The 144179-nt window shown below is 40.7% G+C and overlaps 4 protein-coding genes and 2 long non-coding RNA genes across 7 annotated transcripts in view; 4 read left to right on the plus strand and 2 right to left on the minus strand.

The window, feature by feature from the left end:
- The window catches only part of LOC117440492 (uncharacterized), a 1372-nt gene extending 1149 nt beyond the window's left edge, over positions 1-223 (minus strand). The window contains exon 1 of the long non-coding RNA XR_004551276.2: positions 37-223. This is a non-coding gene — a long non-coding RNA (uncharacterized lncRNA). The remainder of the gene's footprint in view (positions 1-36) is intronic.
- An 8444-nt stretch (positions 224-8667) lies between these two features.
- Positions 8668-14407, plus strand: LOC117442024 (troponin I, fast skeletal muscle-like). Its single transcript, XM_034078020.1, has 6 exons — positions 8668-8690; positions 8781-8817; positions 10097-10225; positions 10766-10855; positions 13939-14115; positions 14321-14407. Exons 1-6 carry the CDS (start codon positions 8683-8685, stop codon positions 14405-14407), a joined length of 528 nt encoding a protein of 175 aa, XP_033933911.1. The 5' UTR covers positions 8668-8682.
- Positions 14408-15236: 829 nt separating this feature from the next.
- aph1b (APH1B gamma secretase subunit) lies at positions 15237-26515 on the plus strand. The gene is made up of 6 exons (XM_034106588.2): positions 15237-15529; positions 18063-18233; positions 22680-22753; positions 22950-23072; positions 23283-23410; positions 24806-26515. The coding sequence occupies exons 1-6, from the start codon at positions 15417-15419 to the stop codon at positions 24971-24973; spliced, it is 777 nt and encodes a 258-aa protein (XP_033962479.1). The 5' UTR covers positions 15237-15416; the 3' UTR covers positions 24974-26515.
- Positions 26516-29074: 2559 nt separating this feature from the next.
- otog (otogelin) lies at positions 29075-96986 on the plus strand. Its single transcript, XM_034078027.2, has 59 exons — positions 29075-29124; positions 30317-30374; positions 31973-32141; positions 34362-34463; positions 35169-35326; positions 36684-36805; positions 37058-37266; positions 37783-37913; positions 37994-38100; positions 38957-39066; positions 40133-40258; positions 40452-40560; positions 40903-40949; positions 41880-42025; positions 45827-45959; positions 46459-46636; positions 51746-51870; positions 52143-52355; positions 56942-57107; positions 58455-58529; positions 58815-58858; positions 59576-59741; positions 65339-65446; positions 66075-66213; positions 67235-67369; positions 67613-67759; positions 68007-68126; positions 68505-68621; positions 68810-68966; positions 69187-69213; positions 69614-69793; positions 71254-71532; positions 72866-72983; positions 73220-73299; positions 73524-74177; positions 74696-74758; positions 74853-75099; positions 75477-75610; positions 75972-76213; positions 76670-76847; positions 76948-77099; positions 77199-77288; positions 77399-77585; positions 77770-77990; positions 78208-78346; positions 78822-79010; positions 79188-79397; positions 79491-79595; positions 80466-80570; positions 80685-80786; positions 81403-81501; positions 81658-81698; positions 81904-81979; positions 82208-82386; positions 82721-82825; positions 83366-83485; positions 84123-84168; positions 95049-95128; positions 96436-96986. Exons 1-59 carry the CDS (start codon positions 29075-29077, stop codon positions 96634-96636), a joined length of 8316 nt encoding a protein of 2771 aa, XP_033933918.1. The 3' UTR covers positions 96637-96986.
- Positions 96987-125426: 28440 nt separating this feature from the next.
- Positions 125427-127694, minus strand: LOC117464428 (uncharacterized). 2 transcript variants are annotated; one of them, XR_004554087.2, is made up of 3 exons: positions 127614-127694; positions 126164-126264; positions 125427-125650 (listed from the first exon to the last, which is right to left on the minus strand). It is a non-coding gene; the product is annotated as an uncharacterized lncRNA (long non-coding RNA). The 2 variants fall into 2 exon arrangements; XR_004554083.2 differs by lacking the exon at positions 127614-127694 and adding an exon at positions 126808-127027.
- On the plus strand, positions 127121-130428 carry LOC117464420 (myoblast determination protein 1 homolog). Its single transcript, XM_034106844.2, has 3 exons — positions 127121-128247; positions 128960-129029; positions 129939-130428. The coding sequence occupies exons 1-3, from the start codon at positions 127696-127698 to the stop codon at positions 130127-130129; spliced, it is 813 nt and encodes a 270-aa protein (XP_033962735.1). The 5' UTR covers positions 127121-127695; the 3' UTR covers positions 130130-130428.
- The last annotated feature ends 13751 nt before the right edge of the window (positions 130429-144179 follow it).

Consider the following 144179-nt stretch of genomic DNA (forward strand, 5'->3'; position numbering starts at 1 on the left):
CAAACTCAAAAATAACTGGGTAGCAAATTGCTTTACCTGATAGAACATGTTCCACACGGAGCAGCAACCATCCGGATGGGCCTTTTGCTGCATATCATCTCCTCCCTCTCCACTGTTTCCAGTAGATCTCTGCTGCCTCTTTCCAATAAAACTGAAATGCCCCAAAAAAAATCATATTTAAAAAGTTAAAAACAATAAATTCTGGCATTAACATGGATTTGAATCTCACCTTTTTCCTAGAAGGCCAGGAAGTGGTTCCCTTTAAGTCCACAACCAGTCTTCTCTTTCTTTCATCCTCCGAAAATCTCCCAGCATGCACCAGGAAGAAGAAGAAGAAGAAGAAGAAGAATTTTTCAGAACATTTTCCTTAAAAATAAGAAAAACATACCGATTTCTTTTTTAGAGCATCCATTTCTGTGGATGTCCCTTCACAATGATCAAATCAAAACATCTTCTTGGATCCTTGGAACTCTGATTCGTTTTGGAGGATTTGAAGTTGAGTCCTGAATCTCTTGGGTTTCTGTCAAAAGGTAAGTGTAAGTGAAGCTAACGTTAATGTTTAATGTCCATGGTAATGATTTTACCTTACTTTAATTTCGGTAGTTTATATAAATAATTAAATATATATATGGCTTATGAAGTCTGCATACTCTAACCGTTAGAGTATAACGTTAGAGTAAGCCATCTTAATGTACCAGTAACTAATATATTATATATATATATATATAATATATATTCATTACTGGTACATTAAGATGGCTTACTCTAACGGCTAGAATAATACATATATTATAATATTATATAATTAACCGCCCTTACGGGACGCTGTAATAAGTAAAGCGAACGCACCCGCAAGGACACCTGGCCTCCTATTGGTTGAGGGATTTTGACAGGATTGTTGCATAAAAGTTTCGAGTGCGCACAGAATAATTCTGAGAGCAGAAAAAGTTTCGAGTGCGCACAGAATAATTCTGAGCAGCAATATATCTGAGTGCAAGCGTACAGTTTGAGCACAAGCAGAGCAAATCTAAGTGCAAGCAGGCACTATTTGAGTGCGAGGGCACTATTTGAGTGCGAGGACAGAGTTTGAGGGAAATAAATACATAAAGTATGCTCTCAAATTTAAATACCACGCTCTTGAATAAAGATAGGGAATAACCCCCATAGTTACCAGCGTAAACTAGAGCTGTGTGGGTTGTCGGATTGCCCTTACAGACTTCCTGCAGATGTATGGAAAAACGACCCTCGAAAGTGGCCTTCGTCGATTTTGGCTGCATCAACGTCTAATTTCTGGAAACACCAGGTGAATACCCCACTTGTCACAATAATATTATCATGCCATTGCATATATGTGGTATTTTAGAGTTGACTAGATATTGATTAAGGCAATGAATAGACTATGATATTCTGGTTGCACCTCGCGTGAAATTGCGGATACCGGAATTACGGTGTCGCCCTCGGCCCAATACCCGTATGTGTGTGTGAAAGAATATATTTAATTTACGAGTAAATCGTTTAACATTTTAGTATTAACCATAGACTAGTGGCGACCGGCCGCCCCACCTCTTCCCACATTCTAGATTGTGATTAAAAAATATTGAATTTGTTTTATTACATTTCTTTTTAAACTTTTTTTTTTAATGAATATGGTACAGCGGCTGGTCCATAGGGGGCGGTAGGGCATCACCCTCCCTAAACCATGCCCTAAACCACACACAAGGGGCCCTTCTCACTTCTCTTATTTTTCATTTCCTCACTCCTCGGTCTCGGTATCACCGGAAGTTGATTTGTCTGCTCCATCTTGAGTAGCGTCCCAATGGCCTTATTTCTGCCAGAGGAGCGAGGAACGAGGAGCGAGGAGCTATAATCAAGGAACCACCAGACCATCCTTCGATGAAATCCTCAGACACTCGCCACGCCCCCTTACTGTGTATCGCTCACTGATTGGACGATGCAGCGCATGCACTGATCTGATGCTTCTTGACATGAGAGCAGTTTCCCAGCGGAGTGAAGAAAACACATCAATCAATCAATCAATCAATCAATCAATCAATCAATGTTTATTTATATAGCCCAATATCACAAATGTTACATTTGTCTCAGTGGTCTTCACAGTGTGTACAGAATATCAGTGTGACAATACGACACCCTCTGTCCTTAGACCCTCACATCGTACAAGGAAAAACTTCCAAAGAAAACCCAGTTTAAAGGGAAAAATGGGAGAAACCTCAGGGAGAGCAACAGAGGAGGGATCCCTCTCCCAGGACGGACAGACGTGCAATAGATGCCGTGTGTAAATTGAAAAGATAATACATTTGCAACATAGGTAGTCCAAATGTTTGGAAATGCATGTGTGTATAATAGGAAGATGAATCCACGAGGATATCCATCCAGGACCGATGATCCAGGACCACAGCCACGACTCAAGATCCAGTGCTCGCGATCCAGCACACAGGACCGCAGGATCATCCATGACTCCGGATCCCAGCGTATATAGACACCAAAAAGAAAGACATTTGGGGAAGCTGGGTTAATCGGAACATGAGAGTACACAGGTATAGACAGAGAGAAGGAAGAAGTAAGATGTCCCCCGACAGACTAAGCCTATATCAGAAAAACTAGGGGCTGAATCTAATCAGCCCTAACTATAAGCTTTATCAAAAAGGAAGGTCTTAAGCGCACTCTTAAAAACGGATAGGGTGTCTGCCGCCCGAACACAAACTGGAAGCTGATTCCACAAATGTGGAGCTTGATAAGAAAAGGCTCTGGCTCCCATTGCACTTTTAGAGATTCTAGGAACAACCAACAACCCTGCATTCTTGGAACGCAATGCCCTAGTAGGACAGTAGGGTATAATGAGTTCTTTAAGGTAAGATGGCGCCTGCCCATTAAGGGCTTTGTAGGCGAGAAGAAGAATTTTAAATTCTATCCTGTGTTCTATAGGGAGCCAGTGTAAGGCAGCCAGAACAGGAGTAATGTGGTCCCTTTTCCTAACTCTGGTTAGTACACGAGCCACAGCATTTTGAATCAGCTGAAGCGACTTGACTGACTTCTTGGTACTCCCTGATAATAAAGAGTTACAATAATCCAGCCTAGAAGTAACAAATGCATGGACTAGTTTCTCTGCATCGTTTTGAGGCAAGATATGCCTGATTTTTGCAATGTTACGTAGATGGAAGTAGGCGGTCCTTGAAATTGATTTTATGTGGGCGTTAAAGGATAAATCCTGATCAAATATAACACCAAGATTCCTTACAGTCTCACTGGAGGCCAAATTAATGCCATCCATAGTTAGTATATCTTTAGATAATTTGTTTCCTAGATTCTTCGGGCCAAGTACAATAACTTCAGTTTTGGTCGTGTTTAACATCAAAAAGTTTAAGGTCATCCACGTTTTTAAGTCCTTAAGGCAGTCTTGAATTTTATTTAGATGATTAATTTCATCAGGCTTGATTGATAAATATAGTTGAGTATCATCCGCATAACAATGAAAGTTTACAGAATGATTCCTTATAATATTGCCTAATGGAAGCATATATAATGTGAACAAAATAGGTCCGAGCACTGAGCCCTGTGGCACTCCATGGCTAACTTTGGTTTGCGTGGAAGATTCATCGTTGACACGTACAAACTGAGAGCGTTCAGATAGATAGGACATAAACCAGCCTAAAGCAGTTCCCTGTATGCCAACTAAGTGCTCTAGTCTTTGCTATAGGATATCATGGTCGATAGTATCAAATGCAGCACTGAGATCGAGCAAAACAAGAATAGAGACAAGTCCCTTGTCTGAGGCTATTAGAATGTCATTTGTGACTTTAACCAGAGCTGTCTCTGTGCTATGATGTGTTCTAAAGCCAGACTGAAAATCTTCAAATAAATCATTGTTTTTTAAGTAATCACACAACTGTTTTGCGACCGCTTTCTCAAGAATCTTTGAGAGGAACGGAAGATTAGAAATAGGTCTATAGTTGGCTAAAATCTCTGGATCGAGGTTGTGCTTTTTAAGAAGTGGTTTTATCACTGCTACTTTGAATGATTGTGGAACATAGCCTGATAATAAAGACATATTCATAATATTTAATAAAGAAGTGCTAATTAATGGAAAAACTTCCTTCAACAGCTTAGTTGGAATTGGGTCTAACATGCACGTTGATGGTTTAGAAGAGAGAATCATTGAATGTAATTGTTCAAGGTTAATGGCTGAAAAGCATTCTAGTTTACTATCTAGTGTAATATTAGAACTTACGATTCCGGGAGCTGTTGATAACACTATACTGGTCAAAGGCAAGAGGTCATTAATTTTGTTTCTAAGAGTAACAATTTTATCGTTAAAAAAGCACATAAAATCATTACTACTGAGTGCTATGGGAATAGAAGGCTCAATGGAGCTGTGGCTCTCTGTCAGCCTGGCTACAGTGCTGAAAAGAAATCTTGCATTATTCTTATTCTCATCTATTGGACCTCACGGGAGTCCCTCCTCAGTTTATACCGTGTTTCGTTTCAATTAATGTATCATTTAGTTACAAATATGTGATATATCTGAACAACAAAGTGGTCAAAAATCATTTTATTCATTTTTTGGAAACATTTTCATGATCGCTTTTTTCGTTTTACATTTTCATTTATTGTCATTTCCATTCAGTCAATCATTAAAGGTGGGGTAGGTAAGTTTCAGAAACCGGCTCGAGATACACTTTTTGTTATATTCCATGGAATGCTCTTAACATCCCGATAGCAATGAATATAGTGCTTTGACAAAATATCCATAAAAAAATTCATCTGTAGAAGCCGTAATACTGTAAAAAGTACAACCTACCTGCCTGTCAGCCTTCCATCGGGGCACAAACTTATCTCGTGCCCTCATTGGTCATGTGCGCGTTCGTGTGTGTTGGAGGAGGGGCTCTGTAAGGAAGTGGTATATTTTCTCCGGTTGTGTATTTTCAAATTCTAGCGATCTCGAGCCGGTTTCTCAAACTTACCTACCCCACCTTTAAGTGCTATTAAAATGTTAATGTGCTACATATCCACACAAACAAACAAAGTGTGCAATCCAATGAATGTTAATCTAACTGGGTTTTGATAGATAATATATCTCTTTTCTTCTCTCAATTATTTTATTTCTATTGTGCACTCTAATCAATATTAATTGTTAATTAATTAATTAATAACTATTGTTCGTTTATACATTTTAAGAATGGCGTTTATCTTTTTTGAGAATGAGTTCTTATTTTATTTTATTTATTGCGGTCTACAACAGATGATACAAATGTTTGTGTCAGTAAATGTGTGGCAGGGGTGTTTGTGAAAACAACGGGGACAGAGCTGCTGTCAGAGGAACAGCTGTGCGGCGTCATCACAAACGGACATCGCTACACGTGAGCTTCGGAGGAAAGGACGTCCCATTGCTCTTAAAACTAATTTCCCTGCTTCTCGTGCATGGTTTGATGTATAATAAGAACTGCTAGATCTGGTGGTTTATCCACCTCCACCGATCTAGATGATCTCATTTGTTTACACAATTACAAATAAAGTCAATATACTGTATTGTATGACATGAAGTTGTGCTTCATTCTGAGTCAATAATAAATTAATTCTGCCTTCATTCATTCTGCCTTCAACTGCAAACTTATTTTGGACTGCACCGACATCCATGTAGCTGACCCCCAGTAAGATGAACCAAGCAAAGTTGACATACTCAACATACAGCTGTGCTGTGCGTTTACATGAAGAATTTGTGAAATATTGGTGGCAATAGGTTTAAATGATTATTAGTAATTAATTATATAATTTTCTCATTGTAGACGAGCAGACAGGGAGACAGAAGGACACAGGACAAGTGCACAGCAGAACGAAATTACATTGCGGGACAACAGAGGCTGGCTACAGAGGTAAGTTGTGATCTGTCAGTGTTTTCCCTAGAATATATAGTGCTTGTGGATATGTAGCCAAAATAAAACCTCAACCGACACTGCGCACAGGATGGCATATTGCCACAATGGTCGAATGATGCAGCAGGCAGTCTGCAATTTATATATTGGCATTCATATTTTTGTTTACTATTTTTGTAGATTCCAGGTTTATGTCAGAGCAGTCACAAAAAGGATAAGGCATCCTCACATGTAACTGAAAATATGTGGTTTATTTATTGAAATGCCACTGTAAACCTTGTTTTGTTGTGGACAGCACTCGAGAGTTAAAGATCAGGAGAAGGAAACATGCTGTGAAGTACAATTAGGAGTAATGGTGTTAAAACCTAGTCATATACTTGACTTGGAAATATGTGTTCAGCATTACTTTCACAGCTTTATTTCAATTTTAGATAATGATATATCTTTTAAAGGTATGTGATACCATCCTGATGCACGCCAAGGAGCGGTTCTCCTTCACCCAGCACCTCATCAGCATGGAGAGTTGTTCCAACAACACAGTGTGAAGTTCCCTGATGCAGCACTTGAAACGACAGTGCAGGCGTACCCCATGTTGAACAAGGCCAAGCTCAAAATGGAACTGTCCCTCATCTATGATAACAGCGAGTTCAAGGCTGTACCAGTTTTTCATGGAGAACAACCTTCAGAGCACTTTCACAGAGACTGTCAGTCTTCTCAGGATCGTCATCACCACACCCCTGACAACAGCTGAAAGAGGTGCTTCTCTACTTTGAAGAGGATCAAGACCTTCCTCAGAAACACCATGTCACAGGATCGCCTCAATGCTCTGGCTATGCTCTGGCTATGCTCTCCATGGAGAAGAAGCTTGTCAGGGACATTCCTGACTTTAATAAGAAGGTCATTGAGAGGTTTGCCACCGAGAAGGAGAGAAGAACAACATTCCTGTCAAAAAAACATCTACGTTTTCTCACCACAGTATTGCTAGTGCCATTGTTTTTAAGTTGTTGTACATAATCCCCGGGTGCCGTTCATAATGGCAGCCCACTGCTCCTAACACTAAGATGGGTCGAATGCAGAGAAACCGCTTTGTTACATAGTACCATACTACGTAATGACAATAAGTTGAATCTTCAATCTTCTTCAATAGTCCTCAGTCTCAAATGCTTAAATTGTTTATGGAGCCATTACAATTTAAGACTGGTAAATTAACGTGGAAAACTCCTGTTTATTTTTGCAATAAGTTATACTGGGATGTTTACTGAAATTGATTGCATGTGGCACAGCCCGAAACAAATCTACCAGCCGCCTTCTGTGTATATAACATGTATTAACCAAATATAATTATTCGATATAGGCCTACTTGGTCCAAAAGTAAAACATACTAATTATGTAGAATGGCTTATTTCAGAATAATTTATGTGACATTATTGGTTTGTAATTATGAATGATCAATATCATATATAGACTTTTTTGTTTACTGTAATTTTTAAACTCTAACGTTTTCTTCATGTACAAATCTAAAATTTGAAAACCAGATGATTTATGATAAAGCTTGAAGAACATGTGTGTGTGTGTGTGTGTGTGTGTGTGTGTGTGTGTGTCCTATAATCTCCCCCTCCCAGTGTGTTTGAGCAGCTGAGTAAAATGGGAACCTGTAACAGTCATAAATCCTCCCAGTTTAGAGCTGACAGCTGCTGGGAGGCTTTTTCTGGTCCACCACCAGCCTCACATCTATCCCAAACACAGTTAGTTGTTATTTAGTTTTGATGTTAAATAATTAAACCCAGATGAAACCCAGATGAAACCCCCACTGCAGACTGTTTAGTTGGGATTAGTCTAGAAAAAGTTTCTCAAATGCACAGTTTTGATGCTTTGAGCACCATACATACCATTTTAATGATATGTATTACATTTGAGCAAATCATGAATTTAATTAACCTCAAATAAATAGTCAGACATGACATGCAAATGGTTTACATTTGTAAACAAGAGTTACTAGAGCTAAATGTACTGAATGGATTTATATTACTGTGTGTGCAGGAGTACATCTGACACACAGACAGATGAAAGGAGCAGTCAGCTGTTACAGACTACAGCTGAGCTGACTCAGAGGAAACCAAGGACATCAGAGAAATGCCTTTAGTTTAGCAAACTGAGCATTCATTGTCTCTGTAGAAGATCATGTGTTTATTTTATTTTCAAATATCACAGGCTGTTCTTTATACTTTGTCTCCTGATAGATCAATTACTTACAGTCCTCTGTCTGACTTCGTTCTGAATGCATTTCGACTACTCTGTTTTTTTTTTTAAACAAAAGGAAATAGTGCATTTGTTGAGGACTATTTTTTGCAGTGGATAAATACACAATTTTGTTACTGCAGTGAACATTTGTGGCAGCAGGAAGGTGTATTTGGGAATCAGTCAAAATAAACTTCAGTGTGGTAATAAAGGAACATCTGGTCACCCTAGTTGGTAGTGGTATTTGTGTGAGATGCAACCTTTAACCTCGAGAATTTAAAATAAACATAACTCTTAAAAACTACTAAACATTTGAAGTCCCCACATGATCCCTCTAAAGATGCTTCCAGAAGAAAATTCCTGAAGCGTTTGTTTTAGGCTCAGCTGCCACCATCGACCTCTCTGTCTGGCATTTAACAAACTTCTGAAGACAACTGCTACTGGTCCCAAACAGACACACTGAACCAACATCTATAAAGAGACCAGGCTGCTGAGGTATTTTCATGTACCTCTCTTTTCTTCTCCCGGCAGCAGACAGGAATTAACTGCTGGCAGGATGGCAGAGTAAGTCCTGATCTATACTTTATGAATCTACAAAACTCACAGAATCACTGGTAATCATATTTGTTCTTCTGTCTTACTGTTTCTCTGAAGGAAAAAGGTATCGACGAGTCGGAAGAATCAGATCAAGGTAAAGTCGGATCAAGCTTTTGTTCTTTGTTTTTCAAATGTTGTGAGGCAGTGTTTACAAATTGTAGGGATTGAACTGAAACACTATCACCATCATAAATACAATTTCAAATTCATCTACTGTAATTTGCAGTTTAATCAAGTGTTTTTATTTAGAAGGTTTCCTGTTTATTTTTGTACTAACTCTACCTTTTCTCAAAAAATATGAACAATTGACTGGGATGGCCTCCTTGGAGTTTTCTGATCTCAACCAAACTCCACCACTTTCTATTTTTAAACTCCATGACCTTTCCTCTTGTGTCACTCTCAGGATAACTAGTGACACTAGAGGAATCTAATCAGCAAACATTTTGATAATACATTCATAATTTATGTCATGTGTAACACAAAGTTGGCAAACATGTACTTGTTCCAGCTAGCCCTATACAATTATTTGCTGCTTTTCTCTGTTTTGCATGATTTTAAAGTTAAAATGTATATTAGATTTTGGACATTTCAACACACTATTATTGATAGGTTTTCATATTTTCCGATATTTTACTAAACAATTACATTACATGTCACTTGTTAGACGCTTTTATCCAAAGCGACTTACATACTCAATACTGTGGGCAATCCCCACAGGAGCAATTTGGGGTGAAGTGTCTTGCCCAGGGACACAACGACATGCTGACTGCAGTGGGGTTTGAACCTGTGACCCCCTGAGCCGAACACCCACACACAACCCACTGCGCCACACGCCTCCCTAATTCATGAACTATCAATTGATAAAAAAAAGTGTAGAAGAAAAAAGAATCCTCAGATTAATTAAGATGACTGAGCATTATTGATACTTCAAATATCAGTTTTTTCATTATCATATATTTGTATTATCTCTTCATATGTGAGTGAAGAAATGTAGAATAATTGTAACATCAATCTAACACAGTAACAACATTTAGATTAATAAAACATGAGAAAGGTGGAAAAACATATATTCATGGTTTTTAGAATGCACTTTACCAAGACTTAACACAAACTTAACTTTAGAAAGTGCACCAGAATAAATAAAGTATTATTGACAGTCTGAAACATTGTTAGGGGGGTTTAACCTATTGAAGTGTAATGAACATTTCAGCCTCTGTTACCAGCACTAGAGGCTTTAATCCAGTTTATATCTATTATGTGGCCAACAAATGTGTATTGTGTATTAAGTCAGTTAGAAAGCAGCTTCTTATCCTATAATAAACACTGGATTGAGAGTTCCGGTCATCATGGTCATCCTCTCCTCCTCCTCTCAGAGCTTGATGCTCCAGATCAGTCAGACAATTCTGGAGGAGGAGGCGCAGGAGGCCAAGCGAGAGAAGATAAGACACATGGAGGAGAACTGTCCCTCCGTCTCCATCCCAGGAACCATGCCGGATCTCCAGGTAAAACTCAACATCACCTTTATGTTGGGTGGAGGCCCAGAAGAAACACAACAGACACGGGAGATGTTAGTCTTAGCAGCTTTAAAAGGCCGGTTGATACTGCAGAGCCAAATGGGTTGGCACAAGGCACTTGAACACACATTAGGTTTTTATAAATACACTTTTTTTTAGCATTCAACAACAATGTCTTTCAGTGCCGTTAGGGAAACTAAAATCCCATGGGAACTCCCACTGTTAAACTTTTTTTTAGAAACATATCTACTATAATCCACTGGAGACATTTTCTAATTTAAACATGTAATAATCTCTATGGTCTCTCTTTACATTGTCCTTTTACTGTCCAGCTATTTTTGCCAGGAGAACATACATTTATATAATTTGTCCAATATTTGCTATTAAGTATTACAGTGTAATAGCATTATATGTACCCAATAACATCTCTATACTACCTCATAGGTCTATATCATGCCTTTTTTTCCTCAACCCTATTTTCTCTCTTTCTTGCTCTTTCTTTCTTTTCCTTTCTATTACAAAAATCAGGAGCTCTGTCGGAAAATTCACAAGCAGATTGATTTGTTGGACGAGGAGCGATACGACATGGAGAACAAAGTGAATAAGTCCGACAAGGAGGTAGGTAGTTTTTTAACAAATGTTATTTTTTATTTAAAGCTGCTTCATTTCAAGAACCAATATCAGCTACACCATATTTTAAGTACCAGGGCTGATCATTTGAACCATATGTCAGGAGGCCACAATTGTTCACTCATCCCCAAATTCTAGATTTTTTAGATTTGTTCTTTTTTTCCACTCGGGTCATTCTCCACGGGAACCAGGGGCGCCGCCAGCGATTTTGGGCCCCATGAAAAGATATCACATTTTGCCCCACCACCAGGCTCAGGCCACGCCAACCAAGCACAATTGATGTAACCACACCTCCAGAACCCAACCGACTCATTTATGCTTTAAATAACTCTACCTGTACAGGCTTGCATCTATCTTGTAGTCCAATACTAACTGCACAATATTTACTGACACTGAGCGGTGAACATATAACACTGTGCAGACGTGCAACATTCTTCTGCAGTAGAATTCACTATTTGATATAACACTAACATTCCTGACAATAGACCTCAATAGTCATCTTTTATGGTGTCCATGCCTTTTTAATAACATTTTTTAATGGAACATTCAAAAATCTAATTAAATCTAACTTAAATATACATGACCTCTTAAATTAAAATAAAGTGAACATTAACACCAATATTATCATTTATAAAATGCTATAACAAAAAAAATAACATAAGCAGCAGATTTTTTAATTAAATATACATACCAACTACTATGCATTACCTGCATTTATTAAATGTCAGCTAAAAGAGGAGTGAAATGAAAAACCTCAGCATTTTCTGTGAAGATATTAACAGTATAGGATACCGAATGTCAGCAAAACATTACAATTATTATTTACAATGGACTACGCTTAGCTAGCAGACTAATTTCCACCACTCATGGTGGACCACACCCACCTTTTCTTTTGAAAAACTGGGTGACATACTGTCGCCCTTTAGTCCCTCTCTCTTGTCTTTCTCTCCTTTCTTTTCTTTCTTGAAAGCCTGACTTTGTTAGTGGTTGAGACATGGCACACACGTAAGTACTAGCATCCCTCCTCACATGCTCTCACTCTGCTGCTAGAAAGTGTGGTGCCGCCCTATGGGTGCCGCACAGCGTTTGGAGGCAGGACCAAACCATTACATGTAAATAGAGGGGGGTGTACAGAGGCTTTGGATAATTAACTTTTGGAATAAAATAAGTTAAATGAATCGTAAGTTTAGTGAGTACATTATCAATATGATGTTATATTAATGTTAATTATTGATGATTGATGAAAGGTTATCTAAAAATATTTGGGACCCCTGTCAGTCACGGGCCCTTAGAATCATCCTAACTTTTCACCCCCTTACGGCGCCCCTGACGGGAACATTGCAAAAAACAAAGATTAAATGGGCCCTAGCCTGTTTATCCCCACGGGCCCGCCGAAGGGGCCGAAACCACAACATCTGCAAGCAACAGTGTCTGAGGGCTTCTTAAGATTGAATAAACTATGAATGTTTCATATCCATGTAACGGGAAGAAACTCAGCTAACTGATGCTATGAACCATTTTTAGCATAAGAAAACACAAGACTAACACTGAGCCTCTGAATTAGCCTTGAGCGAAAAAATGCTAACGCCGTTAGCACAGAACTCACGGTATAAAACCCATATTACTTATCGTAAATGCACATCCAACCCATCGATTAGCATTGTGAGATTACACAGATTCGATAGGTATCTGTATCATCACTCCATGATCAAAACTCGCGACATGAGAAACAAAAACAGACATCACAATACGTGGTATTAGGTAGCCAACACGGCAATATGTCTTACCTTGGTCGTTGTCTGATCAAAAGTTGTCTTCAATGGCATTACAACGATAAAAAGGCTGCTGAAGGTTAATCCATAGGTTAATCCAATGTGTCTGTGTCCCTTTGAAATGATTTCTGATAATCCATCAGCTATAAACCTTGTTTTAAGTTTTCAGATTTCAGAGCGCATAGCTCTCATTTCGCAATGGTAATGTTGATGTGTATGTGGAAATTCCCCTTCGATTCTATTGGCTCTAACGGTTCAAAAGAGATGTCACTCATCAAAATCGACCAATGGGTTCCAGAGAAACGGCAAATACGCCCATTTCCACCCAAATGCCCTCAGAGGTGGACTTTTTTTTCTAAACCTCTCTAAAAAGGTAAAATGTCACTTGTTTTGCATCAATCTTGATACAGGGTTATTATATGTTGTACTTTGGATTCCTAAAGCTTTTAGTCTACTAACCCATCATCCAAGGGTAGTTTTCACTATAAGTAAAAAAGATTTTTTGGACGGACACTATAATTTACATTTTTTTACTATGTTCAATCTGAATTTTCATTAAAATAAAAACATATTGATTCTGACTTTTCTACATCCAACTCACAGGTTTATCATTACTTTGAGAACAAAGATTATTAATTTTCCCCTTTTAGAAGTTATGGTCATTTGTTCTGGAAATGTCATTTTCGAGCCTGAGACCTGAAAAACAGGCTTGGGGCTTAACAGGCTAGTATGCAAATGCTCAGGTTCATATTTGTATTTTGTGCCTGTTTACATGATTTAATATAATTTAATCTAAATTAATAAAAAATGCTTTATGTTTCTCATACACTGCCTGTGCTGCAGCACCTCTTTTCACCCTCTGTCTGAAACCAGAGCCCAGTCTGCTCTGATTGGTTAGCTGGCCAGATCTGTTGTGATTCAACACTCAGAGAAGTCCCGTCCCTTAGCCTATCACGTACAATGTGTTGGAGAGCTGGCCAATAGAAACATGAGTGTCACATATGATGTCTCTATGTTAGGGTTGTAAACAAGGAACTACAATCGAGGTGTTTCAGGCAGTGGTTAGGAAAGAAACTCCCTCTGGAGGGAACTTTTGGAGCCTTTGCAGAGCATTTACATGTTCAAAAACCTATAACACGATACAGGAAAGGGAACACCCCAAAAAGCATAATAGGGCCACTTTAAGACTTGTCTTGTAATCACATTTATATTCAAGAGCACCCACACCAACCATTTTCCATTGAAACAGATTGCAGATCTTTAATTATAGACACACTTACAGATGGTCTTCTTTGTCAGATCGACGACCTGAGGATGAAGGTTCAGGATCTGAAGGGGAAGTTTAAGAAGCCGGCCCTGAAGAGGGTGCGGATGTCGGCCGATGACATGCTGGCCGCTCTGCTAGGCTCCAAACACAAAGTGTCCATGGACCTGAGAGCCAACCTGAAGCAGGTCAAGAAGGAGGTGAAAGAGGAGGTGGGTGCTTCAGATTTTGTAGTAAACACTAAAGGAAAACTCAGAGGATTACATTTTCATAGTACAGTAGTTCTTAGGTTCCATCTCTAAAATCAAACTGTGGCATAAATATACAACAACAAACAAAGAAAGAAAAAAATACATTAAAAGGGTTTTGAATAATTTATTCCAAGGGATTTGAATCTCTATTTCTCTTACTTTGCAGGAGAAGCAAACAGGAGATTGGAGGAAGAACATCGAAGACAAGGCCGGGATGGGCGGCAGGAAGAAAATGTTCGAAGGAGAGGTTTAAACCCTAGTGTGTTATTTTTCTGTCGACAAGGGTTTTTAATTTCTGTATATTATGTTGTGACAATGTGTATAAAATATAGAATAAATAAATAATGTAATGCTTTGTGTTTCATGGCAATAATTTGATATATCATGAAAGAAAAATAGGTTGCTACAGAACAAATATTGTAAGTGCTCAAATCAAGATTAACGCATTTCATCGGCTCTGGCAACATTGACTCAATGAAAGTCATGCAATTACTGTAAGTGTACAAATAATAGAGTTTTTGGTTTTACACTGATTTTAAAAAGGCTATAAAAGCTTATTATTACTATTACTTTGCTTAATAGAAAAGAGAAACAAATATTTGCGTGCAAACCTCAACATGCGTCCATAAATCCTGCTCTAATTTGTATTGACGTGTTTTGGACATGGAATTAAAAGATATACGTTTTTAAACTTAGACAATATCTGTAAAATACACTGAAAATGTGTCTGATTGTGCAAGGATAGATTGCCCCATTGAGCACTAACCATGTCGTTTTTAAACGTGTTCAGTATTGTCATTCAATACAATTTACCACATTTTTAAATTACGCCCATGGAATTAAACAGTTATGTAGTCATCGACTCATCAACCTTATCGGAGCTACATGAAACATTGATACTATATTTTATTGCGTGAAATAAAAATAAAACGGTAATATAACATAAAACCATAAAACACATAAAGTAAGCAATACATATCAATTCACATATTTTAACTAAACTCATTGTTTTTAGTGTGGAAATGTTGTCTTTTTCAATAAAGTTTTAGGGAAGAAGGTTTTTTTCAGTCACGTGATGTGACGTCACGAGTAGGTCCTGTGATACGCTGGTGGAAGTAAAGGGAATCAAACCATCAGCTACAACAGCAGGCTGAGTTTATTAACAATAAAAGACCAGTATCTATAAGTTACCGTGTAAAGGACCGAGACAAGGCGCTTCAGGTCGCGCTGCTGGCCGCTGAAACCCCCACAAAGAAACAACGATGACGGCGGCGGTGTTTTTCGGCTGCACCTTTATTGCCTTCGGCCCGGCCATCGCTCTGTTCCTGTTTACCATCGCCCGGGATCCGCTGAGGGTCATTTTCCTCATAGCCGGGTGAGAGTTAATCTATATTCTTTGAGGCTAAGGTGAAAGTTACCTTATCTTGAGAAAGTAGCGTATAACTGCCGTGTTTAACGCTGATACCCCAGTATTTACCAGTGTAAATTAGCTTGCTAGCTAACAGACCGCTTCCTTAGCTAGCTGCTACTAATAGCTTCAATTTTGGGAATTTGTCTTGATAGTTTATTTCTTATTACACAGAACATACCCTCCAGACAAATATGCAATGGCAAGATACATATTTAGTTTTAGAGTCCATTTCCTCTTCTCTTTTTGTATGTTTAGCATTACTTGTAACAATTTTATTTTGAATCGAGCTATATCAGCTATTCACCACTTGTTGTAATTACAATCAGTGCAGGATGATGAGTATACGGGCCACACAGTTATGGCATTCTGCAAGTTTTTGACAAGTTAAATTGCTAAAACATTTTCTTATTCTTTTGAAGCCCTGTGGTCAAAAAGGGGAACATTGACTTGCTGCTCCATGGTTTAAACTTTGAGTATAGAATTTAGCCAAATCACAGCCCTCTTTATTTTTCAAAATGAGACTCGTTCAAATTATGTTTTACATTTTTACAATTAGCAATGAAAAACTTTAAAAAAAAATAGTTTTCTTGATGTTGTCACCAAAATGTGTAAAAGTCAGTAAGTAAAATGTATTTATCAAATCAGACTTAAAGGTGGGGTAGGTAATTTTGAGAAACCGGCTCGAGATACACTTTTTGTTATATTCCATGGAATGCTCTTAACATCCCGATAGCAATGAATATCTTAAGTGCTTTGACAAAAAATCCATTCAAAAATGTCATCTGTGGAACTGTAAAAAGCACGACCAATCATTTTAGCCGGCCTGTTTTTTTATACCTGACCCTCAGGCCAGGTCTTGTGCCAAATATGGCCCTTTGTTGAAATATGAACACCCTGTTGGAATAGCTTACATTCAACCCATTTTTTAGACTGTAAAGCCGGGTGTGACTACTAAGAATTGATGGTAGGTCAATAAGGATATTAGTTATTTAACTGAAATCATACTAAAGATTACTTTTAGGAATCCTCTCGGGTGTCACACGTGCGGCCCGTCCACACAGCGGCGTGCGCTGACGCTTGCCGGCGGGCGTGTCTGAAACTCGACCAACAACCAATCACATGAATGTCCTGCCCCTGACACACAAGCAGCGGTTTGATTGGCTAGAGCTTGTACTGGCATATGATTCGATTGGCTGACGCCTCGCCGAGGCGTCAAAAGTTGAACATTGCTCAACTTTTGCAGCGAGCCACGCCAGCTACGCTCCGCGTCGCTTCCCACGATGCATTTCGGCTAAAAGTGACGTCACCCCATTCAAAGTGAATGGTGAAGCGTCAACGCACGCCGCTGTGTGGACGGGCCGTTAGGACTGTGCATCTTCACTGGTCTCACGATTCGATTACGATTATCCTGTCTTCGGTTCGATATCCCGGTGCATCACGATTCATACCAATGCGTTGCATCCTCAATTTTCTATATTACTGCCCATGGCTTATTTTTCATCAATGCATACATGCAGTAAATACATATGAACTCTCTTTTTATTATTTAGAAATCAATAACATAAATGTCTTGACATTAATTTATAAACCAAAATAAATGAATTGTATAGGTCTAGCCTCCCTATATCTCTGTGTGAAGTTGTTCCATCCTCAAAAACAAAAAGCTAATGCTTCTGCAGTCTAGCTGCAGCTTCTAGCCACGGTCTTCTGTTAAAGAAAGGACACTGAATGTCCTGAATGTGGCATCACACACAGGACTTGAGTCTGAACACAGCAGACAACAGGAGTATTTACAACAGCATATACAAACTAAAATACTGCATGTGGGTGCACACTTACATTCACTGTATGAGATTAAATTAGCTTCATTATATCTCAGTGATTAAGTGAATAATAAAGTTTCTATCGGGTCACTATCAGCATGTCACTCATTATTTTCAGGGAGGAGACGGTGATCGCGGAAGCTTTTTTCCTCCTGCCTTCACAAACTTTACACACGTATATATCGTCTGAAAATTGCTAGAGGACATTCATACTTTGCAATCCAAGACTTAATTAAATCCACCAAAAACCTGACATGATTGTAACGCGATTATTTTTGAAAAACATAAATCCCTGTCTGTGTCTCTGAGCCGCAGCGACACGGAGTGATTCAGAGCGGGTCCTTCTGCTGTCGGTTCTGGACTGGTGTTCTTGTGTTGGTGGATAAAGCAGACTGCTCCGTGTTGCTGTGCCGCTGTCACGTATGTTCCCTGATCTCTGCGTCACCGACCGATTTGATATTAAAGTGACAGAAAAAACGTTATAGTAAAGCCGCGGCCGGAAAATCAGGAAGCAACGTTACTACTCTATAACCGATTATCTTCCGTCACTGCTTCGAGACCGAATCGTCCACGTCCGCATCGTAGAAATGATTATTTTCAACCCCCCTAGTCACACTGGCCTGTTTCTGAGCCTCTTTTCATATAACTGATTGTATCTGTTTATTTCTCATCAGAGCGTTTTTCTGGCTGGTGTCCCTTCTGCTGGCCTCTCTGGTCTGGTTCATCTCGGTTCAGATCAGTAATAAGGAGAGCGCGGCGCAGCAGAAAGGGCTCCTCATCTTCGGAGTGGTGCTGTCCGTCCTGCTGCAGGAAACCTTCCGCTTCGCCTACTACAAGCTGCTGAAGTAAGTCGCTGCTACAACACTGTCTGACGCTTTTACAGACGCCTCATCCTCAACACAGTCTCTGTTCTCACACTCAATCTGAGCAAATTCGGTGGGAATCATCTGATCCTGAGCTTTTTAACACCATCGGAGTTCTTACATATTCTTTGTAGTGGAGTTATATTTTGTGGCATGAATTCACATTTATTGAATTTTAATATAATCGGTCAGCAGGGGATTTGTACTGCTCGTAGATGCCTATAAAGTCTTGACATGACTTGGTAGAAATCTGATGTAAAATAAAGACTTTTACAGAAGTTTGACATTACTGAAGGAGGGAGGGGAGTGTACACATAATCCTGAGGACAGTAACTAGTTAGATCAGCTATATACTAAGTGTATATTTAATACACTTTTTGTTTCACTGCTTTTGCGATTTTATACAAGAGATTGTTGTAGTCATTTCTACTTCAATATCTACCTAATTTTCCATGAACAGTACATTTAAAATATATTTAAATGTGATCACAATGACCTTTTTGAATTTAATTTCATCACACAGATTTAGATGTAGCATGGAATTAGAACAAAGCAAATGTTAATAATAACATCAGCAGCCACTAGAGGGCACTACAGTGTAATACTCTTTGAACTATTCTGCATTGAAATGAATGCCAGTGCTTCCTTTACCCAGTCCAGAGCCCTATAATAGGCTCTGACCCAGTCCATGCTTTTATGAACAGAACTAACGCAGAGAAAGTGATTCTGAAACAAGTACTTAGTGTTTATAATGCTCTACTGCGTAATAGAGAGGGAGAATAATACACTACTTTTGCTTTTGCTAGTTTAAACAATCAATCAATCAATCAATCAATCAATCAATCAATGTTTATTTATATAGCCCAATATCACAAATGTTACATTTGTCTCAGTGGTCTTCACAGTGTGTACAGAATATCAGTATGACAATACGACACCCTCTGTCCTTAGACCCTCACATCGCACAAGGAAAAACTTCCAAAGAAAACCCAGTTTAAAGGGAAAAATGGGAGAAACCTCAGGGAGAGCAACAGAGGAGGGATCCCTCTCCCAGGACGGACAGACGTGCAATAGATGCCGTGTGTAAATTGAAAAGATAATACATTTGCAACATAGGTAGTCCAAATGTTTGGAAATGCATGTGTGTATAATAGGAAGATGAATCCACGAGGATATCCATCCAGGACCTATGATCCAGGACCACAGCCACGACTCAAGATCCAGCGCTCGCGATCCAGGACACAGGACCGCAGGATCATCCATGACTCCGGATCCCAGCGTATATAGACACCAAAAAGAAAGACATTTGGGGAAGCTGGGTTAATCGGAACATGAGTGTACACGGGTATAGACAGAGAGAAGGAAGAAGTAAGATGTCCCCCGACAAACTAAGCCTATATCAGCAAAACTAGGGGCTGAATCTAATCAGCCCTAACTATAAGCTTTATCAAAAAGGAAGGTCTTAAGCGCACTCTTAAAAACGGATAGGGTGTCTGCCGCCCGAACACAAACTGGAAGCTGATTCCACAAATGTGGAGCTTGATAAGAAAAGGCTCTGGCTCCCATTGTACTTTTAAAGATTCTAGGAACAACCAACAACCCTGCATTCTTGGAACGCAATGCCCTAGTAGGACAGTAGGGTATAATGAGTTCTTTAAGGTAAGATGGCGCCTGCCCATTAAGGGCTTTGTAGGCGAGAAGAAGAATTTTAAATTCTATCCTGTGTTCTATAGGGAGCCAGTGTAAGGCAGCCAGAATAGGAGTAATGTGGTCCCTTTTCCTAACTCTGGTTAGTACACGAGCCGCAGCATTTTGAATCAGCTGAAGCGACTTGATTGACTTCTTAGTACTCCCTGATAATAGAGAGTTACAATAATCCAGCCTAGAAGTAACAAATGCATGGACTAGTTTCTCTGCATCGTTTTGAGGCAAGATATGCCTGATTTTTGCAATGTTACGTAGATGGAAGTAGGCGGTCCTTGAAATTGATTTTATGTGGGCGTTAAAGGATAAATCCTGATCAAATATAACACCAAGATTCCTTACAGTCTCACTGGAGGCCAAATTAATGCCATCCATAGTTAGTATGTCTTTAGATAATTTGTTTCGTAGATTCTTCGGGCCAAGTACAATAACTTCAGTTTTGGTCGTGTTTAACATCAAAAAGTTTAAGGTCATCCACGTTTTTAAGTCCTTAAGGCAGTCTTGAATTTTATTTAGATGATTAATTTCATCAGGCTTGATTGATAAATATAGTTGAGTATCATCCGCATAACAATGAAAGTTTACAGAATGATTCCTTATAATATTGCCTAACGGAAGCATATATAATGTGAACAAAATAGGTCCGAGCACAACAGATCACATTCACAAGAATATATCATCAGTGTTAATGTGCTAGTGCATCTTCAAAGGGCCACACATGAACGTCTTACTCTTGGTTATTTCCATAAGCCATCCGTTTGTTTTTCATGATAGTTTTATCTTCAGTGTGCCATGACAGTTAACATGCAGAGACACTTTCTCATATTTATGACTTTCATAATATAGCATTATCTAAACCTTCACAAACTAATGAGCTAATCAAAATGTTTGACATGACAGTTAACATGCAGAGACTTGAACAAGTTATTTTAACAATCAGATGAAAAACAGCTTTGGTTAATATTTTTGTCACAGTTGCAGACAGTCTTTTAATAACAATCTCCACTTGTTACCATGCATGCACTTTTAACGTTATTTATTTTAGGTATTTTGTTGCATCTATGACTACTATTTTTAATAATCTGACTTTTATCCTCAATTAATTGATCAAATGTTTGTTTTATGAAATGTTTGTTTATATGAAATGTCGCAATTTTCCAGAACCAAAAGGCTATTTCATCAAATGTCTTTTTTTGTCAGACTCTGACTACAGTCCAAAACCAAAATATATTCACTTCATTCCCATCAAAAATAAAAACAAACCACAAATATTCACATCTGAGAGTATAGAACCCGTACATGTTTGCTTTACATAAACTTTAAATAGTTTATGTAAAGCATAAAGTAAAATACTTTAAAAGAGGCTGAATGATGTAATTAAAACCAACATTCACCAACTTTCATTCTGTTAGGGAATGGATAGAAACCAGTGGTAAATACTTTACTACTATACTTTACAAATATTTTACTCAATTTTAGAACAACATGCATAAATCTTCGCTGCAAAGCTGTATGTTTAATTGTGTAGTGGAATTATTTATGGGAAGAAGTCATAAAAATAAGGCCTTTTCTAGGGATGTCCCGATCACCTTTTTTTGCTCCCGATCCGATTCCGATCATTTGATTTTGACAATCTGCCGATATCGATTTTTCCCGATCCGATCTTTATGCAATGCATTAAGAGAAAAAAAAGGTAACAGATAACGGCTGGTCATCCAACGCGATTAATTCAGCTATCTTGGCTGTTATTGTTTGGCCTTTTCTCTGTTCTGGGGCAGTTTCTCTTTCTTTTTAAAAGTCTCTGAAAGTGTCGGTTGTTTCAGTGCCGTTACCTGAGTGGCCGATGTGTACTCATCGTGTTGTTGTTGGTGTTTGTTTCTCAGGTAGCGTATTAGATTGGTCGTGTTGAACGTAGCTCTGTTCTTTCCACCACGCGGAACCTCTGCCTTGCAAACATTGCATCTGGCTGTTACACTGCCTTCGCTTTCAATTTTATAATACTTCCAAACTGCTGACATTTTCTCTGTCCCGACTCCCGAGTCACCAGCTGAACGTAGCCTCTCGTTAGCTTACTGCTACTATTAGACACTGCACACACTCTGTTGCCAGATTTCAGAGAAATAAGCAACCCGGTCTATGAAAACAAGCCCAAAGAAAGCAACACATACATGATGTTGTGTAATTTTAAACCAAAACTAAGTCCTCAGGATGACTTTAAGACGTGAACATGGTCATTTTGTTTTGTAACATTAAATTAAATTATATATAAAAAAAAAATCCCGATCCCCGATTTTTTTCTCCCGATCCCCGATCTTTTAAAAATCACGTGATCGGCTCCGATCTCCGATCACGTGATCGGATCGGGACATCTCTAGCCTTTTCCTTTTTTTAATACCACACATATTTTTGGCGTTTTTGAGGCAAACACTGTAGCTCAAGTGGAGTTTGTGTCAGCTCCAAAAGATAACGTACACAATGTCAAGAGACATTTTGTGAAAAAAAAACAAAAGCTGACTTTTTGACTCTGTTATCATCATCATCATCACACCCTGACTCCCAGCTGTATCCCCTGTTGTGTTTTCATTTTCTATTAAAGATTCATTGTTGCAGGCCGTATCATCTTCCTCTGTCTGACATACATATTTCTGACTGATGACCTTGTTTACAGCTCACAGTGAAGAATGGGAGCTTTAGGCTCATGTTTGTGTGCGTGTTCTCTTTCAGGAAAGCAAATGAAGGCCTCCTCACTCTCAGCCAGGAGGAAACCATGCCCATCTCCATACGGCAGCTGGCCTATGGTACAGTTAGTCTGCACATCACCTGCTAATACAACTCTTATTCTTTACTTTTATGTCTAAAGAATAATGATATCTCAAACTCTGTTGCTTCTTTTAGCCATTCTTTTTAAATCAGGTGTATATGATACATCAAAAATGCTCATATCGTCCATTTCTGTGGAATAAACCACTCCTCTTGTCGTCCTGGTTACCTCAGTGTCCGGCCTGGGCTTCGGCTTCATGAGCGGAGCGTTCTCCGTGGTGAACATCCTGGCAGACTCTGTGGGGCCGGGGACTATCGGGATCCACGGAGACTCTCAGCACTACTTCCTGTCCTCAGGTACCAAAGCTCACAAACACCTTTAGCTGTTGGATCGTTCCAGATGGAATCGCTACAATGTGTACTTTGATGTTTAAATGCATTTGTGTTAGCCTTTTACAGTCAATAAATAGTTGTGGCTCTCTCTACTCTTACATGTTCTAGCTGATGCAGACAAACCAATTAAGAAACATATTGTGTATTTGATGAAGAAATGTAACCCTTATTCAGCCTTCATGACCCTGGCCATCATCCTGCTGCACATGTTCTGGGGCGTGGTCTTCTTCGATGCCTGTGAGAAGCAGCGCTGGTGGGCGGTGGCCGCCGTCGTCATCAGCCACCTCCTGGTGTCCTGCCTGGTGAGTGTTGCTGGGGGTCTGAGCATGATGAGGGCTGGTGGGAGGAACTGTTGTTCAAGACCGGAGCAATACAACTGATTTCAATAGACTTCACTCTCATGTGCAACACAAGTCCAAGAAGTGTGTTCATATGAAATCTCTACATTCGTTTCCGAAAGCGCTGCATTTAAATGTAGAATTATGCGGCGCGTAGTAATCAGCAGCGAACCGCTTCAACGCGTGTATTTCGGTTTATGCGCAGCCCCCCGACCCCCCTAGAGGATGTGACGTCTACCCCCCAATTAAAACATGTTCATACAATACTGAATCCATTTGAAGCCATTTTGACGTATATGACCTATGTCAATAAGTTTCTGTTTTTGTAGTGTACTTGTCTTTTGTAGAGATTTTTCATTTATTCTTCATATATAAAATCTCGCCTGGGCAGCAAATTGGCTAGAACCGGCCCTGGTACTAAGCCTCAAGAGCCTTTCTTGTGCTGGCAGACACATGGAAAAACAAATTGGCGGGGCGCACTTCGCACGCGCACACACAAAAACGGGCTCCGCGCTCACATTATGCTGGGCCCACATGCCTTAGCACCGCTGCTATGATTCTATCCTAGGGGAAACACTGTAATGTATGGAACCCAATTTGTGTTCTTTGAAATTGAAAAGGATATCGCATTGTGTTTGTTACTTTCGTTGCAGTTGTATATGTCTTAAGTGTAATTTGGCTTGGCTTCCTATTTTCTATGGACATGTTTTATTTTGAAGGAGAGTTGGCACAGTTGCTTTGGAAACAACGTGACGGAGATTAACGGAGAAAAGTAATATCTACATATAAAGACGGAGAAAGTAAACTATAACGTTTATGGTTAAGTGTTAGCACCCCCCGAAGAGGCACAAGCTCTTACATTATATTGGAGATTTCATTCAATTCAATTTGAAAAAAAAAAATGGGGAAAAAACAAACAAAACAAATATCCGAATAACGAAATTGAAACCCGAATAGTACTCCAACGAACGAATATTCGGATATTCGGGTTCAGCCCTATATCAAGGTACACATGAGGGTATTCACAGATCATGGAAATTCCCCATGATGAATTATTAAGCACGGAGCGCTAGGACCCAACGGCGTCCTAGCACGAAGTGCAAGGAACCTATTTAATGTTGCTTTTATTGCGTAATGAATATTATTCTCCCACCATCGGAGAATAATATTCATTATATCCGCTTATTACCTTTTTTGACATTATTACTTGGTATAGTGGCCATTTTCTCATATGTATGACTTTCATCATATAGCGTTATCTAAACCTTCACAAACTAATGAGCTAGTCAAAATGTTTCATAGCAAAACTGTTTTCATTGTACTATCATGTTGACCCGTGTTTCCCGTCTTCTCCCGCAGACCTTCCAGAACCCGGAGTACGTGGCCAGCCTGGTCCCCACCTACGTCATCCTGTTCGTGATGGGCATTTGGGCGTTTTACTCCGCCGGAGGCTCCCTAAGGAACCTCAAACTCTGCCTCACCTGCAAAGACAAGGACTTCCTGCTCGCCAACCACCGGCCCAGATAACGCAGCACACAGGGCGCTGTGCAGGACTCTTTACCCAAAGATGACCGAGTTCACACACACACGCTACAGTTGAATTTTCTACTGCAACACTCCCCACACACACACACACACACACACACACACACACACACACACACACACACACACACACACACACACACACACACACACACACACACACACACACACACACACACACACACACACACACACACACACACACAGCGAGGAAGCAGAGTTAATCTGCTGTTTCACTAAGAGGTATTTCATCTTGAATCTAAACACATAAAAGAAGAATCAGAGAAGGGTCCTTGAATGAAAGGAACCAACTATTTGGATTCATGTCCACCTCAGTTTGTTGGTATAATACAAAATGTCTTAAATCTAGCTGATGGTGTCCCCTGTTTGTTGCCTGATGCTTCGAAACGAGCTGACAAAAGGTGTTTTAGATAGAAACGTTTCACATTCTGTAAATATTCCAATGTTTTCAACGATCTTCTTTTCAAATGTGTCAAAAGGTGAATTTCTCATTTCTGATCAGAACTCTTTGTGTAAATATTTATGCATTTTTAATTCCCTGCTGTGTAGATAGTACAAATCTTTTTTTCAAGATGTGATATCTTTTAGTCTGTGTAAGAACTTGCCTTTGATTTGAAATGAACACAGATTGACAGAAGCTGAGAGGACATGTGGTTGTTTGCAGTTATCTAGAGACCATGAATTTATAACTTCTGTCGGGCAATTAAATGGAATCACCATGACTTCCTTTAGTTGATTCTTTTATTCCACGCTTGAGTATTTATGTCTCAAAGATAATGGTTACTAATTAGAAGGGTGAATGCATAAACATTGCATTTCATCTAATTTGCACGCTTTTGGCCGATTGTACTTCTCATGGTATTCTGAATCGCTCTAACATATCACAATTCAGTCCCACAGGAATTAAAACATTTTAATTGATACACTTTGCGGCTTCCAGTGTAATCCTATGAAAAATAGTTGCATCCTGTTCTTGAGAGAATACAAATGTGTAATATCGCCAAGTGAGTCCTTATCAAAAGGCAACTGGATTCAAATGAAGAGACTCAGCTTCCGTGTAGATAAACGGATGGTTCATGTACTTTATTGCTCACTCCTGTGTGTACACAAATCCACTATTATAAAAACACAAATAGGATTAAGAACAGGTGGACATTTGGCCTCCATGATTTTTGAATGTTGAATTTCTTTGTCGCCTTTTCTATTTGTGAGTGCAGGAGTTATCATGAATACTCCAAAATCAACAAATGTTTCCCATTTGCACCTGCTTTTGTGTTGGTGTTGATCTGCTTGTACAGTTTGTATAGATGACATTCCCCCATGTTTCTTTCTACCAGTGAACTAGTTTAAGGTGATGCTTAGCACATGTTTTGTTACTTTATTCCAAACATAATCAAATAACGCTGGTAGGTAGAGAAGACTTAGTCGATGCAGTTCACCTACAGAGTCATTAGTGCAGACCATAATAGAATCCTGCAATAAAATCTCCCTTCATAAAGATTATATTTTTTGGTTTATTTATTTCAAAAAGATGTTTATTCTGGTCATTTTGGAGGGCTTAGTTTGTGGTACTGTTGAACTCCGTTATGTAGTCAACCTTTATAAACAAGGTGGACACAATGAAACCCCCGTCAATATGAGGCAATGCTTTCAACAGCATGCAGACAGTTATGTTTCCCTCGGAAGGATTCATAATAACTTTGATATTCTCTTTACATAGCATCACCATGAAAGCAACATTTTAAAAGGGCCCTATTCTGCTCCTTTTTAGGTTCATCTTTGTATTTTGTGCCTTTTCTGTGACGTTGACTTGTCAAAAAGGTCTTTATTTTTCTCAGGCAAGGCAAGTTTATTTATATAGCACCTTTCAACACAAGGCAATTCAAAGTGCTTTACAACAATGAAAAACATTGAGAAAATGGCATTTAAAATACGTCATTAAAAAACAAAGATAATAAAATAAACAAAAGAAAAAGTACATGGATAAAAGTTACAGTGCAGTCTAAGATGTGAATAGTTCAATTAAAAGCAGCGACAAAAAGAAAAGTCTTCAGCCTGGATTTAAAAGTAGTCAGAGTTGCAGCGGACCTGCAGGTTTCTGGGAGTTTGTTCCAGATATTTGGAGCATAATAACTGAACGCTGCTTCTCCATGTTTAGTTCTGACTCTGGGGACAGAAAGCTTACCAGTCCCTGAAGACCTGAGAGATCTGGATGGTTCATAATTTAGCAGGAGGTCAGAAATGTAATTTGGGCCTAAACCATTCAGTGCTTTATAAACCAGCAGCAGTATTTTGAAATCTATTCTTTGACACACAGGAAGCCAGTGTAAAGACTTCAGAACAGGAGTGATGTGATCCACTTTCTTAGTGTTAGTGAGGACTCGAGCAGCGGCGTTCTGAATCAGCTGCCGCTTCCTAATATATTTGTTAGTGAGACCTGTGAAGACACCATTACAGTAGTCGAGTCGACTGAAGATAAAAGCATGGACAAGTTTTTCCAAATCCTGCTGTGACATTAGTCTTTTAATCCTAGATATGTTCTACTTTAAAAACATCATGACAATAGACTCTTTACATCTTCAATAGGTATAGGTCTGTGACTGTATGCCACAAACAGGCTAGAGAAGTAAAACAGTATTGAGATAAAATAATACCACATTTACTTTACAAGTCCTCCGACAAATGCTCATTTAATGCAGAAAAATATAAAATACAGAAAACAGTCATTTCATGTCACCTCTTAATGAGCCGTCTGCGGGACACAAAGCAGGCGCCAGGTTTCCAGTACTGTATGAGTGAGTGAGTGTGTGATGTCGCGAAAGCATTATGCTTTCGGATGATGCTTCATTTCTCACGTCCAAAAAGACAATCACACAAACTAATCAGAAATCACTCACTTTAAAACAAAATTAAATCTTCTTGAAATGTCTCATTAATGAGTGCAGGGACACCCCCCCCCCCCCCCCCTCTCCTAGTCTTGTTTCCATTTATGAAAGCAGATACCTCCTGGCTAGGCGACACAAAGCCTGTTGGGCTCTCTTGAGGGCTTCAGTCAGTCAAAGGCCTTTTTCACCCAGACAGCAGACAGACAGGGCAGGAAGTGTTTCTTTTGCAACAAAAAAATCCCCCAAAACTTTCTCATGCTTATGAGTCCATGCAGCTGTTGACATGGGGTCAACTCTGTGATATTAAAAGTTCATGTTCCATGTCAGGTTTCAGGAGGTGATGCCTTCAGGTTCACGTGTTTATCACTGATCAAATTACCTGACTGCCTGTGTATGATTTTTCAATATTTTGGTTTTCAGGTGGCTGGAGAGAAAATGCCATGTTGATGTTGAAATCTGTACAATTTAATGTATTTTTTTTCAGTGCAGTAATTTCAGTTTATTGCACCACACTTTAATCATTCATCTCACTTGGAAATCTACCGTCATGTAGAAAATAGCCTATGCTATACCTTTACATTTTACTTCATATACATGTGCAATACTATGCCAAGTAAGTGAAGTGGACACGGTGCAAGTAATGCAACAAATCAAGCAGGGATAATGTAAAATTGTAGAGAAGATATTATCAGTTAATTGGAAGTTGTTGAAAGTGTGTTAGTGTTTGTATTATCCTAAAGAGCTTGAGTTTTTTTCATTAGATTATGTTTAATTTGGCATGGCCATTTGAATCCCCACCGGTTCTGTGATGTTTCCCTCACAGTGGACCACAGAGTGGCACTGTTCCCTGTAAATACTGCACAGTTACATTTAAACCTGTGCTGAATTATTTGTAACATTAGGTTTGATTTGATGACAGCACACGTAGATAACAGCCGTCTCATTGGGTTTGGAGGTCTGTAAGTTATATATGAATTCTATGTAATTGAATTGTTAAATATCTTACCAGTGGTTGTAGTTTTCGAATACTTTCATGCATCAGTTAATTAGTAGCCGACATCTCTGCTTGCAGTTGCGGCCCCGCCCACGCGCGCGCGCCCACCTTCGCATAATTTATGCTAATGAGCAGGTGCAGCGGTTCTTGAGGCGCGCGGCGGGTCGCTCGCGGATGATCCCGATGGAGCAGCGCAGGGAGCAGCGGGAGTCCAGCCGGAGGGTTTTCACCAGGTGATGCTGTCCAAACCCGACTGACTGCGGATCCGCGAAACACGAATGGATCCCTATTTAAGACCGAGCTGGAAAAGGCTTCTTCACTTATTATCTTTGTATTATATTCTAATTTATCAAGGTGAGTCACATCCTTACACGGGACTATATTCTGCTGGTTATTCTGCACATATAGTGAAGTGTGTTTTTCTCAGAGAAAGTACAATAATCAGTCCTAGATGTCCATTACATTTTTTGAAGGACTTAGAAAATTAGGACTAACAAGTCAAAATTGTTCTCTTTTCTAGATCTGATTCTATTTTTTTCATTTTATTAATGTAATATTGACAGTTATATTTATTTTACTTTTTACATTTTTCACATTTGTATTTATTTTTGACTTTTTCTTTATTTCCCATGATTTCAGCGCATCTGTCCTTCGGTGTTGAGAGAGTGAACGTTTCTAACGGAAATGAATTTAATAAGTGAGTTATTTATATATATATATTTCAATAGCATTGTGTTGTTTTTATAATTTTTCATCATCATTTAAATTCTTCTAGGTTATTTGCATTAATACCTATATACAGTAAATAGTATTTTTGTATATAAAATGTACAGTATTCAGTTTTTTGGTATTATACTAATACATTTAAGATAATGATATCAAAAATATGTTATAGTTTGATCTAGGGCTAAAACAGTTGGTTTATGAATCAATTAGTGTAGTAACATAATATCAATAAGCATTTACTTTGATAATCAATTAGTCATAAAAGTTATTTATTATACCAAACTGAAAAGAAAACATCTTCTCTTTTGCTTATCAAAATTACATTTTGCTGTCTTTTTTGGGTTAGCTTTAGGGTTAGGGAATTTTTAATACTTTTGTATTGTTGGTTGCACAAAACATTTGAACTAAAATGTGAAATCTTGTTAGCATTTTCACTATTTTTGACATGTTAAAGATCAACTAATTAATCAATGTATTGATAACAGCAATAAGAAGATTAAATGTAGCAGCCCTAATTGTGTTTTAGGTGGCCCTTTGTCACTGCTATCATGGAGCAGGCATTGTTTGCTTGATTGATGGGTAGTTTGGTTTTTTTTGTTGTTTTTTTTGGTGGTTTGGTTGGTTCCTGGTTGGTGGATTTGTGGTGTCCGGGGGAAAGCTGCAACAGGAACAAACCTCTCCTTGTTCTCTCTGTCCCAGCAGCGGGAGCAGCGGGATAAAGCAGCAGAAATGGGACACCACTTCCCAGGGAGGGCAGGTAGGCAGCCGCATTGATCATTGATGCTGATGGTGCTGCTTCAAGCAGCAAGCACACAGCCGCAGATCACCAAAAAAATCTGCAAAGCTCACACCAAAACACAGAGCTGGATAAAAGAAAACTACCGTCACCTGAAGGGTTTTCTTCTAATAATGTATATACTGTGTGCCTACAAATTCAATCAAAGATTTAGATTGGGTGGATACAAATATATAAATTAAATATACATTAAGATGTACATACATAATACAATGATAATACTATACAGTATATATATATATATATATATATATATATATATACTGTATATAGTATTATCATTGTATATATATATATATATATGGATTATAGATGCAAATTATTATGCATGTTTTCAGAAATATTATAATAAGTTTAGATAAAAGTGGCAGCCATTATTCTTAAGACAGTTTTACTTTAATTCCCAAATGTCAAATTCAAGACATTTGAATATTTTTGTTTGCTTTTAGTGTGGGGTATTTTAAATGTATGCTTTTGTTTTCATTGAAAAGTTAACACGGATCGAGTCCGAGACGAAATGCACGTTTGGTATCTTAAATGTATTTCAGCAAAGAAAAAGTAAAAATCACGCATGGGATCAGAATGAGACTATACATAGATGACATGTATAGATATTAACTCAAAATGCACATTGTCTCCAACTAATGTGCAATTCAGCATGTAGGTAAAATTGCTCAACAGGGACATTTGTTCCTCAGAAACCGACATGTCAGGTAGTCCCAGCAGGGATATACAGTAGCCGGTCTGTTGTCTCACCCTTCCGCTATCAGACCCTCGATCAGCCTGAATGTGGTCGCTCCTTTTGTCCGGATTCCCTTTGGCTTAGAGAGGCGTGAGAATCCGGTCCAAACTATAGAAGTTAGTAAAGTAACAAAGCAATTAGTAGCAAAGTTCGTAGGCCATAGGTATGGAGAGCGGATCTGTCTTGTGTAAGATCTCTGTCACGTGGCTCAACACTGCTATATCTGTGTTCACGTTTGACCTACTCAGTATCGATATCGCTGATAGTAATCAGTGATTAATGATTCATAGTCACCCAGCCCTCATACAACCCCTACCCCTAACCTTTGCCATCTGCTTTGTTTGGGCTCTTTGGGGTGAAAGTCATCGTTTGAGAGCTCAGGTATCTAGGGTGGCTCAAAACTTAGAAACAACTTCTAACTGATCAGTTCGTGAATGCAAATGTTTTAAAAGGTTTTCAAACCAAAGTTGCGGTCATTGTTTATTTTTGTTCAAAATCTAATTGTAATAATCTGACAATTTTCAGTGCCAAAAAATACAGATATTTAGCTTTTTTTTGTTTTGATCTGCTTGATTTCATATTAAATGTATGGAATGAATTGAAAGAATCAGATTGCGTTGCATGGATTATGTTTTGGTTTGCTCAAATCAGATTCTTGCTCTCTTTGCCAAACAATGCCAAGGTCCAATATGAAAATCATCAGATTCAATATAGTTTGTTGGAAAAGGCTCTGTTAGGAAAAGATACATGTATTGAATGACTGAATGCCTGCAAATAATGCAAGAAATACCTGTTTATACAATTTGTCTCCTTGAAGGACCTCCAGACAGAAGCTGCTGCATTAGAAAGCAACACGTCTGGTTCCAGTCATTCACTGGTCAGCCAGACCACTGCTTCCAACCTGACATCCAACATGACATCCAACATGACGTCCAACCTGACGTCCTCCAGCATGGAGAGCACACCAACCTCCTCTAGAACCCTCAGTTCAGATCAAGCATCTTCAACGACAGCTCCATCTAGTCAAACACCATCTAGAACAGTATCACCCAGCCAATCCCCAGGCAGCATAGCTAAAACCAGCCGATCACCAATCACCATAACATCAGCCAAACAATCACCAGGCAGCCCATCAGAAGCCAGCCAATCAACAACCCCCAAAACATCAGCCAGCCAATCACCAGGCAGCAAAACAGAAACAAGCCAATCATCAACCACCAGATCATCAACAAGCCAATCATCAGGCATTAGAACAAAAGCTAACCTATCGCAAAGCTCCAAAACATCAACCAGTCAACCACCAAGCAGCACAACACAAGACAGCCAATCACCAACCACCAAAACATCTGCAAGCCAATCCCACAGCAGCACAACACAAGGCAGCCAATCAACAACAAGCAGAACATCAGCCAGACAATCACCAGGCAGCACAACACCAGGCAGCCAATCACCAACCCAAAAAGTACCATCCAGCCAATCACAAACAATCACAAGAAAATCATTAGGGACTACAACAATAGCCAGTCAAACACCAACTAAAATATCACCAGCCAGCCAATCACCAACAAAGAAGGCCCCATCTAGCCAGTCTTCAACTAGTACAGCCAAATCCAGGCAATCACCAACTGTCATATTGCCAGCCAGTCAATCAACAATCAGCAATGCCCTTGCCAAAAACGTAGATGACCACTCAGCAGGCAGTACTACAAAACCTAGCCAATTTTCATCCAGTCAGACAACATTAAGCCAATCATCAACCAGTGCAAAAACATCAAACCAATCATCACTCGACTCAACATATTCTAATCAATCACCAAGCACTTTAATAGCAGCTAATACAACCTCAAACAGCTCAAACAAATCACACTCCATATCGTCAAGCTTGACATCACATAGCCAATCACTGTTCAATTCATCAACATCTGACCAGTCCTTGTTCAACCCATCGCCATCAAACCAATCATCATCTGGTTTACCAGGAAACACATTCAGCAGAGATGGGCCTCAACTTAATATCTCCCTGTTAGCCAGGCAGGGGAAGGAAGCCCTGAGGTCATCGTTTCGTCGGATTGAAGGTATGTTTATAAAGGGGGATATGAAAAATTCATACTTAAAGCCATCAAGTTGTATTATTTGTTATAGTTTTAAGATGGCACAAGAAACAAATGTGAAAAGGGAAGGTTTTTATGTGATTTACAGCACTCAAAGAAATGAAGGCATAGCGGACTGAAAATAAAATAAACATAAAACATGAATAACACAGCTGTAAAATACATGAATAAAAGTTAAGTTTGAAGGACTTAAGTATTGAACTAAACAGTAATGGTGAATAAGTCTGACAACCCTCAGCATTGCAGGCTGGACAGATGTTCTGCCCAAAGTGTCCAATGTTTTTTAAACCCCCTGAAGCCATTTTAGAAGCTCAAAAAACAAGTGTGTCCTCTGTTTAACTTTCCCCTTACAGAATGAACAAAAGGAAAATAGCTTTTATCTAATTAATCCCCCCCCTCATAACCCTCTGTATGTTACCTGGGCTTGTGGGGGACGTGGCTGGCTGAACAGACATGCTGTAAGCCCACCGAGCAGATGGTGCTACTGCAGGATGTGGAGCAATCGTTTGGTGGTGCGTTCAGTGACTGGGACATTTGCTGGGGCCCCATCACTCCGTGTGAGTGCTGACAGATGGGGACTTCCTTTAAGTCGTTACCTGCAGTTACTCAAAGTTAGCTGTCTGTTGCAGTGGTTGACATCAATTGTTATGTACAGTAACAACGTAACAGTCATTTATAATCTTATTTTTTCTTTCTTAGTTTTTAGCCTGAGAAGTTTTAAATGGTTAGGAACAAGAAATCCTGCACTGTCAGTCTTTGCTACTCTCTTTATACACTTATAATTTCAATGAAATTGTGGAAATAAGTTTAAGTAAAACAGCCTGAAAACACACACACACACACACACACACACACACACACACACACACACACACACACACACACACACACACACACACACACACACACACACACACACACACACACACACACACACACACACACACACACACACACACACACACACACACACACACACACACACACACACACACACACACACACACACACACACACACACACACACACACACACACACACACACACACACATATTTATAGCAGTATAATTGTTTGTTTGTGTGTCTTCTCTCAGCAGAGCCGTGTGTGTTTCCCTGTCTAAACGGCGGACAGTGCGCTCAGTCGGAATCATGTGACTGCAGCCTGTATCAGGCCACTGGAAACAGATGTCAGACAGGTAAACCACACACCTAATATTCTTCTTTTTAGAAAGTAAAAGTCAATTTTAAAGTTTCTCAGGGGAATAACAATCATCAGTCATTACACAATTATATATACTTTAGAATTGTGGAGTTATATTTACATTGTTACATTTAGCTTCGGTTCAGTTTTTTTTTTTTAGGGCTTATTATGAGGCCAGTTTTTCAAGGTTTGTTTCTTCATTTAAACTTTAAAATATAAATAACAACATTTTAGGTTTCACCCAACAAAGCAATAACACATCTTATTTCAAGCCAAAAACTACCAGTTTGGTTGAGAAGTTTGTCATACTTTAAGACAACAGTGACACAAAAGGCATAATAAATACATATTTGTATATTTACATTTAGAGTTTTCAAGTCTCTATAACCCCTGTGCCTCTCAGAAACAAAATAATAATAATAATACATTTTATCTGGAGGCTTAACCTTCTCCTTACAAACAATAAAATAACCTAAAAAGGGTAAAAACAGTAGAACCAGACAAAAACACAAAGAGGTTAAACATAAAAGAGGCAAACAATGAAGCATAGAGAATGATACAGTATGTCATGAAGAATATGAAACTCAAGAAGAACTACTTTTCTGCGTGAAATTGATTTTGTATGAAGTAATTGACCATCTTTCTTTAGACTGAACTTCAGCGATGGCAAATCCTTTCATACTCTTTCCTTTTTTAACAGTTCCAAATCCTGGCTTTGAGAGGGAGATGACGTGTCGGACGTGGGGTCAGTACAACTTCGAGACCTTTGACGGCCTCTACTACTACTTCCCCGGTCGCTGCACGTACACCCTGCTGAAGGACTGTGAGGAAACCACTCAGGCCAGCATCGTCGTCCAGGTCAGTTCAAACTCAAATAAATCCTCAGAATAGAAGCTGCCCGGACTGCTTTGGTTTGACGCCTTCTTTCAGTTGAGGAAAGTTTGTGCTCGAGGCATATGGCTCTAAAACACTCTCCTCTCTGACTTCTGCAGGGTTCATTCTCAGCCTGAGGGAAAGATTTGCTCTGAAGATTAGCGAAAGCTATCTGGTTATTAGATTCAATTACCATTAAATACTGCAATTACCCACCATGCCTTGAAAGCATCTGCAACAGACCCGGACTTTGTTCCTCTGAAAAGGCTGCAGATACTGTATCTGTGTATTGGAAACCAATCCAAACAGGGAACATGAAAAGATATGCATTATGAATATTGATCTTCCATTAATTCTGGTGTTAATGATAAGGAGCACCTCATAAACAAAAGAAAGTAAAAAGTTGCGATTCTCCAAATCTGCCAGGCAGACAGTGTTAAAAGGAGTTGAGATGACATTTTCCTTTGTAGTAACCAGAGCCACACTTTACTGGGGAATGTGTGCTACTTAAGTTCAAGTTTCAGCGTTTAGACCGGTCATTCAGGGAGAGCTGGGGCATGATCAAAATAACAACTCTCTCAACGTCACTTTATCTGTCAAAAAAGAAAACATATTTTTAAATCAAAGAAGTAGAGAAAAAGCAGGCTAAGTAGAGACTTTTAAAGTAGACGTTTGCTGTCAACAAAAATATCTCGTAATGATCAAAATCAACAGTGTGTAATTATGTCCCTTAATAATTTGGCTCTCAGCCCCCCTTGGTTCCTACTGAAGAAAATCGTCATAATTAATTACAAATACAGAGTTTATTGTTTTACTAAAACAGCTGCTCACTGTATTGTTTAGCAAGCATTACTAAAACAGGATGACATATTTTGAGGACTATTTTCAGCAGCGGACTAATCCAGATTTGGATAAGGACAGGTTGTTAGTAAGTGTTTGTGAGCCTCTTAATAAACAAGGGTGGATCCGATGAGTTACCTGACAGATCAAAAAAATGAAATGGACATGTTTTCTTACAGCAACCTGCTGTCAAATCCCTGATGTCTGAGAGTACTTGAATTGAGCGACACGAAAGAACATCCTTGTGATATATCATAACTTGTTTATATCACATACTATGATGGATGTTACGCTCTCTTTACCACAAATGAAGCCTTTGCTATTTCATTTTCCTGTTGTACTAAAAATGATTCTGCCTGGATTTTAGGAAACTGATACAAAAATATCACTGCTGTTAAATCAGAATTTGGAAATGAATGGAGGGAAAACCTCCGTATTATCTCTTAAAAGGAGGTCAATATTATTGTCATATAATTTCCATGTTGCATCTTGCTGTTCGCAGGTCCACAATGACCCGGGCTGCAGCTCTGCCCCCTACACCTGCCAACGCTCTGTCAGCCTCTTCCTCCCGTGGGAGGGTGAGGTTCGGCTGCACGCCACCAACGTGACCTACAAGGGCCAAAGGTCAGCAGTGTAGCACAAGACACAACTTAACACCTTGATATCCAAAATATATTTATTATTTCTACTGAAGTATTTCCTTTATTATATTACATTTTTAGTTTGTATAAGGCTATCCCTCTCTCACACAAATGGAATATGATTTAAAAGTGTATTTCTATATTTCATTCAGGATTAATGCTGCATATCAGTCAGTGTTAGCTCCCTATAGAAGTGAAGGTGGCACCAGGGTGTATTTACGCTCTCTGTCTTCAGTTTGCAGCTGCCTCACCACATCCACGACCTGCAGCTGGAGCAGATCTCACAGTACGTTCTGGTGACGCAGCAGCACGGCTTCACGCTGGCCTGGGAGGGTCGCAGCGGCTCCGTCTACATCAAACTCAGCCCAGAGTTTGTGGGCCGAACCTGCGGCCTGTGTGGGAACTTCAACGCAGACATCCAGGACGACCTGAAGACGAGTTATGGTATGATCATTTTCAGTCTAGATATGAAACAGTACGTGTAAATGCTAAAATATTTTTTCTGCAAGATATAGTGACAGTAAAAGTAAAGAAAACTCAAATGTGCACAGTTCTGGAGTTTCTTCCTACTACTCTCAATGGGTATTAATTAAACGTATAGTTAGAACCAGCTTCACATTGATATCTAATCATTCAAATGCAGAAAGAGTCATTGGTAGTAAAATCTGACCATGAAGCGTGAGAGCACCACTGCTTGTTTTAAGTTCTCCTGTCACCTGCATCTACCTACATTTGGGTGGATCCGATTATTACCAGTAAGCACTTAACCACATGTATCCTGGTGTACACACATCTAGACTGATTGCAATCTGATCAATCCAACCGCCTGAAGATGTGTTCAGGGACCCAGTGAATGCAACACATACAGTCCCAGTGACAGAAATTAACATCAGGAAAGTAAACTTAAAACATGAATCATGCTTTGAAACACGTTTTTAAATGTATTTCTGTCATTCCCAGGCGTGCTGACTCATGACATTGAGCTGTTTGGAAACAGCTGGGTGGAGACGGAGCCCCACGAGGCTCGATGTCCCATGGTGCCCTCTGGCTTCTCTTCACCCTGTGATTCAGTGGAAGCTCATGTCCTGCTGGTATGATGCTTCCATGCTACAATGACACGTTTATGCATATATTTTTCGAGTGAAAAACTGAACGTGTTTTGTGCCTGCAGAAAGTGGAAGAGGTGTGTGCAATGCTGCTGGATCCTCCATTTCAGAGCTGCCACGACTTTGTCAGCCCTCTGTCCTACATGGCCAGCTGCTCCAACAACCTCTGCATGTGAGAACACCAGATTCCTGTTGAGATACCATTTAATTTGTCCCATGGTGGCCTAATGATCAAATGTCAGGATAGCACAGAAATCAAAGGCTTTATTGTCATATGTAGCTACAGTAGCTACAGTGTAGAAATGGCAATGAAAATCTTAAGTACAAAGCTCCTCGAACAACATTTGGAGAGGAGCTAGAGACACCATCCACTGCACCATCTTTCTACTTAAATCGTAAACATTAATCCATTGTGGATCATTACTATCTATGTTTCATATTAATTGAGCTTAAAAAAACTGAAATCCTTACAAAGATACCCCAGTGACCAACTTAAAAATACAATTTTCCTGCACTGGGTATTTTGAATCTTTAACATCTATAGTTCAAGCTGCAGTAACATGTAAGGTGTTGCTAGGTGTAATTCTTCTTCATGTTTTGAGATCTCTTGGATTTCTCTGTTACAGTCCAGGTCCACAAAGAATAATGTGGCCACTTTTAGTTCCTCTCTTGTTTGAAATGATCTCACTAATAGCTTTCTCAGTTGTGTCTTTTGGTGGCTCAGGTCCATGAACCTGAACCTGCCGTCCTTCTGTGAGTAACATTAGCCATGATAGTCAGTCTGTTAACTTAAGTAATGTGTAACAGAGACGGGTGATAAGGACAAAACAGTTTACTGTGTTCAGACAAAAATCAGATGACTGATACAGCCATACTGTACAACAAACATACTCAGCTTTACATTTAAAGCCTATAGTTGGGAGATGTACTAAACTACGATGGAGACGCAGCTGCTGTGTAGTTATTTCTTAGTTTAGCATACCTGGCTCCGCTCAATGAGTCCTTCTCTGTTTGTTACTTTGTTGAAGGTCGGGTCCCAACGGGGATGTGGTATGCCAGGTGTTCAGCGAGTACGCCCGGGCCTGTGCCCACGCTGACCACCCACTGCACGACTGGAGGCAGCACATTCCTCAGTGTGGTACGTTTTTCCAGGTGTTGTAAACTGTGTGCCTCCGAGCTGCACATTTCAGGTCGACTGAACAAAACACAATATTAATTTATGCTAATTTCCATCACTGCATGGTATATAGAAATATATTATAGTTACTGAAAAGAATATTACTTATCACATAACATTGCAAAGTTATTGTAGTTTTGCTGACCTTCGTATTGTATTCCTGAAAGGTTGACACAGATATAGAAATGAGAATTACTTGAAAATGTATTTTTTATTTGCCTTTTGTGAAAGCAGTGCAACTCTGGTGGTGGGTGTTGTGTTGTGGAGATAAGGGAACTCAGTTGTATTGAGAAGATACCTTATTATATTAGATTACAGTGTAAAAACGTACTTAGCTTACACATGTTAAAGTTTAACTGACTGCTATAGGCACAGGACAATTTATAATCAAATTACCCACTACAATTATTTACATCTATCAGACAGATACACAGACACACCTCCCTATAAGCCACGTTAGCTTAATGTGGCTAAGGTTAGCTGCTGTCGAGTTAACTTACAGGTGTTGCTTGAAATTCAACGGAAAATAACACACATTCAACATTTCTGTTAATGTTGTGAAAATATTATGATATGTTATCTCAATGTTTTGTTTCAATATCTTTAGTAGTAACTGAAAACTCACTAAAATTATATTTCTGTATCAGCTCTCTAACGAAACCGCTAGCCTATTGTTGCTAAGGTTAACTGCACCAGATCATTTTTATAGTTTTTGCAAGTTTGCAAACATAAATAATAAATAAATAATCCTTATATTTATTATAGCGCTTTATCAAAGACTCTCAAAGCGCTTGAAAGGTTCATGAATTTAACGTTGCATACCAGAACAAAATGTGTCTTACTTTTAATCAAGCCAACAGATAAACTGGACTTATTATGAATTAGCTATATTTGTGAATAGATATACTACAACGTCACTTGTGGCAGACGTGATATCTCTAGGCACAACAGGTGTCAATTTTCTATTCTCAGTCTTTTCAGTAGAAAGTTTATGACATCCGTGTTGTGTTTAATTTTTTGCGACCAGCGAAGCAGTGTGCCCTTGGTCTGCAGTACAGGGAATGCATCAGCTGCTGCCCAGCGTCCTGCAACCTGGAGCGGACATGCATCGACAGCAAACTGGCCTGCCTGGATGGATGCTACTGTCCTGATGGTGATTTTCAAATCAGACTCTATTATCTGTCGTATATGCTGCAAATACACCTTTTATTACTGTTTCTGTCGTGTCTTCCAACCTTAAAATAAATCACGTTTCCTCGGCATAAATGAATAATTCATGAACTTTTCTAGGGCAAAATGAAGCTTGATAATTTCTCTATGTCTGTCTACACTTTTGCCTTTCCTAGGTATGATCTTCGAAGATGGAGGCTGTGTAACGCCTTCCGAATGTCCTTGCGAGTACCACGGCATGTTTTATCCTTCTGGACAGACGATGCAGGAGGAGTGCAACAACTGGTGAGCAGTGTTTAACTCCGGTTTTAAAGTAACAGGATAAAAACTTTGATTCACCTGTTGGAACGCTGTCCTTATATGGCACAAAAATGTGTGCGAGGAGAACCAGCTTCATGTGTTTTTGGACAAAACATGAACACATGTTAGACTATGTTACATTAGATGTAATCATCATCTATTAGCAAAAACAAAAAGCAGGTTATTGTTCTGCAGATTCTATGGAGTCCTTTTAATCTTCTCAGATCTGACCACCTGGGCTCTGTGTGTCCAGTTTCTATCAGCGATCCTGCTGATTAGTAAAGCCTTTCATGTTCCACCTGTTGAAGTCTCTGCTTTCTGTTTCAGCACATGCATTGGTGGAGTGTGGAACTGCACCGACTACAGCTGCCCAGGTTTGTGCCTTCCCTCTGTGGGTGGTTTAATTTGAGCTCAAACTGTGCTGCACGTCACATTCATGGGTGTGGATTGTTTTTTTATTTGGAAAGACAGTACTTATGGTACTGGTAAGAAGAACATACTGTGATAACAAATGTTAAAAACGATGTCTCCTATGTTCCAAAGCAACGTATTTTGACATTACCCACTGGAGCTGTGTTTGAGAACGCAATGTGGGAATCATTCGGACCAGTCATCAAACAGACTTTACCCTGCCAGCTCCCTAGTACCACGTTTTTCTAATGTTCGATTGGGCCCATGTCTGAGTACAAATTCATTATTTTCCCGAGCATTCACAGCAAGCAAGTGAGGGTGTTGCTGTTGTTTCTATCATGGCTTGTATGAACCCTGAGGAAAATAAAAGTAGAGGAAAGTAGAAGGGCTATTTTTTAAGAAGGAAAATGTCAAACTTAGTTAATGACGCAATTTTGAAATTCCTGTAGGTATGGGTCAATGCCAAAATCGTCTGAAATAGTTAAGGAACAGCAATGCTGTACCTGTGAGTTTTATAACAAAGTTTACCTGAATGCAGAAGTTTCCTAGTTAAGAAGGAAGAAGTTATCTCCTACATTTTGAAGAGAACAAAAAGTACTTGCAGATTAAGGCAAGAAAGCTCCAGGGCTCCTAGTTAGGTAACAAAAAAGGAGAAAGCTCCCTAATTTTGGCCCAAGCTATTATATAAGCTAATTTTCTATTAAGAAAGTATTGTTTATTGAGAAAAGATAAAGGAGGTGACATCCCAGGAAAGTGTGAAGACAGGAGCTTTTTAGGTAGAAAGTAAGGAAGGGGGAGGATTCCCAGCCAGGAATGAGACATGCAGCGAGGACGGATACAACTTATATTTTAGGGACAAGGTAATCATTGAAAGTGTCTCTCTCTCTCTACAGGCGAATGCTCGGTGACTGGAGATATGTATTTTCAGTCCTTTGACGGGCGGATCTACACCTTCCCTGCAACATGTCAGTATGTCCTCGCCAAAAGTCGCAACTCAGGGAAGTTCACAGTCACCATCCAGAACGCCCCCTGTGGAGCTGTGAGTTGGCGTTTAATCTACATGATGTTATCTATCCACCCTCTTGTTGAGTTCCTTTCTTTTCCTGCTTTTGAGAGAAATATCTTTACATCTCAAACTCTTCTACTTCCACAATTAGCCTCTGCAAGTGTTCACCTGTCTTGGCTTACAGGGTTTATGCAATTTGTCTGTCATGTAGATCATATCGGTATTCAAGTGCTCAATAATCCCTGCTGAGGCCAGGTCCTTCTTGTTCAATGCTTAGGGAATTGAAAGCCTTCAGGAAATGTCAATCAAACCCGGGCAGATAATGAGCATGAAAAACAACAAAAGACTGGGAGCTTCTTCTCTCCTTCTTGAGCTGCTCGGCAAACGGGCAATGGAGGTGAGGAGGCGAGATATAAGATGTCCCACTCATCAGAGCAGAGGCTCGAGACCTCTAACAGCCAAGTGAACAGGATTACCTTATCTGGCCTGGCTGACAGAGCTGTGGACGGCTTTGTAGTGAGGTGAAGAGAGGCACTGAAGGGGTGGGGGACTTGGACAGAGAGAAGGTTATGCGCAAAACAGGAGGTGAATGATGGGAAGAGTAAAAGGAGGAGGAGGGGGGGTGCTAAAACCTTTCGGCTATGAGGCTCTGCCACCTATGAAAGAGACGATTCATAGAGGCAGATCACTAACTGTCAGAGATGGGCAGTTTTCCTTACTTTAACAATATTGGAGCGGCAGATTAACTAATCATACTCTGTAGTACATTCCGTGACACTGGCATGTTTGAAATTCAAAATGTACAATATGCTTACATAATATGATGCACTGTCTGATACGTGTTGAGTGTTAAGTTTGTCTTGACAAAGGAGTGTGTAACTGCGTCAATGTTTCATAGTTTTATAAACCCCTGTAGTTTTTTGGTTATGAAGCTCAAACCTGTGGATCTATTGTTCCAAATGGACTTGCAAGAAGTGTCTGCGCCACATACACTAAGAACTTTTTAAATGTAATATGCAGACTTACCACTGAAACTATATACATAGTACAGTGCATTATGTTCACTGAACATATTATTCTAAATGACTTAATTGCTTACCTTGTCACACCACTTTTATCACTTTCATTTTGAGCTTGGCTAACAGTAATGCTCAACAAGTCCTCCAACTCATACGACCAAATATGTTGTTTGTTCAAGCGCTTAATACGTCCTATAGTTTTAAAGTTTTTGCACCCTAGTGCCCGTTGTTTATTCACAAATGACCCTCTCTGTAAAATCGTAGGATAGTAGGATAGTTTGGCCATTAAAACGCTTTTTGATTATATTTCTAGCGAGAAGTGTATATTGTACTTTTAGAATCCACGTCCAGTCGATATGTATGATCTATAGTTTGATAGATATTACGAAGATGATTTGAGGTATGCGGCAGCCTCCATGTAAAGTTACGGGTTGAAAACAGTATTTCCGGTCTCGACGTTTTCATAATAAAACCAATGATCAAATGATTTAACAGTGATATCTGCAGTACTCATCAACTAAAAAACATCAGTTTATCCTAGTTAATTATACGACATTAATTGGTTTTAAATTGTGTAAAATGCTTTTGTGTTTTTCCCATAGGTTTTTCTCTTTCGATTCTGAGAGACACCTTTCTTTTTTCAGAGGTTTTGATAGGCTAAAACATCGCCGCAATGCATGTCGGGATTTGGTGTTTATCCGATATAAAATCGGAAAAACATTTTTTTAAAATAAAATAATACTTTATTCCGAGTGTTCTTGCTTTTCTCTTTGAAAGTCATTACATAACGGCATTGTAATACACGGTTCGGCTGCATTAAATATTACATATCTGCCGTAGATATTTATTTATAGAGCCCTGATCAGAAGACCTTTTGACAAACTGTAAGAAATGCCGCCAAAACTGAATACGTGACGTGGATCATAAATATATTAGCAATTAAACAACATCTTCCATTTCCCTTCACACAATACATCTCCTTGCAGTATCAACACTAATTCGGCTGACGTTTACTGTATATTTGATCCAATTGGTAGATAGGCTATATTTACACCATAACGGTTTACAGCTGATAGAAAGGGATTTTTTTGTAGTTTTTAAAGATATTATTTACTACCTTTCCAACTCCTCACCAGTTGACTGTTACAGGTCTATACAGGTTCATGGTACAATGCATAAGCTTCAAATCGAGAGACTGAAACTGTATTTTCCTTTACCGTTCTGTTTTAATTTCACAAAATGTAATAGTCATATTATGTTTGATATTATTATGTTTTATTAACTACACCACTGTTTTTTTAACCCGCACCGCCTAGCGGTTAAAGCATGTTATTGAATTTTGTTGTTGAATACGTTTTATTTGATGAAAACATTTAAATATTAAGAGTAGCCTACATACAAAATTGAAAATATGAAGAAGATACTGTAGTGATCTCTACAATAAAACAGTTTAGTGCAGGACGTCCAAAGATATTAACAGGAGGATGTGCAAAACAGACAAACTAATAAGGCTTTATTTAAACATTAAAGATTACTTTAAGTTAAGGTCTTCTTTTGAATAAGAAAAAAACGTTGGGGTTATCCACAGATAAATATGAAGTCTAGTCCACTAGAGGTGCTACACTTTAAAACGTGGCTATGGGTCGTAATCTAAGCTGCTTAAACAATCGACCTATTTGGTAGTTTTTTGTAGGAGGACAGGCTGGTAATTAAAAATTATTATAAAAAAAAAAGATTAAAAAAATCATAATTTGAAGAATTATTGATTCGAAAATAATATGATACAGTACTATTGCGTCTGGGTCTCTGTGTTTCATTAAAGCTCGGCTCTGTGTGTGTGTGGAACGAGCCATTATGTGTGCGTGAGCGAGAGAGAGAGCGCACCGGTACTGGAGATCGTTGTTGTTAGCTTCTGGTGCTAGCAAGCTACACTAACGGATATAAAGAGTTTTTTCAACAACAAAGTGGAGGAGAGTCCTCTCCTGTCAGACTGAGAGGCTCAGTGAAGGACTCTGAGTGTTATCTCAGTGGGTCTCAAACGTTTTGGTCACCATTAATATAAACAATTATTTCCGATCTGTTTTTCCTTCTAATTTGTTATTATTTACATTGCTTTTCAAATCGTTCTGTGACACGAAAAAAATAGCGAAATCGTGTTTCGCCATTGTTGTTAATCGGTGAACACGATTAATTTCGTGACTATAACACGAAATGCCATGAGACTTTGTTGTATAGACGGAAGGACTAAGTTGAAAAAGTTTCAAGTAGACAGAAACACAAGTGCGTATACCAGAAATACCTTTTAAAAAGGTACACGGTGGGAAATAAGACTTTAAGAGTTTTTTGTTAAATTATAGTGTTCAGTAAGAGGCTGAACTAAACAAAAACAGACGTGCTAACTCCCACAGGCTGGTGCTAGCTAGCCAGCTAACAACTGAACAGTTGGCACAGTGCATTGGCTGTAAAGGGTGAATAAACACATAGTGAACAACATTTTGAAGCTACTGTATGAACACACTTAAGGAATCATCACAATTGTAAAACCAGAAGGGTTTAACATCTTTCATCAGTTTTAATCGAATACCTTAGTTTTAATTTTCGAGTACTTCTTCTACCACCACTTTTCTATGATTATAGTGTGTGAGTAAGTTTCCATTCACTTCTTGGTTCCTCTCCAATCTATCTCTTTATTTCTTTCTCTCTGTCTCATTTACCACTATCTCCCTCATTGTGTGTCCTGTTGCGTATCTAAATTGCTGCTACTGTTTGGGATAATGCCAGCCTGCCTTATCCAGCCATATTGTCTCAATTGCAGAATTTGGATGGGGCCTGCATCCAATCAGTTAACCTGGTTATTGACGAGGATCCAAGAACAGAGATTACACTGAGCCACGTTGGCGAGGTCTTCATGGCGGGACAGTACCGCATCTCTCTGCCGTATTCTGATGGTAACTTCCTACCCTTTTATCCCTTTTTTTTACTTTCGACATCCAGCGCCAGCATTATTCCAGCACTATGCAGTTCTAGACAGATTTAATGACAGCTGTGCCATTGAACAGATATTTTCCTAATACTAGCGCTTGCATTGTGTTTCACAAAATGCTGTCCCTCTGAGTATTATTCCCTTTTTACACCAATGTTTTCACTGTCTGCCGCTGTCTGTTGATGGAGTCAACAGCCTTTTGTTTGATTTGTGATGAACTGTGTGAGAATTATCTGATGTTTTGGTACCTTAAGGAATAAGAAAACAACACCTATATCTTCTGTTCTGAAGAAATACATTTCTGACTATATACGTACTAGTTTACAGTCAATCAATTAATCAGTCAGTCGATCAGTCAATAAATCAGTCAATTAGTCATTTTCTTGTGCATACATGAATGGAAATGCACCTTGTATTATCTCATCTACCACCATCTTAAAGCCATACTCCCTCATCTCTCCCAGACATCTTCCACATCCAGGAGCTGTCGTCCATGTTCCTCCAGGTGAAGACGGCGTTCGGCCTGCGCCTGCAGTACAGCTGGAAGGAGTTCCGCCTCTACCTGCAGGTCGACGAGCAGTGGAAGGACGACACGGTGGGCCTGTGTGGCACCTTCAACGGCAACATCCAAGATGACTTCCTGTAAGTGTGTGACGGCCCACTTTTGACCCGTCCCGCGCCCTCTTCTAACCCCCCCCCTCCTATGTTTAAAGGAGAGAGTATGCTCCTGTTTCAGAGGTGGACAGGGAGGTGATGGTGAAGTGCTCTCTCTCTCTCACACTCGCTCTCTGTAATGCACACTGGTTTGGCGGCTCGGCATCAAAAGCCTCGCTCTCTGATCAGCTCTTTAAGGTGGGCCAGATGAGCGCCCAACTGGACACGCCACTTCAACAAGGAATTTACTGTTAGTGGAATAGGGGCTCCACTGTACCTCGTTGTAATGGCCCACCATAAAGGGCGGATGTTGTCTAACAGCTGTAAATGGATATACATCACAGTTTGAGACTGAATTGGTCGTATCCTACTAGGAAGAAAACTGGAACTCACTTTGCTTGAAGATCTCCAGAAAGGACTTTGCAGTTAAAAACATGACGTGCAGTATCCTTTATTATTTTGGTGCTAATTTCAGTTTTTTGTTTGTTCTGACCTTTAGTAGTTCAAATATAAGGATTAACAGTTGTTTTAGACACTTTTATTGGCCAAAACAAATGGGAGAGTTAGTCAGAAACTCAGACAGTGGTAGCTCCTTCTTAAAAGCAGAGGTGGGAACCTGCAATGTCTATAACTAGTAGTAGGCCTACAGTTGCTTACATATTATTCCGGCTCCCCTTTTAAAGGTTACAAGAATATGTTTATCTTTACAAAGACTGAATTCAATTTAATAATGAGTGCTGCTTTTCTCTGGGTTTGTTTTCCACGTATTAACAGGAAGGTACCTCATTTAAATAAGTATCATGGCACTAAACAGATCTTATCACAAGGTTACTAGAGGTAGAAGTAGCTTGTTGTGCTATAGCTAGTGCTAATGCTAATGTTGTTTTTGTAGCACGATAGGCTTTATGATGCTTACCAGTATTGGGGTAGTTAGTAAAAAAAGTGGCGCGTTACCCCGAACACTGATGCTTACACTTATGTTTTCAAAGTGGAAATGTTGAGAAACAAGTCCAAACAATAGGGAGTATTAACACAACAATTCAAAGGCGGCACTGACAGGGGTACAATGCAGTGGCGGCGCCAGAGATTTTCTCTAGGGGGTGCTGTGGGGTAGCTTGACGTTTCATAGAGGGTGCTCAAACATTAAGGGTTTCCAATTAATGCACCGGCGCTACAGTGCTACACACACACAGTGTACCCGCGACTGTAACAATGAAGGCTCGATAATCAGCTCACGGCATATAGGTGTAAGTAGGGGTAAAGTGCTATTTTTACTAGTGGGGAGTGGACCCCACATCGTCTAGGAGGGTCCTCACCTCCTCTAGTGGGGTCCGGGGGCATGCTTCAAGATATTGAAGTTAAAAGCATCAATCTGGTGCACTTTGAGAGCAACATTAAGAGACCTATGGATACATCTCTCATCACCCATATTAAACAGAACTGTAAACAGATTTTCTATTTCTTCATAGACATTTTACAAATCACTCCCCTTTTAAAACAAACCGTTTGAGACCCACTGAGATAACTAGACTAAAGTTAACTATCTAAACCAGTGGTTCTCAAAGTGGGGGGCGCAGAGGCATGACAGGGGGGGCGCGAGAGACCAGGAGGAAAAATGGTTATTAAAAAAAAAAAAAGATAAAAAAAAATAATAATCATATTTTGAAAAATTATTGATTTCGAAAATAATATGATACAGTACTATTATGTCTGGGTCTCTGTGTTTCATTAAAGCTCGGCTCTGTGTGTGTGTCTGTGCGTGTGTGTGGAACGAGCTATTTTGTGTGCGTGCGCGAGCGAGAGAGAGAGAGAGCGCACCGGTACCGGAGATCGTTGTTGTTAGCTTCTGGTGCTAGCGAGCTACGCTAACGGATATAAGGAGTTTTTTCAACAACAAAGTGGAAGAGAGTCCTCTCCTGTCAGACTGAGAGGCTCAGTGAGCTAAAGGACTCTCTGAGTGTTATCTCAGTGGGCCTCAAATGTTTTGGTCACCATGTAAATACCATACCATGTAAATAATTATTTCCGAGGCACACGTTTATATGATCATTATAGTTATAAAAAAATAAGAGAATAAATTAAAAACAGGTATGAAATAGGGGAGACCAGGGACAGTTGCAACACTTTTTGGGTTTTTCCCCAATAAGTAAAAAACCATTTACAATAGGATAGCCATTTTGCTATATTATACATTATCAATATGTCAGCTACTGAAACAATGTATTTAAGATGTTTTTATGAAATAAGTACAGGTTGGAAAATGTATTTTAAAAAAAAACCTCAACTGTTACAACTGTCCTTGTGTACAGGGACAGTTGTAACACATGCCAGGCACGGTTGTAACATGTTAATAACGGTTACCTTTTTCACACTACATGACAACAAATAGGGAAATCTGTCAAATTCTAAGGCAACAAGATTTGAATGGGGTTTCACACATCCTCCAACAAACAATGAACAATGAACAGGATAACAGATAACACACACAGCATCATCCTCTGTGAAGGATTAAACTGTTCTCTGAGAGGTGCTTCTACCTTAATTATGTATACCTACCTCATTTGAGCTGAGACCATAATATAAATCAGCTGCCTCCATCAGATAGTCTCTCAAAAGCATCTCCTGCTCTGTTGAGAACACCTTGTTTGGTGTCCAGTCGCCTACTCTTGGGGGTGTTTGTGATCCCTGACTCTCCAACCTCAGCCTCTTTGTATGGAACCGGTACAGGGTGACATGGCATATATCCAGGGACTTTGCCACTTCCCTGAATGATTTGCCCTTCTCAACTTCATTTGAGGCCCTCTGCAGCAGAGCAAGTGGCACTCCCCTGTCTGTCTTCCTCTTTCTGACATTTGGCATACTGTAAACACACACACACACACACACACACACACACACACACACACACACACACACACACACACACACACACACACACACACACACACACACACACACACACACACACACACACACACACACACACACACACACACACACACACACACACACACACACACACACACACACACACACACACACACACACACACACACACACACACACACACACACACACACACACACACACACACACACACACACACACACACACACACACACACACACTTTAGGCCTACTGTACAGTATTTTATTCTGTTTATTTTTTACAGGGACAATGCACACCAACCAACAATACAACTGTATGCTTGAATGAACAATTGATCATTCAAGCAAATGAGCCATCATTGTAAATGTGCCATGTTACAACCGTCCCAGGACCACCAGTCTTGCTTCCACCCCCTGTGAACCTGCCAGATTGCTAGCTTGACCCATATTTAGCTAGTTATATTTGGAGCTTACAAAACAGTGATTCTAATAATACTAGTTTGGATTCCTAGACATTTGAACTCAAGACAGTATCCAAAAAATACATCATATCATTTTAGTTAATATTTTACCTCAGAAACACACTTTTGCTGATATCTTACGCGAGAAATTCAAACATGGCTCCTTTTTTTCTCAGCGATCTTACCATCTAACTGTGCATGTGCAGAGTGAGTTTCATCACTCTAGCAGCTAGCTTGTTTGTGATTGGAGATATTGAAGGTGTTACAACCGACCCGTGTTACAACTGTCCCTGGTCTCCTACTATATGACATTCAAAAATGAATAAAGTTTAAAAGGGGAGTGATTTGTAAAATATCCATAAAGAAATAGTAAATCTGTTTACAGTTCTGTGTTGAGAGATGTATCCATAGATCTCTTCATTTTGCTCTCAAAGTGCACCAGATTGATGCTTTTAACTTCAATATTATTATTTTTTTTAAGTCGGGCCCCCCCAACACAAGTCAGGCTCAGTGGCGGCGCCAGAGATTTATTTTGTAGCTTGACGTTTCATAGAGGGTGCTCAAACATTTAGGGTTTCCCATTGAGTGCTACAGGGGAATGTTCTACTGCAACACTCCCCACGCACACACAGTGTACCCGCGACTGTTACAATGAAGGCTCGAGGCATATAGGTGTAAGCAGGGGTAAAGTGCTATTTTTATAGGTGGTGTGTGGACCTCACATAGGGGGGTCCTGGGGCAAGCTCCCCCGGGAACATTTTTAAATATTGAAGTTAAAAGCATCAATCTGGTGCACTTTGAGAGCAAAATGAAGAGATCTATGGATACATCTCTCAACACAGAACTGTAAACAGATTTACTATTTCTTTATGGATATTTTACAAATCAGGCCCCCCGCCTGACAGAAAAAGTTAGAGAACCACTGATCTAAACACTGAGAGAGTCCTTTACTTCACCTGAGCTGAGGTTATCTGAGACTCTCCGTCTGACAGGAGAGAGTTCTCCCTCCACCTTGTTGCTCCTTATACCCGTTACCTTGGCTAGCTAGCACCAGATGCTAACCACAACGATCTCCGGTAGATACCCACCGGTGCGCTCTCTCTCTCTCTCTCTCGCTCGCGCACACACACAAAATGGCTCGTGCCACACACACACAGAGCAGAGCTTGAATGAAACGCAGAGACCCAGAAGTAAGCTACTTGTACTCACGAGGCCTATTATGTGCAGAATCCCTCTCGCTCTCAGGTGGTTTTGATTGAGTGTCCATACGTGGACGTTTAAGGACTAAAAAACGATACTTTTTTCACTTTGCTGTTCGCAAATCATTTGGCGCTCTAGCTAACAGGAAGTCACTCAAGTGTCACAAAGTAATTTAGCCTATGGGTAGGTAAAAAATCTAATGGGTGCTGGCCATTGGCCTAATCATATCACCTGTGTTGACTTTATGTTTTTGGTCAAACATTTGTTTGTTTCACATTTGCATTGATGTAATCAATATTTTTTCTAATTTAATAAAAATAATAATAATAATTTTCGAAAAAATAAATAAAAATAATTTCTTGGGGGTGCTTAGGGGGTGCTTTGGCAATCCTGGGGGGTGCTTCAGCTCCACCTATCTCCCCCCTGGCGCCGCCCCTGGTACAATGTACGACCCTGAGACTGAGACAAACCCTGAGACTCGACAAAACAAAATAAGCTAGCTGGTTTCTAGCTCCATGTGATGAATCTGTGCTCCTGTTTTCCTGCAGATCTCCATCAGGTATGATAGAAAGCACTCCTCACCTGTTTGGAAACGCCTGGAGGGTCTCGTCAGCCTGTTCCACCACTCTGAGTACGCCTCAGCTCGACCCCTGTGATACACACCAGCAGGCCGGTCAGTTCCTCTCATGTCGTTAGCTCTCCCTATTTCAAAAAGTATAGTGTTAGATGTTGTGTTCCTTTTTATATATCTTTAAACTATTTTTAAATATCTAGAGCATTATTAACTTTAGACATGTGCATATACATGGATGTGTTTGAATCAGCCATGGATTTCAAATTCATTCAATATAAATGTGCAGTGCTACACTTTTTGTTTGTATATTTTAGATACAGGAGTTGTGAATTTTGCATACTTACTAACTTGCTGCTCCTTGCCCTGCTCAGTGGCTTACGCCTCAGAGATGTGTGATGTGCTGAACCAGGATCTGTTCTCCGCCTGCCACGAGTACCTCAGCCCGACATCCTTCCATCAGCAGTGTCACTCAGACACCTGTAAGTGCGGGACACCCTGCCTTTGCTCTGCGCTGGCCCACTATGCTCGCCACTGCCGCAGATTCTCCATCATCGTTGACTTTCGGTCACAGATACCGGACTGTGGTGAGTAATCAGCAGCTGACTTTATAATAAATGTATTCCTTTATGTCTTAATCATATTGCATCGGGAGGCACAGGTATAAAGGGTACTGTCCTTCAAATCTGATTGGTGTTGCTTGTAAAACTTGTAAGATTATTTGAGAGAAAGGAAAGTGTAAAGTAATTAATATATATATATATATATATATACAACCCAGTCTCACGCCATTTCGTGTTATAGTCGCGACATAGACATAGACAAAATCTATTGATTCGTGTTCACCAACACGATTTCCCCCTTTTTTTCGTGTCACACAGAACAATTTTAAAAGCAATGTATTTCTATTGGTAGTATGTTTCGTGCTCAGAATACTGAAATATGTATTTTCTAAATATTTTTTTTCTTCTAATTTGTTATTCTTTTCTAAATAACACACTGTTATTTACTCAACAATAAGATACAATTATCCTTGTTTTTATTTGTTTAATTCTATAATATCGGGCTTTTTTGGCGTCCGTCAGGAACTGAATTTCAAAATAAAGCTACCGGAAACAGATGTAGGCCTATAAGGGACATTTCGAGCATCATTGCGATACACACCCACTGAACTGATTACCCAAGATCCTCAGCTATGGTTGAAGCTCGGTGATTGGATGTTTTAGCCGCAATGCACGTTGGGATATGGTGTTAATGCGATATGAAATAACTATCAACAGAATTGTGTTGCCAGGCAACAGCTTGGGGTGACAACACTATTTCCGGTCTCGAAGTTTGGATAGTAAGCTGCAGTACTCATCAACTAAAAACATCAGTTTATCCTTGTTAATTACACAACATGGTTTAAATTGTGTACAATGCTATTGTTTTTTCCCCCTTCAATTCGGAGAAACAAATCGTTTTTTCGCTGTTTAAGGTGGCCGAAGACACTACACTACCCATAATCCTCAGCTATCGTTTGGGACTACAGTTCCTTTGCTTGACAAACCCCGTGATTAATCTTCAAGCTCTGTGATTGGATGTTGGAGTGGCAGTGTGCCAAGGTTACGCCGAGCGTCAAACAGCTCTTTGAAATGGAATGAAATCACGACGGAGTATCCAAAACTGGACTCGAACGTGTCCAGCCCCACAATAAATTATACTTTATATGAAGATGTTACAAATAACACACAGCATACAATGCCATAATAACTTTGTATTATTAGTGTAGGACACTTATGTATGTATAACATCTGAAGATGTGTAGTTTTATTCATGTTTCCACATAATTTTACAGGATATTGCTATATTATTTGATTCAGCTAGTTCTACACATTACTATCTGAAGTATATCATTTAATGGTAAGCTATTGAAATTCTGATTCCATAGATGTGTGTGGCTGAGAGGTGCAATTGACAATTACAAAGTGTGAAACACTTTAACAAAGCTTGAGACAAATTTCCATTTTATAAAACAAAATTACATTAGCAAAACACTTTTTACCAAAGAAAAAACGATTTAACAAAAACACTTTAACATTTGCCGAAACACTTTAACAAACTAGAGAATCAAACCGGAAAGGGAATGCCCATCATACCAGAAGTGACGTGCAAGTGATTGACACAAACTTAAGTCTGTTTTGGCGGATAGACCGCCGGTGTGCGAGATTAACTGTTTTTTTTTAATTAACTGTTTGACAGCAGACAGATGTAGGGGGCGTGGCCTTCGACTCAAATACACATTTCGATCGCTTCTTCTGTCGTTTACATACATCTTTTGGTGTATTTGGCTCCAGTGGCGACTGGTGGAAAATATTTTTGGTGGGGTGACGAGTCACAGAAAACTGAACAAGAATCGACAACTCGACCCTCTGCTCACTCTTTTTCTGTAAAATACAGGTCCAGCCCACACATATGCTCCATGGTGCTACAGGCATTGCCCTTACAACTACAATAAGCATGTAAATGTTAATCTACAGCTCCGGCGATCCACTAGCACCCGGAGTCTCCACCTGCAGACGCAGACATCCTCATCAACTACTGACCTTGGATACGATTCCAAACAACTCACAGACTGCATCGGGCGCTGAAATTGCCGCCCTGTGACCATCAGATCTGACGACGCTGATTGGCGGAAATTATGTTTCGGCGGCATAGTTTACAGATAGCAACAGTCAGCAATGTGTTGGATGCTGCTGCTCTGGCTGAGGGCTCCTTTCTTACCGCCCAGACGAGAGAGGGTAATGAGACACGCTGCGGCCAGGCAGGAAACATGTGACTTATCAGTAACTTTAGACATCGTAAAACAATTTTAAACGAGATTTTATTGTAGATTACACATTTTAATGATACCAAATATATATAATATTTACCTTGTTCATTAAAAATAAAATATATATATTTTTTTAAATATATTTTTTTATTTTTAATGATAGTCAAACATGTGGGAAGAGGGGGGCGGCGCCCCTAGTGCCCCTATGGGCCGGCCGCCACTGTTTGGCTCGATAGGAACACTTTGATGCACATTCAGTACCAGTGTGTGAGGTTGTGGTTACGATGGCGATATCCGGACGCGTACAGCGAGGACTACAAAAAGACAAACGAGGTGACTGGGGATGTCTGTTCAAAACATTTAGAGCTCGAATACATAATTTAAACCAGCTATTGTTGCCAGACTTATTACTGAATATCGTTCTTAATGTGATACCAAGTCCATCTGAGACCTGTGTACACCTTCAGAAAGCCTCCAAGTGAAGCGTACGTTGCTAACTCACAGTTTGAAAGCAGCATGGAGAAGTCTTCAGCTGTGGTGAACTGCGATCCGCCCATGTTAAACTGTGTTACGATTTATGTGGCTATCTACCAGCGATCATGTTTAATATGAAAGACTACACACACATGTACTGTATCCCTTATAAAAACTGTATTCTGCAGCATTCATCCAGATAAGATGTGACAGTTAACTTGTTTTGTAAAGATATAGCAGAAATGTCATTGCTGCATGTGCAGGGATATTTAGACTTTAAAATGCTGCTTGGTCATTAATGTTGGTCTCGGCAAACAATATTCGGAATCCTCTATTCAAACATAATATTCAGTGTCCATCGACATGAAAATAACAAAAAAGTTCATGCTGGACTCAAACCCGAGCCCCAACAGCAAAAATCACTTGAGCCCTGCGCGTTATGAGTGCGCCGCATATCAATACAACGTGTTAGATCACCACAGCTGAGTTTGTTACATTAACATTGTTAAAAAGTTCCAGAAAAATGCAACCCGACCATCATTTATAATGTGAGGGAATGTAGGTACACTTTAAGCCATATAATATATAATATAAATATTATAGTAGGCATTTGCTTAGAAATAGTATAGGCTACTGACTGAGGTCTGTATCAAGCCTCATTAAGACCCACCGAGATCAGATATCCTAGTTTATCAGCCTGCGAGCCCACATTATGTTGTGATAAGTGTTAATTTTTACATATAAATGTGTTCTAGTGCACACATAAAGTTCCAATATGCAAATCAGGCCATGTGTTTCGTTGTAGTAGCTGGTACAATCATCACCGACAGATGGAAAGACAACAATAACAAGGAATTAATATTAATATTACCAAGTTACACAGAAATAAAAAATATAAGAACAAAGATAAAAGCTTAAACGTTAAGATAGAAACTAAAACATGTTCACAGCAGTGTACAAATTATGAATATATGTGTTTGTAGTTCTCAACGTGAGTATCCTCGACTCGTCATTCGGTTTGTGTCGCTGTATCGATGCATAATGAAATATCGCCATCGTAACCACAACCTCACACACTGGTACTGAATGTGTATCAAAGTGTTCCTATCGTGCCAAATATACCAAAAGATTTATGTACGACAGAAGAAGCGATCGAAATATGTATTTCAGTTGAAGGCCACGCCCCCTACATCTGCCTGCTGTAAACCAGTTAATTAAAAAAAACAGTTAATCTCGCACACCGGTACCTATGGACGGTACGAGTGTGTTTATGGTCGTTAAACATGTTTTGTCCGTTCTATGGAAACCACCTGGGCCAAGTGACATGGTTTTGCTCATCACGATGTGCGCAAGAGGCTATACGTTCTCGTGCACACAAGAAAGTTACAGGTTCGCCAAGTAGGAAGTGGAGCTGTGCGTTTTACACACAGCCTTCGCTGTGTTTACCTTCATTAGACAGCTATAGAGTGACCGCAGGCTAAACACACACACACACACACACACACACACACACACACACACGCACGCACGCACGCACGCACGCACGCACGCACACACACACACACACACACACACACACACACACACACACACACACACACACACACACACACACACACACACACACACACACACACACATCGAACTGCCCGATTATTACGCCTTATCATTCTATTTATGAAGGAGATGTCCGGTCACCAGTGTGTGTGTGTGTGAGACTGTGACACTGGCATTTGTTTTCAGAAGATATTAAGATACTGTTGTCCGTTCTGGTACTGCGGTCATCTCAGTCGTCTCTATATACTTTGTGTTTACACTGTGCAGATGTAGAATGATGAGTTAATATGCAAATTCAAACCGCCCTTTTAACCCCGTCCCTCTCTGCAGCGGTCACCTGTCCCCCCACCATGCAGTACGGGACCTGTGTGTCGTCCTGCCAGCGCCGCTGCTCCGCCCTCTCCATCCCGCAGCACTGTGGGGAGGAGTGTGAGGAGGGCTGCGTCTGCCCCCAGGAAACCTTCTACAACCATCGAACACACACCTGTGTGCACAGGTAAGAACGGCCGAGGTGGTGGGGGTATAAATTAAGAAAAAAACAACCCTTTTCTAACTGCTGATCAAACAAACAAGCAGAGAAAGCGAGATGAAATGTGTATCACTGTAAGAGGTCCTTTTTTATTACACTTAATAATTATTTTATTTGAATTTAGGCAGGAGGGAATGAGTGACCATGGCAGGAGGGAATGAGTGACCATGTGTCCTTGTTGTGAATCGGGCCAGCTCTGCCTGTTGTGAAAGGTTTTGAAGCCTGGAGTCACTCCACCAAACAAATCCTCTCAAAGTGATATTTGTATCTGCTCTGAAGTTTAGGTCAGCCTTTAAGTGGAGAGCCTTGTATATCTCCTGCAGACGCTACAGCGCCAGAGGACCTCGGTAATTGTGCTCTCCCTTTCAGCCTGCTCTGCCCTAAAAGACATGCAGCTTAATTCCTCTTAAATGTCCCAGGTTTTTACATCCTAGTGCAGCGCGGTGACTTACTTACCATGTGATAGAGTTACATCAAGGAATTCACCGTGAAACCCCCCTTTTATTCCCGCTCGGGCTGGGGACGACACAGATATCTGATAACCAGTGAGAAAGAATTTGTAGTACAGAGGCCAATGTGTGGCGCTGGCCTATATGTTACAGCGCTTTCAGCCTCTGCGAAGCACCGTTTACCTCAACGTAGATCATTATTTTACATTTGTACAATGAAAAATCGCCCCAAACAGGTGAAGTTTTTTAGTACTAGTATGTTGTGGATTTGACACCTTACGGACTAATTTCCCCTCCTAAAGCCTGCTTATCTGTCCCCTATCCACTTACCTGTAATACTCTGTTTAAGGTAACACAAAGCCCTCTTTAACATTACTCTTTACACAATAATGAACAAACTAAGCAGTGTCTGGTTTACATCCCCAAAGCCTGGTGTGTCATTATGGCTTCAGGGGTCTTCGAAGGTCTTTCGGACATCCGATTTAAATCCTTTTGCTTATGCTGAGATGTACAATGCAATGGTGCACGACAAACAATCTCTGCATCTGTTTCTCTCTCTCAGTCACATCAGTAATTATTCATCGGTCAACTGTTTCTGTGTGCTTGATTTTTGTTATTGTACAAATTATTACTATTCTGAATCGTCAACTAGGAAATGTTTTGTTGTGTTATTTCCTTATAACAGACTGTGTCTATAAATGCAGTTTGATTTTAGAAAACACAACAAAAGTTTGTTTAAGTGGTAGCTACAATTATTTTTTAAATCAATCTTTTACAGATAATATTTTTTTCTTTAGTTGGGATTTATTTCCCAATATTGACCAGCTCGCTGCACTATATGCCTTATGAGTGTGTTTCTTTACAGGAGCGAGTGTCCCTGCAGTTTCCTTGGAGCAGATTACGAGCCGGGGGATGTGATCATGACATCAGCAGGTGTTCAGTAAGATCCTCTCCTCCATCTTCTCCATCTAAAGTTCTGCCTTCTGTCAGTCACAGTGCTGCTTCCTTTTTAAACTGGAGGAACTTATATCTTAATATTTAATGTGAACAAGTAACAGAATAAAGCCTACTAGTTGTAGAGATAAAGTATAAGTAAGAACAAAGCTGAAAAAACCATAAAGTCATGTTTATGAATTTGTTAACCTACTTCTTTGCTAGTTTTTGTATTTACCTCCATCATGCGTCATCATAACCACCATCCTGTTCTCCCTATGTTTCCTTACAGACTCTGTCTGAATGGTAAACTGGTGTCCCAAACAACAAACAGTGGTAAGTAACTTTAGTTTCTTTAGCTAAGTTGATATTAAGGGATGCTTGTCTTTTGCTTAATATCACATTATGTGTCACATTAAAGTATGTAATTTAATGGTTAATATAAAAGTTGGAAGACACTACCACACTTCTAGCAGATCATACTGCCCCCTTGTGGGTCAAGTATAAGAAGGCGAGCCTCCGGAAGCTCCAGGTTGCATATAATGACTGTTTGCGTATACTGCTTAGAAAACCAAGGTGGCGCAGTGCAAGTGAAATGTTCTGTCATGCACGAGTCAACACGTTCCATGCTCTTTTGAGAAATCTGATGTACAAATTCATCTGTCGATTGAATGTTTCTCATAACTCTGTCATTATGCTGCTTTCAAATCCGTGTCTCAGTATTGTACGATACCAGTCACCTCTGTGGACACATTGGTATGGCTGCCTTTTTTTAGTTTGTATTTGAGTGTTGTATGTTTTGTAATAATGGACCAAGAGTCTCTTTAAATAAAGATGATGATGATGATGATACTCTATAATTGAAAGGGATTATTCATAAAAAGCACATAAAGTACATACAATAATGAGAAACTTGAGGAAACAAGAACCATGGGATGAAAGAGGATGGATGGAGCTTTGTAGAGAATAAAACTGAAGCTACTGGATCCTATTCATTTTTCCATCTTCCTGCCGAGTCGTTCTCACCTGTGATTTATTTTTCTCATCTTATAGACATGTTGTGTCCAGCTGGTCAGCTCTACCAGAACTGCTCTGAGGGGGGCGACGGCCTCCTGACGGGAAGGGGCGTGGCCTGTGAGCGCACCTGCGAATCCTACCTGCTCAACCTAACCTGCTCCACACACGAGCCCTGTGTGGCCGGGTGTACCTGCCCCCATGGGTGAGTGAAGTTATTTAGTCCCGTTATAATTTGTGCTGGAAAATCATTACAGACTGCTCGAATCACACTATAGAATGAACGATAGATTATTTTTGAAACTTGTCCAGTGCTACCCCCACATGTATAACTTTTATTTGTATAGTGCTGTGTTGACCGGACCTACTGCTATCCCTACTGGTCCCACAACTCAGTTACACATCAAAGATGGCGATCATTGAGTGTGTGAGAAGTGTCCAGCAGTTCCACAATCACATTTTGGACCATAATAAGTGCACCAGCGGGGTGCTTATAGTGCTTTGCATTGAGCCATACTTTCCATTAGGATGCAATTATGCACACAAAATAGCACAAGTAAGTACAGAAGTACGCAAATTGAGAAACAGCCTAGATGTCTTGCTGTCTGTTTGGTATGGAAAAAGAGTGTGACCCTCTTTCTTGATAAATAAAGGTTAAGACATGTGTGTGGAGGTTTGGTGAAATCTAAAGCTCTGAGTGTGCAGGGCTGTGTTTCTTTATTCAGTCATAGTGTTGTTTTACTGCTGGCAGCCTTATTTTATGAGTCTTAGGTCATCTGTGGGAGTCAAAAATACTTATAAGCGTCCGATTATTATGGAGTAGAATACAGTAATCTGATCCCTGTAATTCCCCTCCTAATGTCGGCCTGAAAGGAAGGTTAAGTGGATTAATCAACCAAGAGTCATGATGATAACAATATGCACTGGTAAGGCTTTGCAAAACATATCCTCGCTTATGACGCTTTGGTGAATATTATACAGCTGGTAAACACACAGTTAAACATGGATATTTTGAGCTACAAATCTACTATCTTGAGATCCCATAAATAATCAATGATTCAGGTCAGGGGTGAGTTTAATTATATTTTTATATTATTTTTGTTTTGTAAAAACTGGGTGGTTAGTCAAAAAAATCCCCTAAAGTGAAACATTACCTTTATAGAATTACAATTTCAGCGAAGGCCAGTTGAGCAGCATACATGCACTGATTTTGTTGATAGCCATACCTCCCCTTTTCCCAAGTCTATCACGGTCTATGAATGGAATCACTTGTGTGATTATGCAGTGGGCATTTTAAAACACAAAGAAAAGGTTAGCCAGCTACAGTCATTTTGATCCTGCGTCAAACTCCTCTGACTCGCCGCTGTGATTAATTAATTCCTACTCACCTTTGAGAAAGATGACCTCTGTGTTAATTTTGCCAGTCTTTGTACAGGTGATTCATAACGTCCACCAACCTAAGAGTTTGTGTGCTAACTGTTACGCTGAATATAGACACAAAGAGATCTCTTTCAGCTCCCTGGTGACGGCTGGATTTATAAGGGCAATGATACTGTAGTTTGAAGGTTCAGTCATGACTCTGATTTTAGATACTTGTTTTTCAGATTGAGAATAATCGAGTTGTTTTAACAGTGACACACTTTTAGCTTTTGGCTTGAATTGATGGTGGTGATTGTATTAATGAAACTAAATAAAGTTGATTAATGATTAATTTTGGAACCCATACAAAGTGAAATCATAGTCAGACAGATAATTGTTACGCAGTGATGTCACTATGTTACTGGAGTATGCAAAGGAGTTCAATGGAGGCGTTTCAGGCAGTTGGGGATGTGCGTGAGAGAAACTTTGGGATTTTAGTCTTTGCAAACCATTTACATGCATACAAACCTATATTACACACTCAGCTAACTTCAAAGTGAAAAAGATGAAGTGGCAGATGATGCGTTTATGGATGTATTCAGAAAGCTACTTTTCTTGGGAATCAACCTGTATTCTGTAATTAACGTAATTAAAACTTAGATGCCCCTTTTCTTCTCATTTATGATGGTGGATATGAGCGAAAGACTTCAACTGGCTGGCTTTGGTTTCCTTTCTAAACCAGACAGCAGATGATAAACAGGTGTTCCACCTGACTGTAAACTAAGATCGTTATCATGGAAACAAACAAAAAAACTAAAAGTCAACTGCAAGGTATTCATCTGCAGCAGGACTTAAAAACCTCTAATGGGAAATAATTAGCTGAGGTGCTGACAGAAGACTCCATTGAGTTTTCATTCACAATGGCACACTTTGTGTATGATCAAAATGTAGACCATTCATTCTGTGACAATTAGCCAGCTGAACTCATATGAACCTGGACTTTCAGGTGCAGCATATCAGAATCTGGTTTTGGTTACAGTACGTATACATACAACTGTTAAAGCCTGCTGTTTGCCTGTGGGCTTACCTTGAGAGGCTTGGTGACTTAATAGAACACAAAGTGTTACAGTATGGAATAAAGACATGCACAACTTTTAGCCTTTCAATGAAGATGCAGGTTGGGCGGTGATAATTGACATGACTCAACTGTAAACTATGTTGGGTTTTGGAACATCAAAAGCTAGCTGGATGAACATGTTTGGGTTTTGAGGATCCTATAAGGTGCCACAACAAAACCCAGTAGTATATGTTTAATTTAACTTTCAATACTCCCAGTTAAGAAAAATTGGTGACTTTCAATTAATACTCAACTGGTTGCTGCAAACTGGATGGTTTCGGTTTTAGAGTACGGATGCAGATCTTGCTACAATTTATATTTCATTGTTCTTTTAAATACTAATTTATATTTCATTTATTAATACAATTACAGCTGAGTTTCCGATTGTGTTAGAATTAGTACAGCTTACAATAGAGAGAATTTATCTATAGAGAGAATTTATCTATAGAGAATCGGCGGGATGAAACCCTCTTTAATGGTCACACATGCAGAGCACACAGCACACACAGTGAAATGTAGTCTCTGCTTTTAACCCATTCTAGTACCAGGAGTCTAGTACTAGGAGCAGTGGGCAGCTATTGTACAGCGCCCAGGGAGCAATGGGAGTGAGGGGGTGGGGGTGAAGCCCAGGAGGTGAACTGGGACCTCTCAAAGTACCAGTCCACACACCATATTTGAAGTCTGTTTGGGGACTTGAACTGGCGACCCTACAGCTCCCAGTCCAATCCCCTACTGAGCCACTGCCGGACAATGTCAGTAAACCAGCTATTAATTTTACAATAATCAGCCATTTTAGGATTGGGCCTGATGCAACATTTAAATATGTGCACTTCCAGCCCATTTCCACTGAACTTCAGGATATCTAACATGAATTCGCCATTCCTGTGTTTCTCCAATCTCGCGACTCATTGGCTATGTGTCTGATGACTTAAGTCCACTGCCTCAGGGGCTATATTTGTGGGGTTCTGGTTACTGTCCCTTTAGCAACTTTCGACGCAAAAATGTAGTTGGTGTTGAGAGATTCCATCGTATAACACTGGAGTGTTTCACAAAAAGCCACTTTACATACTGATAAAAAGCGAATTTATCAACAGACGATAGCTGATGTGGTCTTGTATTGCCATATGGCTAATAAGTCCTGCCTCTTTTGGTTAATTATACACAGACTAATATGGAAACTAGAGTGTTTCCGATATCAAAATCTAGAATGGCCTACAGATTCTGCATTTATATATAATCTCTGCTGGCTTAAGACATTTTTTTATGTCAGAAGATCTTACCTAACTTAAAGTATCGTATACTTTCAGCCGGTAATGCTGCCAATGGTAATTGTCAGGCCATGTTGTCACATCCCTACATGGACCACTACAAGAAACACAAAGGGAACCACCATCTTTCAACTGCATCTGTAAAACCAAGACAACAAATTATTCAAAAAAATAATAATTTCAGCATACTATATAGATATATATATTTAGCTATATCTCAGGTTCAGGTAAACTTCAAAAGAATAAGAAATAACAATATCAGCAGGACAGAAAACAATGATACTGGTTGTAGTTTAGTAGGTTTTAAATCAATGAAAAGGACTAAAGCCTGCCAAACAATGAATGTTATTTTAACAGTTTGTGAGGGGCTGTCTGCTTTTGTTATCTGGTATAATTAAACCTGTGATCTTCACTAGACTGCAGTCAAACTTGTGCATTGTCTGGCTCGCCTGTCGCCAGTCTATGCGACAACATCCTCCTCAGTCACTTTAACACCATCTGATGGAATGAAAATGAAAATGAGCGCTGTGTTTATGTGGATTTATTCATAATGTGCACGTAGGTCAGGAGAATGAATGATTGCAGAATCTTTGATCAGAGTAATTGATACGGCAGCTTGGCGTGCAGATAAAGGAAGCTGTTAACACTGTTTTATCTGCGGTGTAACTCTACTCAGATGAACCTGAGGTTTGTGGCGGGACCATTCAGTATGTCACTTCATTGTCTGCAGCCTCGCCAGTGGATATACCTCAACCCTGGATATTACAAGATACTTATCAGCTTCGTCTCGCAGAGCGGAAAGCAAATGGAGTCATCCAGACAAAGACTGTTTCTCTCTCTATCTCTGAGAATCCTAATTGTCTGGTTTTCTCATGTATTAACAAGTGTTACCGCTTTTCATCCACAATCGTCTCACAACACTCACTCGCTCTTTGTTTCCTGGTATCGCTCCGCTCTAGAAGCTAACCTGCTTTGGCTCTGCCTCTGTTGATCTTTTGGCAAGGAATAGTCCTCATATTTGGTTTAGAGATAAATACGAATGACGATTATGTTATAACATGATTGCATCGTGTTAGACGACAGCTCTTGAATAAAACTCCAAACTTGACTTACGAGGCTCTGTTATTGTCCTATCAATGGTTTCTGTCAACAATTCAATCGCTTCACTCTTACTCTCATTGGCTTCACATCACAGATCTCCATGTGGGACTAGTCTGCTACTTGTCCATTGATGAGAAGTTTGCTTAAATTAAAAATATGTTCTTTTACCTCTGGGATTGAGTCTAGAAAGGGTCTGCTACCCTAAACTGTGTTAAGGTTCGGAGTTTGTTAGGCTTCACAAACTCAAACAGCAACTCGATCAACAGAAAATGAATCTGCAAACATCAGACGATCAACGTCAAAGTTAGGATCGATTTTTAAGCAAAAATGTTGGAACTGTTCTTTGGTTAAATTATTAATGCTTTTCACTTATGATTTTAGACTCTTTAGATTTAGATATAGATTTTGACCAGACACATATTCGGAAGATGTTATCTTAGGCTCTGGGAAACTGTTATGGGCATTTTACAGTAAATAGTAAGTTGCTTGGGACTGCGCTCAGTTACGTGGTGTCATTATGTCACAAGTTGCGTTCAATGCATCTCGCAATGATTGGTCATTTTAAGAATATTTGTGTTTTTGAGCCATTCATATCTTAACATAGGGAGCAGGTCCTCTTCACTGAGTCTGCCATGTTTCTATAATAACTCAGAAAGGACAAACCAAACAATGGCTCTATAGAGGGCTTTTTGCGTATTGCGCTACTTAAAGGTCACTGGTGGATTATTTTAAACGTCTGATTGAATGGTTTTGGTAAATATCTCCTTTCTCAATGGACCAAGCCAACTGATGTTAGCATCTTGCTTATGTATGTTTGAACAGGAAAGATCTAGGCCTCCTGTAAGATTTTGGAGCCACAGTGGCAACATTTACCAGAAGAAAACATCAGTGATCTTAATCCAATACTGTCTGACGATGTCAAACTAGAAATGTTAACAACTTTATATTTTCCCCTAGCTTGCTGAAACACGGAGATGAGTGCTTTGAACCCGCATCCTGCCCTTGCCTGTGGAAAGGAAAGGAGTATTACCCCGGCGACAGAGTGTCCTCCCCTTGCCATCAGTGGTAAGTTCATGCCACATATAAACTCAGATCAAGCTTTTATGTAAAACTTGGTCTTGTGATTCCACATGATCTTTTCCTTTCTTCCGTTGGCCTTCATCCATTTTGTCAGGGTATACAAATGTGTATTATCTCCACCAATCATCCGATTGGCAATATCTGTCAGAATGAAGACATATGGCCAACAACTCTGCTAATTTTTCAAAGTCAGATTTTGCCTGACTCCTGAGATCGTCAGAGCAGCTAAAGTGGCCACCTGATATCCATAATTTTCTGCTATCACAGAACAGAAAGAGCCTTGAAAACAGAGCGGGCCCTTGAATGACTCTTTGATTCCCTCTGCCTCAGACTGTTCATCGCCAGTGAAAGGAAACACTCTCCCAGTGATCTCAGTCATTCTCCCATCCTCCCATTTTCTCCTTCAAGCCATAGCCAGGGAAGAAGATGTAGATGACAGCCTAATAGCGCAATGAGCAAATGATTCAGCCTTTGAAAATTCACCGGCCACTTTTCTGCTTGCTGTAAACCTGAGGTGCTCAACAAAAGGAGGCCATTAGACGTGAAAAAAATGTCCCCTCACTAAGTGGGAACAAGTTGATGCTGAATCACTGAAGCTTTGCTGTCTTTGTAGTGTTTGCCAGCATGGGACGTTCCAGTGTGTGTTTCATCCGTGTCCATCCATGTGCATGGCCTACGGTGACCGCCACTACAGGACGTTTGACGGACTGCTGTTTGACTACGTTGGTGCATGCAAGGTCTATCTTGTAAAGGTATTGAAATAATTTATCTATACTAACGGGCCGTCCACACTACAGCTTCGACAGCTTCAAAAACGGTTTCCAACCCGGCTGCCCATTCACTTTGAATGGGGTGACGTCACGTTGCCTCGCTTTTCGCCGAACTGAATTGTGGGTAGCATAGTGGTCCGTCTCCGGCATCTCCGGCGTCAGAAGTTGAACAATGTTCAACTTCTGTCGCCGGAGACGCCGGAGTAGCCAGCGCCAGCCAATCAAATCCCGTTTCGGAAAATCTGACAGCTCAAGCCGTAGCCAATCAAACCGTGTCTAAGCTGGGAGAGATATCCCGCCGTTCATTTCTATATTTCAAAAAAAGATGGAGGAGAAACTAACTATCGCCGTAGCAAATCACCCGGTTTTGTATGACCAGACCCTCTTCACCTACCGGGATACAAACCGGAGGAACCAGGCATGGAGGGAGGTGGCAGAGACAGTGGGTGAAACTGGTAGGTTTTTGCCTGTTTGGGGAGTTTATATATATATTGCTCGCATAAAATCCTTGGGGTTTTTTGCTTTGTATGTCGGGGGCGGGAGATTCATGTGATTGGTTGTTGGTCGCGTTGCTCGAATAAAATCCCCAATCTTCAGACACGCCCAGCTCCAGGCTTTTTTTGAAGCTGTAGTGTGGACGCTCCGTAAGGGAAACAAAAGTGTGTGTTTTAAATAATTAAATCCATTAGCTTTCTTTCTGTACACTTAAGGTGTTTAGTTTTCAATTTTAGGTTGCTTTTAGGTTGTCCAAACGCAACAAAAGTTGATCACTGCATTTTTCAGAAAATATCTTCTTGTGAGAATGGCAGCTCAAGAAAATGCTTCAGATAACAAATTAAATAGATACTTTAAGACAAAACAACCTGTTTATCCCCTCAAAAGTATTTTTTTTGTCCAAATGTTGACCCCATCATATATATATTTATAAGTATAAACACATCATGTTAGGTTTAGTGTCAGGAGTTTTTGTATTTTCTGTGATTATGTTTCCTCTCGTCCACAGAGCAGTGTTGATGTGATGCTCAGTGTGACAGCCGAGAACGTCGACTGCTTCGACAGCGGAGTCATCTGCAGGAAGTCTCTGCTGATCAACATCGGCAGATCTGTCGTAGTATTCGATGATGACTCTGGAAAGCCCGTAAGAGTCACTTCCAATATATTTTTCATATATATTAATGACATAGGTGGCCAGAAGCACATTTGCTGCATGAAAAGAAGCATCAATTCTAAAATACAGAATATGTGCAACTGGTTTTATTGTCTCACCTTTAAGTAGCGAAGAAAGTCATTGTCACTGGTTTTGTTGGATGATTATATTTAAGTCAACTCTAGAATAGTATTCAAGAACATTTCAGTAAAATGTACGTCCCATTTTTTGCAGAATCCATCGAGTGTGATTGACAGGAAGCAGAGGATGTTCATCTGGCCAGCCGGGTACTTCACTGTGGTTCATTTCCCAGAGGAAGAAGTAACCGTCCTCTGGGACCGAAAGACCAGCATCCACATCCAAGTCGGACCTCGCTGGCAGGTAGGACGCTGTTTCAGTGTTTTCTTTCTAACAAAAGGGTCACTAAAAGGAAAGCTAAAAAATTAACCAATATGTTTTTTATCCATATTCAAACTACAATCAGACAGCTTTCTGCCTCCCCCGGTACTCCATGAAGAATATAAATATTCTCTCTGTTCTGTACAATCTGACCATATGGACTATTTTAAAAGGATATCATGTTTAGGGAATTAAGATATTTGAAAAGAGATGTTGGTGATGTGTTCAGGGAAAGCTGAGTGGGCTGTGTGGGAACTTTGACATGAAGACAGCGAATGAAATGCGGACACCCGACAACATCGACTCCTCGACTTCACAGGAGTTTGGAAACAGCTGGACTGCAGTAGAGGTGAGTGAAACGTGCTGTATCATCAAACATTTGTCACACTTGATTAAATGTATCCATTTATGTGCACAAACCTACAAATACCACTAGACCAGAGTATTCAGCAGTGTTACATTGAACTGAGGACATTACTTCAAGTATATGAGGACACATACAAGGTGCTTGTATTTGTGTATTTCCAATTTATTTTCTTAATACTTCTACTCCACTAAATATTGTCTTTTTTCCACCGCTGCATTTGTCTTACAGCTTTTGATGATGCATACGTTTACCTAAGTCAAGGCTCTGAATAATTCTTCCACTACTGCTTTCCTGATTGTCCTCCTAAGCCTCTCATAAAAAGTTGTGATTTATCACCTCTGCGTGTGTTTTTGTGTTCAGTGTGTGAACAGTCCAGATATCAGACACCCCTGCAGCCTCAGTCCGCTCAGAGAGCCCTTTGCAAAGCGGCAGTGTGGCGTCCTGCTCAGTGAGGTCTTCATGGCCTGCCACCCTGTGGTGAGTAACAGCACAACAAGCCCTATGTCCCATTTTGAGTTTCCCAAATAAATCCCAAATAAGTACAATCTTTATTCTGGACCATTATTTAATTCGTCCTGCTCATCCTTTTGTAGGGATTTCTAAATGAACTCTTTATTTTATTTCCAATAAATTACTGAAAGGTGTTCGTTCTTGTTTATGTTCAGGTGGATGTAACCTGGTTCTACATGAACTGCCTGGCTGACACGTGTGCCTGCAGTCGTGGAGGAGACTGTGAGTGTTTCTGCACCAGCGTGGCAGCGTATGCCCAGCGCTGCTGCCACCAGGGCGTCCCTGTCGACTGGCGCTCACCGTCTCTGTGCCGTAAGTCAGAACGCAAGGATGCGAAAACCTGATCTGTCCCAGGAGTTCATTTCGATCTGAAACGGTTTCCTCGAACAATAATAACCCCTATTTTTAGTAATAATCATTAACTTCTTTATTATTTCCTATATGCATCATTACATTTGGTTCTTATTTGTCTTGATTATGGAGCACTTTGTAGGAGCTATTACTATCATTAATTTTGTGCTTCTTTTCACAGCGTATGATTGTGAATTCTACAACAAAGGTACGACAATCTTTCCACTGATCTAAAAGCCATTGAATCAACACACACTCACAAATCATTTATATAAACAATACAATTAACAGTAGTTTCTGTCTTGTTTGAAGTTAATATCCAGCTGGATGTATTTTTGCTTCCGCTCCAGAGAGACTGGTTGATTTTGAAGGCAAAAACAGATTTGATGGGAGAGGTTACTTTCCTGTTTGATTTTCATTTGATAAAGAAGTGATCAATAAAACGGTATTTGTCTTGAACCCCTAAAAAAATACATAAAAACATTAAACCGAGTAGTATGGTGTACAGAATGTGTAGCTTTTGTGATACATTATACAGGCTTTGTTTAATATGAGCAATACTACTTACTTTGTAACAGAGATACATTAACATGGCCTCCTGTCTTCAGTTCTGGGTAAAGGGCCCTACAGGCTGATCACCTTCAGGGACAGGACCACGCTGCTGGCAGCCAGCAGGACCAGCGGCTCCCTGTTCCTGCAGAAGGGCAGCCTCAGCACCTTCACCCCCACCCCTGGAGTCCTCTCACAGTTCATGATGACGCCGGGCCTCAGCAGAGCCCGACCACATGGTGAGTTACCTCTATTCACTCTGCACGGTTACAATTCATTTACAAAGCAGGATTCACTTCACTGGTCGAACTGACTTAGTAATTCTCTCTTTTTTCAGCGGTCAGAACTCACAGCTATTTATCTAGTTATCTGAGAATAAGATAATGCAAATAAGCGCACAAAGAACACTTCTAAAATATTTACTTAAATGCAGACTAAGTTCTCTATGAGCGCATCGAAGCATCCTGAAAAAAACCCTGTAGTGAAGATGTATTGCCATAGCAATCAAATAAAAAAACGTTAACATTTAAAAAATTCACAAGACTCAAGACCTACTGTGGAAACTCTGAGCACTGTTTTTATCTTTAAAGAGCATTCTGCACATTTCCCAATATTAAGGAGTGATATCTTTAAACAAATCCTTGCTTTTGTAATTGCTTTTCACTCTATATTTTGATATTCTCAATATTTTTTCTTCTTGATTTTACAAGAACACCTACAACTGAAAGAAATACTAGATGAATCTGATGATTGAAAATGTCAATTTATAACAAGAGCCTTTTATGGGAATTAACTTGAATAACACCTTTAAACGACACAACATGTCCTTTAATTGTTACCTCTGTCTGAGTCCGGTGAGTTCATTGGCAGTCACTGCTAACACTACTTACTTTACTACATCTGGACCTAAGTGGTGAATGAAAACCTATTGACCTGGTTTCAATTTGATAACAATGTTAATCACACGTTTTTAAAATGTCATCTTGACACTGGATTTCTGATCAGCAGTCGTAAACATCCAATCACGCCATCTGTCCTTCATAATCTGTGACCTGAGAGTTACAAAGAGCCTCTAATCCAGCCAGGCGCCGTTCTCCTCTTCCATTGTTTCCTCTGTGTTAAACTGTGTTTTGGATGATTTGAGCGCCTCAGTGAAAACACTGATGGAGAAGATGGACTTGCATTGACTTCCTTTGGCAGAAGGGCTCTGAAATCAGATTGCCAAATGCTAATATGGCAACATGAGCTGCAGGCTGGTCAGAAAGCCAAGACTGGAACAAGCTGGACTCGAGAGTATGCTGCAATGCTGCTGTACTCTGGCTCAGACACCCATTTATATACAGTTTATCAACAATAAAGCTTTTGTTGTGTTCTGTGAGTTACTAGAAGAGGACTCATAGAAATACGTTTAAATTCTGCTTTTGCACTGGAATGTTAAATTCACTGTTTCAATTGTATTATTTATTACATTTCAATACAAATAAAAAGGTGTTTTGCATCTTTTTCTGCAGCTGCTTCCCCCTGTTGCAGCTGCAGAATAAATAGGAATATAAGGATTTTAACAGATTCTGCTTCTGCAAACAAAATGTATCCAGACTAAGCCACTTTCAGTTAGAGAAAAACAATGATGAAGTTTTGAAGGAATGTTGTGCCGATGGCTCCCGATGTACTAACAATATGTTTTGCTTCTATCTCCCAGACACATCTCGGGTTTCCTTTGAGGCATCAGACCGACCCAACTACTTCCTGTACGCGAGCCCTAGCGGCCAGGTGAAGCTGGCCAAGTGGGAGGACAGCGAAGCATTCTGGGAAGGAGCCACCTTCGTGCTCCACAGGAACACCTGGATCCCCGGCTACGACTCGCTGGAGTCCCACGCTAAACCCGGCTTCTTCTTGCACGCCACTCCTGCCCGCCTCCACCTGCTCAAGTACAGACACATCGACAGCTTCCGCAAGGCCACGCTGTTCAGACTCACAGGTCAGCAGCACTGACATGACCAATGTTCAGCAAACACTACACACCAACACTCAACAGAAGTGTCAGAGCTACAGATTCTGCAACTACACTGGAAGTACCAATGTGCTTAATGTAGCGCAAAACAATTGTACCAATTGATTTAAATCCATACAGAGAGTATGGAGCCAGAAAAAACAACATGTATGGTGTGTAACGTTTGTTGAGTGCACTCCAATGCATGTCTACAGCCGGAATCTACATTGTGGCACAATTTATCAAAATGTATTTCATGTTAATTAACATACATCTTGACAAGTGACACAAATCCTTTCAAAGTTTCCTTAAATGTGCGATCATATATTAATATTTTGGGAAATGAATTGATAGCTATTCTATTCACATAGACCCCTGTCAAATGACTGTATCCCCAGGATGCTGTAACCATTTAAGGGTTAAGGTATTTGTCTCAAGTCATATTTATCCTATACAGAAAGCATACCTGTAAGAATACATCTCCAGGGCTTTTTTCAGTTGTCAAGGTAATGAGCTTCCTTTTCAACACACTTTTCGGAAACTTTGATGTTGACCTGACAATAGTTGGAGACACAGAGAGTAAATGGCATGATGAGGTTTTAGTGATATTTTTAAACCTCAGTGAGGATTCAGGAAGCTTTGCTCAGGGTTCAGCTGGCCATCAGGGTTCAAAGGTCAAGACTACTGACTCCTCTGGCTGCATAGCAGCCTAGGCTAATCACTGATGCTAAAAATACAGCAGCATTTCTGTTAGTTTATGGAAATGGCCTCCGAGCCAATAGCAGATTGGATTTCCTGCTGACGACAGTGAATGCCGAACACATTCAGAGCCAGGGATGAAGTCTAGCCTTCAGACAGACGGACAGAAATTGCTTTCTAAGTTCATCACATTACTGGTCTGGGAAAACATTTAAGGATCACTTTTATCCAGGCTAGATTAGAAACTTCTTATAAAAGATTCCCTGCAGACTGAGGTGTCATCAGAGTGATTGTATCTTGTATTAACACTGTATAAGAAGTTTAATCAAGACTAAATTATATTTTAACACTTTTTCAGCAACCTAGTTTCATTAATGCTATGCATTGTTGCAAAGCATTGTTCAAAAACCCTGAACTTTATTTAAACTGTAATTTATGTTCCAAATGTTCAAAAGATACCAAGTTTGTCATGTGTATGACATGACGATACATCGGATATTTAATTTCAATTAATGTAATGCAACCATTAAAACCATGTGAATGCCCATTTAAGGGTTAACAGGGCCTTTGAGAAACAACAGTCTTGCGACACTGATGTTTGTTGTATTTTGTTTTTCATTAGGCCCCAGCCCGGATGCCCCCCCTGGTCCTCGGTGTCAGTGGAGGTATGATTCCTGCGTCATCCCCTGCTTCAAGACCTGCAGTGACCCGTCAGCTGAAGCCTGCGTCAGCATCCCACAGTGAGACCTTTGACCTTTTCCATAACTCAAATCATCTCAAACTGTTTGTACATACTCTCTACTGGATTTAGATATCTAATGTCATCCACCTGTGATCAGATGGAGCTCATTTGACCAATAAGCTTTAAATGTTGTATTTATTTTAAGTGAGTAATAAGAATGATTCCCCTCCACATATTAATTTAGTCTATTACCATTCTTTTTTTAATGGCTTTTCCTTGTTGCTCTGTGTACAGAGTGGAAGGCTGCCTTCCTGTCTGCCCCCCACACATGGTATTGGATGAGATCACCCGTCGGTGTGTCTATGTTGAAGACTGTGAGTATCCACTGATTGATTTCAGTGGTGTATTGCATGTGAAATGTTTCAGATTTTTAAGGAAAACAGGATGTTGTGTTGTTAGATTGTTGTGGCAGGGTTACAGTGTTTGAAAGTAGGAGGCAATTAAATTAAAAAAACTGTGACAGTTATTGGTTAGGTATAAACTGTGTCTCTGTCAATCTCACTGCTTCTCTAACACACATTTTATTGTTTGGGTTCAGGCATTAAGGTTCCAGTTACTGTGCAGCCTGTAACGCCATCCACTGCTCCACTGACCTCTGCAGCTGTCACTTCTGAAACCACCAGAGGGATTGCTCCCTCCACCACCCACCTCCAGACCACCACCATCCACCTCCAGTCCACCACCATCCACCTCCAGTCCACCACCATCGCCACTGCATCCTCTACCCCTCAACACACTGGTCCTACCACTAAAATGACCACAACTAGTCCTGTTGATGGCACACAGACGACCTTGTCACAGGCACCACCCGCCCCTGGCGAGCCCATCCTTCCTGTAGCTGTCTCAACTTCGGCAGCTCCTGAACTTGCTATAACAGCAGGACCTCCAACGCCCCCAACTGTTAGGCCAGATGTGGAGGAGCCGCTGTCTACTGTTAAAGTGACTGAAGCCTCGTCCACCACTGTAGCAGGTACAACAGCATGGACAACTGGAGCTGTGAGGTCCACTACCAGCCCCTTCGGTCCCAGCACGTCCAAGACGAGCAGCGCTCCTTTTGCCATCACGGCTCTCTTCTCCACTACAAAGCCCTCCGACCTCCCTCCGACACTCTTCACAACCACTGCCACAACCCTGCAACCACCTACCCCTGCAGCACAGATCACAAGCTCCATTGTACAGCCAACCACCATAAGTAACCCTCCTCCCATTGCCTTGCAACCAACCAAAGCAACCACGGAGGCTACAACACATTCATCAGCAGTTACTCCGATATTAACCACGTCTAGTCTAAGGCCTGCAGTAGTGTCAGAGATGTCTACAGTAACAGACAGGACTACTGTACCCAGTACTACTGCCACTGCATACACAGAAACCAGCACAAAGACTGTAACAGTGGAACGACTACCCTCAACAACAACTAGACCCATCGCTCCTGATTTACCAAGCACAGCGTCCACAACCTACTCCCCTCTGCCAACCTGGCATTCTGCCGAAACAGGAACTGTATCGTTGCCAAAAGTCACTTCAACCAGAACCACCGAATCAGTCACACCAGTTGCACCTTTCGCCACTAGTAAAACAACACTGTACGAAAGTCCAGAGACAACATCAGCAACTTCTATTACAGAGAAGATTCCGTCCAGCACTCCTGCTGAACTCAAAACCTCTACAACAATTGTTCCTGAGTTACCAATGTCAACCCCTATCCAGGTTGTTCAGACCACATCTGCACCATCTGCTCCTACCTCAAACTGGGGAACATCGACAAAGCAAGTGTCCATACTTGAATCTACTGTGAGTGAAATACTTTTAGCTACGACAACAGTTTCTGCCCCTCCACCTTTGAAGATTACCACAACTTCTCCAGTGCCCACCACCAAAACCTATGCTGAGAGAACCTCCTGGCCTACTGCTGTCCCAACAGAAGAAACAACTAAGACCACAACTTCAAGCCCCCCAGATGTTCCAGAAGCAACCACAGTGTCCAGGGGTCCTACTGCCACAACAAAATCAACTGTACCGCCGGTGTCTCCTACACAAACCACTGCTGTACCACTTTTACCAACCACTGAGAGCTCCTCCTCTCCTGCGTCTACCGTGCGGACCTCTGAGCCGTGGGTCCCACCCCAATGGGAGACCTTCTCCACCCCATTCTACAGCCCTACAGTGAAGACAACGCCAGAGGTCACTACTTTCATTCATGAAGTAACTTCTACAAAAACGACTTCAGTGCCTCAGATTCCCGTGACAACAAATCAGGTTGAAACCTCTGCAACATTAGCTGCTGCCCTAGCCCCGACCACCAAAACTACAACGTCGCCTGAAATCTCAACTTCAGAAATAGCAGCCACTACAACGAGGAAACTGGCCACACCCTCACATTCACCTGCACCTGGTAGTCCTGAGACACTTCTCACCACCATCTCTACAAGAGCTCCACCAGGTATTGTGACCACGACGCTCAGACCTGTAATTGTGCAACCTATTACAGAGACGACACATCCAGTGACTGGCAGGGTGGAAGTGTCAACAAGATCTACAACGACACCACCTCCATCTTGGTCTCCCCTGCACACAAGGACTACTTCCACCGCAGTTCCAAGGCCAACCACTTTCCAGGAGAAAGTCACCACCCGATTGGTGTCAACTGCTAAAGCTACACCAGCTACAACAACTACCACCATTGCACGGACGACCACTTTAAGAACAACACCTCGAGTTACACCCAGAATCACGTCGATTGAGAGGTCAACCACCAGGCCAGCCACAGCAAGGGTCACAATAACAACAAGTGTACCAGAAGTATCTTCCATATGGACCACTCTTGGCCCACCAACTGTCAAACCAAGCCCTGGCGTAATGACCACGTCAAGAGAACCGTTTTTAACTGTTCCAACAACTGCAGAGTCCGTGGCCCCAACGAGCAAGACAGAACTTGCTGAAACAACCCCAGCAGTTCCCATCTTGCCCACCTTACCCGTTCCAGCCCCTTCTCCTACTCTGACAGCGGTCACCTCTACAGCCGCTCCAACAACCACCAGCCAAGAGACAACCAGCTCTGAGAAAACCATGACAACCAAAGAGAAGGAAGTTTCAGCATCCACATCCAAATCGGTGACGCCTCCACATGATACACACCTGATCTCCACCCAGACACCCGGTATTCACACACCATCAACTTCTTCACATCCAGCAGCAACCTCGGTCCAAGCTACTGAGCAGGACAAAGTCAATCGTACAAGTCCAGGTGCAACCACGCCTCCTGCACTGACTTTACCTCACACGACGATGGAAACAACCAGACACACAGTAGAGTCGACAACGTCTTTGACTGTATCACCAACAAGGAGTTGCATTGTAGGTTGACATTATACATCTTTATTTTAGACATTTCAAAATAAGAGGTCATTTAAAGCTTAAATTACAGTATATGACACATAATTGTAGCTAATTCCTCTTGCTGAAACAGGCCATGGTATTACAAGTTTCAGGAAAAAAAAGCGCATGAGTTTGATATTTTCCCAGATATGTAGCCAATAAAGCTTAGGTCAATTGTCTGTTAAGTCAATCCTTACCTTACGATGCACTCAATGTTAGTTTTATATTCTGTTTACAAACATCTCTGTTTTTACATTTTTCTTTTGCGACTTCTGGATTTTGACTTTTTGACTTCCTGCCTTTCAGCCTCCGTATGCAGAGATAGTGGATGAATGCACAAAGTACATCTGCGTTAACAACCAGCTTGTCCTGTTCAACAAATCTCAAAGCTGCCCCTTCACCTCTGAACCTCCGAACTGCGGACTGCTTGGCTTTGCCATACTGGTCAATGGAGACAAATGCTGCCCAAAGTGGGACTGTCCATGTGAGGAAAACAAACACACATCCAATGACAGTACATGTCCTAGTTTTGACATTTCTCCAAACCAGTGTTCATTCATTGATGTCTCTCCTGTGTGCTCTAGGTCGCTGCTCGATGTTTCCAGATCTGAATGTTATCACATTTGATGGGAACAGCGTTGCCATCTACAAGGCTGCCTCATACATAGTGACCCAGTTGCCCAATGAGACCATCAGCATACTGGTTCAGGAGTGCCCTGCTGAGTCAGAGTCAAATGTGAGTCAATATCTGACTTAGCAGGTTCCCGTAAAGTGATTTTAAATTGAAGTGACTTAATTGATTGTCTTCCATTTTGACCTGGTTTTCTTTCCAAAGCTTCTTTGGAATTTCACCAACCTCTGTTTGGTGGCACTCAACATCACGCACAAATCCAACCACATCATAATCAACAGGTTGCAGAGGAGGGTAAGAGTCACCCTTTTCTTGATTATTACTTTGTATATTAACTTTCACATAAGCTTAATATTTATTTCTAAAACTAATAAGACTATGTGATATCACATGCACTCTTCCAGCTCTACGTCAACTCCCGCTACGCCAAGCCTCGATTCAAAAAGTTTGGCTTTGAGATATACGACACAGGGAACATGTACCTGATCCACAGCCCATCTGGTCTCAAGCTGCAGTGGTACCACAGCACGGGCATGATGGTGATCGACACAGACAGCTCCAGCAACAAGCTTCAAACGATGGGCCTCTGTGGTAAGAGTAGTTGTACTCTGCAAACAATTTTCATTATACAAAATACTGTACGTTTCTCCTTAAACACCTGTATGATGTGCTGCTCACAGTTTCTCCTTACAAAAGTGTCTGGAAGCGATATCCACATAAAGTCTATGCTCAGGCATTCATATATTATTTCAACCCTCTCTCGCATCCAATCCAGGTTTCTGTGATGGAGACCCAACAAATGACCTGATGATGGCCAACGGCACCACTGTGGGCGCAAGCGAGGATCCGGCTATTTTCATCGATAGTTGGCAGGTTCCCAACACCACCAGCTACATCAGCCACAGCCGCAACCGCGAGCTCAACTGCTCCACCAGCAACTGCTCCGGCTGCATGCACATGCTGCAGAGCGACGCCTTCTCCCCCTGCCACGCCTTCGTATGTTAATCTGTAAACCTTTTTTCAGGTTCCTCTCCTCACACAAGAGCCAGTGTTAGCTTGGAACTTAGACAGTCTGCTGTTAAAGATGTATTTTTGGACACAAAAAATTACTAAATGAATGAATACAAGTTACAAAAATCCTAATGTATTTCATTTATCAGCCTTAATCTTAACATAATAAGCATTATCTATGTGTGTGTTTTATTGTGTCCAGGTCCCTCCAAGCACATTTTGTGAGGTTTGGGTACGAGATGCAGAGTACGTCAACAACCAGTGTGTTGCGCTGGCTGCCTACGTGGCTTCCTGCCACAAATTCAACATCTGCATTGAATGGAGGACTCCAGATTACTGCCGTAAGATTTCTTCCTTTAACAGAGCCTTAAAATAATGTGACTCTGACAATGAGCAAAACATCTGGTTAAATATCATTCACAATAATTTGTGTTTGATTTGATCTGTTGGCAATGTTCATGTTATCATAGTTATTAGTACCAGGAGTTTTGGTGACACCTTTTAATTAATGCTACACAATCATTGTGACCAAAATAATACACTTTTGTGATATTATATTGATATCTATAGAAAAATGTAATAAAAAAGGTTATCATTCATTTAGTCTAATATGGTCTCCAACCATAATTTGAAAAAAGTGCAATTCAAGAGTCACTTGATAATTTACACAATCCTATCATGTGTTTTTTTTTACATAAATACTTAAATGTTTAAATATGACTGATATCATTAACACCATTATATATGAAACTCCTAATTCTAAAGTAAAGTGATGCGTTTAAGGGACTGACATAGTTGTTGTGTGTCATCCTGCAGCGTTTATGTGTCCCGACACTCTGCGGTATCAGGCCTGTCTGCCGGCCTGCACCTCTCAGTCCTGCCCCAACCATGACTTTGACGCGGACCCGGATCAGTGTTCAGGCCTGACTGAAGGCTGCGTGTGCCCCGCGGGAACGCTCCTCCACCGGCCGTACTCTGCCATCTGCATCTCACATGAGAAGTGTGGTAAGACACACTCTCCACTCCCTGTAGGGGAGAGAAAGAGATCTTGAACTCGAGGCAAATTACTAAGGCATGAGATTGTTAAGGGAACTTGTCATTATCTTTTTAAACAGTGCTTTTTTGTACACTCTTGAAATGGCAAACCATAAACTAAAAATAATGCTGTGTGTGTGTCTGCAGCCTGCACTGACAGTTCTGGATTTCCTCGTGCAAACGGTGAGGTGTGGAAAGCCTCCAAAGATGCATGCTGCATGTATCGCTGCGACAACGACACCATCGTTCCCGTGGAGTACAACTGCTCCAACTTGCTGTCCCTGGTGTGCCGTCGGGCAGGGGAGGTGATCATCAGCCTGGCCGACGACACCAGTTGCTGCCCGCAGAAAGTCTGTGGTGAGGCCACCAGAGTTCCTGCACCCTGATTTAAAATCTGCTAGAGAACAGCATCAAATCGAAGGCTCATTGCATGTGTTTTTTTGTTTACAGTGTGTAACCAGAGCATGTGTGACCTGCTCCCTCCTGAGTGTAAATACGGAGAGAAGGTGGTGTCGTACTACAGACAGGACTCCTGCTGTCCGGACTTCATCTGTGGTGAGTCTCCTCGCCGATCAGTAAAGTGATGGCTTTATTTTTGTTGTCAAACGGATGAGCTGTGTCAGATGTGATGTTCTCCATCTTCGATGTACGGAAGCTCTGAGAGGAAAGTGAAGAAATTAAAAATTCTGGTGACCCATTTTCTTTGTCTGACTTAAAGTGAAAACAGACATCTTTTCTACTGTGTTATTGACTTGAGGGTTAGGGTAAGATTTTTTTAATCTGTTAAAATAGGTGGGTGAAAAAGTTTGGCAGGTGATTCTTTTTTTTTCATCAGAATATTTTTCTCTTGTGTTGTAATGCTGATTTGTGCCACAAGAGGCTGAAGTGCACCACTATCAAACACACCCATGTTTTTTTCTAGGTCATTTTCCCATTCACTCTGAAAACAAGGTTACTATGCTGTGTGTTAGCAAGTTCTGTAACTTTACTGTCATGTCATCCTTTTGTCTACCAAACATAAATGGTTTTATTTCAAGCAGGGGGAGTGGTGCACTTCCTCCTCATGTGTCCAAAATGAGAACTACAACAACAAAATAATAAATAACATTTCTCAGCTCTTTAAAAGCGCAATGAATTGTTAGATAAATAAAAAATATACAAAATGTCAATATTTGTTTTCATGTTGGATATATAACCTGTTGATTTCAGGAGCTTTAGAGATGTTTTAACCTTTGGACAGTGCCAGGCTAGCTGTTTCCCACCATTTCGACCCTTAATGCTAAGCTTAGCTAATCGTCACCGGTTTAATCTTGAATGTACAGATATGGAAACAGTCACATTTGTATATAATTCTGGACAAGAAAGCGAATAAGGATATTTCCTAAATATATATTTCCTATTACATTAATATTTTATTTTTTGCAGAGTGTGATCCTGAACTCTGTGAGTCGGAAGTTCCGTCGTGCAGAGAGGACCAGACGCTGATCGCCACCAGAGCCGACGGCAGCTGCTGCATTGCTTACATCTGCAGTCAGTACAGAAATGAACTGCCATCTTCTGTTTCTTATTTTATGATGAGGGTAACTTTAGCAGGTTAGCTTGAAGCCATCAGTGTGATGAATGATGTGTGTGTGTTTCATGCAGTATGTTCTTCCTGCGCGGAGATGCCTCCTCTCTGCCATGACGGCGAGTTGCTGACAGTGGACGCTAACACCACGGACCGATGCTGCCCCGCCTACCAATGTGGTCAGGGAACAAACACACACTTTGTCATTTTTTATTTACCTTTTTCTATTTCTACATTTACAGGGTGGACATTTCAACATTTGAAAAATAAGATGAGGATTTCTGTTAAAAATCTCATATTTGGTTCATAAGTTTGGAACCAGTGTAAGGGTTATATTTGCTTTGCTGTTTTGGTGCATAGCAATAAAGATAGTGAAAGCAAATAAAAGATAATGCTTCACAGGAAGCTAAATACAATATAATAGTTACAAATAAAAATCTAAAAAATATATAAACACAATGTATCAATGCGACAGCTTTACAATGCGACAGCTGTACAGTTTTGCAAAGACGTGCTAAAAATGGACCAGGGAATGTGCAAACATTTAAGAGAATATGTGCAGTGACATTATAATCCAAAAGGTGTTGGAAAAGGCACAGTTGGAAACTTTAATAAAAGGTGCCAACTGAACCTTGTATGTAATGAATTGTGGTGAAAAAGAGACTTTACATTAATATAGCGTGCAATGTGAATTGGGTGTGATGAGAGTTAGTGTCAGGGTTCGCTCTATTGAATACATCATGCTATGAATTCATAAATGACTGGCATATTTTAGCTTTGTGTGTGTGTGTGCAGTGTGTGAGCCCGACAGGTGCCCTCAGCTCAGTTGTCCTGTTGGGATGTCGGTGGTGTCTGTGTCCAGTCCGAGTCGCTGCTGTCCTAACCAAACATGCGGTACGACTATTAAAAACCTCCGACAGAAAAAATTGCCACCTGCATTTTAAATAGTTTTGATTTTACCTTGACTTGTACATGACAGTGTAGAATTTGGTTTAAAGCTGTACAGTCTGAAATGTGAAGATGATGACCAGTCACACTTTTTATTTTCAGAGTGCTCCTGCGATAAGATGACCTCGCCAAAATGTGGCCTGGTAAGTCATTACTTATAAGTGTGTTTAGACATGTGATGATGTATATTATATACTATCTATTTATAACTTTATTTACAGTTTGTATTCTCATGTACTCTCGTATTTGTTTGTGCCATTTCTGAAGTAATTTCTGTTCATCTGTGTCCTTGGTTCCATGTGTGTTATACTCTATGTGAACCCAGTTTGGTCACTTTGTGTTCTGCAGGGAGAGGCCGCCCAACTGGACCGGGCCTTCCTATCTGACCCACAGAACCGGTGCGCCTGCAAAAGATATAAGTGTGGTAAGAACAGCAAATTCAAATGATAGAGAATCAAAAATATAGTTCATTTTTCCAAAAGCAAGGAAATGTATTGCAATTTAGAAATGTTAAAAGCACTAAAATAATTAACATGAAGAAAAGTACAAAAAGTTAAAAACGTTTTAATTATTGATTATATTAATTGACAGTTTGCCATCTAACATTGAGACATTGACCGCTGACCTTTGCCATTATTGTGTGTGTGTTCAGTGCGAGAGGCAGTGTGTGTGTTTGGGGAGCGTGGCGTCCTGAGACCGGGTCAGACTCTGGTGGATCACCAGGACGACGGCCTGTGTCACAGCAGGACGTGCAGCCGGAGCCTGGACCCGGCGAGCGGCTTCCACCTGCTGCGCTCCAGCAGCCTCAACTGCTCCGCCCACTGCCAGCCAGTAGGAACACAATCACACACAATAAACCTACAGTACACACATACAAAGTACATACAAAGTAATATGGATTCATAATAGAATTTATATAAAAAATATTTTTAAATAAAAACATTTTTCATATCATTCACTGAAAGGGACAAACATGTCGGCATAACAAATATCTGTGAATCTGGACAGTGGCACTCATTACAGTGGGAGAGAAACACACATACTCACATATCTATATGTAAATAAACACATATCTTCATATACAGTATATTCTCTTATTTCCTTGCTGATTTTCTTTTTTTTTTACTTTTCTTTTCATCGTTTCACAAAACGTTGTGTTCTTCAGAATCAGATTTACGTTCCTCCAAAGGACCAGACGACGTGCTGCGGTGTTTGTAAGAATATTTCCTGCATCTACGCACACGAGAACGGCACAACAGTACTCTATAAGGTAGGAAGTCGATTATTATACAATAATTGTATATTACTGATAAACACTACTTCTGAGTATTTTCTTAAATAATCTGTTATTTAAACCAAGTAACTGAACCAACGTGAGTTCTGTACAAAGGACGACTTGGGAACATTTTGAATACCAGATCTACTTAATAGCTTTCTTCTGGAGCTTTCAATCGAGTCACAGTCTTGATCAGCAGGTAGTTTCATCAGTCATTATATCGAGACCCAAGGCAAGTGCTGAACAGTATGTGACCACATGTAATACCCTGTACTGTATAAAACAAGGAATCTCTATGATAACTGCAAACTATCTGCTGATAAAACCATAATGTTTTTGAAAGAAAATGGTGTATCTTTCAATTTAAAATGAACATTACCACCATTTGTTTTGAACGATGACCTTGTTTCAACAGGTTTTAGACAATCCTGAAACGCGGTCTCATGTAGTCGAAGTCACGTTATCTATTATTATTAGTAGTATTTATACTGTACACCTAAGGTAATGTTGTTGATGCTATCGGTGTGTTTTCAGCCAGGGAAGTCCTGGGTATCAAACTGCATGAAGTTCGACTGCACAGATACTCTGTCTGGACCCACGCTGATCTCCTATTCCTTCAGCTGCCCACCTTTCAACGAAACAGAGTGTATGAAGGTCAGCTTGAGGCATCACACACATACACACAAAGGAATGAGTGTGATATTAACATAAAACTGGCAAAACTATATTTTTTACATATTTATTGTGTGTAATGGGGTAATAAGGAGGGACGAAGAGTGCCAGTTCTTAGGTCCTTTCAGGCATGCGGGGAGTGAGTGGTAGAGAAACTCCCTCTGGAGGTAACTTTGGGATTTTAGCCTTTGCAGACCATTTACATGCACAAACAAATATTATTTTCATTTCCCTTTATTTGTTCCGATCAAGGTAGATAATTCATACAACATCTGTACACTTAGCGCAGTTTGGACCATGATGTAAAGGAGCAGTGAGAGGTAACTCTTATGCCTGCTCTTTACTAACACACAATATAACAGGAAAACTCAAAAAAGCACAATTGGGCCCTTAACTTAAGCAAGTTTTTGTAGTGTAACTTGAAAAAGTGTGAGAACCACTGTTCTTAAAGCTTTTATGGTGATAAATACACAACACCTCAAATTAGAGTCATCAATGATTTCAGTCAAAGAATATCAACTTTCAAACAACAAACTCTGATAAAAAGGCGTAAGGTTTCTCACAGAAAAAACGTTTTGTCAAATTATTCCTTAACATGTTTACTCTCATCTGCACTCAGATCGGTGGAACGGTCATAAGTTACATGGACGGATGCTGCAAAACATGTGAGTATCTGATCTGAGCATAGCAGCAGTTGTGTAGTTAGTGTAGAGCTGTAGGCTGCAGCTGACACTGAAGAGCGCCTCCACCTGCCGCTCAACATGTTTCCAACATGTTTGCCCTTCAGTTTGTCCATTTCATTCCAGAATATTCAATCACAGTTTCTGAATTGGATCCTAGCTGTAACATTTTGTCTGCTGTTTATTCAGGTTAGTCAATGTCAGTGTGCTTTTCAGTGATTTCGGAAAAAATGGCAATGGATATCTTTTTCAAAGTGCCAAAAGATAGATGTATGAGTCACTGAAAAACATCTGATCAAATGCAAGTGGGTTTGTGGTTTATGTGCTGCAGCTTACCCTCATGTACCAATCCCACCAGGTACTGGATTCTCTCTGTTCCCTTTCCCCGTTAGCCCCCTGACTCCCACAGTTAACACAAACTGTGAACGAGGTACCAAAACAACAAGGCTTGTCAGTGCCATTGTTGATATTCAACAATGTACTCCCTCCAACAAAAAAAAGGACATTATGATAAAACACACAGGAAGTCTGACTGCAACCTACCAGAAGCGTCCTCTCTAGTGCTGTCTCATTTCAGGGTCTGGGTAAAACAAAAATCAGTAGAATAAAGCCAAAACAGGGTAACAAAATGAAAAAATATATGTTTAAATCAATCATGGTGCAAATGTTGCATTAACTTTGCTTCATGAAGCAGTTACATTCTCTTTCTCTTTTAGGGATTTACCTTTTTAAAATCTTAAAACAAAGGAATTAAAATTAAAGGTGATTTATCACCTCAAAAAGGAGGCGAGGACACAATCCTTCATATGGGCCAAAAATGATGGCACACTTGAGAGGACAGTCACAATTAATTATTTACCCCCGTCCATCCCTGTGGATCACGTACATGTACGAGAGCTAAACTCTTTCCCAATTTAGCACTGTCTGGGCAGTGCATTGTTGATTGCCAACAATGTACTGTTGGTAGTGGCCCAGTAGTCGGGCTTAGACGTCTGCATGTGTGAGTAGATACTGATGTGGGTTGGTGACGGGGCCTGTGTTTCATGTAACCGCTGTAGAAGATCTGCTTGCTGCTGCACCACGGCTGCTGTGCTGCTCCGCCACCAGGGGGCGCTGTGTGGTAAACTGAAGCTGCTATGTGATGCATCCTTATTGTCAAAGTATCATCAGTGCAAACACTGAAACAAACAATCGACTGTATATTTAACAACGCTAACTTATTCCCCTTATTCTTCGCTTGCTCTAGGCATTTCCACATCGCCATATAATGTGTTGATACTTGCGCTTAAAGTGTATTTGCTATTACTTTGCATAGCGTCGCGATCTTTATCAGCCAATACTTGGCAAATAAACAGTTTTTAAGCTTTTGAAGAAGAAGAAGAAGAAGAAGAAGAAGAAGAGGGATGATACCCTCTTTAATGGTCACACATGCAGAACACACAGCAAACCAGTAGCGTAGGCAGAAATGTACTTTAGGACCGGCCTGTATATACGGAGCCCTGGAGGGTTCATTGAGAGAAAAATAAATAAAACGTGGCCACGCTTTATTAACTCGTGCGCACGCTTTATTAACTCGTGCCCACGCTTTATTAACTCGTGCGAACGAGAAAGTAAAACGTGGCCACGTTTTATTTATTTTGAGGGATTCCTGTCCGTGACTTGCAGTATCTGCTGCCCACAGCTGTTTTATAGAAGGAAAACCTCCTTCACTTTATGAAATCTCTGTGGCACCAGTGGCCTGTACTACGAAGCAGGATTTGCTATTTACACTATTCATTCATGAAGTATGACGCTGCGCTGTCAGCACCCGTCTCCATGTTTGTGATTGGTCAAATGTTGGTAACCCCGTCCCTTTCACGTGAACGCACTCTGATATTCTGTACACACTGTGAAGACCACTGAGACAAATGTAACATTTGTGATATTGGGCTATATGACTAAACATTGATTGATTGATTGATTGACTCTCAACCGGACAGAGAAACCCTGGTTGATTTGCTGAGTTGATAACCAGATTCGTAGGACCGCTTAGCGACATCGCGTTTGTTAGGGTTAGTTAAGCCGGGTAAATCAAACATATCCAGGGTCTGTTGAACTGGCTTCGTCGTACAGGGCACTGGAGGCAGTAATGTGTAATTCAGCAGAATCTGAGAAGAGCAGCACCAGCTGCAAAGAGCGGTGCCTTTTACTGTTTACTTCACTGCGTTTCCCTTCATTAGAACCGCTGAATAGAGATCGAGGCTGCTACGTTCAACCACACACACCTCTACACACACATCGAACTACCAGAGTATTCCCCTCGTTTTATGAAGGAGATGTCCTGTCACCGGGGAGCATGATGTGTGTGTGTGTGTGTGTGTTTGTGCTCAGCTCCGCTCTGTGTGTGCGTGTTCGGTGTGTTTGTGTGTGTCCGACACCACCGGCATTTGTTTTCAAATGACCACGAACAGTAATTTACACACATCTGGTTCTCCATAGTTATATGTGTATTCCCAAATGAAAGAAATTCGTTTAATCTTAATCTCGATGTGCTATAGTCCTGCCGGAGTGCACCGGAACGAACGATACTATCATAAACAAATGCCCACACACGCACACACACAAAACGAGGCCACGCTTTATTAACTCGTGCGCATACTTTAGTAACTCGTGCGCACGCTTTAGTAACTCGTGCGCACGCTTTAGTAACTCGTGCGCATGCTTTATTTATTTTTCTCTCTATGAACCCTCCAGGGCTCCGTATGTATAAAATAGGTTGATTCAGCTTTTTCCAGAGGGAAAAATGACCTTAAAGTAGGCCTATAATAATAATAATAATATATATTAATGCCCATTGCCAAGCATCGTTGTAGCATTTCCCTCTGAATAATGGTCGAAGACTTGACCGATGATATGAATTCATTGAAATCTCCAATATCAACGTAAGAGCTATAAAGACACACATAATAAATACATTTAGGTTCCATCCGTATTAGAATCACTTTAGCATACTACCAAAAGTTAACTGTAAACAGACAGCAAAGCTACAAAACAGCATATAAACGAATTAGGACCCAACCTACATGTTTATATTATAGTTAATACCAACCTTGTGCCTCTTCGGGGGGTGCTAAACTTAAACATAAACGTTATCCTTTACTTTCTCCGTCTTTATATGTAGATTAATCTCCACTCCTTTTCTCCGTCACGTTGTTTCCATAGCAACAACAACTTCCTGTCAACAGCGTAAACTCGCCTTCAAAATAAAAGCATCTAAATAACACAGGAAGTTAACCTAAATTACATTTAAGACATATTTACAACTGCAACGAAAGTAACAAAACATTGTAATATAATTTTCAGTTTCACAGAACACAAATTGGGTTATTTACAATCGTTAGGTAACTCTTTTATTGCACTAGGTAACAGCAACAATAGGTTGTAGCATTCAAATCTGCTCATGGACTTGCAGTGGTCCTCACTTTTGTTACATCTCTCCAACGAGTTACGCAGGTGCTTCCAGTCTACATATCCATCCCTCGTAAATGCACCTTCAGCTCCTGGGCTGGGGAAATGTCTGCACATTTTACAGAAAAGCGCGTCCCTGCAGGCAGCTCTCTGCCTCTCTCACGTTACTACGGCGCGCGCCGGAACCAACAACCAGTTTTTACCGTAAATGAGTTCGGTTCAGAGGATAAAACACATACAACATTAATTCAACTCGATATTTGTTCACTTGAATTTCACTTTGAATGCTTGGATATTCTCAATGGGTGAATACATTTTTTTATAATAATAATAAAAAAGTACACCGAAGCTTTCTCAGGGTGGGCCAATGAGTAAACTGGGTGGGCCTGGCCCTATGGTGGCTACGCCACTGCAGCGAAAATGTTTCTCTGCTTTTAACCCATCCCAGTACCAGGGGTCTAGTACTTGGAGCAGTGGGCAGCTATTGTACAGCACCCGGGGACCAATGGGAGTGGGGGGGGGATGTCTGGTGCCTTGCTAAAGGGCACCACGGTAGGGCAGGAGGTGAACTGGTACCTCTCCAAGTAGCAGTCCACACTCCATATTTAGGTCTGGTCGGGGACTTGAACCGGCGACCCTACTGTTGCTCACAGTCCAAGCCCCTACTGACTGAGCCACTGACTGTTATTAAGTTACAACAGTTTTTTAGGCAAGAAACTAACTATTTTTATGTGATTCCTTTTATCCAAAAACGTATATTTGAGAATTTCGATGTTTGGAGCTGTTGGCTGTATGATATTGATTTAAAGAAGAAGCACATCAACAATGTATTCGTAAAAACTCTCACGTCCTGAACGGTAGACACAGGTCTGCACTACCCATACGGTGTTTAATAACTCCAATTTATATTGAGCCAACAATTTGGTGATAGCTAGCTAGATAGCTAACATTTCGCTAGCTAGATTGTTATATGGATAGCTAATGTAAGCTAGCTAACTCAGTAGATGACGATTGTTAGATAGCTTTATTTACACATGGATGGATGGATAGATAGATCAATCAATCAATCAATCAATCAATCAATCAATCAATCAATCAATGTTTATTTACATAGCCCAATATCACAAATGTTACATTTGTCTCAGTGGACTTCACAGTTTGTACAGAATATCAGTATGGCAATACGACACCCTCTGTCCTTAGACTCTCACATCGTACAAGGAAAAACTTCCGGAGAAAACCCATAGTTTAAAGGGAAAAATGGGAGAAACCTCAGGGAGAGCAACAGATGAGGGATCACTCTACCAGGACGGACAGACGTGCAATAGATGCCGTGTGTACATTTAAAAGATAATACATTTACAACATAGGTAGTCCAAATGTTTGGAAATGCATGTGTCTATAATAAGAAGATTAATTCACGAGGATATCCATCCAGGACTTATCAATCAATCAGTTTATTTATATAGCCCAATATCACAAATGATACATTTGTCTCAGTGGTCTTCACAGTGTGTACAAAATATCAGTATGACAATACGACACCCTCTGTCCTTAGACCCTCACATCCTACAAGGAAAAACTTCCGGAGAAAAATACAAATAAAAAAATGATCAAGGACCACAGCAACAGGCACAGCCACGACTCGCGATCCAGGGCTCACGATCCAGGACTCAGGACCACAGCAACAGGATCATTCACGACTCAGGATCCCAGCGTAGATAGACACCAACAAGAAATTTGGGGAAGCTGGGTTAATCGGAACATGAGAGTACACAGGTACAGACAGAGAGAAGGAAGAAGTAAGGTGTCCCCCGACAAACTAAGCCTATATCAGCAAAACTAGGAGCTGAATCTAATCAGCCCTAACTATAAGCTTTATCAAAAAGGAAGGTCTTAAGCGCACTGTTAAAAACGGATAGGGTGTCTGCCGCCCGAACACAAACTGGAAGCTGATTACACAAATGTGGAGCTTGATAAGAAAAGGCTCTGGCTCCCATTGTACTTTTAGGGACTCTAGGAACAACCAACAACCCTGCATTCTTGGAACGCAATGCGCTCTAAGGACAGTAAGGTATAATGAGTTATTTAAGGTAAGATGGCGCCTGCCCATTAAGGGCTTTGTAGGTGAGAAGAATAATTTTAAATTCTATCCTGTGTTCTATAGGGAGCCAGTGTAAGGCAGCCAGAACAAGAGTAATGTGGTCCCTTTTTCTGGTTAATACACGAGCTGCAGCATTTTGAATCAGCTGAAGCGACTTGACTGACTTCTTGGTACTCCCTGATAATAAAGAGTTACAATAATCAAGCTTAGAAGTAACAAATGCATGGACTAGTTTCTCTGCATTGTTTTGAAGCAAGATATGCCTGATTTTTGCAATGTAACGTAGATGGAAGTAGATGGTCCTTGAAATATATTTTATGTGGGCGTTAAAGGATACATCCTGATCAAATATAACACCAAGATTCCTTACTGTCTCACTGGAGGCCAAATTAATGCCATCCATAGTTAGTATATATTTAGATCATTTGTTTCGTAGATTCTTTGGGCCGAGTACAATAACAGTTTTGGCCGTGTTTAACATCAAAAAGTTTAAAGTCATCCACGTTTTTGAGGCAGTCTTGAATTTTATTTAGATGATTAATTTTATCAGGCTTGATTGATAAGTATAGTTGAGTATCATCCGCATAACGATGAACATTTACAGAATGATTCCTTATAATATTGCCTTACGGAAGCATATATAATGTGAACAAAATAGGTCCAAGCACTGAGCCCTGTGGCACTCCATGGCTAACTTTGGTTTGCATGAAAGATTCATCGTTGACACATACAAAACTGAGCCAGAGTTGGGTGTCACGCGTTACTGTAATAATATTACTTTTGTTGGTAACACAGTAGTGTAACGCGTTGTATAGCTTTTATAAAATCAGTCATAATCACACTGACAGACAAGAGGGGTTTCCGCCGCAGGTTTATATGTGCGTAATCTGCATGACTTGCACGTCCACATCTCCGCGTGCAGTGCTGCATAAACATGGCTGAGTCAGCGATAACTTTCGAGGGCTGGAGGTATGCCCATTATTTTGAGTTTGTCCGAAGAATAGACAGGAATGTGACGGTGAGGTGCAAACTGTGTCCAGGCCAGAAGCTGTTATCCACTGCTGTAAACACCACGTCAAACCTCAACAAACACCTGCAAAGAACACATGCAAGGTGAAGCTAATAGCTAAGGACCCCCAAACCCAGAGAGAGGATGTTGTGAGTGGGCCGCCGCCGACTCCGAAGCAGCGAAAATTAGAATTTTGAGGACCGGTAACCAAAGCAGAGATGGACAGGCTTGTAGCATCCTTGATAGTAGAGGAAATGTTGCCCATTTGCACAGTGGAATCACCATCGTTCAGAGATATACTGCGCAAAATACAGATAGCAGGAGACAGAGGACAGCCATGGTCAGATAGGAAAACATCCAGGATCTTATGCGAAACTGAACTAAAGAGAACATTTGAAACTTTAGCAGTCTGCGTGATCTGCCTGTAGGGAGGGGCGGGCCGGCCCTGCGTGTAAAGTAACGAGTAAAGTAACGAGTTATGTAGAGTAACGAAGTAGTGTAATATATTACTTTAAAAAAAAAAAAAGAAGTTATATATTACTTTTTTTTAGTAACGACCTCATCTTTCAGATAGATAGGACATAAACCAGCCTAAAGCAGTTCCCTTTATGCCAACTACAGTAAGTGCTCTAGTCTTTGCAATAGGATATCATGGTCGATAGTATCAAATGCAGCACTGAGATCGAGCAAGACAAGAATAGAGTCTGACTATGATGTGTTCTAAAGCCAGACTGAAAATCTTCAAATAAATCATTGTTTTTTAAGTAATCACACAACTGTTTTGCGACCGCTTTCTCAAGAATTTTTTAGAGGAACGGGAGATTAGAAATAGGTCTATAGTTGGCTAAAACCTCTGGATCAAGGTTTTGCTTTTTAAGAAGCGGGTTTATCACTGCTACTTTGAATGATTGTGGAACATAGCCTGATAATAAAGAAATATTCATAATATTTAATAAACAAGTGCTAATTAATGGAAAAACGTCCTTTAACAGCTTAGTTGGAATCGGGTCTAAGATACACATTGATGGTTTAGAAGAGAGAATCATTGAATTTAATTGTTCAAGGTTTATGGCTGAAAAGCATTCTAGTTTACTATCTAGTGTAATATTAGAGCTTACATTTCCGGGAGCTGTTGATAACACTATACTGGTCAAAGGCAAGAGGTCATTAATTTTGTTTCGAAGAGTAACAATTTTATTGTTAAAAAAGCACATACAATCATTACTACTGAGTGCTATGGGAATATAAGGCTCAATAGAGCTGTGGCTCTCTGTCAGCCTAGCTACGCCCCAGTGAGATGATAGTGAACTGTTCATGAAAAGTTCATGGAATATCAGTGAACCATATTCATGAACAGCTCATAAACAGCTCATAACAAAGTTGATGAACTGTTCATGAAATTGTCATGAACATTAAATGGCACTAGGGCAGTTAATGAACTACTCATGAAACTCCTGTGCTGGAATGGTTCATGAACAATTCATGGAATATGGTTTTAGCCAGGTTCATGAACAATTCATGAAATGGAGTTTTCAGTGAGTGTGTAGGGATATTCAGTTTTCAACCAAGAACATATCAAGAACTGTTCATAACAACTTCATGAACAGTTCATACCCAGTCACTGAATATAATTCAATGGCTGGCTATGAACTGTTCGTGAACTGTTCATGAACCATTGACTGTGGGTCAATTGGCAACCATAGAAAACAACAATTATGTCAATCACAATGGAACTTTACTCAAATTAACATACAAACATACATGTATACAGGTGGAGCACTACAATTAATCCTATCACTATTTGAAGCACAGTTCTTGATACTCAGCTGCACAACAAAATGTGTTACGGGTCCCAAAAGCTTGGGTACCACAGCAACAATAAATGATTTATGTAGAAAACAAAAAAGTGCAGCAGCAATAATTATACACAGGATCCGGTTGATCGTCTGGATTGCTTCTTATTCAAAATTCAAAGTACACAGTTACATTCAAATAGCTGTACTTTACAAACATCACATTTCTCCATTTAAGTTATCCGTCTGTCACAGTCAATTACTGTATCTCAAGGAGAAATTCAACAGTCAATATAAACACATAACGCTATCAAATAATACTTTCTATCAATATATCTATCTTTACCAAATATAACATATTATGGAGATCACAAAAATACATTGTCAATGTTAATAAACAAAACACAAGGCAATGTGCCTGTAAGACTTCACTCAGGTAAATAAAACATATTACCCGTGCGCAGCAGCTAACCTGCCTGCGAGCCTTCGCTCAGGTCACACTTACACAGGCGCGGCTGAAGCCCGCGAAAATGGCATCTATTGTTGCCGACAGTTTAGTATTTTTAAAATACCGTTACTATGTCAAACATGCTCAAAACTTTCTGACACACTCTCCTAAACATCTCCAACATCATATCTAATTCACACAAGTTAATATCGATCATTTTCTTTATGTACCGACCTGTAGAAAACAGAAAAGGGCAGCAGCAATAATTATACACAGGATCCGGTTGATCGTCTGGATTGCTTCTGAGGAGGGGGCGGAAGTGTCCCCCCTAAGGTAACCCAGATGTCACCGCTCACCTGCCAAAGGTTCCACCTTGGCGCTACTTACTCATACTGCTTCTCAAACAGTACAGATAAACCATAAAATGATATGAATGTCACCAAAATAAATACAGATAATGTTCAGTTTCAAATTCACTATTGTTTTGTTTTAAGATTAAAAGTTTTAAAAAAATAAAGAAATGTTCAAATAGTAGATGAATGAATGATGAAGAGGTCTTTAAAATCATCACACTGATCATCAAAAGTTCATAAAATGCTCATGAATATTCAAAAATATTCTGAACTTGCCACAATCATCCAAAATGAAAAGTTCATGAAATGCTCATGCAAACTTTTAGGGGTTTTAATTATAATTTTGTGATTGGCTGTATCATGATAAGTTAATAAATTGCTCATAAAAGTCTGTCATGAGCAAAACAGGAACTTTATATGAATGAACAATGTTCATAAACATTTCATGAACTGCTCTTTAAAATGGTTCATGAGCATTTTAAGAATGTTGGTTCATGAACATGACAAGTGAACATATAATGAGTTGTTCATGAATGTTTCATGAGTGCTCATGAACAGCTCATAAAGTAATGAACTCCATCTCGCAGGGGCGTGCTGAAAAGAAATCTTGCATTATTCTTATTCTCATCTATTAATGAAGAGTAGTAGGCTGCTCTCTCTTTACGCAGTGCTTTCATATATTCATTGAGAGTAATATGCCAAATTAAACGAGATTCTTCAAGTTTAGTGGAACGCCATATCCTTTTCAAGTTGTCAAGTTGTCTCGACTTTTCCATCTATAGATAGATAGATATTTAGATAGCCAGCGTGTTAGATAGATAACAAGCTTGTTCGATAGAGAGCCAACATAGAGAGCCAACATAGTAAATAGTTAACGTTTGCTGGCTAATTGAGTTTGGTCTCTAAGTTAACTTTTTTTTAATACATTTCTTTGACTATGACAGTGAGAGAGAGTAATGATAAACTGTTGACATCATCTTTAGTATGCAGGCAGGTCGACCGGCAGATATGTGTTGTTACTTTTCGTAGTTCCTCATAGCATGTTCCATATATACCACAAGACACTACAGAGTTATTACAAACACATTTCCTCATTCAAGATTTTCGGATTTGTCATCCTGCCACTCAATGCTGGTAAGGCTAAACCGGAAGAACTAAGATATAAGCATTTAACCAGAAATAGGAAAATGGGCGGGGCTACATTGGGTGAATTGATGAGCCAAATGGAAGTTACTTTCAATTTAAAGTTGTAACAAAAAAGACAAAATGACACACAGCTGCATTTTTTTTAATGCACACAAAATGGTAGGCCTATAATTCATTTAATTTATTTACACATTTCTAAAGATTTATGAAAATATCGTGTGTGTGTGTGTACCCGGTAAATGATCTAACCATCAATTTATATTTATTTTTTCGACATTTGAGTTTGTTCTAATTTCAAAGAAGCTTAAATGAGTCTTTAGTCACTGACTGGAACGTTCTCCTTCGTTGCTTTCATGAAGCTCAATGGATTTATTTAGGTCATAGCAAACTGACCCATCCACTAAAACAGCTTGACAGCTTGTGCATGATCCTTTTTCATCTCTGACCTTCTCCTCTCCTTCCTGGTGTTTTGCTGTGTCTCTACATGCAGCAGTTCAAATGATTAGTTTTGGGTATCACATGTCAATTTTATTTCAACCGATTTGGTTTGTTGTCATTTTAACAGGCAAAGAAGACGGGAAGTCGTGTCAGAAGGTGACGGTGAGGATGACAATCAGGAAAAACGACTGTCGCAGTAACAGGCCTGTAAGCTATGAGACTTTTGTGATGTGTTGCTAATTGTGTTTGTTTATTCTGAACAAAAGAAAAATAAATGTCTACATATAAAACACAGTAGCAATATTCAAACACAGGTAAAGAAAATAAGTGAGAGAGGGCAGTATATCATCTGCATACTGTATGCGCTCAACTTGAAATTATGTGGAAGTCACAAAATGCAAACTGTCCTTTATATTCTTCTATCAGTGTAGTTCGACAGCATTTTGAAAATTTTAATTATTTTTTTATTAAATCAGTTTATTTTCATTGAAAATGTATGGCCATGGGCTATAGTTGGTTTTATAAATTATAAAATAAATTAAAGCTGAAAGCAGCGATGAACTGGCCCTCGCACACAATTACGTATTGCATGGAGTGTGATGCACTAAAAAGAAACCCATCCCATAAGAAATGTCTAACTTAGGCTTCCTTTGATAACTGCATTGTTTGTTCAAAAAATATCAGATGAACAAAATATGTTTAAAACATTTATCATGTCCTGTGTGTGTGCCACTAAATCAACCATATGTGGCATGTGGCAACTGGTCACCCTACCTTTGGTGTCCACTATGAGGCGCTAGATAACCCATGCTTAAACATCTATTGCATTTCGGTGTAAACAGCTGTTTGCACAGAAACTTTGTTCAGTACTAACGTTAACTTTCTAGAAAGATGCTCCCCCCTTTTGTCTGAAACTAACTTTTTAGAAACTAAATAAATATATCAGTTTACTAAGTTCATCAATGCTAAAGCCATCAAGCAGCATGGGTGCCAGGGCCCTTATTAATAGAGCTCATAAATAGAAGTCACAGAAAAGTTTAATATTCTCTCCTCCTCATGGAAATTTCATTTATTTTTGTATTTCTGTTTGCTCTCTTCCTGTTTTGTGTAAAAAAAAAGTGAATCTCTTTTCTAGATGTAGAATAAAAATCCCTGGCAGTGTACAGTATTAGAGCTTTTTCATTTCCTGTACATACCTTACATAACATAACTTATTAATACCAAAATATAACAAGAACAAATTAAGAAGATTCCGAGAGCAATACATCATCTACATACACACTTAACTTAAAAAGATACCCATGAATATAACAATGTGGCAGTATCTTCCCTTAGCATGAATCTGAGCAGTTTGGGCTCCATTTGCCAGAATAATAAGTGAAGTTGGCAACTCCGCCTCACCTGTAGCACACATTTTAGTTTTGGTTTGTTTGAACTATGCTTCGTTAAATACTGAGTGTGCTTGCTGTTATTGCAGCCCTGCTTCCTTTTCACTGACTCTCTGTGTCCTGCAGGTGAACATCGTGTCATGTGATGGGAAGTGTCCGTCCGCCAGCATCTACAACTACAACATCAACACGTACGCTCGCTTCTGTAAGTGCTGCAGAGAGACGGGGCTGCAGCGGCGCTCCGTGCAGCTCTACTGCAGCGGCAACGCCACCTGGGTCAGCTACACCATCCAGGAGCCCACCGACTGCTCCTGCCAGTGGTCCTAAACACGCACACACTGCACCGACACACACACAGATGGTGTTTAGATCTACATCCTCTTAAACCACAAAACGATGAAGAGGAAGATGAAAGTTCAGCATTGTTGCTTTAGGATGTTGCGAGAGTGGAATACTGAGCTGGGATTGGCTGGACTTCATGACTGACGCTCTTGCGCTCCAGTTAGTTGTTCTGCTGCCTCTGCTGGCAGAGAGGTGGTACTATAGGCCAGCTGCAGACAGGGCCCTAAAGGTGACCTTTGACCTCTGATATTTACCTTTCAAGGGAAGTAAAACAAGCCTTCATATGACTATTTTAAGGATTTTAATTGATCAACATTTAAAAAAAAAAGTTTAAGTTAATTTACTGTGCAGCTTAAATGTTCCTTTAAGTTAATTGTAAAATAAGAGCAGCAGACTGGTGGCATGTAATTCATAGCAGTGATTATAATAACACATTTCCCATCATTCCTTCCCTTCCTTCTATTTTGTATTAAACAAAAAGCTGCCTTTCTCAGTTAAGCCCATGTGCTTTAATATATCAAATTAAACGAGATAAGAAGTAATGCAAATTATTTAAGAGGAAGTCACAAAACACTTGGTAGTTACGGCATTTTTTTAATCATCAGACACATTGTCCCTATTTTGATATCTAATTGATATCAAAATAATATTTGAACACCTCTGCATGGTCCCAAATCCCCCGCTGCACAGCTGCACTGCCACCTCCCTGCCAGACTGCAGAGAAAGGTCAAAGTTAAGCAATGTGAAAAGTAAGTTGAATTTTGTTTTGAAGGGTGAGCCCCTGTTTCTGCTCATAACCTAAGAGTGCTCCTGTGCTTCCATGACTTAAAAGTAGAGAGAGAGATTCATATTTTACCCAGAATTCCTCATGTTGTGTTTTGTTTTTTGTAAATATCTTTACTTTTTTTTAATGATTTGCAATACCAAATTCTTATATATATATATACAGTATATCAATTTTAGAAAAAGCAACTATCAACTGTATATTTAGTGATTTTAAATGTACTTTATATAATCAACACTAGTGAGGTGTTTAACTGATTTAAACCCAACTGTATGTGGAGCACTTTATTTATTTATTGGAGTTTGATAGAGCACAAACGTTGTAATTTTTATGGACAAATACAGAGAGAGAAGAGAAGCATTAGGACTAACTGAGAACATCCAGCCAGACATGTTGCAACATTTGATGTGGTTGTATTCCTTCCTTACAGAAGAGGGCTTGATATTGCAATATAAAGGTTTCTCTCTGGACTAAATTCAGATCAAGCAGACCCTCCTGGATAGTCGAGGATTTGTATCATACAAATGTACATTTGCGTTTTCAATAAATATTTCTTTTGGAAAAATAGTTTACTCTGTTTATTAGAAAAGGACAGTGTGCAGTAGAGATGATGTTGTTTATATTCATGTCATAATGTACTGTACAAAATGAACACATTTTCACTTTTTATCCTTTTGGCTGGTTAAGATTAATTAAAGGGGACCAATTATACACATTTTCACATTTCATATTTGTAATCAGTATCTCTACTGGGACATCTCTCCATGCTTTAAAGGTGGGGTAGGTAAGTTTGAGAAACCGGCTCGAGAAACACTTTTTGTTATATTACATGGAATGCTCTTAACATCCCGATAGCAATGAATATCTGAAGTGCTTTGAGAAAAAATCCATAAAAAAATGTCATCTGTGGAAGCCGTAGTATTGTAAAAAGCACGACCAACCATCTGAGCCGGCCCGGCTAAAATAACTGGATGGCCTACCTGCCGGTCAGCCTTCCATCTGTGTGACAAACTTATCTCGTGCCCTCATTGGTCATGTGCGCGTTCGTGTGTGTTGGAGGAGGGGCTCTGTGAGGAAGTGGCAGATTTTTTCCGGCTTAGTATTTTCAAATTCCAGCGCACTCGAGCTGGTTTGTCCAAAATTACCTACCCCACCTTTAATGCTCTTTATTTTTCTCATACTGCCTGTTCTGCAGGACCTTATTTCACCCTCTGTCTGAAACCAGAGCCCAGTCTGCTCTGATTGGTTAGATGGCTGGCTCTGTTGTGATTGTTCAACCGCTTAGAGATGTCCCGACCCTTAGCCCCTTAGGAGACACATACAATGTGTTGGAGCGCTTGCCAATAGAGTGGTGCAGTGACGAGTCCTAAGACGCGGAAGTGAGTTAGCATTTTACCACTACCGGTTCCCTCGTCTCAGAGTCAATGGGATTTCTCCATAGGATTTTGGAAAATAGCTCGAAATAAGGTCTGTGGTTGACACAAATGTAAAGGTCCCATGTCATGGCCATTGCTACTGATCATAATTCCATTGTTGCGGTCTACTAGAATAGATTTATATTGTGCAAAGACATCGTGAATGGTCGCGTGAGGCATCTGTGAGGCTCCACTCGCACCCCCCCAGCGCGTCACAGTTTTTCACCGATGAGAGTGTGTGTGTGTGTGTGTGTGTGTGTGTGTGTGTGTGTGGAGCTCCACGGATTGGTCCATTTTGGTATGGTAGGGTGTACTTTGAGGGTTTGTGACTTTGCAGACCGTTTACATGCAGAAAAACCTTCATAACACACAAGGGGATGGGTAATAACCGGAAGCATAACATGGGACCTTTAAGAGACAGATCACGTTTTATTCTACGACATTAAACACATCAGCAGTGACCCCACTGGTGATTTTTGAAGAGTTTACGTGTCTGAAAAACGATGGTTGTTAACAAGTGGCTGAACAGGACTACAGAAGTTGTCGAGGCCGTTGTACGTCATTACACCGAACACGTAAACACTCCTGCTAAGTTTGTTTGCCCTGTTCAGCTTGAAAGCAAGCACACGCGCTCTTGCAAACTGTTCAAACTTCAACTTGTACAATTTTAAATCTGTATTTTTTAATATGGATCTTAAGTCGGCGTGACGTTGAAGCAGCGACCCTGCTGTAGTTTGTTTACAGCAGAACTTCAGCATTTTGCTTCTGGCGATTAGATTAGAAAACTATAAAAGTAGGATAGACATGTGGATATTATCCGGCTGAACAAAACATGCATTTATCTAACAGGTTCATTTTCCACAGATCTTATTTCGAGCTATTTTCCAAAATCCTATGGAGAAATCCCACTGCTTTTTGTCGAGGGAACCCGAGCGCAGCGTACTTCCGGGTAAATACGTCATCCCCGCACCACTCTATAGAAGCACGAGTGTTACATAGTGATGTCAAACCTAAATAACACTACAGGAAATAAAAAACCCTAAAAAGCATAAAAGGGCCCCTTTTAACAGGATAGGTGAAGTTTTATGTAGTCGGGTTGTTTGGCGTGTTTTACCTAGTTTGGAGAAGCAGGCAGGAGGAATAGCAAAATAAGCAAACCAAAGCAATTCTGCAGACGGAGGCAGCAACGAAAGTATTTTAGCCACCTAAAAGAAACGTCCACCTAATACAAATATATTTCAGTGTAAGTATACGCTATATCTATAATATTTCAACACTTTACTATGTTTTAGTATTGTTGTTTGAATGCTCTAATTTTTTTATAGTGTTTGTTTATAGACCGTATACTAGACTCTGACTCCCTTGTTTGCTGTGTCTAGTCAGATTTGAGTGCAACATGAAAACACTGCTGTTACTCCTTTAATTTCATAGGTTCAGTGTCCCCTATCAATCAAACACTTCTCCAGATGTGTGAGGATGGATAACCAGAGGAAGTCAGACCAGTACATCTGCTCCTCCTCCTCCTCCTCCTCCTCCTCCTCCTCCTCCTCCTCCTCCTCCTCCTCCTCCTCCTCCTCCTCCTCCTCCTCCTCCTCCTCCTCCTCTTGTGTCTCAGACTCCAGACTGGCTGGACGGCCGATTACATGCTGCAGTGTGTTGGCACGGGCAGACGGGAAAATGATACCGAGCCGTGAACCCACAAATCCAGGGATTTCTTAGCAGACATGTAAGCCGGGCCATCAATGTTTATATCTGATGAGCTGCAAAAAGGGCGGGTGAGGAGATCACAAAGAGCTCAGATGGAGAGTGGAGGGCAGGGAAGTCCTTCAGGAACAGTGCAGATCTACCCAGATAATCATGTGAAGTGGGTAAAGCACAAACTTTAGTTTACATGATGGTCTGACCCCGACTTGGGAAACCTCCCCCATACTCAGCCGTAGGAGGGGGAGCAATGGTGGAGAAGTGTTCTTGAATACTAAAGTCAACTTATGGCATTCAATAAAAAACAGTCATAGTTAAGCGTTCTATAAAAATTCATAGCATAGTATATGTCATAAATGCAATGCAATGTCATAGTTTGTATACAACACCATCAGAAATTGTTTTACATTTCGTACCATAGTTTTCCATAAACTTATCATAGTATAGTATAGTATGGAGGCCCTATTATGTAGTGTGTTATATTTGGTTTGGTTCTGGTTTCAGACAGAGGGTGAAAAGAGGTGCTGCGGCAGTATGAGAAAAATAAAGACTTTTTTTTTACATTAAAGCATGTAAACATGTAAACAAAAAATACAAATATGAACCTGAACATTTAAGAAAAGTCCCCATGCGGGAAACTGCAGTTTTTCTGACATCTTGAAATGTTGACACACGTGTGAGTGATATCAAAGGATGGCTACAAACATAATAATCTTATCAAATATGATTCACTGTATCACATTACCCAACAGTATAAGGGAGTTAAAAATAGCTCAACCTTTAAAATCCACAGCAGTAAAATTCACACTTCATATAAATACAAAAACATCATATATCACTGACAGAAAACACTTTACCACCACGATTCGAGTTTTTACTCATATTCTTTTCTGAAGCCGTATCTTGAATGCAGTAGTAGTCGTAAAGAATTTAAACGGTTAAATATTAGTACCTTAACATAGGTAAAGCATCCAAATATTTTTTCCACTACTGTAATCATGTTTAGAAAGCGACTGTTGCTGACTGAATTTCTATAAAATTCTCTAGTTTACAGTCAATAATCAACTAATAAATCAGTAGGAGAAGGCGAGGACCTGGGGGAACAAAGTGCAAAACACACAGTTGTTAAACATTCATGACAACTTTAGTGCACTTGAATTGGGATTTATAAAAATGTTATGTGTAGTTGCATAGCGTTGTTGTATTATGGGTCAGCTGTGGGGGACGGGGCTGAAGTTTACCCCACTACACTACAACAGCTGCAGCCCCTCCCCACTTCAAACGACACCCACCCTTTAAGTGCTTCATGTCTGCATTCATTTTGCCAACCCAAAAAGCTAAAGCTCTGAAATGCCTTCAAAACCATTAATTAATAACCATTATTTAGTCATCATTAATTCAGTAAAGACAATTGTTCAACTAAAGTCATGTTCTTAAGTACAACATAAAGGTACTCAAGTACTGTACAGGTACAATTTAAGAGGTAGCTGTGCTTCAAATGAGAATTTCTATTTTCTGCCACTTCAAAAATTACATTTGTTTAAGACAAGACATAAGATAAAGACAAATTAGAATAAAAAGAGAACAATTGTATCTTGAACTGGTAGTTCAAGGTACAATTGGCAAAAGTTAAATACAAACATTTTAATAATCACATCAACATAACCGAGATGGAAGGTTTCAGGATCTCTTTTGCAAAACTGTAACTCAAACATTATTTGTGTTTAAGGTGAACAGCTAAAAACAAAACCTAAAGTACGGTAGTGTAACGTGTGCATAGAAAACTGTCCTTAGATGACCCATGATGCCTTTCAGCAGTGGCTTCAAACATGGTCAGGAAGGAGAGAAACAACGTATAAATTCAAAAGAATAAAATTACAATTTGTGAATTTTCCCCAGCCAACCTGTCCCTGAAGTTCTCCTGAGCTGGCCCACAGCCAGAGAGAAATGCATTGTGGGAGAGGGCTCAGTGGCTTTAATGGAAAGTGACTGTTAGCTTGACAAGCCCAAAACAGCTGCACACGCACACACGCACGCACGCACGCACGCACGCACGCACGCACGCACGCACGCACACACACACACACACACACACACACACACACACACACACACACACACACACACACACACACACACACACACACACACACACACACACACACACACACACACACCATGTATACATCACTTCAGGGGACATTACATTGACTTACATGCATTTCCTGGAGACTTATCCTAACCTTAACCATAACCAACACATGCCTAACCCTAACCCTAACCAAGTCTTCACCCTAAAATTAATGATCCCCCTTATGAGGACCTCCAATTTGTCCCCATAAGGGAGGCGAGTCCCCACACGTGACTGTGTAAACCGATTTAGGTCCCCACAGTTATAGTAATGCTAGGCCACGCACGCACGCGCGCACGCACGCGCGCACGCACGCGCGCACACACACGCACACACACACACACACACACACACACACACACACACACACACACACACACACACACACACACACATACACATATACATACACACACACACAGGAAGGGGGACACTACACCCTTCCCAAAGTCATACTCGCTGGCGTTCAGCTGCTGGTACACATTTTGATTTACTAATTATTATCTTGCAAACCATGGACATTTCTGAAAATCTGAATTCAATAACCTTTTGGGCATTTTTACACATTGTAACCAATTATAACAAAGACACACATGTATTCATATTTTATTTGCAAATGTTCAAATGTAAAGGTGATCAGTTGGGCAGAAGGAAGAAATAAAATACTGAAGGCTCTACAGTCCGACATTTTCTGTCAAGACAAGATGGAGGAAGAGGGTTATCTCCTCAAACAGAGCCACTCAGACCTCCAGGCCCAGAACATCCACCTGCAGGAGTTCACACAGAAAAACAGAGAAGGAGAAGGCAAAGATGAGAACGGAGGAGAAGAAGGCAACAAAGGAGGCAGAAAGGAGGCAGGAGAAGAGAGGAGAGAGGAGGCTGAAAGAACAGGAGAAGAGGGAGGGAGAAGGAGGAGTTGAAAAGACAGAAGAATCTTGGAGTAAGTCATCCTCTCTCCCCAACATCTCCCCATTCTTCATCCTACTTAAAGCCACAGACCCTAACCCTAACCCAACCCCTTATCTCCAGATAACCTAAAACTTCCACCATTAACCTCACCCTCCACCATCGACAGTGTCATATTGATCAAAGTTTAGCAATTGGAAGTAATTCAGCTTGTCCCTGAGAAAATATGCATTTTAGTTATCATTCATCTTGAGTCAAATGCACTTCAAGACCATTCCATGATCACATGATTAAACACTTTAAATAAAAATAAATCAGCAACACTAAAAAGCAATCAGGTAAATTCATGCAGTTTCAAAATACGGAGAAAAAACAACAACATTGGATTCCAAACTGTAGTAGAGAAGAAGTAAAAAGTAGTATTATATTAGTACCTCAAAATGTACTTTAGTACGGTAGTTGAGTAAATGTACTTTCCACTACTGATTATGTAAATATTTGTTTGACGCAACATCACATACTGCACTAGACAGTGATGTACCTGAACGCGTTCATATTTTGGGCGAACGTGAACTGAACGTACTGTATTTCCGCTAGATGAACGTAATTGAGAACGCGTTCATTCTCAGCGCTGTATAACGGCGTTCAAAAGTGCGTTCATTCTCAGCACTGTATTATAACGGCGTTCAAAAGTGTGCCAGATTTCATATGCCTTTCAGCCGAAATCCCAGTTAAAACACACCGTAAACAGGCTTCAAAATAATACGGAAAACCACCCAATCTGGCAACAGCAAGCTGCCTGTGACGCGTACGCGCCTGTCACCCCTGGCTGTCGCACTAAAATATAAATATACTAAATATATCAGACTCCTCACAACAAACAATGTGGAACCGCGGAACCGGCGAGCATTGAATGAATGAATGAATTAGTATGGACGAAGCCGAGAGCAGCTGCAGCAGCACTCGCTCAGAGTGAGACTCTACGGCAGGGGTGGGGGACCTCCGGCCTCCGGCCGTATACGGCCCGCGAGACAATTTGGTACGGCCCTCGAGGTAATTTATAAACACACGCAAAAAATAAAAAAATGAAAGAAATCTAGACCGCAGACAAATTAAACAAGCGAGTGCCTGTTTTTCCTGGCCAAGGTCAGGGTCCTTGAACACAACACGAGCCTAACGTGTCATCACGTGGTATATGTCTCGACTGACAGGGGTGCAGTTCTGACGGAGAGCACCAGAACGCCACTCCAGCACATCAGAAATTGCAGTACCGATAAGTCCATACACATGCCGCAGTTTCTGCGTGTCTGTGTCTTTAGTTGAAAGCCCAGTGGCGATCTGCTCATCTGTCATACTGATCAGACAGTCAATAACTGTGTTGTTATCATTAGCATCTGGTTAGCTAGCTATGCTAACGAATATAAGAAGCTTTGTCTACAACCAGTGAGGTAAAGGCACATCTTTATATGATCATTATAGTTATAAAAAAAATAAGAGAATAAAGTAAACAGGTATAAAATACTATATGACAGTTATTAATAAAGAAGAATACAGTTTGAAAGGGTAGTGATTTGTCAAATATCCATAAATTAAAAGAAAATCTGCTTACAGTTGTGTTTGGGTGTTGAGAGATGTGTCCATAGATCTCCTAATGTTGCTCTCAAAGTGCAACAAATCTTGCCAGGGGAGCATGCCCCCCGGACCCCCCTAGAGGAGGTTAGGTCCCCCCCACTTAAACCATGTTCACATGGATAGGAAACTAAATACATTTGCACACATCTTGTGTCCATAAATGATCTTTCTGTGTTGGTGGTCACGCCACACCCTGCACGTGCATGCATACGCGAGTCATGGTGAGATATCTGGATTAGGAGGTTGCTTTTTCTTTGCACAGAATGAAATGAATGGGCTGTGATTTTAGCTTTTTTAAGCAGAGGTCAATAACTTGTACGGCCCTCTGAGGATATTGTAAAAATTGAAATGGCCCATTAACATCGTACAGGAGACAAATAATAGCTCGCAGCAACGTATTGAAAAAAGAACTATGAACTATAAATTAGTTCATTTTTGAAACCATGAACTTTAGTTCAACATTTTGAATTATGAACTATGAACTGAACTAGTTCATTTTAAAATGTGTGAACTGTGAACTGAACTAGTTCATGTAGAAAGTGAACTTTCCCAACACTGGCACTAGAGCTCTGCTGCACTCCTCTCCTCCATACTCCTGCCAACACACCCTGCACATGAGCTCACAGTATCATGACACAGCACGACACGAATCAGCACGAGGATTCCTGTGAAGCATAATATCTCATGTCCTGGATCCGTACTCCAAGGATTCCAACATGTGGCAGAGCAGCATTCATAGAATTTTTTACCGTAACACTAGAACCTATTTCTTTATAGCAAATCACCTCCAAGCAGCAGCTACCATGAGTTCAAATCTTTCTGAAACGAGTCGCTTTGAGAGAGCTTTTTACCTGACCTGGTTTAAAGGATTATGAAAGGTTTGAATGAGCTGTTTTATACTATAAACAAGTTTATATTAATGAGCTGATTCAGCAGGTTCTGACTAGGATAGATTCCATCCTGATTCAGTTTTATTTTCCTGATTATTGGTGGAATTGGTGAAACAAGTTAAAGGTAAATGTCATTCTTGGTAAATAGGATAATAATAATTAAGTTTATGTTAATACATTTAAATTACAAAACTCAAGTAAAAAGTTAATCCTTTTTTTATTTTTCGAATAAAGTGTTTCTCAATTGGGTTATTTAATTCTCTTTTATGTATGTATTGTATTGATTTTATTTACGTCTATATTTGAATGAAAAGTCATACAGTATATTGCTAAAATGTTTGAAAATGTGTTCAGAAGATTTCAAAAACTACTACAATTGATTTGTAGATGAACAGAAGTTAATCTGCAGTCTTTTGTTGAAAACATTTTGCAACCATTTACTTTTTCCAATTTCTTATCTTTCAGGGTGTTTCGATTTTTTTTGTAAATGAAATGTTCTAGGGGTTTGGACAAAAAGAGCACATTTTTAATACTGACTTTGGGAATTTCCCTTTTTATTGACGTTCCAACAAATCAACACGTCATTTTTTTAAATATCTACTGTATAAAACTTAAAGAAAGCAAAATTACTACTACAGATTTTGACTTTGACATACTGATCCATCTCCAATCTGCCCATTCACTTTCAATGGGGTGACGTCACGTAGCCGCGCTTTTTCGCCGAACTGAATTGTGGGTAGCAGAGCGTTCCGTCTCAGGCGTCTCCGGCGACAGAAGTTGAACCAAAATCTGACAGCTGAAGCCGTAGCCAATCAAACCGCGTCTAAGCTGGGAGAGATATCCCGCCGTTCATTTCTATATTTCAAAAAAAGTCGGAGGAGAAACTAACTATCGCCGTAGCAAATCACCCGGTTTTGTATGACCAGACCCTCTTCACCTCCCGGGATACAAACCGGAGGAACCAGGCATGGAGGGAGGGGGCAGAGACAGTGGGGGAAACTGGTAGGTTTTCGCCTGTTTGGGGAGTTTATATATATATTGCTCGCATAAAATCCCCAGGGGTTTTTGCTTTGTATGTCGGGGGCGGGAGATTCATGTGATTGGTTGTTGGTCGTGTTGCTTGAATAAAATCCCCAAGCTCCAGACACGCCCAGCTCCAAGCTATTTTTGACGTCAGACTCAGCACCGTCACAGCTTCAATCAGAGCTCCTTGTATCGCTGCGTCTTTAACAGTGAGGCAGCGTCGCTCTGATTTACATCCCTGAGAAAGAGGAGCAGTGAAAAAACATCCCAATGTCAGAGGCAGCTGATGACAAGGCCAGAGCCGGCCTTCAGGTGACGTCCTGGGACAGAGCACTTGACATTTGTCCCCTCTACAGGAAACGACCCGGTGGCTTTGTCACAGCAGGAACAGATAGAGAGAACAGGTTGAATTGATTTAACCTTTGACCCCTGAGAGTAGTGAAGACAGAGGACGGTGGACCTGATCTGTTTTCAAGAGTGAAACAGAGGAGGAGTGTGGGAGCAGGAAGAGAGATAGCTGCTTCCTCTAACTGTCAATCAGAGAAGACAGGTTTTCAGATGTGTCACAAAAAGTAAAAGCAGTAATACAACGCTGCCAAACACGCAGTAGCAGTGTTCAGTTATTATGCTCCATATATCTGGAACAAACTTTAGGAAACTGCAGGAAATTCTCACTTCTCTTTAATCAAAGCAGAATATTTTACCGCTGCCTTCCATACAATCAAATGATTATCCATATCTTAAAGGTGGGGTAGGTAAGTTTGAGAAACCGGCTCGAGATCGCTATAATTTGAAAATACACAACCGGAGAAAATCTGCCACTTCCTTATAGAGCCCCTCCTCCAACACACACGAGATAAGTTTGTGCCCCGATGGAAGGCTGACAGGCAGGTAGGCCAACCAATGATTGGTATATTTCGCGACCCATTTCGTTTTTTTAAAAAAGTTTTTTTGTATTCGTCCGTTACCACGACGCCATCTGCGATCGATTAACTTGTGGACAATGATCCATCGCTCCCTTGCTCTGATCTCACCTCCTTCTGGCCTGTTAAGTGGCCTGCGTCACACAGGGTGACTGGCTGTCCACATGATGTGGCCTGCCGACATGGCCACTGTCATACAGATCATAAATCAAAGCCCTTGATTGGTCTCTGTGTGTCATTCAAGCTCTGGATAACCTCAGCTCAGTGAGGTAAAGGACTCTCTGAGTGTTTAGATAGTTAACTTAGTCTAAGTTCTCAGTGGGTCTCAAACGGTGTGATCACCATTTATGTAAACACATATTTCCATTTGAGAGGATAGTGATTGGTCTAATGGATAGTGAGGTGGGCTGAAGATCGGAAGGCTGTGAGTTCAAATCCCGCCAGGAACACCACCACTAGTGTGCCCTTGGCCTTGAGTAAGGCCCTTAGTTACTCTAGGGAGAATGTCCCTGTAATCGGTCATTATAAGTCGCTTTGGATAAAAGCGTCAGCTAAATGAAATGTAATGTGATTAGTAAAATATGCATGAATAAATAAATAAAAAGTTAACTAGGTGAAAAAAGGTAAGATACACTTTTAAAACTTGTTGAGAGAAAACTAGTCTTTGCTGCTGCCTCAAAGAGGAGCAGGGGGAGAGGAGGGAGACAGGAGAGGCTGATTCAGGAGCACAGACACACTCACAACTATAAATGAACCAAAAATAAATTAATAAACAAGTTTCAGTGTTTTTTTCATATTGGAAATGGTATGGTATTGGTTATGGCCATGATTTTATGATTATTGAAATGTATACAGTTCTGTTTAATATAGGTGTTTCCATAGATCTAGTCTCTTTATTTTCCCCTCAAAATGCACCAGATTGATGCATTTAACTCCAAAATAAAAAATAAAATCTTACCGGGGGGGGTGCCCCTGGACCCCCCTAGAGGATTTGAGGTCGACCCCCACTAAAAATCACATGGATAGGTTCCTAAATGCATTTATAAATACATTTATTTTTTAAAATAGTAACCCATTTCCATATGTTCATGTGTGGGTATACTTGATTTAAACTATAGGGCTATCATTATGGGCCCTGCCTGTACCTGTTCGCTCTGCCATCGCGTGAAGGGTCTGCTAACAAGCGACCAACAGAAAGGTTAATGTTAATGTTGTTGCACGTCACCTCAACCCCACCACCTCTAGTCCCTTCTCTAGTCCCATCTCCAGTTCCCTCTCGAGTCCCCTCTCCAGTCCCCTCTCGAGTCACCTCTCGAGTCCCTACTCAAGTCCCGCCTCTAGTCAATTCCCTAGTCCCATCTCTTGTTCCTCCTCTAGTCTCTCCTCTAGTCCCCTCTGGAGTTCCCTCTCTAGTTCCCCTCTCGAGTCACGTCTCAAGTCCCTACCCAATGTCCTGGTCCATTGGAGGTTCCGCTGGGGGTCCTGCCAACTCCATGTCCTGTCCCGTTGGAGGCCCCGTCGACTACTCCTCTGTCGGGGGTCCTACCAATCGTATGTCTGTCTCGTTGGAGGTCCTGCCGTCTACTCTCCTGCCGGGGGTCCTGCCAACCCTTTGTCCTGTCCTGTTGGAGGTCCCGCCGTCTGCTCTCCTGCCGGGGGTCCTGCCAGCTCCTTGTCCCGTCTCATTGGAGGTCCCGCCGACTACTCTTCTGCTGGTGGTCCTGCAAACTCTATGTCCTGTCCCGTTGGATGTCCCGCCAACTACTCTTTTGCCGGGGGTCCTGCCAGCCCTGTGTCCTGTGCCGTTGGAGGTCCCGCCGACTACTCTCCTGCCGGGGGTCCTGCCAACTACTCTTCTGCCGGGGGTCCTGCCAACCCTATGTCCTGTGCCGTTGGAGGTCCCGCCAACTGCTCTCCTGCCGGGGGTCCTGCCAATCCTATGTCCTGTGCCGTTGGAGGCCCCGCCGACTACTCTCCTGCCGGGGGTCCTGCCAACCCTTTGTTCTGTCCCGTTGGAGGTCCCGTCGTCTGCTCTCCTGCCGGGGGTCCTGCCAACCCTGTGTCCTGTGTCGTTGGAGATCCCGCCGACTACTCTCCTGCCGACTACTCTCCTGCCGACTACTCTCCTGCCGGGGGTCCTGCCAACTACTCTTCTGCCGGGGGTCCTGCCAACCCTATGTCCTGTCCCGTGGAGGTCCCGCCGACTGCTCTCCTGCCGGGGGTCCTGCCAATCCTATGTCATGTTCCTCTGGGGGTCCCGCTGACAACTCTTCTGCCAGGGGTCCTGCCAACCCCTTGTCCTGTTCCGTTGGAGGCCCCACCATCACCTGTCTCGCCGGGGGTCCTGCCAACTCCTGGTCCTCTTCCGTGGGGGATCCTGCCGAAGCCCGGCCCCCTGACTCTTCCTGCCGCTGCTTTCGCCCTCATGGTCGGCCCCCTGAGTTTGCCCGCTGTGGCCTTCGCCCCTTTTTGAACTTTGCCTTGCCCCCAGGCCGTCCACCCGAGACCCCCTCCTTGGTCTCTGCCTTGCCCCCGGGCCGTCCGCCCGAGACCCGTCCTCCAGACCCCCTCCACCCACCCTTTCTTGGCCCTAGTTATGTGTCCTCCCTCCGGTCCCCCTCCACCCACCCTGCTGGACCCTTTTTTTTTTTTGGGACGTCTGGGATCCGTCCCTTGAGGGGGGGGTTCTGTCACGATTCTCATGTTATGTCACGTTTGTAGTTTTGTCTGTGTTGGTGTTTTTCTTGTCTTTGGGTTTCCTGTTTTATTGTGTAAAGTGTTCACCCCCGTTTCCTGCCTGTCTGCTTTCTGTCTGTTTCCCTCCCTGATTACCCGATTGTGTTCACCTGTTGTCCTTGTGTTTCTCCTCCCCTGCCCAGCTGTGTCTTGTTCTGTGATTACCCTTCTGTGTATTTAGTCTAGTCTTCCCCTGTGTTCCATGTCGGTTCATTGTTTCCCCTCCATGTTATTCCACGGTCTGTGTTCCTTGTGCTGCTCGTTGGTTCTGGATATTTTGGATACTGCCTTTTTTTGCCACAGCTTTATATTATTTAATAAAGCTCGCTTTTCGTTATTCTGCGTTTGAGTCCTACCTGCTTCACCCAAGCGTAACAGATATAGTCATTTGTTCTGGGAATGTCATTTTCGAGCCTGAGACCTGAAAAACAATCATGAAACAGACTAACTCTGCCACCTGTGACAGTTGGCCAACAGCATCCAGAGTCAAATGACTAATTATGCAGAAATAGAGAGTGCCTTAACATGTACGGATGATTATGTTGGAGCTGGTGAATGTCGACTAATTAAAACATACTGCTAGTTTAATTTTTAAATGCATCATATTATTTTTTGATACTTTGTATTTAAAATCGTAACATCTAGAGTAACTATAAAAAGCTGTCAGATAAACAAAACAGAGCAAAAATAAGTAATTGAAATATACTTAGTTATGTTCTATCACTTATACCTACTTATTATAAAAATGGAATTGTATTAACCTCTATAGATATTGTGACTGACCGTCCCTCGACTCCTCTAAACAAGTGAAGAAATACAGTTTTCTCTTAGCAGCGGTTTGTTGTTTCGTAAGAGAGGGTGAGCTTTCAGGAACAATGACTGAAAGTCACAGAGCAGTGGGGAGTCACACATGAGTAAACAGAGCTGGAGTTCAGATCAGAAGCAGCTGTCTGCTGTATGTGTACAAATAACGCAACTTCACAAACAATATTTCAGTTACAGTAAAGGTACTGATGTAACGGCAATTTTATTTAATATTTTAGTAAATAGAAGTTGTGACATACACTACCGTAGAAAATATTCAGGAGAACATAAAAACTTTACTAAAAAAACTAAAATCAGAGCTGTCTAAAATATAATCTCAGTAAAACATAGTCTAAAACTATTTTAAAATACAATTAAACGCAGTTAAAACAATACAAAGAATTCAAATGTTAAAAGTATTTTCTCAAAACCAGAGTCTTTCCAGGGCTGTAAAGGTGCTCCGTCGACACTCTCTTGGACTCTCCAAACATTTCAAAAATAAAAGCATGCAGCAGGAAGTTAAAACCAGTTAAAAAGGCAAACACATTTCAGAGTAAAATCACACAATAAAAAGGTATAAAACACACACACTTAAAACCATGCAATAATGAATCATTAAAATACATTGCCATGTGACATTAACAGGAGTCATAAAAGTGAGGAGGGGGTACAGTGTAAGTGAGCTTGTGTGTGTGTGTGTGTGTGTGTGTGTGTGTGTGTGTGTGTGTGTGTGTGTGTGTGTGTACATTTGTAGAGTCCCTCTGAGCTCTAATCCATCTGGAAACCACATCCAGGTCCTGCAGACTGTCACCCTGTCCTGCTCCACGTGTCCCAACATGTCCGCTCTCAGCAGATCGGACCAGAATACGTTTTCATGGTTTCCTCATTTGAGCTTTGATGATGACGCTGACGACAGCTGTGGTTTTACTGTCTGTATGTATTCATTAGAAGAAAAAAACACAGTAGGGACTGACAACTCTATAAACTACGGGAATATGGACTGGGGTTGTATACTTTTTTCATATGTCTATCAATCCAATTGTTCTAGACTTCCAAATGACGTAATTGTTTTCTGTTTCTGTTGAGCTTTGAAAAATAAAGGAAGTGAAAAGTATTACATTTGGATTAAACCATAACAAAATAAAATCCAACAAACAGCAGAAGATGCCCTGAACACTTATACCCCCTATAACATGACTAATACAAATACACTAACCTGATACTGGACACTATAAACTGACCTGGCATCAGTCCCTGGGGGATATCTAGGATACTGGTTTGAAACACGAGACGTTCACTGTAACACCAAGCAGACGGAAACGGGATTAAGAGCTTCAGACAAACTCAAAAAGCTGAGCTGAGCTGAGCTTTTTTTCAGATATACAGAACATGTTGTACCGTTTTGGTTACTTTTTGAGTCAAAATCTCTGTTCTGAACTTAGATTTGACATATTAAGTCCTGTTACTGACTGACAAGGGCGGAGGAAGTCATTACGTCTGTCATTGATGATTGATGAATCCCTATTTATTTCGGGTATTTCTTTTAACCATCTTTGTGATTAACATTAGAATGGGTATTGCTAAATAACCCTTCCCCAACAGACTTTTTTCCCACTGTGATGCTTCCATAGAATTTGTACTATATGCCTCTTATGCATTAACATACTCTACATTGGCAACACAGTGATAATCATTAGTACCTCCACAAGATAATTAATCAGGACTAAAGGTTATTTAAAGCCACTTTGTGTTGTTCTGAAGGTATTACCAGAATCCCCAATGAGACATAACCACATGTTTCTAAATGACCTTCTCGATCTTTCAAAAAATGATCTGGACAAAGCACATACTAGCTTCTAATCATTAGTGGTATATGTCCAGAGAGATGGAATGACAGCGGACCCTCATTTGTTTACATTTAAAATATGTGCAGATGAAAGGGTGAGACTCTGAATTACATTACATTTCATTTAGCTGACACTTTTATCCAAAGCGACTTACAATTACCAATTACAGGGACATTCTCTCTGTAGTAACTAAGGCTAGTAGTGCCTTACTCAAGGGCACACTAATGGTGGTGTTCCTGGCGGGATTTGAACTCACAACCTTCCAGTGTTGTGCTAGTTACTGAAAACCAGTAACTAGTTACCATTACTAGTTACTTCATTTCAAAAGTAACTCAGTTACTTTACTGATTACTTACACCAAAAAGTAATGCGTTACTGTGAAAAGTAACGTTTTAGTTACTTAAAAAAGGGCTCCCATTATATTAATGCCCTTATAGCCTTCATTTCAGTACTGTTATTGCATTGGAGAATAATACAATCTGTTGATCAACTTGACATGCATTATATGCAATCTGGATAGCATCGATATTAGCTGGCTTTACATTTTTGTATATTCTTTCTCCAGGTAGTTGGAAAAAGTGTTCCGTCCCATATGCCGTGTGCCGCCCGGACATGCTATCATGCTAACTAGCTCCCTGAAAACGGGTGACTCCACTGTAGCAATAGCCTGCATGTGTTCTACAACATACCGTGCAATGGCTTTATCGACTTTTCCCTGGCTAGCAGTCCCTTGGTTAAAATCCAGCCGCTGTTGCTTAGGTGCAGGTGGAGGTGGAGGTGGAGTGGCGTCGGCTGAGTCTCTGTGGTCTTAGCTCCTAGCTTCGTCCCAGCATGTTGTTTCTGCAGATGTTTTAAGAGATGTGAATGACTGGTTTGGGCAGTAGATAGGCTCTTTGACCCGCCAGGACACAACTTACATTTAACTAAAACGTTATTTTCTTTGTGCTCGACAAAAGTGAAATAGTGAGAATATCTCCAGGTGGAGAAACTAGACTTGAGCTCCGCCGCCGCCATGATAGTCTTGTTAGTAAACAACACAAACACGCCCACAGCCCGTCTCCGCATGTGACACAGGACGTATTTAAGTACATTTACTCAAGTACTGTACTTAAGTACAGTTCTCATCTCTGTTCACCTGGCTGTTGACTATATAAAAAAACTAACGCAGTAACGGAGTAACGCACCATGTAGTAACGGTAACTGAGTTACTGAATTTAAAAAGTAATGCGTTAGAGTACTAGTTACTGCCAAAAATAACGGCGTTACAGTAACGCGTTAGTCCCAACACTGCAACCTTCCGATCTGCACCCCACCTCACTATCCATTAGACCACCACTATCCCATCCCAATTACCTGAAGGTATTAACATGCATGTCAATGTGTTAGCCGTGTGCCAGACACTACCGTTCTGCACAGAGGGTGATCGGATATCCCTCCACGACCTGCACACCTCCAGGACCCTGAGGCGGGCAGGGAAGATAGTGGCAGACCCTTCGCACCCTGGACACAAACTGTTCACCCCCTCCCCTCTGGCAGGAGGCTGCGCTCCATCAGGACCAAAACCTCTCGCCACTTGAACAGTTTCTTCCCCTCTGCTACCGGCCTCATCAACAAGTTCCGGCCCCCCACTGAGACTGACTTTTATCCATCCCATAATAACTTTATGCATTACATTAATGCACATCATGCGAACAACATTATTTTAAAAATTGTAAATTCCTGCACATGCACATTTCTTCTCAACACTTCCTCTTTTAAATCAGCACAGCTCTCCACTTTAAATACAGTATATAGTATTTGTCACATTTTATTATATTTGACTGTTCCCAGTTTTTCACATAATTAGGCCTATATATTTTGTGTAAATATTGGTAATTTGTTATAATAGTCTTAAAATATATTTTTTGAAATAGCTTTTATAACATTCCTATTTTAGATTTTATTTAGTTTGCTACGTATTCTTCTTTCTGTGTCTTGGAATGCACCACATATACCAAAGGTAATTCCTCGTATGTGCAAACCTACTATTCTGATTAGCTTGAGTTCAGTCTCATGAGTTATCGTAATAGTTCAGACAAAAACCATAACAAATCTGTATAAAGTACTTTCCTTTCTAGGCTCTCTATGGTCCAATAAAAAGGAGAGTGGAGTGCCTGGGAAATAAAACACATCAGTGGTCAGCATGTTATTAGAACATTCCTATCCATGTGTCTTGAATACAAATCCTAACACAACCATTTTCAGTGTTAAAAAAACAGGCTGTTCGATAGAAATCCTTTTCAGGAACCATAGAGAGCCTGTAAACATTATAGCTGTTTGAATTTTGTTGAACTATTCCTTATAGCTTATCGCATAATACATTTTTGTCAAGGGATTGCATGAGGTCTCACTATTAGACACTTGTAGCTCTAGAGCAATAAACCCGAACACCCTAGTTGGACTTACACAAAACACAGTGAGTCAGTTTTAAGTCTCAGGATACAATGTGTTGATTCCAAGTTATCTGTCATGCACAAAGCCGTTACACACCAAAGCTCCCACACAACTGGTATCAAAAGTATACGGTTGAGGAGGTGTGTTCTTTCCAAAAAATCACACTCATACTTAAGGAATCAGGGTGTGTTTGAGGCCAGCAGTCAACAATACAGTAATACTGAAAAGCAGAAATTTTTTGTACAAATCAGCAAAAATGGCAAATTATCCCATGAGAGTGACTCACTTACTGTAAATGTCTCGCTGGACATTATTACGACTTAATGTATGACTGTAATTATTTGGTATTTTTGTATGGCCTTGGATTCAAAGTGAATGTAAAAGTGAATTAGAATACAGAGAATATTTGTTTTGAAAGTTTTGAATAAATTGGCTTAAAAAGGGGCCACCCTCCTAAAGAAGAGAAGAGTGCAAGTAGTTCTGAAACTTTATTGGATTTTGATTAATTTGATTGTTTTGGTATTACACTGCCTGCTGCCGTGGTTTCACCTGGTTCAATGCTGGACCGGGATTGGTCTCTGCTTGTCATTTCTCCTGCCCCCCCCCCTGCCTTATAGCAGATTCATTTTCCAAATGTATCGCAGGATTATAGGAACAGACTGTAAAGCTGAGTATTGTTTAGAGTTCTAGGTGCGGCCCCGATTAATTTATTCCGGTAAATTACTCTGACCTCACTAATTGACCCGACCGAAGTTACTGAGTCTATGTAAGTTTACTGCTTGGCTCAGATCCACCAAATATCAGCAAGATCTCACCTCTATTAACTCCCCGAAGAACCAGGTTCAATTAACTGCTGTTTCTATTCAGACAACTCTTTTAATCTGTTTAAGCGATCCCGAAGGATTTTGGTATCAGTAAATGGGGTGTGTTCCTACCTAAACATGTGTGTGGCAGGGTGCAGTCTTACCTTTGAAGCAGGAGAGGAGAGCACAGATTTTCCCTTTTATTGTCCCAATCCAAAAGGTGAGATCAGTTTATTTGAAGAAAAAATAGGTCCAAACCAGTACAGAGTCTTTACCTTTTAACACATTATAATCATACAAAACATATCAAAATGGGGTTATATATTTTTTATATCTAAAACCTTAATTCATATTCATTCAAAAGTCCATGTATGGATTCCGGTCGTTATAGCAACTTCCGGCATAAAATCATATATTCCGGATCGTTCTATTAACTACCAGCATAAAACCCATGTATGGATTCCGTTGGTTATAGCAACTTCCGGCATAAAATCATATATTCTGGATCGTTCTATTAACTACCAGCATAAAACCCATGTATGGATTCCGTTGGTTATAGCAACTTTCGGCATAAAATCATATATTCTGGTTCGTTCTATTAACTACCAGCATAAAGCCCATGTATGGATTCCGTTGGTTATAGCAACTTCCGGCATAAAACCTTACCGAGAGCCGTCTAACCCAGCTCTGAAAGACAGAGCCTACCGGGAGAGAGTATACCAGGGGTTTCCCCCCCTCTCCCCGACGAAATCCAAAAAAACGGATAGAAAACCCACAAACACCTCCTCTATACCCAACCAACATATTCTATTGGCTCTGGCATAAGACACACCTTCCCAAGTTTGTGTAAAACAAAACATGACTGGACATATACTATGACTATGACATAACCACCTTTTTGAGGCCTCCATGTGTTTCTGCTTAAGTCTGGAGCCCCCCTCCCTGCAGTGAGAGGAGAGGAAAGAACCTGCCCACTCTCTTATCAGAGAGCAGGGCATAAATCATAGGCCTTACACTCAACTTAACAAACCACTTTGTTTTGTTTATGCTGTAAATATAGAAAAACCTAAAATATGAAGCATTTTCATTGTGGGTTATACAAGAATATAATTGATTATATTTGATTATAACTAACTTTCGTTTTAAGTATTTACTTCATACTATGAAGCTCTCAACACCCTCTTTTGAAAACGCAAAGTTATAAAACAGCAACAACTAAAATTGTAAGCATACCTACATATTCAAAAACCATCAAGAAGCATTCTCATTATGGGTTCATACAAGAATATGATTGATCATATATGATTTATAACTAACTTTCGTTTAAAGTATTTACTTCATACTTTGAAGTTCTCAACACCCTCTTTTTAAAACGCAAAGTTATCAAACAGCAACAGATAAAATCGTAAAAACACATACATATTACATCCGTAAAACTTCAAGCATCAATATCATGAAAAGTTCTTCAGCATGTGTAATCAGGACGACCTTTTGATGAACCTGGTGTGGAGAACGCCGAAAACATAGTACCTCACTGTAATGTTCTCGTCATCACAGGTCAGGCACCCGAGTAAAAAGAGTCATGATGATCATAGATTTGTACGCACCCCCACTCGGCCTGACACTTGCAGGAGCGGGGGGCCTACAATATCTGTTGTTCCAGTGGAGACTCCTAAATCCATGTTGCTATCTGATGTAAATCCTTGACCCTGACCATGGAGGGGTTGAGGTTCCTCCCTGGATGACACCTCCAAACGAAAGCCAGATAACTCGGCCGACAGTTGTTATGGATTTTTTAGACCTCGTCAATAATCGCTCATGACTTTGTGACAAGGTCAATGAGGCCCCACACAATGATAGCACAAACGAGGAACCAGAGGCATATGAAACAGCTTAGCTGGCACTCGCTCATGGCATCCTGTGTGTGCAGTGTGAGTGTGGTGCTGGTGGTGACTTGGCACGTCACTTGTTGTCGTCTGTTTCTACCGTCTCTCTTGGCCTGTGACTACGACCTTGCAGTGGCTGACGTGGACCCACGTAGTGAAGTGGACCAGTGTCAGGGGTAGGTAGGGCTGCTGCTACCTGGCGTCTGATATCTGACCATGCAGTTATCAGGTAGTCGTCCCTTTTTTGGGAAATCCACTGCGATCGGAGTGGCTCAGCGGGTAGAGATGCAGCCTGTCCCTCAGAGCTGGAAGAAACATCATCCTCCACTGGCAGGGTATAGGTGACTCAGCCGCTGGCTCCATGCTGCACAGGTTTCCTGGGTCCAGGACTTGGCTTCACTTGAGGCACTGTGACTGAAGTTTCCCTGCTAGGGAGGTTCAAATCCTCTTGGTAGATTGCTGAGGTATTAATCTCAACAATATAGCTAAGATCAAGTATAAATCATTTCTCTGATTCATAAAAAGTTGTTTTCAGTTTAAAACTTCCCCAAGGGTTTTCTCAAGCACTGGGCCATAACTTACTCTTATCAGTTTAACGACCTGACAGCCCTGCACCTCCATGCTGTGTGAAAACCAGCAAAAAAGAAGGAGGAAGATGTGCTCAAAAAAAAAAAATCTAATTTAAATGAATACTGTTGTAGGGTGTAGGCATATAACGATTAAAATAACTGAAAAGAAAACTAATAGTGTAAAATTAAAAAACAATGAGAAAAATAATACAAAGGTTATTTCCCATTTCCTCTTTGATACTGAGGTATTCTCCATTCAAGCTCCAATGATCCATATGCTAATAGACAGAGTTTCCCCTTGCCATCTTTCTTTGCATAATACTAAAGGTTCTAACAGTTCTACTGCTAAATCCTTTGCATTTGAGCTATTACTTGTTACTCAGACTTAAATTCCCTCTTTTGCTCTATAAAATATCCCTTGGCACCGAATTTACCAAGACAAATTCTAGATTATTGCGGGATGATCCCACAAAAAGCCATCCTCTCCTGTGGAAGAAAGCACATTAACTGCCACGGGTGTGTGCAAAACATGTCATGTGATGTGAGACTGATAGCATCAACAGTGGATTTGGTTAGGCCGCAGTCATATTCCTATCTGGATTCTAAACTCAGTTGGCTCGGGTGAGTCCTCTCTTCTGGAGTGAAACTACGTTCCCAGAGACTGACTTCACTGTATCCAAACCTTCTGATTTAGTTTTAAGCTAACCCTTCTCTGGACTTCGCCCCTTTCTGGTCACCCATACACGATTTATGAACTTAAACAGAAAAGGTGTGATAGTTCGATATGACCTGACCTTTGCCCTAGGTAGCTTTTCCATACATATAGGAATATATTCAGCCTTGTCAAATTGATTGGAATGTCCCAATTTGTTTTACAGTTTGTATACTCCACTCTGTGGCTGCTCTAACGCCTGATATGGTAACGACCAGATAGGTGTGAATCCCTTTATCCTGCAAGGGTGACAAAACTTTCTTATTTTTAAAGTGAGTTACATTATCCATTCTTATTCTCTCAGTTTTTAGGAAAAACATACTTATATGTTCCGCCATTTTAGCAGACACTGTGTTCCAGTTGCTCTGGTCAGAGGATAGACATGTTTATGACTCCCTCCATTATCTCAGATCACAAGGAAATACTTGTTCCCACTGGGAGTGCGGGTTGGAAAAGGACCTGCTATGTCAGCACTAAAACTGATTAGTGGTTCTTCCTTTATAATTTTAAGGTGTTCCGGATGAATTTTCTTGAACCCATCCATCTCTGCACATTGAAGACATGTTGATCGTGTGTGTTGTAAGTGCATTCGCAGTTTTGGTATGAGTATTTTATTGTTGAGGCAATATTTTCTCATTCGAACTAAGCCCACATGGCCTAAACTGCTGTGTAGTTCACGCACAACCTGAGGAGCTTCTTCAGGGGGTACGTGAATACTTCTACCCTTTTTCTATATTCTAGGGAATATGGAAGTCAGGTGGTTAATTCTTCCCCGGCTTTAAGCAAGGTAAAACTTCTCTATTACCCTGATAGTCTAATTTGATCTTATCTGTATGGCTACGAACATGATTCCACTCCAGGTACATGCCTGCCTTTAACTCTGCAATAAGACCCTCACTTGAAGGGCATGTGTAAGTGCTTCACCTTTCACATTGGTCAACTGCCTTTGTTCCCAGTTATTAAGCTCTTCTTTACCCGCTTTGTAACAATAATCAGTAACAATACGGATGTGTGTTATTTTACGTTGTTTAGCAAAAAGAAGTCCCTCAACAAATGGCCTTTGCCTCAGCAGTTTGTGCTGTACCTGGTATTGCACCCTTTTGCTTGCAAAGTACTTCACCTGAATTAGTTTTCATTATAAAGGCCCAAGTGGCTGCTTGGTCACCTTTTCGCAAACTCCCTCTGTAAACAGTGTTACCTTTGGAGCAGCGGTTTTCTTTAAGGGTTTCAATGTTTCCCTGTGTGGCTTACTACCTGTGGTCCTAAACTCCACATCTGGATCTGACATCATCCTCTGCCATTTTCCATTCTTATTCTCTCAGTTTTTTGATATTGATATTTTTGTTCTGGTGTTAAGATAATTTTTTGAATGTCCCTCTTTTCTTAACAACTGGAGCTATGTCTATTTTAGATCTGACTTGGTTAAGAGGTGATTTGTTCTTTGGTGAGAGGAACACTATTCCCCTTGTGCTGGGTGGGGGTGAGGGTGGATAGCCTGCTTACAGTCTCCAGATCTTCCTCTCTGTGCTGAGGCCATAAAAGTTTTAATGGGTCGCTCCGTGGTCTGCTCAGATTTTCTGACCCTGTCTCTGACCCTGTGTGTTGGGTTTTTCTGCAGCACCTCGGGAGCAGAGAAAGGGGGAGATTTTATTTTTCCAAAAGTGCAAGCTCCTTCATTGAGCAGAATAGTTTAGTTGATTTTGGTAAAGTATTTGAGCTTTAGCTTCGCAAAAAAACTTCCTCATATTAGTTTTGAAGATATTGTTGGGGTTTGATATCTGCTGATAGTTCCCACTTAGGTTTTCTCTTCAAAGTACATTGCAAAACAACCAGTATTTGTGGGTCATCTGATCACCACCTTTTCTTCTGACAGTTTAATAGTCCTTACCATATTATCACTCTGTGCTAGGACCTATTCTCTTTGCCAGAGCTGCTGCTATTCCTCCTGCATGTTTTAGCTTCCTATTAGCAGGGTTCACTAACATGGTTTGTTGACTAGTTTAAGATTTTCAATAATTGACATTTATTATTTCCAACATTCCTTTTCCCTGAATATCATGTCTAACAATGTGTTTTCTTCTAGGATTAGTAGATACTCATAAATGACATTTTCTAGCTTTTATCCCTGTAGGGTGGAGGTAGGGTCTCAGACATTATACCACCTGCTTGTGGCTCTCTGTCCAAACGGTAGTCTGACAGGAAAGTATTTAGGTCGCGGTACGCCCGTGGGTCTGGGCTAAGCTGACCAGGGCGAGCAGAAGCTCCGGATGTTGCTTCTGTGTATCCCTCCCTGTGTGGTTGGCTCTGAGTCATTAAATTGCGTTCTAACCTCATCAGCCATTCTTTTTATTTTATTTTTTATTTTATTCAAGGGTTTTCGTTCACTCTTTTATACACATGCAAGTTTCTAGGCTATTACTCACACCGGAGGATCAGTCCGACTATACCATCACTTGGTTCTAGGTTCTCTTCTGGATTCAGCTAGTGCATGCGGACACCTCAGTTTAAGAGTGTTATGTATCGAGCTTCGAGCTGTTGCAACAGCATAGGTACCTTTAGATCTATGTTTATCTTTATTAAATCTCCCATTAACTCTTCCCCACGTTATGTTTTAACGCAAAAGTTCAAACCGCAGCTCTTTGACAAGTCCTACCTATAAGTTTCAAAGCAATTTGGACAGATACTGAGCAGTGCTCCTACGGCTGACTTCACTAGCCAACAAACCTGTGATTAAAGGGACCACAGGGACTTCTCAATTTGGCTAGGGGAAAAAGAACCTACTTTAGCTTCTTTAACAGACAGCAATATCCGATATAATATAACCCTCAGTCCGGTGCAATAGTATCACTTAAATTACTACACTTTAAGTTAAAATATATATTCTAGGATTCGGGTAGGTATTTTAACAAGACTTTCAGCCTGTATTTCGCTGATTTGTACTCATCGACTTTTTTCACTAGATCGTTTTGGTTCTTGTATTTTGACTCTGAAAAAATATTACTTTTCACAGAGCCCCACGTTGGGCGCCATGTTTAGAGTTCTAGGTGCGGCCCCGATTAATTTATTCCGGTAAATTACTCTGACCTCACTAATTGACCCGACCGAAGTTACTGAGTCTATGTAAGTTTACTGCTTGGCTCAGATCCACCAAACATCAGCAAGATCTCACCTCTATTAACTCCCCGAAGAACCAGGTTCAATTAACTGCTGTTTCTATTCAGACAACTCTTTTAATCTGTTTAAGCGATCCCGAAGGATTTTGGTATCAGTAAATGGGGTGTGTTCCTACCTAAACATGTGTGTGGCAGGGTGCAGTCTTACCTTTGAAGCAGGAGAGGAGAGCACAGATTTTCCCTTTTATTGTCCCAATCCAAAAGGTGAGATCAGTTTATTTGAAGAAAAAATAGGTCCAAACCAGTACAGAGTCTTTACCTTTTAACACATTATAATCATACAAAACATATCAAAATGGGGTTATATATTTTTTATATCTAAAACCTTAATTCATATTCATTCAAAAGTCCATGTATGGATTCCGGTCGTTATAGCAACTTCCGGCATAAAATCATATATTCCGGATCGTTCTATTAACTACCAGCATAAAACCCATGTATGGATTCCGTTGGTTATAGCAACTTCCGGCATAAAATCATATATTCTGGATCGTTCTATTAACTACCAGCATAAAACCCATGTATGGATTCCGTTGGTTATAGCAACTTTCGGCATAAAATCATATATTCTGGTTCGTTCTATTAACTACCAGCATAAAGCCCATGTATGGATTCCGTTGGTTATAGCAACTTCCGGCATAAAACCTTACCGAGAGCCGTCTAACCCAGCTCTGAAAGACAGAGCCTACCGGGAGAGAGTATACCAGGGGTTTCCCCCCCTCTCCCCGACGAAATCCAAAAAAGCCAGTCTTTTTATGCTCAAAAAACCGGATAGAAAACCCACAAACACCTCCTCTATATCCAACCAACATATTCTATTGGCTCTGGCATAAGACACACCTTCCCAAGTTTGTGTAAAACAAAACATGACTGGACATATTCTATGACTATGACATAACCACCTTTTTGAGGCCTCCATGTGTTTCTGCTTAAGTGTGGAGCCCCCCTCCCTGCAGTGAGAGGAGAGGAAAGAACCTGCCTACTCTCTTATCAGAGAGCAGGGCATAAATCATAGGCCTTACACTCAACTTAACAAACCACTTTGTTTTGTTTATGCTGTAAATATAGAAAAACCTAAAATATGAAGCATTTTCATTGTGGGTTATACAAGAATATAATTGATTATATTTGATTATAACTAACTTTCGTTTTAAGTATTTACTTCATACTATGAAGCTCTCAACAGTATCAGACTGCAGGATTCATCTTTAATACTGTCTGTCATCACACTGATGGAGGAAGCAATACTCTCAACTGAAAGGACAAGTCTGGTGATAGCACTTATTCTTCCTACTGTATAGTACACAAATCTCTAGAAAATACTAAAACCAACAGTGAACTCTTGTTGTTGACAAAAAAGCCTTTAAAAAACGGAACTACGTATGTGTTTTAAAAAGTACTGATGTACGGATGGTAGCACAAACGCATTGTTGAATATCTCACTGAAGAAATGTAAATCACAAAAATGTAATACAAATAAATACCAGTAGTACTTGGCCTTATGTCTGAATCTCAGACAAAAAGGCTGACTTTATAATCAAAATTCTGATATTTTTCTCAGAATTCAAAAACAAAAATTTACTTTTGGTCAGACCTAAAAAATAAATAACATGTCCTCTTCCATGTGATATCTAGCCTGTACAAAAAGTAGTCTATTAATCACACTTTTATAATATTAGATATCTTTGGAACATTTTATGCAATAAATAAATAAATGTGTGACCTATTTACTTTTGTTTTTCTTTATCTGCTTTCCTTTTTATGTAAACATTGTATTGTACATCTGTTGATAAAAGCTCTCTAATAGAGCTGGACAATTGTTGAAATATTCCAGGACTGACACAATTTTCTGCATTTGATTCTGCTGCCATCAGGTTCATGTTCTTTTTGATTTATTTGCATGTGTCCCAGGAAGAGGAGGGAGTGTGAGAGTCGGGGATATTCCGAAATGATACCAGCCTCAGTTGAAAGGGCACTTGTCTTGGATTTCACGAGCTGCTAAATTTAACATGCTGCCTTCCCATCAAGCTGTGAGTGATCTGAGCTGTTCTGTCCCACACCACCACTGTAAGTCTCTGAAGCTGTGAAAAATCTCACTTTTACAGGACAACAAACAAATAAACAAGCACCACATAGGTTTTGAGAATTACAATTAGGTGTCACACATACATTTAGGCCCCGTCCTCACGGAGACGAAAACGAAAACTAACCCTAGTCATTTTCAAAAAAGTATTCCGTCTACACGAAAACGCTCGAAGACGCTGGAGACGCTGTAGTACATATAAAAAAATTAACGCCACTAATTATTTTAACGCGATTAACACATGTGTATTTTTTTTCCTCGGCTGATTTCAGATTAAAGACCAATACAGGACATTCACTAAGAAACTACACTTTTATTGTGAACACAAAGTCAAACAGGACCATCATTTGTTTGTGGCAGCTAAGCCCAGTATGGGCTCACAGATGCAGTTAGGTGGTTTCTTCATCAGGCCTGGTCCTCCTCCATCAGGCCACGTCCTCATCCCAGAGAAAGACCTCTCCACCTTCTCCAGCCAAACCCACAGACAGGACATCCGTCATACTGAGGTTTCTCCCAAAGTCTATGAACGCTGTCTCAATTGATCCACACTGAGAATATGAGGGGGAAATAAATGCTTTAGACAATAAGAAATATGAAGTGAACTGTAAGGAATGGCTCATTCTTTTTTAAATAGACAAAACTATTACTGTATTTCAATATCTCATGTCTGAAAGTTTAATTTAAAAGAAGAAGAGGCCCCAAAAATAAAGATTGGTATATCAATAAATGTAGTAAATAAAGTAGATAGAACTGGTACTTAAGAGTTTGAATACAGTCTGGTTGCGGAGGAGGCACACAGGTAAGAGCATATAGCTACCATCACATGTAACTAAGCTTGACTTGAATTTATTAAAAGTATAATTAAGTAACAGCAACAAATCAATAACAAATCGTGCAAAAATGTGAATCTTTGCTGGGTCCACTGTTGGAATTTACCACATATTGTATGTTTTAGAAACCTTAAGGCATTTATAGATTTGTATGCAAGTAATATCCCAAAACTCAATAAATACCGTAGATTATTATTGAAAGTTATGCTGAATAGTTTCATGTTCACTTACCTTAAGCAACGTAAAACGTGCAGACCGGGGGGAATACAAATACTCTTTTTTGGTTTGCAAGGGTGTCACCTTCCGCGGAGCCCATTTTCTGTAGTATTATCCTAACAAAGAGAAAACAAGAGGGAACAACCCTTATTTAGGTTTTTTAAAAAGTGACAATATCAGCTTGCATTCATCCGACAAAAATACGACACAGGGTATTGTCTAATTGCTGGTTGTCTTGTGTTTTTATGGGATTTGGATAACGGATTTATTCTATAAACCGACCGACCGACCGACCCACCACTTTATTTGAAGGGGCACAAACATGATGAAGTAATGACAAAGTCATGCTTAGTTACTCATGATTTACAACACTTGGAATTGCTGTGACTGGTCAGTTTTTTTGGCCTGACACTTTAACTGCAGATCTATATGAAGAACACATGAACATCATTAATAACTCAGAAGTCATGGTGATTGAGATACCTTAGTTGATGCATTACTTAAGGTATTGTTCCTGCATTAAGTCATGCATGAGATACCATTAATACCTGTACATTACTGATAGTTCATGAAGTACTACATGAGTACTACATGAATTAATTCATGCTTTTTCATGCATTAAGTCATGCATGAATTCATGATGATTCATGTACCCTTACCGTAAAGTGTTACCATAGTTGTCATCCTAAACTATAGGATGACAGGAGGAGCTATATTAACAGTTATTATAAGTATGTCAGGTCAACACCACCTGCAGTAAAATGGTCCTAACATTAGCTTAAGAAAATGACAGGAATCTACACAGTACAATTGTTAGGATAGACTTTGTTATTGCTTCCTTTTTGTTGCTGGGTTTCAACTCAGTGACACCTGCCACACACCCACACACACACACACACACACACACACACACACACACACACACACACACACACACACACACACACACACACACACACACACACACACACACACACACACACACACACACACACACACACACACACACACACACACACACACACACACACACACACACACACACACCCACCCACACACACACACACACACACACACACACACACACACACACACACACACACACACACACACACACACACACACACACACACACACACACACACACACACACACACACACACACACACACACACACACACACACACGTGCGCGCACACACACACACACACACACACACACACACACACACACACACACACCCCCCCCCCTCAGTTCATTGGTAATTTGACCACAGCCCCGCCTACACTGACTTCTCTATAAAGCTGGCTAGCTGAGGGAGTTGAAGTTACACAGACTGGCCCTTTAAACACACAGATCTCCTCATCACACACTTTCTACTTTAGATCAGCTGAGTTTGACAGGACACTTTAAGGAGACACATATATTTTCATCCTATATTATTTCTTTCTTTTATAGAAGATACTTTGTGGAGACTTTCTCTGTCATCGGAGGAACTTTTGGAGGAACTTTTCTTCTTCTTGTCGCTGTGAGGGACTCTTCTTCAGATGGATCTGTCCGACCTTTCCTTCCCTCTCTCGTCTGCTGATGACCTTTACGATGACCCCTGCTTCAGCACCAGTGACTTGAACTTTTTTGATGACCTGGACTCTCGGCTGATGCACGCTGGCCTGCTCAAGCCAGATGACCATGTCCATCACCATCATCACCACCACGTCCCAGTTGCAGAGGAGGAGGAGGAAGACGAGCATGTGAGGGCTCCTGGGGGCCCCCATCAGACGGGGCACTGCCTGCTTTGGGCCTGCAAGGCCTGCAAGAGAAAGACGTCAAACGAAGACCGGAGGAAAGCAGCAACAATGCGGGAAAGGCGGCGACTGGGAAAGGTCAACAACGCCTTTGAGACCCTGAAGAGATGCACGGCGTCCAATCCAAACCAGAGGCTGCCCAAAGTGGACATCCTGCGCAACGCTATCAGCTACATCGAGTCCCTGCAGTCGCTGCTCAGGACTGGCAGGGAGGACAGCTTCTACCCGCCCATGGAGCACTACAGCGGGGACTCAGACGCCTCCAGCCCGCGCTCCAACTGCTCCGATGGCATGGTGAGAACAGCTGAGCGCTTCATGTGCTGCTTCATGAGATGTTTGGAATGCCTTTGGGATATTTATTTTCGGCCACAGCACTTCAATACATTTTCATTGAAGGAACACTTTAAAATAAAGGCACACTTTTGGGCACAATTTGGCCAAAAATATTTTCTTTCACTAAATCACAAGAAATGCTCTTCTTCCACCATTATTGTAACCAATGTGGTATTGATTTGGAAAGAAAACATCCAAATGCAATGATCTGCTTTTTGAAAATAAACCAACACATCATTATTTAGATGGACTACCCAAAATATGATTTTCAATTTGTTATGACATTTGAAAGATTATTTGACAATGTTACATTGTGGGTGTGTTGCAAAGTGGAGTCTTAATTCCAAGAGGCAGATTGAGTTTACAAGTTACAAATGCATATTTATCCTTTTTGATCTAAGATATGCTAAACATGCTAAAGATTGGAATGGACACTGGCTCTTAAGTGTGTTAAGAGGCACACAGATGTGATAAGACTGATTATTTTACTGAATTAAACTCTTTTAATTCAACATGTTAAAAAGGCAACACATTTGGCGTGTTTTCTGACACAGGTGACATCTTTGAATTGTAACCAGCTCTGTGTATCATTCCTCTTTTCAAACATTGTGTCCACTAATTGTTCATTGATGTATAATTGTTGATTTACAACTTTATTGATTTGTGTTTCCAGACGGATGTCATCTCTCCGTGTTCATCCAGAAGCGAGAACAGTGATGGTTCCTACTGCAGCCACCCAGACGGTCAGTTTCATCTTCAACCCTGTCACTGCTTTTTCATGATGTGTTTCTCTTTTAGAAGAACTTGTTTCTCTTTTAATTTGACCAGTTTCTGTTTTAATGGGACATTATGATGGTGTTAGAACTTAAACATTCTTTATTTCAATACAACTAGCTTCCTCCTTGACATGAATAATGTGTGTTCTTAAACAACTGCTTCTCATGTTCAACCTCATTTATTAATGTAAACTTAATGTACAACTTTTTTTTTATGTCAACACTGGAATTTAAAGTAACTTGCTGCTCCATTTATGTGCCTGAATCCTCATTTAACCTAAGTATTATTTTATTATAACTTTGGTACCACTTTACAATTATAAAGGGTTTACGAATAGTTTGTAATTCATTTATTAATTAAGTTGTGAACACTTTATAAATCATGAATAAGCTTTTATAAGACATGAGATAAACAGGGCAACTGTGACCGGTTGCTTGCCAAATAGTGAGCCCACATTTATCTGTACTGCTAAGCCTTATATTGGCTACTTAGCTTACTTCGTCTTCTTCATCAGCCAGCATCCTTGGTATCTGTTGTTCATTGAGTTGATTCTCGCTAAGTAGCCATTATAAGGCTTAGTCATCTTGCTAAATAGTGAGCCTGTGTTGACGTATTAAAACTATGTTAGAACTGGTTTATAAATGGTTCTTAATGATTAATAAAGTGTTTACAACCTAATTCATAACCTAATTATAAACCCTTTATGAATCCTTTATAAGGGTAGTCTTATTGTAAAGTGGTACCATAACTTTTACTATGACCTTGTTGGATTTTATTTTTTAAACAACTCGTTATTTGACTTATTTCTCCTAAAAATACAAACATTTTGAAGCCAACTGAGCAGAAACTCATGTTGCCTGTTTATTTTCTTACAGATTCCAGCAGCAAACCATCGCTCATTTCCAGTTTGGACTGTTTGTCCAGCATCGTACAGCGGATCAGCACAGACCCTGCTCCGGCCCCCCCAGGCGACAGTGTGGTCCCCCGGGGCCCTGAATCCCCTCAGAGCAGCCCTGCAAGCTCCAGTTCCTCTGCTGAGCCCAACAGCATCTACGAGCCGCAATGAACCACAACGAGCTGAGGACTCATCATTTGCAGAAAGCCAAGACAATGTATTCAAGACTTTTTTTCTGCCATTTGAGATTTTCTTCAGTTTTATCGACAAACTGAAGACTGCTGTTTGAATCCATTAATCTCAGAAGGAAAAAGGGACATTTTCCTCACTTATTCCTGCATCAGAAATTATGGACCATTTTATAAATCTGTATATAAGAGATGTTTGTACACCCAAGGACACACACTTCCAAGCACACATGTGGCACATACACTCATACAGCCACAAAGGTTGCAGCGATTGTTGTGTTTCTATATATTATTTATGAGTGAATGACATTTTAATAAAATTAATATTTATATTCTGTAAAACTATTCAACTGGTCTTTCAGATCTTTCCTGTTGTTTTTAGCTTTGCTTTAATTCTCCTGCTCTAGTAGCTAACTTGTATGAACCATTTGCCTGGTTTATGTAGATTTCTCCACTAAAAACAACTGATGAGAGAACTGATGATGAAGGTCAATGTAAAGTTTGTTGGAAATATACACAAAAAACAACATAGTGAATATCAGAAAAAAAGTCATATTATAGTGTGACCAAAATCAGAAAAAACGACATAGTACATTATGATGAAAAAATGTCATAGTTTAGTATGACGTAAGTTTCCATATAAAGACGACATAGTTTGATGAAAAAATGTCATAGTATGTTGAAAATATCTGAAAAAAATAAGTATGGTACGCCGAAAAAAAAGATATATTACAGAATGGCAAAAATATAATAAAAAAAAGAAAAAATGTCATGGTATAGTTAGTTGAAAATATCAGAAAAAAACAACATTGCATTGTAAGTCCCAAAAAAGTTATATTATAGTAAGCTCCAAAATATTATAAAAAACGACCTAGTATAGTAAGTCTAAAAAATGTCATAGTATAATATAGTTTGTAGAAAGTTTGCGTGAAAAGACGACATTGAATAACCTGATAACTAGTCTAAAATAACCATTGTGTTTATGTCGAAAAAGTTATAGTATAGTATGCCGAGAAATATCATAAAAATCATGTCGAAAAATTTCATAAAAAAGGACCTAGTATTTAAAGTCGAAAAATATATTTTTTAAAATGGCATGGTATGTCGTACATCAGAAAATACACATAGTCTGTCGATAAAAAAGTCAAGGTCTTGAATGTCGAAACATTTAAAGGTCTCCTATTGTACTATTTGTAGGTATATTATAGGTCCCAGACAGGGGCGGATCTAGAAAAATATTCATGAGGTGGCAAGAGGGTGGCAGGAGATTTTGAGGGGTGACATCCCCTGGCAGAAGTATATGCTGATTTAATCGCAGTCATATCAATCAATGTTAACTTGGAAAGCCACAATATTTATATTTTAACTCAATAACATTTGGTGACATTATTGTGGCACATCAGTAAAGCCTTAATCTGTTAAACCCTGTTTTTTTTTTCACGACACTGTGTCTCAGGGCATCTTAATATTTAAAAACTATTAATGTGTTATACCAGAATAACGAGAAAAATCTCAGCTAACTGACGAAAAGAACCATTTTTACCGAAACAAAACACAAGTCTCACAAGAAGCGTTAGCATTAGCCCTTAGCTAAAACGGGCAGATGCTACTTCCGGTGCTAACTAACAAAAACGATCTTTAAAACTTAATATTTTCTGCACAAACTACATATCATCTGAAAGCTGATACTCCACAGATTATTTTGTTATAAGTATCATCACTGTAGGACACAAACTTACTGAGCTAGCAGCCAGAACAGAGAAAAAAAACAACAGTTTTCAAAATCATAACAATAATTATGTCTTACCGTTGCTGTTTTGTGATCAAAGCTCGTGTTCAAGGGAATAACAACGCTGCTTAAAGTTAATCCAATGTCTCTTAGTCACTTTAGAATTGTTCCTGATAATCTATTATTACATTCATGACAGCAGAGTAGGTATAAAGTGTCGCAGTCCCGAGCTAATGCTGTCTCACGTGCTGTTTACGCAAACCTCTCTCTACTTGACGTAAGTGTTTAGCGGGACTTACTAACTGTCACTCGATTCTATTGGCTCTAACGGTTCAGAAAAGGTGTCAATCACCCAAATCGACCAATGGGTTCCAAAGATATGATCCTGCGTAGTATAAACTACGCCCGCTCCGGCTCCAATACGCAGTACGCAGCAGGACCCCACCGCAGCAAGACTGCACCACAGCACCACAGCAGGACATCACCACAGCACGCAGCGACAATAGCAGGTAACAGGTAACAGAGCACATTTCAAGGACGTTGATTTCTTTGCTTTTAGATCTTTTTCTTGTGTATCCTCTTTCCATTTTAGCAAATAATGGCAGCCAGAAGGGAGAGGTTCACCACCGAGCAGGTGCTAGAGATGCTAGCTGACGATAGCGGGGCTATGATCATACCAGATGACTCTTCGTCGGATGATGAAGATCTCCTCCAGCCAGACCTGGATCCGGACAGTAGTGACTCGGATGTTGAACTTCCACCACGGGAAAGGTATGTAATCTCTCTGTTTTTATATATTATGTGTTTGGTGGAACTGCGTCACAGTGCTAGCTTAGCCAAGAAGCTACAGGAATGATTAGGCAAAATGCTAAATAGTGTTACTTGTCTTTAGTTACATTTTCTAAATGAATGGCCAGTGAATGAATATATACATGTGTTTACTTATTTATTTGGTGTAATATTATTCATTTATAGTCCAATATTATCCTTGTTATATATTACTTATGTGTTTGGTGGAACTGCACCAAAATGCTAAATACTGTTACTTGTATTTTTGGGGTTACATTTTCTAAATGAATGGCCAGTGAATGAATATATATATATATGTGTTTATTTATTTGGTGTAATATTAATCATTTATAGTCCAATATTATCCTTTTTATATATTACTTTTGTGTTTGGTGGAACTGCATCACAGTGCTAGCATAGCCAAGAAGCTACAGGAATGATTAGGCAAAATGCTAAATAGTGTTACTTGTCTTTTTGGAGTTACATTTTCTAAATGAATGGCCAGTGAATGAATATACATGTGTTTACTTATTTATTTGGTGTAATATTATTCATTTATAGTCCAATATTATCCTATAAGTATAAGCCAGTAAATTAATCTCATCTCTTTGTTTTTCCACATTTGTTTTCAGTGATCCAGTTGAGTTTGAAATGGCTTCTGGACCCCCATCTGCCACTCAGCCTGTCTCAACAATGCCACGACCATCCACCCTGCCATCCCCACCCTCACATCCACAGCCGTCTACTTCCACTCAGCCTGCCTCAAGAAATCCACGACCATCCACCCAGCCATCCCCACCCTCACATCCACAGCCGTCTACTTCCATTCAGCCTGCCTCAACAAAGCCACGACCATCCACTCAGCCATCCCCACCCTCACATCCATCAACGTCTGCTTCCACTCAGCTAGGCCGTTCCACTCGAATGGTTTCTGCTCCCCCTCCTCAGCCATCATCTTCTGATTCTGAGACACCCAAAGAGCTGCCATACAAAAGGAAAGGAAAAACATCTCTAAAACCCAGGAAGCGTGGCCGAGGTGGGTCTTCCTCTTTCAGAACAACCGAGGAAGAACTCGAACACATTGCGAACACGAACGCCCACGCCCTGAGGAGATTACAGGCAGGAAAGAAATATCTTTGGAAAGTGCTGACTGCAAGGGATTTTTACACTTTCCTGGCCATTATCATTTTCACAGGCCTCGTCCACGTTCACCAACGATCGGACTACTGGAGGAAGAAATGGCCGTACTACTTCTCATTCCCAACTGATAGTATGTCCCGGCAACGCTTTGAAGCTATCATGTGGTCTTTGCACCTGAGCAACCCTGAAGAAGACGAGGAAAACGATCGCAAAAGGAACACCGCAGAGTACGACAGACTTTTCAAAATCAAGCCCCTGTACACTGACATCATTGCTGCCTGCAAAGCACATTTCCAGCCCTATCAGAAGATGTCCATAGATGAAAGGATGGTTGCTTCCGAGGCCCGCATCAGCATGATGCCTCGGTGAACGTGAGTTGTTTGGCTTTCTTGTCCGCAGCAGCAGAAAGCATTTTCGAATGTTTGAATGAAGTGGGTCGTGTAGTGCAGTGCTTCTCAAAGTGTGGTCCGCGGACCACTGGTGTTCCGTGAGCGCCCCCTAGTGGTCCGTGAGTATATTGGTAACATTTCACATTTGAAATAGTTTGAGAAACACTGGTGTAGTGGACATTTTTATTATATCCTTATATGCTTAAACCAAATGCTTCTCAAAACATTGTAAAACACCTATATCATTTCCTGAGATGTGCTGTTTTCTTCTCATACTCTACTGTGAGATTATTCCCAAGCGCTTCAAGGCCACAGAGCTGATTTGGCAGACTAGGGTGAGACTCACACAAAGTCACACAAGAACTTCCCTACTCTGGGAACCGTTATGCTATCTATAGCTCAAGGATAGGTGTCTAATAACAATATGTGACTGTGTGAAGACAGATTTCTGAACTTCCCACTCCTTCTTGTATATAAGCTTTGCTACCATATTGTACTGCGCACACTCGCGCAGACTATTCTATGCTCTGTGAGACCTGTGTCTATTTTTATTGTATCTTATGTATTTGAAGCTTCAAATAAATAACCAGAAAGACAACTCTGTCTGATTCACCATTTATTTGTTTTGATCACTTTGACTTGTACTCTCCACAGTGTTGGGTCTCAGATTTCCATAACAATTGGCGTTGTCAGCAGGATCTCTGCAAGTTCGATTGGGCACACCTACGGACGCTGGTGGTCCCTCCAGGATCCTCGAATTCTCCTCTACCTCGACAGAAACCGTACGGTACGAGAGGACCAGCGCCGGGGTGGAACCAATTGACTTCACGAGATCCAACGAACTCAAAAGGCTTTCAATACTCGGTGAGATGTACAGTGTCTAAATTGTTTAAAGTTAAACATAATTAAACTCCATGACATTTATGAGAGGGATCGCTCGAAAGTAGGATATTTGGGATATCCGTCGTGATTTGGGATTACGATCAGTCTTTGTGTGATTTGTACTGAGAAACAAATATCACATCATCGACGGATGAAAAAATAGTGTTTTGGTAACACGGGGTGTTTAGGTAACACTTTAAATACTTTGTTATGGGAGCAAAGCAGGGTAGGGGGTTTGTACACCCCCCTGAGGGTCCGATTGTGGATGTCATGCGAGCAAAACATGGTGAGGACAGTCTGTCTAAATTAAATATATGGACGGAAATGTTCGGATTTCCTAAGGGAGGTTCTTTGAGTAAATTAAAAATCAAAAACTTGGGAGATAAATTACAAGAGTATGGAGATGGAATGAAAAAGAAAATAAAGTTAAAGTAAAAGACTTATAGAAAACTGGACACTCACATAAAGTGTTTATAATACTGGAGAGTAAAAAAAGGCAATTGGCCTTGGGCATTAAAGAAAAATATTAAGGTTGAAGATGAATGTGAAGAAAAGAAGGAAAATAAATTATTTCCAAAACCATGTAAACCCCAGACATCTCTGTGTCCTTCCATTGCAGGCCTGAATGACCTCTCCTCGACTGGGTAACCTTTCCCTCCCCCGGGGTACAACCCTGGCAATCCGGTTGGCACACCTCAACCACCTCCACCGCCACTACAAGCCCCAGCCATGCAGTCAGCGTCAACTCCAAGCTCGTCCACCCCCATCAGGCCCAAGTAGATGGGGACAACAGCGGGATAAACAAACCCGATGCCCTAGGAGACCAAGCAGGTGTTTGGGAGACACACCTCGGTAATGCCTTTCTCAACGGACTCACAGCCACAGCGAGGGAGAGGCAGAGGAGGTTTTCCGATGCAGAGGACGAGAAGCAAGACCTTCATTTGACGAAAGATGTTTCAAGTGTGGCAGTGTTGAACATTGGATTATGGGACTGCTCACAGAACACTGGCAGTGGAGGCAGAGGGGGACAGCAAGGACGGGGCCACCATTCACAAAGACTGACCTACACCATATGGGGAGGAAGGGGCCCAATCGAGCGAGACGGAAATTCAGCCAGCAGCATCTAACCAGGGAAGTGACACACACACACACACACACACACACACACACACACACACACACACACACACACACACACACACACACACACACACACACACACACACACACACACACACACACACACACACACACACACACACCACACACACACACACACACACACACACACACACACACACACACACACACACACACACACACACACACCACACACACACACACACACACACACACACACACACACACACACACACACACACACACACACACACACACACACACACACACACACACACACACACACACACACACCCCATGGAGCATTCCCGCCTCGTGATGAGGGCTCGCCTGGAAAGGCGACAACGCAACCGTGAGCAATGTGGATACTACTGGAGAGCCTGGACAATCATAAAATGGTTCCTCTGCATACTTGCCATGATAGTTGTGTTAGGACTAGTCCTATATTTTATGTATCCATGGTCAGCATACAGCATGTCAGCCAAAATCGAGGTATCTAAGAGGTACATGGAGAAAGCAGGGCGAAAAGCAGGGCGAACCACATGGGTCGAGGGGCTGGTCAAGACAGGGATTGGTAACATTACTCTAAGGGATGGGGAAGATAGCACAGTGCAGTTAGACCCGTGCGACTACATGCATTGCCTGGGTGGGCAGACGCCTACATATGCTATGTCGAGAGTGACAGTCACACCGCCACTCACTGCTTGGGGGGCTGGACTTTTGTTTTATGGACCACCGCGCACACCGATTGGGGTTATACCTTATGGGACGACAAAACAAACATCAAAGAGAGATTGTCTATCTCCAAGGTCAATTCATCGAGGCCCGTTATCCTGTTGCAACTACAGGCTGCCCAGATATCAGACAAGGGTTATTATGTTGTCTGTATGTATGTATCCGGCGCCGACCCGTGTGGCACATTTTACATAGACATCGCGCCCAGAACTCAGACCCCCGAAAAGGGTAAGCAACCTTTGACGCAACTGTTGACATCCATAGGTACATCTACATTTCTAAAACGTAACCTATACATAGGCAATAACGACCATAGCAACATTGATGTGGTTCAGACCAGTAATGGGATCACCGGTAATGTCTGGTGGCACACTCTGAGATCATTCTTGCAGGCCGCAGGACAAAATGGGTCATGTTATGCATGCACCCTTTTCCCCCAGGACTCATCAATGTCCGTGCCAGTTCGTCCGCGCTCTCTGACCCAGGTTGAACACCTCTGCGCGTTTATGGCTCTGACAAGGCCCATCAAGGGTGAAGACCGCGTAACCGAGTGGCGTTATGCTAGGAAGCTTCCCCCACCATGCAGTAATCGGTCTAACTCCCCTTTGCGTGCATCTACGTTTGATACCACATACGCAAAGTACCAACCCGTCAGCCATGTGCACCCCAGCCATTTGAGAGGGATGAAACACAGCCTCTGCATCCAGAGAGTGTACCACAAAACGTCTCTTACACCACCTTATTTTTTCCTAGGCACTACTACTGGTTGTACTCGTATCCTACGGAACACGTGCAGTTACGATGCTTACAATATTTTGCATTGTCGCATATTCGGTGCCCCTGGAAGAATCCTTTCTAACGTAGCATTCCCTGATGTTAACCATATTTCCCTCCAACTGGCCTGGCCCAGTGATGCTGGGTTTAGCGCGCCACAAGATTACGTTTGGTTGTGCGGCGACAAGCTCTATCAAGTTCTGGCTCCCCTCTGGATAGGTACATGCACTCTAGTGGATTTGAATCCAGCAGTCACTGTCCTCACGTCCTTAATGTACACGACACATCATTACCCAGAGTTCCAACACCCCGACCACCACAAGGTAAAAAGAGATCTGACGTCCGCTGGAGCTAAATTCATGGGCGGCCTGTTCCCATGGTGGGGTACAGTAAACAATGCCCATAAAATAGATACCTTACACGTCCGGCTAGAGAACCTCACTTACGAGATGAGGCAAGGCTTCCAGGCATTGCCCCCATTCATAATAGCCTCTAGGAACATGCTCATGCAGCACCAATTTGCTCTTGACCTTTTGTTCGCCTCAAAGGGTGGCCTGTGTCATGTGATCGGTGACTCCTGTTGCACTTACATTCCCAACGCCATCAAGAACATCACTGACACCGTGCTGCATCTCAACGACCTGTTAGCCGACGTGAAAGTGGATGACATATCCAACGCAGGTGGCTGGGACTGGTGGTCCTGGCTTACATCAGGCGGGTGGGAAGCATGGCTGGCTAGGATAGTTACACCCCTGGCGATCATTTTTGGCCTATTAATCAGTTGTACCTGTTTGATTATCCCAATACTGAAGAAGTGCGTTTCCAGCATGGTATCCTCTGCTTTCGTTCAGTATACTGCTATTCCATTAGACAACAATCCTTTGCGCCACAGTGAGATAGACCAGCTAGAATCAGAAGAGTCTGATTCCGACACTACAATATAATCGTGTGTACTATGCCTACATTATATTGGAGTCTGTCCTCCACAAAAACAGCCAGTTTTCTATGATATATTTGTGATGTGTTTACTTAAACCAGCGATGGAGTGTATTCATTGATGTGTTATATCAGTCTATCCTGTAATTTGTTTTTTATTGATCAAGTATGATCAAAAGGGGAGAATGTAGTGGACATTTTTATTATATCCTTATATGCTTAAACCAAATGCTTCTCAAAACATTGTAAAACACCTATATCATTTCCTGAGATGTGCTGTTTTCTTCTCATACTCTACTGTGAGATTATTCCCAAGCGCTTCAAGGCCACAGAGCTGATTTGGCAGACTAGGGTGAGACTCACACAAAGTCACACAAGAACTTCCCTACTCTGGGAACCGTTATGCTATCAACAGCTCAAGGACAGGTGTCTAATAACAATATGTGACTGTGTGAAGACAGATTTCTGAACTTCCCACTCCTTCTTGTATATAAGCTTTGCTACCATATTGTACTGCGCACACTCGCGCAGACTATTCTATGCTCTGTGAGACCTGTGTCTATTTTTATTGTATCTTATGTATTTGAAGCTTCAAATAAATAACCAGAAAGACAACTCTGTCTGATTCACCATTTATTTGTTTTGATCACTTTGACTTGTACTCTCCACAGTCTTGGGTCTCAGATTTCCATAACAATCATCACCGTGGATTTTCTCTTATGCTCCAACACAGTTGCACAGGGTGCAGAATAGTTTCCCCCCACTTTCGTGCAAGACATCGAGGTACTGCTTTGCCCGGTCTTTAGCAGAAATGTTCGTCGGTAAATGAGATGGATTAGATTTTTTCATCTTGGTGTTTTCTGTGTGAGTTCCACACGTTCACTCTACGGTGTTGATTACCTTCTGTGATGCGCAAACTGATGACGTTGCGTCATCATCATCATCATCATCATCATCATCATCATCATCATCATCATCATCATCATCATCATCATCATCATCATCATCATCATCATCATCATCATCATCATCATCACCATCATCATCATCATCATCATCATCATCATCATCATCATCATCATCATCATCATCATCATCATCATCATCATCACCACCACCACCACCACCACCACCACCACCACCATCATCATCATCATCATCATCATCATCATCATCATCATCATCATCATCATCATCATCATCATCATCATCATCATCATCATCATCATCATCATCATCATCATCCCACACATACAGACCCCACCAGACCACCCCCCCAACACACATAGACCACAGACACACACCCCAAACAGACCACAGAGACACACACAGACCCCCCCAGACCACCCCCCCAACACACACAGACCACAGACACACACACACACACACACACACACACACACACACACACACACACACACACACACACACACACACACCACACACACACACACACACACACACACACACACACACACACACACACACACACACACACACACACACACACACACACACACACCACACACACACACACACACAGACCCCCCCCACACACACGCCATGTACACAGGGGAGCAATACTGTATTTACCTAGCTATCTTAATTAATGTCATCCATCTGAACTAAATCACAGACTTCATTCATCATTCATCCATGGCATGCATTCTCTCTCTTTATATATACAGAGTCAGGTTAAAGAAGTAGAAATACACAAAACATACCGCAGGCAGATGGCGAGTCGCTCGGCGGGTCCGATTGACAAACACATATGGGTGTCTGCCTTTGAAATCAGTGGACCCACTTTTCCGAGCAACTCGTCGAACACGTCTTGGCTCATCCTGAAGTACTGCTGAAACAGTACATCATCCAGGCGGAGCTCATGGACCAGAACGTGGTATTCCCCCCGTTGCAGACGTTTTCTGAGTATCGGATGTACCCAACAGCGACGCACACTACATGGCCTCCTGCGAGACATTGCATACACTAAAGCCACCCTTGCTACTACACTTGCCCGTGCTACCCTTGCTACAAAACCGGCATCCATTTTGGCAATAGTGGAGAAGAACCAGGCTTTTCCTTTTTTGCTAGGTCGGGGGCGGGAGATTCATGTGATTGGTTGTTGGTCGCATTGACTCCCCAAGCTTCAGACACGCCCACCGCCAAGCGTCAACGCACGCCGCTGTGTGGACGGTCCTTAGGCAAATGAAGCCGCTGACGTCACTTCTTCTTCTTCTTCTGCTTTGGGTTTACTGGCAGGCTGCAAACCACTTCACGGCATATACTGCCGCCCAAAGTCCCCGGCCGGAAGTCCCCGGAGTTGCGACTGGCTTCAGTAAAAGCTGCGGGGACTCCCAGCAGCTTTTACTGAAGCCTTCCGAGTAAATCGTCAGAACGCCGACACCTCCTCATCTCCACCGCTCCCATGTTTTATTTTGTGTTGCCATAAGTTATTCTCTCTGCGTTTCTGCGCTGGGCTAATAATAATGCTAATAATGCTAATGCGAGGATAATAAAATGGCGGCTTCACAAAACCTTTTGGGAGTTTTACGGGGCGTGGTTTGCAATCCGCCGAGCCAATCAGAAATATAGCTCTTTTCTCACAAGAGAGCCGCACGAAAGTCCCTGCCCTCTAGCAGGGACCTTCGTGGGGGTAAAAAGGTTCTCATGAACTAATTTTAGTTCCGGCTCTTTTTGGTGTGAACGCGACAAAAGAGTTCTCATGAACTAATTTCTCATGAACCTTTGTGGGAAAAGTACTGCGGTGTGAATGCGCCTAATGAGTTTGTCTCACTCTTAGACCAGCAGGGGTACCAAATCTATGCAGACTGCTGCAATAAATACATTAATTAACTGTCTCGTCAATGTTTGTCTACATTAATATGATACTATTAACAATCATATTATTCCTATCAGCTGTCAATCACTGTTATGATTCACATATTCAGTGTTATTATTAAATAAACTATATTTTTTGGAGGAGTTAATGATGAATGTTCCTCAAGATGCTTTCTTACCCTCCTTCAAATTTGAAAGACAAGTAATAACTATCATACAGTAGGTACACTTCAACTATGAGAGACAGAATGGGGGGAAATAATCCAGGAAATCACATTGTAGGATTTGTAATGAATTAATTGGTAAATTCCTCGGTAAAATAAGTATTTGGTCATCTACAAACAAACAAGATTTCTGGCTCTCATAGACCTGTAACTTCTTCTTTAAGAGCCTCCTCTGTCCTCCTCTTGTTAACTGTATTAATGGCACCTCTTTGAACTTGTTATCAGTATAAAAGACACCTGTCCACAACCTCAAACAGTCACACTCCAAACTCCACTATGGCCAAGACCAAAGAGCTGTCAACGGACACCAGAAACAAAATTGTAGATCTGCACGGGGAGATTCCCAGGCGATCGCGAGATGTGTCTAAAAATAGAACAACAATATTCGGTTTTATCGTTAATGTCCGATAACATAATCTTCCTGTGCCAGAATAATGCACTTGAACGCATCAAAGTTTTGTGATTGGCCGGCGTGACCCCATGTGTCGGGGCGTGGCTGGTGGGCAGTGGGCTAGTTCGCTCACATTGTCCGTGTCAACAGGAGTGACAGTCCGCACACACACAAGACCGCAATTATGGCAGAAGCAAAAAAGCCAAAAATATATAATTTTCACTCCGAGTGGGAGGATGATTATTTTTGTATCTATTCCAATTCAAAGTCCATCTGTCTCATCTGCAATGCGAGTGTGGCTTTATCGAAGAAGGGTAATTTAGGAGCTGTATTTCAAAAACAGTGCACAAATGCTACGAGACGGAATTCCCTCCTAATTCTGCCCTACGCTCCCAAAAGGGGAGGGGCCTGAAAGGACAGCTAAATGCACATCAGTCCATTTCCACCAGGCCCAACAACAAGAGCAAGGCTGCTCCCAGAGCATCTTATCGTGTCAGTCACGTTCTTGCGAAACACATGAAGTCTTTCAAAGACGGCGAAGTTGTGAAAGAAGCATTCCTGGAGGCTGCCGACGCGCTTTTTGGGGACAGTAAAAATAACAGTAGCATTTCAACAGGTTTTTGATATAATAAAAACTCAAGTTAGATACCGTTATTAATCAGCTGTAAGTTTTATGCAAACATTAAGATCTGTTCTGTTTAAATTGATTATAGTCTATTATCAATTCAGGTTAAGAAACTAGTGTTGCTTGCATCCTATTTTAAAGGCATTTCTTTTTATACTCTAATAAAATGCAACAAAAAAAGGATTTGATTCTATTAATTTAGTCTTTTTTATTTCACTTTGGCAGCAGATTCCTGTGTAGCTTAGATCTGAGTTGTCTTATTAGTGAGCCGAATTTATACTTTTGTAGCAACACTATTTTTATATAATGGCAAAGAAAGGGTTCGAGTCTTTTCTTTTTTTCCTGTGTCATATGTGGCAGCACTGTTCAATGTTTCTTGAAAACATTACCCACTGTAGTATGTGACGTGTGAATAAACTCCCACTCTGTAATAACACTGTTGTGTAACTTCAGTTAAAATACTTGTATGTGTGTAGATTAGAAATAGGTAAGATAAAGGATCTGCAGTATTTTATGAAGTATTAATCGTACAAAGGTCAGTTTTATACAAGTAGAAGTGTGTATTTACTTTTTTGTAGTAGGCTGTCAGTAATGGCTACGCCTCTCTATTTGGACTGGTGGATCTCGGCAGACTGGCAACTTTAAAAGTAGCTCTCGGTTCAAAAAAGGTTGGGCACCCCTGATTTAGATGATCCAGAAGAGGATTGGGAGAATGTCATATGGTCAGATGAAACCAAAATAGAACTTTTTGGTAAAAACTCAACTAGACGTGTTTGGAGGAGAAAGAATGCTGAGTTGCGTCCAAAGAACACCATACCTACTGTGAAACATGGGGGTGGAAACATCATGCTTTGGGGCTGTTTTTCTGCAAAGGGACCAGGACGACTGATCCGTGTAAAGGAAAGAATGAATGGGGCCATGTATCGTGAGATTTTGAGTGACAACCTCCTTCCATCAGCAAGGGCATTGAAGATGAAACGTGGCTGGGTCTTTCAGCATGACAATGATCCCAAACACACCGCCCGGGCAACGAAGGAGTGGCTTCGTAAGAAGCATTTCAAGGTCCTGGCGTGGCCTAGCCAGTCTCCAGATCTCAACCCCATAGAAAATCTTTGGAGGGAGTTGAAAGTCCGTGTTGCCCAGCGACAGCCCCAAAACATCACTGCTCTAGAGGAGATCTGCATGGAGGAATGGGCCAAAATACCAGCAGCAGTGTGTGAAAACCTTGTGAAGACTTACAGAAAACATTTTACCTCTGTCATTGCCAACAAAGGGTATAACAAAGTATTGAGATGAACTTTTTTTATTGACCAAATACTTATTTTCCACCATAATTTGCAAATCAATTCTTCAAAAAAAAAAGTAATTTTCTGGATTTTTTTTCTCATTCTGTCTCTCATAGTTGAAGTGTACCTAGGATGAAAATTACAGGCCTCTCATC

Source organism: Pseudochaenichthys georgianus, chromosome 3, assembly GCF_902827115.2.
Source record: "Pseudochaenichthys georgianus chromosome 3, fPseGeo1.2, whole genome shotgun sequence".
NCBI classification, from domain to species: domain Eukaryota; kingdom Metazoa; phylum Chordata; class Actinopteri; order Perciformes; family Channichthyidae; genus Pseudochaenichthys; species Pseudochaenichthys georgianus.

Excerpts from the sequence above, each read along its gene's own strand:
- aph1b (XM_034106588.2), top strand. The coding sequence starts at position 15,417 with ATGACGGCGGCGGTGTTTTTCGGCTGCACCTTTATTGCCTTCGGCCCG. Across the intron at positions 22,754-22,949 it reads CATACGGCAGCTGGCCTATG|TGTCCGGCCTGGGCTTCGGC; the intron begins GTACAGTTAGTC and ends TGGTTACCTCAG. Across the intron at positions 23,073-23,282 it reads GCACTACTTCCTGTCCTCAG|CCTTCATGACCCTGGCCATC; the intron begins GTACCAAAGCTC and ends ACCCTTATTCAG.
- LOC117442024 (XM_034078020.1), top strand. Across the intron at positions 10,226-10,765 it reads GAACCATGCCGGATCTCCAG|GAGCTCTGTCGGAAAATTCA; the intron begins GTAAAACTCAAC and ends TACAAAAATCAG. Across the intron at positions 10,856-13,938 it reads TGAATAAGTCCGACAAGGAG|ATCGACGACCTGAGGATGAA; the intron begins GTAGGTAGTTTT and ends CTTCTTTGTCAG.
- LOC117464420 (XM_034106844.2), top strand. The coding sequence starts at position 127,696 with ATGGATCTGTCCGACCTTTCCTTCCCTCTCTCGTCTGCTGATGACCTT. Across the intron at positions 128,248-128,959 it reads CCAACTGCTCCGATGGCATG|ACGGATGTCATCTCTCCGTG; the intron begins GTGAGAACAGCT and ends TTGTGTTTCCAG. Across the intron at positions 129,030-129,938 it reads CTACTGCAGCCACCCAGACG|ATTCCAGCAGCAAACCATCG; the intron begins GTCAGTTTCATC and ends ATTTTCTTACAG.
- otog (XM_034078027.2), top strand. The coding sequence starts at position 29,075 with ATGGAGCAGCGCAGGGAGCAGCGGGAGTCCAGCCGGAGGGTTTTCACC. Across the intron at positions 72,984-73,219 it reads GCCTGCGTCAGCATCCCACA|AGTGGAAGGCTGCCTTCCTG; the intron begins GTGAGACCTTTG and ends CTCTGTGTACAG. Across the intron at positions 81,699-81,903 it reads CCTCGCCAAAATGTGGCCTG|GGAGAGGCCGCCCAACTGGA; the intron begins GTAAGTCATTAC and ends TGTGTTCTGCAG.